Source organism: Nyctereutes procyonoides, unplaced genomic scaffold (assembly GCF_905146905.1).
Source record: "Nyctereutes procyonoides isolate TBG_1078 unplaced genomic scaffold, NYPRO_anot_genome, whole genome shotgun sequence".
Lineage (NCBI taxonomy): Eukaryota > Metazoa > Chordata > Mammalia > Carnivora > Canidae > Nyctereutes > Nyctereutes procyonoides.
The window spans coordinates 2060486-2204664 of record NW_026575051.1 but is presented as its reverse complement, the minus strand read 5'-3'; the positions used below and the strand labels follow the sequence as shown (position 1 = coordinate 2204664).

Here is a 144179-nt window from a genome sequence, read left to right as displayed (position 1 = left end):
TTTTTAAAAATTTCATTGTTTTATTTTTTTAAATAAATTTATTTTTTATTGGTGTTCAATTTACCAACATACAGAATAACACCCAGTGCTCATCCCGTCAAGTGGCCCCTCAGTGCCCGTCACCAATTCACCCCCACCCCCCGCCCTCCTCCTCTTCCACCACACCTAGTTCGTTGCCCAAGTTAGGAGTCTTTATCTTCTGTCTCCCTTTCTGATATTTCCCACACACTTCTTCTCCCTTCCCTTATATTCCCTTTCACTATTATTTATATTCCCCAAATGAATGAGAACATACACTGTTTGTCCTTCTCCGATTGACTTACTTCACTCAGCATAATACCCTCATCTCCATCCACGTTGAAGCAAATGGTGGTACATAAACCACATCTTCTTTATCCATTCATCTTTCGATGGACACCGAGGCTCCTTCCACAGTTTGGCTATTGTGGACATTGCTGCTAGAAACATCGGGGTGCAGGTGTCCCGGCGTTTCATTGCATCTGTAGCTTTGGGTAAATCCCTAACAGTGCAATTGCTGGGTCGTAGGGCAGGTCTATTTTTAACTCTTTGAGGAACCTCCACACAGTTTTCCACAGTGGCTGCACCAGTTCACATTCCCACCAACAGTGCAAGAGGGTTCCCTTTTCTCCGCATCCTCTCCAACATTTGTTGTTTCCTGCCTTGTTAATTTTCCCCATTCTCACTGGTGTGAGGTGGGATCTCATTGTGGTTTTGATTTGTATTTCCCTGATGGCCAGTGATGCAGAGCATTTTCTCATGTACATGTTGGCCATGTCTATGTCTTCCTCTGTGAGATTTCTCTTCATGTCTTTTGCCCATTTCATGATTGGATTGTTTGTTTCTTTGGTGTTGAGTTTAATAAGTTCTTTATAGATTTTGGAAACTAGCCCTTTATCTGATACGTCATTTGCAAATATCTTCTCCCATTCTGTAGGTTGTCTTTGAGTTTTGTTGACTGTATCCTTTGCTGTGCAAAAGCTTCTTATCTTGATGAAGTCCCAATAATTCATTTTTGCTTTTGTTTCTTTTGCCTTCGTGGATGTATCTTGCAAGAGTTACTGTGGTTACTGTGCCTGTGTTCTCCTCTAGGATTTTGATGGACTCTTGTCTCACATTTATTTTTTTTTTAATTTTATAAATTAATGTTTATTGGTGTTCAATTTACCAACATACAGAATAACACCCAGTGCTCATCCCGTCAAGTGTACCCCTCAGTGCCCGTCACCCATTCACCCCCACCCCCCGCCCTCCTCCCCCTCCACCACCCCTAGTTCATTTCCCAGAGTTAGAAGTCTTTATGTTCTGTCTCCCTTTCTGATATTTCCCACACACTTCTTCTCCCTTCCCTTATATTCCCTTTCACTATTATTCATATTCCCCAAATGAATGAGAACATACACTGTTTGTCCTTCTCCGGTTACTGTGGCCAAGTTCAAAAAGGGTGTTGCCTGAGTTCTCCTCTAGGATTTTGATGGGATCTTGTCTCACATTTAGATCTTTCATCTATTTTGAGTTTATCTTTGTGTATGGTGCAAGAGAGTGGTCCAGTTTCATTCTTCTGCATGTGGATGACCAATTTTCCCAGCACCATTTATTGAAGAGACTGTCTTTCTTCCAGTGGATCGTCTTTCCTCCTTTATCGTATATTAGTTGAGCATAAAGTTCAGGGTCCACTTCTGGGTTCTCTGTTCTGTTCCATTGATCTATATGTCTGTTTTTGTGCCAGTACCACACTGTCTTGATGAACACAGCTTTGTAGTACAACCTGAAATCTGGCATTGTGATGCCCCCAGATATGGTTTTCTTTTTTTAAAATTCCCCTGGCTGTTTGGGGTCTTTTCTGATTCCACACAGATCTTAAAATAATTTGTTCTAAGTCTCTGAAGAAAAACCATGGTATTTTGATAGGGATTGCATTATACGTGTAAATTGCCCTGGGTAACATTGACATTTTCACAATATTAATTCTGCCAATCCATGAGCATGGAATATTTTTCCATCTCTTTGTGTCTTCCTCAATTTCTTTCAGAAGTGTTCTGTAGTTTTTAGGGTATATTTTGAGAACCATTTGAATGGTAAATGGTTCTCCAACCTTTTATTTTCAGGTTGTAGGTGTCCTTCTGTCTAAAATGAGTCTCTTGTAGACAGCAAATAGATGGGTCCTGCTTTTTTATCCAGTCTGAAACCCTGCGCCTTTTGATGGGGTCATTAAGCCCATTCACGTTCAGAGTTACTATTGACAGATATGAGTTTAGTGTCATCATGATATCTATTTAGTCCTTGTTTTTGTGGATTGTTCCACTGAACTTCTTCTTAAAGGGGAGTTTTAAGAGTCCCCCTTAAAATTTCTTGCAGAGCTGGTTTGGAGGTCACATATTCTTTCAGTTCCTGCCTGTCTTGGAAGCTCTTTATCTCTCCTTCCATTTTGAATGAGAGCCTTGCTGGATACAGTATTCTTGGTTGCATGTTCTTCTCATTTAGGACCCTGAATATATCCTGCCAGCCCTTTCTGGCCTGCCACGTCTCTGTGGAGAGGTCTGCTGTTACCCTAATATTCCTCCCCATGAAAGTCAGGGACTTCTTGTCTCTTGTTGCTTTAAGGATCTTCTCTTTATCTTTGGAATTTGCAAGCTTCACTATTAAATGTCGAGGTGTTGAACGGTTTTTATTGATTTTAGGGGGGGATCTCTCTATTTCCTGGATCTGAATGCCTGTTTCCCTTCCCAGATTGGGAAAGTTTTCAGCTAGGATTTGTTCAAATACATATTCTGGCCCTCTGGCCCTTTCGGCGCCCTCGGGAACCCCAATTAAACGTAGGTTTTTCTTCCTTAGACTGTCATTTATTTGCCTTAATCTGTCTTCATGGTCCCTTAATTGATTGTCTCTTTTTTCCTCAGTTTCCCTCTTTGCCATCAACTTGTCTTCTATGTCACTCGCTCGTTCTTCCACCTCGTTAACCCTCGTCGTTAGGACTTCTAGTTTGGATTGCATCTCATTCAATTGATTTTTAATTTCTGCCTGATTGGATCTAAATTCTGCAGTCATGATGTCTCTTGAGTCCTTTATGCTTTTTTCTAGAGCCACCAGTAGCTGTAGAATAGTGCTTCTGAATTGGCTTTCTGACATTGAAGTGTAATCCAGATTTTGTAACTCTGTGGGAGAGAGGGCTGTTTCTGATTCTTTCTTTTGAGGTGAGGTTTTCCTTCTAGTCATTTTGCTCAGTGCAGAGTGGCCAAAAACAAGTTGTATTGGAACACGGGGGAGTATCACTGGTCCGTCCAGCTGGTCTTCTGGGAGAGGGGCCTGTTGTGCTGATTTTCAGGTGTTAGCACTTGGGGGAGCTGCTCTGCCCCTGCCTGCTGCAGGGCTCAGCGGGGGTTGTTTACCCCGTGGGGCCCCAGGAGGAACAACCCCAGTGGCGGAAGCAGCTTGGAGCCCTGGATTCAGCCTCCGCAGGAACTACGGGGCTCTCCGTCTGCAGGGCCTGGAGGCTCCGGGGCGGGGCCGCTGATCTGCTCAGCTCGGGGCAGGAGCGTCCTTGCTGTCCTGGGCCCTCCCAGCCTCTGCCTGTCCCGGGGGGAGGCCGGATCCTGGGCTGTGTCCCGCGCCCTGTGCTCCGGGGCCTGCGCTGTTGGATTCGCGCTCCCGCCCCGCAGCCCCCCCCCCGCGGAGCCGCCGCCCGAGCCCCTCCGAGCTGCTCCGGCCCCGCCGTGCGCGCTGCAGCCCTTAGGGAGCTCGGAGCACTCTCCTGCGCTCGCAGGTGTCTGTTAGTGTCCCCGGGAGCCCGAGGGCATCCCCGCCCTCCTGGGTCCTGCTCCAACTCCCTGCGTGCCCCTTTCCCCCGGGAAGGTTGGTGCAGCTCCTGCTTCTCCGGGACGGGGCTCTCCTGTCCTGGGGACACTCGCCCCGGCCTCAGCCCGGCTCCTCGCGGGGCCCCTCCCCCTCGGAGGCCTTTTGTGTCTTTATTTCTTTTTCCCCGTCTTCCTCCCTTGATAGAAGCGCGAACTCTTCTCACTGTAGCGTTCCAGCTGGTCTCTCTTTAAATCTCAGGCCGAATTCGTAGGTTTTCAGGATGATTTGAAGTTTATCTAGGTAATTTGGTGGGGACAGGTGATTTGGGGACCCTACTCTTCCACCATCTTGCCCCTTGATTGAGTAAATAAATCTTTTTTAAAAAAGAATTTATCCTTATTTTCTGTTGAAGTCAGTTTTTTTTTTTTTGAAATCAGTGTTTAAGCCACTTTCCTTTCCCCTTTATGCGATTATTTTGTTACTGAAATGATGAATGTAAGTGAAATAGAAATTAAATATTTATTAATAGTTATCATAGTCCAGGAACCAGGTAGGTGTTAACACGGGGAATTAAATGTAATTCCGTCTTTTAATTTTAGTGATGAAGAAATGGAAGCTTAAAAGGGTAAATCATGGATGAAGATATAGATCAATTGCCAGAATTCTAATCTCATGACAGTGAACACAATTCTTTTTCTAATTTGCAATATATATTTCCTAACTGAATTCCAGAGTAAGTCTGACAAAGCGAAATATTGCTTTGTATTGGAGAGATATGGAAGAAGAAATATTAAATTGAGGTTGTGTAAAATTCATAGAATGAAGATGCAATTTTTATTCCAGATACACTTTGACCTCAGATAATCTTTTTAATTCCTGGGTTTTAGACTTAGGCAGAACTGGGATTGGACCCTAATAATTATGATCCTATGTCTCTTAAATTCACTAATTCTTAGTATCCCCATTTATTAATTAATTGACCCACCATATATTGAATATAAAGAACTATTCTGGAGACTGAGCAGTTAATAAAAATGCAAGTCTGTTATGATAGTTAATTGAGAAATAACATATCTGGAAGTCCTGCCTTGCTGGAAGAAATACTAGTATATGATACTGTGACTTTCCCTCAAATTGTCATATGAAAATTAGCAGGTGATCATGGATTTTTTTCACAATTTTCTACTTGTCCACCACAGGTACTCACATATCACTAGCAGGGAATGCTCATGTCATACCCATTTCCTTCTCTTTTAAACTGAACAGGGACTTTCCACAGATGCATGAAAAATATCAGGTACCCTCCCCTCCAGCACCCAACACTAAATAGTTAGATCCTCACTCTCTATTCTGCTTCACAATTATAAAATGTAGTTTCTTGGCTCTCCAACATGACATATCATTTCTTTCCTTGAAAGTAGGTGGTCAGCCAATCCTCTCACCACATATCAGTCATCCTGCTTCCTATTGATTTTCTCTTCTAGGACCTAGAATCAGATCAGACTTGTGTAGCAGATACGTCTGCTGGAGACAAGTGATACTGTTTCACTTTCTATCCTTATTGGTCAATAAAGGGATGGGGATTTCCAGGATGACTTTTCTTTCTTAAAATGCCTCAGTGCAAGAGTTGGAATACCTTCCCAAGAAGGCATTAACCTGAACCTGGACTAGCTAGCTGATGACTCAGATTCTAGGTTTGAGGGCTGAGTCTGTAGGTGCTGCTTTGAAAAGAGAGAAGATGAATTCCTCTCTTAAGCAAAAGTTATTTGCTAGCATGACTATGAGAATTTTAGTGCTTCTACAAATCCAGAAACTCCATTCTGTCACTTTCTAGCCTTGTAACTACGCTGGAGTTGCCAAAACGACTTTTTGGTTTGTTTCCTTTTCTATCTGCAGTTGCACAATTCCTTTGCTTTGTTGGGGTGGTCCCACTCTGTATATCTGCTCTCATTCCTTAAGGAAGACTTTTCTCTAATACCAGGCAGGACTCTTCTCCCTGCCTGCATCTTTTATCTTTTGTTGTTCTGCATATTATTTCATTATATTTTCTTTGCCCCTTCTGCTCCTTTAATCAATCTGAGATATAGTCTCTTTCCCTTATTATTTCATGTACAGAGAGAGCTTAGTCTTTAATTTTTAAGGTTCTTATAGGTTTGTAAAACACTTAAACAATTTTGCCCACTATTGAAAACTCATAGCCCTACCCATTTACTCACTGTATGTCATAAACAAATTTATTGCAGTTCTTGTTGCAGTATAAAATAGCAAGATTATGTAGGTTCTGAACTCCTAGGAAACAAGTTCGACAGATCCCGTTCATCCTTGTAATGCCAGCACCTTGAAAAATGCTTTGCATGATTGCAGTACTAATACAGTTGTACTAAATTTATATTTCCCAAAAAGAACATTTTTTCTTTTTGAAATCAAGCTATAATTCCCACACTCCTACTAAAATTTCTGCAAATGGTATAAATTTTTATTTGCAGAGTTTTTATAAAGATTAAATGCGATAATTTTAAAATGCCTAATCAAGGCCCAAAACTATTGATTGCCTTTTCCATCATCACCCCTGCACTTTCTCTTGATGATCAGCAAATGAAGTGATGGCCCTTAATCTCTTTCTCCCCCCATCCTCACTCCCTCCTTACTCTCTCCTTTCAATCTTCTTTTCACTACAGATTTTTTTTTTTTTTTTTTTTTACCAGCAAAGACACACTAGCACCACAGCAATTTCCTTTCCATTTAACTCTGGCCAGGGGCTTTCCAACTATGCCTGAAAAAGAACAAGTATACTGATTAATAGCACTGTACACCCATCTAAATTGTGCTTGAAAACCAAATACGGAGAGTCTTTGACAATCCATACTGCCAATGTCCTGTTTCTTACCACAAACTCCAGGTGTTCGACCTTCCTCTCATTGTGTAACTCACCTGCCCCTACTCCACTTTCTCACAAGATCTTGAAACTGGACTAGTGCTAGAGCTATCGAAGTAGCATTATTTGGTGAAGACAAGTCATGTTACTTCACCCAAGAGTTGTAGGAAAAAAACTGATTAGTAGTAGGAACTTTAAGTAGTGCTTTGTACAGAAAACTGACCTAAAAGAAAAAATTGGGGGTACAGAGTAGAGAAGCAGCTTGAAGTTCAAGGACTGAATCTCTGGTTGCTACTCCTGAAAGAAGAGAGACAGTTCTAAAAAGCTTTACATTTTCTTTCCGTACTCATCTGAGTACGTGTACAAGTTTGTGAAGACACAAGACTTTCAGTAATGCCAGCCCCCTAGTCTCACTGTTAATCTTCCTAGTTTTGAAGGTCTTCCTATGCCTACAAGACACCTGGGTTACCAACAGTTGATTTTGTTGCTTTGCATTTATACATGTAATATATTTCAGTATGAGTCATTTCATCACCTTTCAAAAGAAGTAACTGCTCTGCCCAGCCTCCAAGGTCTCTTCTACAGCAGGTCCTCTCTGCCTATCTTCTCTTATCTCATACTGTTCTTTAATCTGAATGTTCACTCCAGCCAATCAGAGTTGCTCCTTACATTAAGTACCAACCCACTTGGTACTGCTTTTGCTCCTGTGGCTCATGATTGTTCCTTTTCCCCTGCTGTTCTTCTGAATCACAACCTCTTCCTTTTCTGCCTCAAGTCTCACTTCTGCAAATTTTCAAGTTTCCTCTAAATATTCCAAACTCTGTGAATATATCCTATCTCTCTACTATTTTAAAATTTTGGGGACACCTTGGTGGCTCAGTCGTTGAGCGTCTGCCTTTGGCTTAGGTTGTGATTCCAGGATCCTGGGATTGAGTCCCCCAAGTGGAGCCTGCTGCTCCTTCTGCCTATGTCTCTGCCTCTCTCTCTGTGTCTCTTATGAATAAATAAATAAAATCTTAAAATAATAATAAAATAAAATTTTGTTACTTTAAAATTATACCCATTTGTATCTTTCTTTGTTTTAAAGATTTATTTATTTATTCATTCAGAGAGAGCTAGAGAGAGGCAGAGACACAGGCAGAAGGAGGACGCAGGACGCCCGACGTGGGACTCCATCCCGGGTCTCCAGGATCACACCCTGGGCTGCAGGCGGCGCTAAACCGCTGCGCCACCAGGGCTGCCCACCCATATTTATCTTTATTGTGATTTATAAATGCCTATATTTATCCTTAATATATTATTTATTAATTTGGCAACTACTTATGATTACCTGCTTTGAACCAGGACTTTCTGTAAGACTGAGGAGGGAATGATACACAAAGAATATAAAGTCTCCAACTCATGGAGTTTCTGTTCTATGTGTGTTTCTATTCTGGTAGATATAGACCTTATTGAGATCTTTATCTGGTATTCCTAACCCTTCTCACAGTCCTTTGAACATAGGAAGTGGTCAATAAATATTTGCTCTTTGAATTTCACCAATTGTATTCCATGCTTGCATTGTTCACACAGTAATTAGCATAACGCTTGACATTTGTAGGTGATTGGGTAAAATTTATTGTTTAGTTGATACCATTGCATCAAGGAGAAATTAAGGTGGATAATGAGGAAGAATTTCCTTCTCTGACTTTGGAAGTGATAATTAGAGAGGTTGCCACTGACATGCCACTGTCTCCTTCCCTCTTTGCTTTTCAGTTCATCACCTTCCTAAAAGTCATCTTGTTTCACAGATTTAACCACCCCTTTCCCTTCAGCGATTTCCAAAGTATCTGAGGGTGTGCTACCTGTCGACTTATTTCTCTTTTTCTTAACCAAAAATATCGAAACCCAGCTAGTGAGAGGCTTCTGGCATCAGTGTCATCTGCTCATTGAAGATCTACATCAGGAGTTTTCCTAGTGTATCCCATGACACTCTCTAGTTGTGTGCAATAATTTCCTACTGTCTTCATTTAAATGTTATACTTGTGACTGCTGGCTAATTGTTTTCTTTATGGCTAGTGAGCTTTGGATCCTATGTTAGGCGTTATTTCCAACTTCAAGGTTATAAAGAGAGCCTCTAATATTATCTTCTGAAGGTTTTATTGCATTGCTTTTTGTATATACAAATATATTTTAATTGGAATTAATTTGTGTATGGTGTGAAAGAGGTGTGAAATTTCATATATTTTTTTCAATAAAGATTTCCAACTGGCTCAGCAGCATTTATTGACAAGACTATACTTTCCTGGCTGCTCAGTTGAAAACAATGAGCACACAAAAGTTAATTTGTATACTGCTACTAAACATGTTTAGAGATAAATAACGCAGGGTGAAGGCATATCAAAAAGCCAGGAAGTGATTGCTGTACCAGTTTGGATAGTAAGTTATCTCAGTGGGGATGTGAAGAGGCACATGATGGGCTTCTGGGTGTTGGCCCAATGTTCTGTTTCTTGATCTGGGGAGGTTCCATGGATGTTTGCATTATAATAATCAAATGAGTTGTACATTTTTGCTTTATGTGCTTTTTTATATTGTGGTCTATTTCACTAAAAAGTATGAAAAATGTAAAACATTTAATTTCCTGACCTTCTAGTAGTCACTATTTATTGAGTACTCTGAGTGGTAGCATTCTTAAATGTGCTGGGGATGTAGCAGTAAACTGATGGTATAAGGTCATATGATACACCTATTGCAAATTAATTATGGGGATAATTAATGAAATCAAGTGTCTGGAAGGCCATAACTAAGTGCCTGGTAGAAAATAAATAATTCCCTATTTGCTTCGCCCTTTGTCTAACTGTGCAACTGGAGTTGGGGTTATGGATTTCTTTCATAGTCCCCATCTTTTTTCAAAACACACTGAATTATACATTTTATTTTTTAAATTTATTTATTTTATTTTATTTTTTATTTTTTTTATTTTTTTATTTTTTTTATTTTTATTTATTTTTATTTTTTTTAAAATTTATTTATTTATTTTAGAGAGAGAATTGCAAGCAGGGGGAGAGGCAGAGGGAAAGGGAGAGACTCCTCCAGCAAACTCTGCTGAGTAGGGAGCCCATGTGGGGCTCTACCCCAGGACCCTAAGATCATGACCTGAGCTGAAATCAAGAATGAGACCCTCAGCCAACTGAGTACCCTCCCATCCCCCATCTCTTTTATAACAGGAATAGCAGGGAGATGCCAACATCAGAGCTTTTTAATTGTGCTTTTTAATCATAGCCAGGGACTTCCTACATAGGCACAGAAAAACAGGCATCGTGTCTCTGCCATTCTAAATGCCTAGTTCCTCCAATCCTCACTCCACATTTTGCTTTACTCCACAATACCTTTTCCTAGCTAACCACCTAATTATGTCCTAAATAATTTCATTCAAGGAAATGTTCAGCTTGTCTTATCCTTAATAGTCATCTAACTTAGTCATTCTGCCCTCCCCTGACTTCTACCTCAGACTTTATTTATTTTTATTTATTTTTTATTGGTGTTCAATTTGCCAACATATAGAATAACACCCAGTGCTCATCCCATCAAGTGCCCCCTTAGTGCCGGTCACCCAGTCACCCCACCCCCCGCCCACCTCCCTTTCTACCACCCCTTGTTCGTTTCCCAGAGTTAGGAGTCTCTCATGCTCTGTCTCCCTTTCTGATATTTCCCACTCATTTTTTCTCCTTTCCCCTTTATTCCCTTTCACTAATTTTTATATTCCCCAAATGAATGAGACCATATAATGTTTGTCCTTCTCCAATTCACTCATTTCACTCAGCATAATACCCTCCAGTTCCATCCACGTCGAAGCAAATGGTGGGTATTTGTCGTTTCTAATGGCTGAGTAATATTCCATTGTATACATAGACCACATCTTCTTTATCCATTCATCTTTCGATGGACCCCGAGGCTCCTTCCACAGTTTGGCTACTGTGGACATTGCTGCTATAAACATTGGGGTTCAGGTGTCCCGGCGTTTCACTGCATCTGTATCTTTGGGTAAATCCCCAGCAGTGCAATTGCTGGGTCATAAGGCAGGTCTATTTTTAACTCTTTGAGGAACCTCCACACAGTTTTCCAGAGTGGCTGCACCAGTTCACATTCCCACCAACAGTGCAAGAGTGTTCCCCTTTCTCCGCATCCTCTCCAACATTTGTTGTTTCCTGCCTTGTTAATTTTCCCCATTCTCACTGGTGTGAGGTGGGATCTCATTGTGGTTTTGATTTGTATTTCCCTGATGTCCAGTGATGTGGAGCATTTTCTCATGTGCTTGTTGGCCATGTCTATGTCTTCCTCTGTGAGATTTCTCTTCATGTCTTTTGCCCATTTCATGATTGGATTGTTTGTTTCTTTGCTGCTGAGTTTAATAAGTTCTTTATAGATCTTGGATACTAGCCCTTTATCTGATAGGTCATTTGCAAATATCTTCTCCCATTCTGTAGGTTGTCTTTGAGTTTTGTTGACTGTATCCTTTGCTGTGCAAAAGCTTCTTATCTTGATAGAGTCCCAATAGTTCATTTTTGCTTTTGTTTCCCTTGCCTTCTTGGATGGATCTTGCAAGAAGTTACTGTGGCTGACTTCAAAAAGGGTGTTGCCTGTGTTGTCCTCTAGGATTTTGATGGAATCTTGTCTCACATTAAGATCTTTCATCCATTTTGAGTTTATCTTTGTGTATGGTGCAAGAGAGTGGTCTAGTTTCATTCTTCTGCATGAGGATGTCCAATTTTCCCAGCACCATTTATTGAAGAGACTTTTTTCCAGTGGATAGTCTTTCCTCCTTTATCGAATATTAGTTAACCATAAAGTTGAGGGTCCACTTCTGGGTTCTCTATACCTCAGACTTTAAATAAGACCTTCTAGTCAGGTGGATCTGCTAGAAATAAGTGATGTTGCCTTACTCTTTATCCCCATTGGACACAGAGAAAAACAATTATCTGATAAAGGATGGAGATTTTTCAGCATACTCTCTCTCTATCCCTTTCTCCAATGTGTCTTACTCACAAGCTAACACCTACACCAATACAAAGTCTGATCCTTTGGGTGTTATTTCCAAAAGGAAAGCAAAATACATTCTTTAGGGAAAAAAACTCAGGTTCTTTCCTTATTCATCAATTACCAGTTTCTAAAGATTTTATTTATTTACTTGAGAGAGAGAGAGAGAGCATAAGTAGAGGGAGGGGCAGAGAAACAAGGACCAACAGACAGCCCACTGAGCAGGGAGCCTGACTTGGAGCTCCATCCCACGACCCTGAGATCATGACCTGAGCCAAAGGCAGATGCTTAACCAGCTGAGCCATGCAGGCACCCCAAATACTAGTTTCTAATACATGCCTGGGAATAAAAAAAAAAGCATGGTATCCTTTTAAAACATTTTTTAAAGATCTTATTTATTTATTCATGAGAGACACAGAGAGAGGTAGAGAATTAGGCAGAGGGAGAAGCAGGCTCCCTAAGGGGAGCCAAACGTGGGACTTGATCCCAGGACTCTGGGATCACGACCTGAGCCAAAGGCAGATGCCTAACCACTGAGTCACCAAGGTGCCCCAAAATGCATGGTATTCTTATTGTCCATTCCTATAGATCCATTCCTATTGTTATCATGCTAATCTCTATGCCCAATCCCTTGACTTTGGCTCAGACCATGATCTCAGAGTTGTAAGATCAAGCTCTGAGTCAGGCTCCGCACTGGGCATGGAGCCTATTTAAAATTCTCTCTCTCTCATTCTCTCCCTTTCTCTGCCCCATCTTTCTCTCTAAAGAAAAAAGAAGAGAGTCCTGTAGGAATCAGTAATCTTATTTCAATACTTTCTCATTTTTACATTATTCACTGACTTTATTCAATATTGCTACTGAATTATTACTGTATTTTTTGACTAGACTTTGACAACTGGCCTAGGGCACCATCTTGGTTTATTCTCCATATATTATGGTCCTTCTATGATTCACGCATGCTACTTCCCATGAACCATGCACGTTCTTTAGCATAGAACACCATGCTCAGCTTCTCCCCCAGCTCCCACCCCCTCTCCCCAACATTTATACTCAAGGAAATATTTCTTTCCTACCTCCCTTTTCCACACTTACCTTCCCTTATCTGCTCCAATATCCACAAAAGTATTCCCAGTTCTCCAAGGCCTTTTATTTAAAAATGCTGTTTTATTTTTATGCACTTAAATATTTTTATATATGTTTAGTATTTTATACATAATTGAGAAAATGTCAGGTTGGTGCCACTTTTGAATGCCAGTTCTCAACTTAGTGACAGTCTGAAACTGGGTGGGAGCAGTGAAAGGAGTATTGATGGCACAGCTGTGAACAGATATATGTTCTGTACATGTCTCACCTGAGCTGTACCTCTAGAAGTTATTTGAGAGTTTGTCTTCATTCTCCATACATTTGAGAGTTTCTTCCCTGCTTGATTTCTAATAACTTTGAATTTTTCACTGATGATGAGCCTTGCACCCATTCTCTTCCCAGCCATACCACAGATAACATTCTTTATCATAAATAAAGATATGATATTATTCAATCACCTTTTAAATGGATTCTTGGTATTAAATTAAATCTTCAGGAAAAAAAAGAGTCCAGTGTGTGACTCCAGAGCACCATCACGAACGAAGATGTTAAAAAAAATTAGATATATATTGATAGTCCAGAAAGAGTGCCAGAGAGTTCCTGTTTTGATTTCCTTATTTGGAATTAAACACATTTTTGTTTAATACAGTAGTAGAATTTCTTCATAATATTTGGAATATTTCTTATTACAATATTACTTGGATACAGTTTATTAATATTAAATTAATTGAATTTTTATTATACTTTTCAAAAGGTTACTCTAAGGAGAAAAGTAAAGTTTAAGAGTTTGGGATTTGCTTACTCTTTTGTTCCAAATATCTCTCATTGGCTAGAATTACCAGTGCAATACTTACTGCTACTGGTACTAGTTTGTACATTCTTGCTTCATGATTTGAACGGGATTAATCCCAGGAATCCACATATTATATTCCATTAGTTACTCACTATTAAAACAAGAGAGAGACTGAGCCTAGGCCTACATTGTTAAGTGTGATTTGGTGTTAGTATTTTTCAAGTCTAAATAAATAAAATCAGCCTCTTCTCTGCTCTGGAAGACATGATAGCTGATATGGATAATAATTATTTCTGTTTTGAAAAAAAAGAAGAAAACCAATACAAAGATGTTGAAGTGATTTAACACTTTATACTCTCTCTCAATTTACATATTCTTGTTTCGGGTATTAAATTACATATTATTTTAAAACTCCACAGGATAATTAGTTTGATTTTATAAATTGAGATATGTTAGCATGGCTCACATATTTACTGTCTTTGTTCTTCATTTCATTCCAGACTTTGTATCTGGGATTACCTTCCTTCTGCATGAAGTACATATTTTTATAATTTTCTTCATTAAAATATGTGGAGGCAAATGATCTTGATTTTTGTTCATCTGAAAATGCTTTCCTCATTCTTGAAAAATAGAGTCACCAGATATAAAATTCATAGGTGGGCAGTTATTTTTATTAAACATCATGAAAACATCACTGTACTATTTTTGGTTTCCATTTTTGCTGACGAAAAGTCAGCAATTAGTCTAATTTCTTCTCTTTGAAGATAAACTGCATTCCTCCCACCTCTGATGCTTTAAGATTTCTTTGTGTTAGGTATCCTATGGTTTTACTAGAGTATGTCTAGTATGCTTTCTTTTTCATTTATATTGCTCGGTAGATTTTGAGTTTCTTAAACATGAAAATCAGTGTTTCATTGGTTCTGGAAGCTATTTTCAGAAGAGGTAAGCATCATCATCAGTGCTCATGAAGCATTCTTCAACATCTTCAGGACCTGGTGCTAGTCTGGCTGGCTGGCTGTGGCACAGGTTCATTCAGCTTTTACTAGAGGGATTATTGACTTATTATCAGCTGATGGCTACCATGATTACCACGGTGGAACTGGCACCCTCTAACAAATGGTGATTTCATGTGGCTATAGGATATCTATGTATAGGCTTTTTAAGCCACTGAGCTGACTGATGGCACCTGTTTTGGGGGGGGGGGTGATGCTGTAAAGATTAGTGGAAACAAAATTGCCTTGCAAGTTAATAGCTGTTTCTCTCATGTTTGCCACATGTGCTATTTTGAAGATGAGGACACTGTGACCCTGTTGCTTTTGAGCATTATTATAATATAAACATTATCAAAATATATGATCTGCAATGCTCCCCTTGTTTGAGATGGGGAAATGAATTGAAGTTGATAATAAAAGACAACTCTCAACCTCAGACTTTCCATAGCAGCTGGGATCCAGAGACACTTCTTTTGAGGAATTTTTATTCCTTTTGCATGAGGCTTCTTAACCTAGAGAAACTTTCATTACTACCCTGCTGTCAATCTTAGAGATCATTTTTTGGTGGGTCTGGGGATAATAATCAGACACAGTTAAGGATATTGTCATACTTACCAAGGATATTTTTCATCTTTCTGATCAGGGTGTTTGAAAAGCTGAAGTTTACTCTGTTGTCTGCAGATACCACTAGCACAGCAATCTGTGCAGCAATCTGCCTTCTATGGAACTCAATGCATCTCTGTCCAAAGGTTACAGGGTCACTAAGATATTCGAAGTTTATCACTTTAAGAATATTTTCACTGAACTCTTTGGAATCTATATTGGATTGCATTCTGGAAGGGTTCTGAGTTTCTCCCTGGCTGTAAACTTCAAATCTGGAGGCCCAATACAGAGAGGACTATCAATTTGTGCCCTTATGAAATCAGCCTAAATTTTGCCAATTTTCCTGATTTTTATAGTTGATTGAATGAAATTAAAATCATGGTCACAACTCTCAGCACTTCTTGTTTAGGAAAAGCTATGGAGAGTATGATTATATCTCTTCATTTTCCCAAGAAGTTTTATATTTAGACTTCATAGGTGACATTTTAAGTGTGATCTGTCAGAGGTGTGCCAAAGATCACAGCATGCCACAAATTTCTGCTAACATTTCATGGCCTAGAACTTTCTTTTTTTTTTTTAATTTTTTATTTATTTATGATAGTCAGAGAGAGAGAGGCAGAGACACAGGCAGAGGGAGAAGCAGGCAGAGGGAGAAGCAGGCTCCATGCACCGGGAGCCTGACGTAGGACTCAATCCCGGGTCTCCAGGATCGCTCCCTGGGCCAAAGGCAGGCGCTAAACCTGCTGCGCCACCCAGGGATCCCCGGCCTAGAACTTTCTTAAACACATCTAGAATTTTACAACTCACTTACTTAAATCTTTATCGTGGTAGTGATTCTGTTTTTAACTAATAGAGAAACCAGATTCACCTTTAGAAACCTATCTATGGGGCAGCCCGGGTGGCTCAGCAGTTTAGCGCCGCCTTCAGTCCAGGGCCTGATCCTGAAGACCCTGGATCAAGTCCCACGTCCGGCTCCCTGCATGGAGCCTGCTTCTCCCTCTGCCTGTGTCTCTGCCTCTCTCTCTCTCTCTCTCTCTCTCTCTCTCTCATTCTCTCTCTATCATTCTGGGTCTCATGAATAAATAAATAGAATCTTAAAAAAAAAAAAGAAACCTATCTATGTAAACACTCCAGGGAATTGTCCACAAGGAGCTTGTTTCTGATGGTTTAAAGTCACATGGCTATAAAACTTCAGATTAAAAAGACCATGGTTAATATTAATGATATTGCAATTAAACCAGCAATAGCACTAAAGGAAATGTTGACAGTTAAAATAATTTTGTGTTTAACTGCTGTTCTATATGGAAAATAAACCAACAGCTATGTATTTTGCTGCATGTCAGAATCGATTGCCTATAGGATTGATCCTTATTAATCCTTTTGTAGTTTTAATAGCTTAAAAATTGTAAAAGCAATAAGGATCCTCACTTCTGAAGAAGCTTAAATTTTCTAAGTGTCTTTATGTTATCTTCTGTTGTGGTTATTAGGAAACTTTTTTCCTTGGTTAATATATATATATATATTTATAAAAATATATATATATTAATTAAATTAAATTAAATTTGAATTAATATATATATTAATATATTTTTAAATTAAATTCCTTGGTTAATATATATTTTTTTTAAATTAAATTCCCCTTGGATCCTATTTTAACAACTGACATAATTCATCTGAAAACTTTTTCTTTAAGGTCAGGTACTAAATTCTGAACTCTAAAAACTGAGAGGTTGTCATTGCACCCAAATCAGCTTTAGCATCTTTAGGTGGAAGTGTAATAGCACCAAGTTATGCTCCTTTTCTTGCTTGTATAAACTATGGAATGAACATATGACCAAAATATAGATGCCAGCGATAATTAGTGAGAGTCTTATGTTCTAAAGTTCTCAAAATTGCTCTCCAATATTGAAAGAGTTGGGGTTTTTTTTAACAGGCATACCATGTAGGAAGAAATTACAAGGCAAAGTCTTTTTCTTTCTCTTGGGGAGAATAATTACTAATAAATTTACTTTCTCAGGGTGGAAACTTGCTTGTTTATAAGGAGATAGGCTGCTGAACTATTAGTCAAATAGCTAAAAGATTTTATTAGTTTTGAACAAAACAGACAACATTCCAGGCACACAACAAGAATCAATGGGCAGTTGACTAATGAAACAACAAAGCAGAATTTTGAAAAATAATATGGCCAGTATTTGTACCCGATAAGAGATAAGTATTTTGCCATAGTACAATTAAAACATGGCCTAGAACAAAAAGAAAGTAAACTAAAATTCTTCCTACATATGATATTAATGACAGGTCTATGAGAATTCTAGTTTTCTTTCTGTGACTAGTCAATAGCAAACATTCTGGTTCTAAAAAAGAGTGCTGTGTTAAGTATTATAAAACACAGAAAAATTGAGTCAAAAAATGACATTCAGAAGTTGGAGAAGCCCTGTCTATTGACTTAGATAATACCACAGTATAAAGACTGGCTTCATCCAAAGTTCCCCAATGGAAGACATCGTTGATGAGATCTCACTGGAGAGGGTCCTATCAAGTCTGCTAAGTGCTAATATGACCTGTAAATGGGACAGTCTTTTGTCAAAGATACATGTCTTCCATGGTAGAAGAAATTGGCCCCATTTATCCACTTCTTATGGTTACTATTTTTTCTTAGATAAAGGGACTTCTGACCTGCTTCTCACTTCTCAGTTCCATATTCATGGTCATAGCTGTCTGAGAACTGCAGAGAATATTTTGAGACTACTTGGATAAATGATGGACATTCTGTGCTAACATTCTGTGGATTGCTGATAACTAAGAGCCTATTTTCCCAGATATATTGCAACATTTCAGGCTTACCACAAATGAGTCCCATTCTGTGATAACTGGTAGGACTCAAGACATTTTGTGATGCTACAAATTTCCACCTGCCTGTGTTCAACAAAAGCTTGTGCTTCTGATGTCCTTTGTTAGTTCCCAAAAGTGTTTTGATTTATTATCAATGAAAACAAACCTATCACTTCATGTATCAAGAACAGAGACTGTAGAACTTGTGTATTGATAACCACTCTTCTAGAAACCGATTTAACCATCTCTTCTTCAGGAAATAAAGTCTTACTTGACACTCCTCATACACAGCAGAAGTTGAGAACTGCTCCTTTTGCTTCAGGGGAAGAAGTTCAGCTTAGACACCTGTAGGATTGGTGGTTTGGTAGAAGTTGTTATATTCTTTTACCTGAATTTTCCTTATACTGAAATAATGTTGAAGAAAAGTATGAAATATATAATATTTAAAGCAACACATTTTGTTACTCATAAATGTATACAACTACAGAATTTAGGTCATAGTTGCTGGCCTATTTTTTTCAAAAATAAATTTGTATGATTTGTAAATTGTCAAACTTATATGGGCAAGTTTTGATAGTATTCTCTTTGATATTTCAATATATTCAATATGTATGTTCTTGATACACAATTACTTTTCTTTGCCATTCCTTTTATCCTATAATTTAAGGTGAATTTAAGCTTGAGTCTCCCAGATTGTCACTGGTACAGCTAGTTAATTTGGAGTAAATTATTATTTTAATTTCTAAAATTAAATATGGCATTCTCCTGGTTGCAATTGTAGAACTTACAACAGAACTGAATTAAAACTGGGGTCTAGTAACATACTTTCTTCTGAAATCCAGGGACAACAATGACTTTTTGTCCCACTTGTACAAGATACTTTGAAGTTTCCACATTAACAGAAATACATTTTTTCCAAACTATATGAGATAAAATTTCTATCTATTCTTGACTTATTTAAATTTGTAATATATCATGCTGAGAAATTTGAAATTATGATTGAGAACAAGAGATTTGATTTAGTAATTTGAAGCCACTGTTATTTTTAATAGGAAGGACACTTGCAGGAGCTTTGGGAGCCATTGCATAAGATAAATGCACGGTTTGTCATTTTCACAAGATGTTTATGATAATGATGAGAGGAATCTTTGGGAGGAACTAGAATTACCACAGAGGAATTGCCTCAATTTATATAAAGTTCTGTATTCGTTAAAAGGAGTAGTCACATAGACATCCATAACCATGAATTAAAGTGATAATAATAGTTTTAACATAATGGTCACTATTCTCATCATAAATTAAATGTGAGGTGGTAAGGTGTAATGGTTGGACATGTGAGATTTAGACTCACATATAACTTGGCTCAATCTGGAATACACCATTTACTTGCCTTGTGTCCTTGCCAAAGCTTTTTTATTTTTTAAAGATTTTTATATTTAATTATTCATGAGAGACACAGAGAGAGAAGCAGAGACACAGGCAGGGGGAGGAGCAGGCTTCACGCAGGGAGTCTGATGTGGGACTTGATCCCGGGTCTCCAGGATCACATCCTGGGCTGAACGTGACACTAAACCGCTGAGCCATCTGGGCTGCCCTTGCCAAAGCTTTTTAATGTCATTTATCATTTTATTCTTTCCATCCGTAGGGATGCAAAGGGTACTCAAATCACTGAGATGATGTGAGAATTAAATATAAATATGATGTATAAATAGCCCTTGTATAATCTGGGTGCAAAGCAAAATGCTCAAAATTTGCTTAGTAAATATTAGTCATATTATTGCAACATGGTATCCATAGTTTGTCACTAGTCCATAAAGGACTATTTATCAGACTGTGGTAGAATGTGAATTAATGCAGAAGTTTAGATAGATAGTTGTCCTTTAAAGTCCATTCTGGGGGCACCTGGGTGACTCAGTTGGCTAAACATTGGTTCAGGTCATGATCTCAGGGTTCTGAGATCTAGCCCTGCGTTGGATTCTCTGCTCAGCAGGGACTTGTTTCTTCCTCTCCCTCTGCCCTTTCCTCCTCTGCTTCTGTTCTTATAAATAAATAAATAAATAAATAAATAAATAAATAAATAAAATCTTTTAAAAAGTCCATTCTGAATCTGAGCTATTACATTTATATTAATATAATGTATAATAATTTTCTAAAAGTGGAAATATATGTTTAAAATTATATGGTTATATCAAAGGATATAATTCATAATATTTCCATTGTGTTCTATTTCCTGAACATTCTATAATGTATTCATTAGCACCAGCTTCTTACATGTCTCCTTAAAACAAAGCAAGAGAAGATGCACACTAAAGACATATGTCCAGTAAAATGAGGAAAACAGAATGGGATCCAGGAGTATGGACTGAACATATTTGCCACATATATATTAATTATCCGAAAGCAGAGCTGTTACGCTAGAAGCTGACTTTGAGTCCTTTATCAATCTCTTAGCTCCCCGTAAGTGTAGATTTGGGCAGTTGGCCTTATCACTTTGTTAGGTTAAGTGCTATATGAAGGAACTTTCAAGACCCTCTATTCCACATAGATCATGTTCTAAGCTCTTTCCCTATGCATATTCTGGAGATGTCTCCAAACTCAATGATAGTAATGAAGTTTTGGAATATAGGTGAGGTCTGGAGCCAATGACCAAGAAAGAATTCTTGAGACGTCTTTGGTGCAAAATTGTGGTTTTATTAAAGCAGGGGGACAGGACCCGTGGGCAGGAAGTGCTGCTGTCCCGGCCTGTGAAGGGTGGCTGATTATATACCTGGGAGTTGGGAGGTGGTTAGGGATAGGGTAAGTGTCTAAGGGATTTTGGAAGCAAGGTTTCCAGGACCTTGAGGGGGCTAGTTATTGTTGGGAAAAGGTCACTTATTACTGTCTAATAAAACCTGAGTCATGAGACCCTTCAGATGTGTATGGGTGGGCCATGTGCTTGGGGGATGATTGCCAACATGTATCTTAGGGGTTTAGAGATAAAGGAACTCTCTAAAGGAATTTTATGTTAAAGTAGCTTACAGGATCCTGGGGGTCGGGCTAAGATTCCCTTTTCTCCTTAGCAAAGTATGAACATCGAGGCAGTTGAGTCCATAGAGGAATGTCTCTCTGCCTGTTTCAAGGGCTTGTCAATGTGCTGCCCTGGGCTCCTGCTTTGTCCTCAGCCAGTCCTCTGTTCCCCCATCAATTGCATCAGGAAATAAACTTGAAGGACCTTTTAACTCAGGTTAAGTTAATGACTGAATTTCAATTCCTTTAGCTTTACCAGAGACTTCCCTACATATAAGGAGGTACATACTATACTCTCCAATCAATAGCCATAATTCTTTTATATCATCAGTTACCAGGAGATGCTGCTCCTTGGGCTGTCCAGAGAATCACATCACTTTCCATATCGAAGTACCAGAAAGATTGCAGTGCCTTCATTTCAAGGTTAAGGTTAAATATTTTCCTCAAATCTACAACACTAAGTGATGGTGCAGCAAGGTCCAGAGCAAAGGGTTCTTGACTTGCAATCATCTTCCCTCCATGTCCTCAGCTCCTAAAAACATATTACATGGATCAAAGCAATTCTGTCTTCAAGAGAGACATGAATACTCTTAGAAGGCTTGAACTTTCGTGCACATCACTGCCCAGCAAAGAACTGGTTCACAACAGGGGTCCAATAAAATGTTTCATATACACCTGGATCAAATCTTTAAAGTATTAAGTTAAAACAATCCTTTCAATGAACAAAAATCAAAGTTTCAGAAGAGGCTCTTCATACTGAATCTCTGACCAGCAACTGATGATGCAATATATTGCTGATGCTGATTGGTTCTTATCACCAAGATTACCCAATCCAGGGACAATGAAATGAATTCTTTGGTTAGTGTTATTTAGGATGTGGCCAAAGTAGGGTCCCAGTCTTCACTGAGTGACACCTGACTGGTCCCCTGCGCCCTGTCCTCTCTGTTTTCCAGCATGGTGTGTCTGTGTTTTCTTGGAGGCTTCTGGATGACAGCTCTGATGCTGATACTGATGGTGCTGAACCCTCCCTTGGCTTGGGCCAGGGACACCCCACGTAAGTGCACACTTTGGGTGGTAAGATATTATGGGTTGGAGGGAAGAAAGAAATTAGTTTTGCCACTGTGTCCAGGCTATGTCCCTTAGAAAACTGTGATATTTTCTTCAATAACCACCAACTTTTATCATATATAGACCCTCAATTCTATTGAGAACAAAAGGAGTTCGCCAGCTTGCCCTCTACAATCGCTGCTTAAGGGGCCTTTCATTTATATAGGCCATTTCTTCTCAACTCTCCTCCAATAAAAGCTTTTCAGGCTTGCATCTCATTCCATCAGGGTCTTGAGAAGACTTAGAAATAATGATTCCAAATTGATTCCCATCAAGTAGTCCCCTTTATTATGTTGAGTTATGCTAGAAAGTAGGAAAGCTTCTCTGAAAATTTTATGGAGAATGAAAAAGAATTAGAAAGTTCTCTCTGAGAAGACCCTGTTTTATGTCTTCATTGGATCAGTTATGTTGGTGTCTCTTTCTAATATGTGAGGATGTATCAAGAGGTTTCTCCCATGATCTCCTTTCCTTTCTCCTGAGCCCCAAAGTTTATAAGGCCTTTATCCTATACTGGAGGTTCTCTGAAAAAAGTTGGGGTTAATTTTTATCTCTATATCTCACCTTGGAGCTACAGCAGTGATCTTTAGTACTTGAAATAGTACAGTAAATAAGAAGCACATATGGGGTGTTCTTTGGTGTCTTAAAGAGCTTAATATCTCTTCCAAGAACTTGGCACAGGTTAATTTTCATTATGAATCTATTTCGAACCTTTCTATAGAGTCACGTTTTCCTGCATATTCCCATTTTGCCCTGAGCCCACAGGAAGGGGTTCAACTAGTATTGGAGAAATTATACGAAATTATGTTTTTGAAAGCCAAAATTAGTCAAATATCAGGAATTTCATGTATTCGAACTGCAAACCCTGAGCAAGGTACAGAAAGAGTGAAGGTTATTTACATTTTATAGGACTGAAAGCCAAGAGCAAAAACTGAACTTACTACCTTACTGAGGTCTTGCTCTCAAATTGCATAGATTCATTCATCATGTTTTCTTTTTCCTTAATTAGCCGTATTTGGTTGCTTCCACTTCCAGTTTGTCACTATTCTTTCCCAACTCAGTCATCACCATTACTGAGAATGCCCAGTGTTTGCACAGACCTTTAGCATTATCACAAACAGGATTAGCTGAAACCTAATGAAATTTTCCTTTTTTTTTTAAATGCTGTGTATTTTTTAAAAATATTTTATTTATTTATTTATTCATGAGAGACATACACACACACACAGAGAGAGAGAGAGAGAGAGAGAGAGAGAGAGAGACAGGCAGAGGGAGAAACAGGCTCCATGCAGGGAGCCTGATGTGGGACTCGATCCTGGGTCTCCAGGATCACACCCTGGGCTGAAGGCGATGCTAAACTGCTGAGCCACCCAGGCTGCCTGAAATTTTCCCTTTTTCTTAAAGCCAACTTTTCTTTATCTGTGATATTTTTTAGAACAGTAGGAGAAAGAGGGAGTTTGTTTGATTTTCACCCAGGAAGTAGAAGGGAAATAATATATCATAAGAATAAAGGAGTGTTGAAGCTTAAAGCCCCTTTTTATTTCCCAGGATCCTTACAGTGACTGATCGATCCTCAGAACACTGAGTTTATTTGTTTAAATCACAGATATTTTTCTGAGCACCTATTTTGTAATGGGTTCTGTTCTAGGCTCAGTGAACTCTATTTGAATAAGATAAAATCACTAGCATCATGAGTGTTATGTACTGACAGAGTAGAAAGCCCAAAAAAACATTTAAAGGAGAAAAAATTTCAGAGAGCAATCAGCGCCCTGAGAAAAACACACCAGGTTTGTGAAATAGAGAGAACTGGATTCACCTGACTACATTGCAAGTGGCTAGGGAGCTCCCCCTGAGAAAGTGACATTTAGTTGAGACATGACTGATGAAGAAAAGTCCACCATGTGAAGAATTTGAGGGAAGAGAGAACAGGACAGAGGCCAAAGTGTGGGAAGATGTTTGCTGAGTTTAAAAGACAGAAGGAAGGCTAGAGGGGCACCTGGGTGACTCAGTCCATTAAGCATCTGACTGGATTCCTGCTCAGGTCATGAGATTGAGCCTCTTGTCAGACACTGGGCTCCATGCTCAGGGCATTCTGCTCTATATTCTCTTTCTTTTTCTCCCTCTGCCTCTGCCTGTCCCCCTGCTCATGCATGCACTTTCTCTCTCAAATAAATAAATAAATAAATAAATAAACTTGAAGAAAAAAAGAAAAGGAAGACTAGAGAGGCTGGATTGTAGGGAGGAAGCTGGGGAGTGCTGTTTGTCACCACTACCAAGTTTCCAACACTCAGGGAATGCCCAACATGGCCTCATTGTCAGTGCTCAGTGTTTTTTGATGTTATTTAGATTTTTATCTGATTAACTCTAGCTTATGTTGAAGTTTTGATATGATTTTTTTTCATTAATGACATGACAGTTTTCAAAATCTTCATCTGCTAGTTCATGCAAACATGAACGTAGCCTAAAGGCTGTGCCAAACGTTTGTTAAAGTTGTTTAATTAATTCTTAGCTTCATAATAGGCACTAGTAACTGATTGCTCTCAGAAAGCCATGGATTTGTAGGCTTCTCTGTAAACTGCAATAAGAATGGAATTTGAAAATTGTTTATACCTGCTCTTGAAGAGATAAAAATGCCTTGGTCACAATATTTCAACACAGACATCATACTAGGGGAAATTCAAAGCCAAAAGCTTTAGTTTTTACAAGAAGTTCAGAGGAGCCATATGTGGCACAATTATCCAGAAACAATGACATTCCAGGTTTCTCACAGTCCAGCGTGGCCATCAGGAATGTAAGTCACTGATGCAAAGTAGAGATTGAGCCAGTTAGAAAATCTATATCTGGTTATCCGTATTGCCTTGTTTGAAAATAATGCACAGGTAAAATAGTAACAGCTTTTAGGAGTGCCTGGATTTTAGTTTTCAATCACCATTCACTTTGTTCTGGGTGAGCCTGATGCATGAGCACAGCCAAGAACAATCATCTTTATGTTAAGACTTCTTAGCAGCTTTTTGATACTCTCTTATTAGGCCTTATGAATGTTTTTTTTAGGAATCTGGTCCCAGCACTGAGCTATTTTATAGCAAAATACATTTCCTTGGGATAAGCTTTTTATCAGATATGATATTGGCAAATTTTTCAATGTAATATTCAGCTGTTCCATAATTAGCATCAGTTTTTTCACTGCATATATTTCAGTTAATATAACAGTGGTTCTTATGCAGGAATTGTTTTGCTACCCCCTCCCCAGGGAATATAGCAATGTCTGGAGCCCCTGTTTGGTTTTTTAAACTGAGGTTTCATCTGACATTGAGTGGGTAGAGGCTAGTGATGCTGATAGACATCCTACAATGTACAGAACAGGCTTCCCAACATTCAACTGCTGTGATTATCTATTGTATTATTTTCTCTTCCATTTTTCATTTCAGGTTTTGAGGCTTCTCTCTCTCTCTTTTTTTTTTCTTAGTTAATGTAGATAAAGCATTGGAAACTTTATTTTTTGGGAAAACTAGTCATTACTTTCAATGTTATTCTGGTCTCTTATTTATCTCTGATTTTTCTTTGTTACTTCCTTCCTCTCCTAAATTTCCCCCATGTTTCTTCTTTTTCTAGTTCCTTGTGGTGTGATGTTCTTTGTTTGAGCTTTCTTTTCCTTGACACTGGCTGAAAGATAACTTTTTTTTCCTTGATACTGGCTGAAAGAGTACTTTTTATCACTTTTATGTACAGAAAATTCAACAGTACACCCATAGTCCAGGTTGGTGGTCAGTTCTTTAGCCTTTGCCTTTTCCAGCTTGGCAATGCCAGCCACTGACTTTGAATCCAGGATGTTGCCTCCCCAGAGACAGTGGGTCTCATCATATCTGTCACTGTAACTGGTCCTAATTGCTTCCACCAGCTTAACCAGAGCTTCTTTGTCTTCTGAGTTAACCTGTATGAAGGTGACAGTGGGGCAGGTCTTCTCGTGGACCAGATGCCCCAGTCTGGCCTTCCCCTTGATGATGCAGTAGAAAACCCCTATCTTATGATACAGGGCAGGCAGGAAGACAACCAGCTCAATGGAATCCACATCATGTGCAGTCACTACCAGCTAGTCTTCTTGTTTTCCACCAAGGTGGTGACACTATTAACCCTAGCTTGAAGGACAGGGAGCCTCTTAGTGGGGATATCCCCTTTGCTGGCAACTTTCTTCTCAGCCCGGGGCCAGCAATCTCTGCTTCTTCTCTTGCTTTGCCTCTGGTCTGTATCCGTGGGCCAGTTTAAGCAGGTGAGTAGCTGTTTGGCCTTCCAAGGCTTGGGTGAACTAGTTAATCACGAGAGGCACTTTTAGACGTTTATAGAGAATAGCCCTTTGCCACTGCAGCCAAATGTAGCAGGGGCATTTGACAAAGAGGGTAAGGTGCCTTTTGGGTTGGATGTCCTGTCAGATGCCAAAATTCTTGGGGCTTTTCTCAAACAGGATATTGACCACCTTGTTGGCCTCCTACTTCTTCACAACATCAGAGGCTCGGGCCACTTTCTTCCCCTTAGCCTCCTTTCCTTTCAGCATCTTGGGTGGCTGGAGAAGAAAGCTGAGATTTCTTTCTTAATACAAGCATTTATAGCATAAATTTCACTTATGTTTTCTTTTTCTTTTGCTTTAAGACATATTTTGATTTGCCATTTGATTTTTTTTTGGCCCATTGCTAGTATAGTAATGTGTTGTTTAATATTTACAAACAAATATTCAATATTAACATTATAGATTTTCCAGCTTTGTTTTATTTTCTTTGGTTGTGTACCATTGTGGTTGGAAAATATACAGGGTATGATTCCAAACAAAGAATCAGACAAAAACTCTAAAATGTTAACAGTGCTGAGATTGAAAACACTGATTTATATACTGTGGGGCTCCTAAAAATTCTTGACTCACACTTTATACACACGTTCACCTTCCACTTCGGGCCTTTGTGGTTTATTTTAGTTTGTTTAAATACAGAAGGAATAAACTATAAAATCACGTAAATTCACCAATTTCTTGTTGAGCCGATTCAATCCATGCAAGCCAAGATTTTTGTTTTTTGTTTTTTGCCTTATGCAAAGGCAAAAAACAATTTCTTAATCAGCCCCATCTCTGTCATAAATTGTGACTGCCACAAATATTTTTTTAGTAAAATATGTCAAACTTTTGTATTAATTCTACAATCTAGTCTATTAATAGTGTCAGATGCTGTCTTTTATTTGTCTCCCTTTTAAACAGTTATTTTTTCCATGTTTTAAAAATTTTCCTGTTAATTATACTTGAATAAAACACTTGTCTTAATTTAATTAAATGTAAAAACATAAATATCAAAATATATACATACATGTTTGCATATATATATACATGAATTATGATGTGTGTGTTTACATGTATTGAAACTACAGAAGCACACGTGACTGACCAGTAAGAGCTCTGACTGTTTGACCCTTACCTCATCAGATTAGATTTGCCAACGGGGTCTGCCTCAGAATTCTTAGAAAGATCTGGTTTTCTGGGATTTCTGAATCTGGAAACGTAGGTAAAAGATTGAGAACTGTATTGCGATCATGGTTTTAATCTCGTTAAAACTTCAGTCATATCCCATTGAATTTAGTATAAACGTCAAAAGCTGCCACCACCCACGGGCTTTTCTTGTGGGCTCCATTCGACGACTCCAGTCTAAACTTCCCTCTCCTTCCTCTCACTGTGTTTCCATCAACTGTTCCCTCTGGGTTCTTGAGGAAATCCATCAAATCTTTCAGGCTCTTGCACAGTTACACTTACCTTGACCTGAATGGTGCCTCCCTTTGTCCCCAAACTCCTCTCTCTCTCTCTCTCTCTCTCTCTCTCTCTCTCTCTCTCTCTCTCTCTCGGCATCTACTTCATCCTTCATGTCACATCTCCTGTCACCCTTGAACTGCTTCTCTGGCACTCTGAGGTAATTCCGACCATCCAACTCTTCTCAGTTCTAGAACTTCATCCCGCTGACATTCCTCACCTCTGCACAAAGTCTTGCCACTTTGGGTTTAGCCCGTCACTTTCCCTCCATTTTGAGCTCCCCGAGCGGAGGGGACTGTGTCTCCCCTTCTCTGGATTCACAGGGGCAGCTCAGCCCAAACCAGGGGGAAGCAGCAGGGACGTGTTTGAGGACAGGTAAAGGGCTGCGGGGGGCGACGGGCGGGGGGCGGGTCGCGAAGGGCGAGGGGCGACGGGCGACGGGCGACCGGCGGGGGGCGAGGGCGCTGTCAGTCCGGGAGGCGGCGGGGCGGGGTGAAAGCCGCGGCTGCTCACGCTGGCAGGCCTGACCCGAGCCGGGAGCCGAGTGGCCCTCAAAGGCTCCCCTGAGAGGGGTCGCCTCACGCCGGGCCGCCTCCCCTCCACCGCCAGCGGAGGAAACACGAAGCGTGGGTGCTGGTGGTCTGGGGGTGCAGGTGGAACCACCGAGGGGTGCCGCCGTCGGGGTCCTCCAGGAGCCTCGGGTGACCGGGTCCCCCCTCCCCGCAGCACATTTCTTGGAGATGAGAAAGGCCGAGTGCCATTTCACCAACGGGACGGAGCGGGTGCGGTTCCTGGATAGATACATCCATAACGGGGAGGAGAACGTGCGCTTCGACAGCGACGTGGGGGAGTACCGGGCGGTCACGGAGCTCGGGCGGCCCGACGCTGAGTCCTGGAACCGGCAGAAGGAGATCTTGGAGCGGAAGCGGGCAGCGGTGGACACCTTCTGCAGACACAACTACCGGGTGGGCGAGAGCTTCACGGTGCAGCGGCGAGGTGAGCGCAGCGGGCGCCTGGGTGGTGAGGTGTGTGACAGACACACAGACAGAGCCTGTCCCGGAGGAGCACTGTCTCGGGCCGGGACAAGTGAGGACGGTCCCTCCGAGAGCCCGGTTTCCGGAGTGTCATGGTGTCTGCGTGACCGTGGAGATTGTGTAGCTGTCCCTGTGTGACTGTGGGGAGGGGAGGGGTGTGAGGGGCTGTGGGCAGCACGTGGGGGACGGGGTGGAAGAGTGGGGGGGGGCAGGAGGGGACAGCTGGCATGGTGGGTGGTCCCTGGGGGAGAGGGGAGGGGGCTCAGAGCTCCAGTTGGAGGGAACACGAGGCAGGTGGTTGGACACCTGGAAGGGAAGTGGAGCTGTCCAGGCTGGGGTGCAGGTTCAGGGGAGGGGGGCGGATTAAAGACTGGGGAGAAAGTGAGGAGACCACTCACCCCTGTGCTTGGCACACCCCCTTCTTAAACCTGAACCCCCCGAAGTAGGCCTGCCTGTGTCTGTGGGGGAACCATTTCACTGAGAAAAAGTGTCCACTGAGTTTTGAGGGGGTAAGGGAACCTCTGAGGCCTCTCTGGTCTTTCTGAGGCTTCCTTTGGGTCTCAGCTACTTGATTGGTATTTCTTAGTGTATGTGTTCTTACATGAAATGGTTGTGAAAGCTGGTGTTTTTTGTTTGTTTTAAGAAATATTTTATTTATTGATTCATGAGAGACACAGACAGAGAGAAGTAGAGACACAGGCAGAGCTCTGCAGGGAGCCTGTGGGTGGGTGGGTGGGGGGAACACCTCCATCCCAGGACCCCAGGATCAGCCCTGAGGCAGAGGCAGAGGCTCAACCACTGGCCACTCAGGCGCCCGCAAATCGGAGTTTTTTTTTTTTTTTTTTTATTAATTTATGATAGTCAGAGAGAGAGAGAGAGAGAGAGAGAGAGAGAGAGAGAGAGAGAGAGAAGAGGCAGAGACATAGGCAGAGGGAGAAGCAGGCTCCATGCACCGGGATGCCCGATATGGGATTCGATCCCGGGTCTCCAGGATCGCGCCCCGGGCCAAAGGCAGGCGCCAAACCGCTGCGCCACCCAGGGATCCCTGGAGTTTTTAATTGCAACTTTCTTACTTAACATACTGATGCTCCTATTTTTATGATGATGAAAGTATTTAAGGAGTTGCATGTGATTTCTTTACATAGTCATAACAATTCACCTCACATTCCCCTTTGTTAGAACCTTTTTATCCATGTTGCCAAACATTGATCTTTTTTATTTTCAATTTATATTTGTTTGATTTATATGGTTCTCGAACATTTATTTCACATATTTATTGGCTAATTGTTGTTGCTACTGTAAACATTATCTCCTGTCTATTATCTGTAGAGTTCTCATTTTTTCCTCAGTGATTTTGTGTCTCCATGCATAAGATTATTAAAGCTTTCCTGATATTCTTGATTCAACATTTTCCCTAGTTTGTGGTTTATATTTTGATTCTGTTTATTACTTTTCATGCTAGGAATGTAAACATTTTTATTGAATGAAATTTGCTACAAAATAGTTGGCAATGATTTGTCATCAATCTTAGATCTATAATTTTATGGTTTGTAAAAGGTTTTCCTCGTATTTCTCCTTTTACAAAAACGGAAATTGTATTTATGGAGGCTGTAGTGTCAGGGATTGTCTTAGGCTCTAAGGATACCTTTTAATGAGTGTCAGACACTCCCCTGAATTCAAATGTCAGTTTATAATTAATGAATTAATGAAATGATGACAATTATAATAATGGCTATTTTCGTATTGCAAAGAAGAAGGAGTAATCAGGCAAATGCAATTATAAGAACTTTTTTAAATAAATGAGTTCCTTTGCTCCTTTCCCTTTCAGGACTCATACTGTCCTTGGGACTCAGCTCCCAGACCTAGAGAAGCACCTCTGTCTTTCCTGCTTTCCAGGGTAGATCCATTTCCATGGTGTTCTAAGGTGTGAGTGTGGCTTTCCCAGGATGTCCTACTCTCTTCCCCCATCTATCTTAGGCTGTTCCCCACTTTAACCACACTTCTTCAAATCATATTTTTCTCCCCAATTAAAAAGGATAATAAGGTAACATATATTGAAAGCTAAATTCCAGTTATTGTTTTATATACCTCGGGTGCATTAGTATCATGTAACCCTGAGAGCTAAGTTAGTATTACTATCCTCCTTGATAGGTTAAAAAGCTGGGGCACAGAAGAATGTAAAAATTCTCCCAGGATGAATCAGTAAAGTAATAGAGTCTGGACTTGAATTTAGTCAGCCTTCTCTAGAAATCATGCTTTTACTTAAATACATTATATGCCTTGCAAAATTTGTAAACACTTCAATTCAACAAGAAACTGTTTCACTCTATGAAAAATAAACCCCACAAATTTCTGCAACATCACTTAAATCTAATGGACTCATGCTGTCAGGATTAAATTCAAGAGTCACGATACTGGGGGTGCCTGAGTGGCTCAGTCAATTGAGTGTCTTCCTTGGCTCACCTTAAGATCCTGGGGTCCAGGGATCAAGCCCCCGCATCAGGCTTCCAGCTCAGTGAAGAGTCTGCTTCTCCTTCTCTCCCCTACTTGTGCTCTCTCTCTCTCTCACTATTGCTTGCTCTCTCTCTCAAGTAAATAAATAAAATCTTAAAAAAAATAAAAAAAAAAGACTCATGACACTGGCTCTTATTGGGCCACATGGTCAGTTTTGAGGGAAGCCTGCTTGAAACGCAGCCTGTGACCAGAGACTGGAGGCAGCAAGGCAGCCAACCAGGGAGACTTGCTTTGTCTGTCTTCCTCACTGAGTCCCTCTACCACTTCTCTTCTAGTCGAGCCTACAGTGACTGTGTATCCTACGAAGACTCAGACCTTGCAGCATCACAACCTCCTGGTCTGCTCTGTGAATGGTTTCTATCCAGGCCACATTGAAGTCAGGTGGCTCCGGAATGGCCAGGAAGAGGAAGCTGGGGTTGTGTCCACAGGCCTAATCCGTAATGGAGACTGGACCTTCCAGATCCTGGTGATGCTGGAGATAGTTCCTCAGAGCGGAGAGGTCTACACCTGCCAAGTGGAGCACCCAAGTTTGACAAGCCCTGTCACCGTGGAATGGAGTGAGAAGCTTCCTGACATAAGTTCCTCAACTACCAAAGAGGGGATTTGCTTATTTCGTAGTGTCAGGGTTCTCTCTCCTTATACCATATTTTCGTTTCCTCCGTATTCTCTTCTGTGCTAAAGCACAGGTCCCTGGGGGTAGCTGAGTGATGTCCTCTGATAATTTAAGATATCCTGTGATTATTTCTACAGATCCTACAGTCTTTGGGGAGGCAGTTAGATGTGGCAGGCGGAAAGGAGGTTATCCATGTTTTCAGATTTTCCATGGTTCACAGGTCAGAGTTCCGTCTTGACACTGGGCACCAGTCCACTGCCTTAGGCTGGGCTTGTGCTTCTGGCACTGTTGCTCTGAGTTCTTCATTGTCATCTGAGAATCCTTTACATTGTAGGGACCTTTCTGACTTGAGGGGAATCCAATCTTGGATTCCTTTTATTAGCTCTGTCACCCTGCACAAGCTACTTGTACTTCACGGAGTCCCAGGCTCCTCATCCATAGATGTTGAAGTAGTGGATTTGTCAGAATTGTGGTATTTAAAAAGGTCAATGCATAGACTTCATATCTACTCAATGTGATTTTAGATTTCTTTTCCAGAAATTGCTAATTATTCTACTTCTTCCAAGGCAGCCTTCCTTCCTCATTCTCAAAGTTCTCAATCTGAGTGTCCATCAGTTTGGTGTAAAAATCACTAAAGTGACATTCTCAATCCCAGTGTCCATCAGTTTGGTGTAAAAAACACTAAAACTGCTTCTTCTTCCAGGGGCACAGTCTGATTCTGCACAGAGCAAGATGCTGAGTGGAATCGGGGGCTTTGTTCTGGGTCTGCTCTTCCTTGCAGTGGGGCTGTTCATCTACTTCAGAAATCAGAAGGGTAAGGCACCTGTTGGAAGCTGAGACTCCCCAGAGACTATGTGGAGAGAAATACAGCTTTGATCAAAAGCTCTCTGTGTACCGATGGCCCTGTATAAAGCCATTCTTTCCCAATTTGACCTCAGATTCCCTAGAAATCCAGAAATCAGCAGTCCATGGTTACTGTGTCACAGCCTAAGAGGTCATGTGTTCTGTAGAGCTAGGAAGGAGATTAACAAGCATGAGGATCTTGGGTTGAGATCCTGGGCCAAATGCAGGAAGAGACGCTAAAGCTAATGAAACTGGATTTGTGTGACAGAGACTTCATGGGTCATATCTTTCACTTTCCACTCTCCCCTGGCATCATGCAATATGGGTTGGGCTGTTAGAGAAATCTAAGGAGGCAGGTCTGGGGCTGGAATCTTGTCTATGGGGCCAGATTTACCTCCATATCTATTAAGTCTATGTCTTCCCTTCTCTTTTCCAGGACACTCTGGACTTCAGCCAACAGGTAATGCTCCTTCATCCCCTTTACAGATAGATTTGGTTATCCTGGACCAGATAGTAAAGGTGAAAAGACAGAAATAATGGGAAAGACTTTGTTGTTGTTGTTTTTAAAAGATTTTATGTATTTATTCATGAGAGACACACACAGAGAGACAGAGACACAGGCAGAGGGAGATGCAGGCTCCATGTAGGGAGCCCGATGTGGGACTCGATCCTGGGACTCCAGGGTTATACCCTGAGCTGAAGGCAGATGCTCAACCACTGAGCCACCCAGACGTCCCAGTGGGAAAGACTTTGGATCTGACTTCTGATCTGGCAGTTTATACTGACGCTACCTCTCTCCACTTAGTGAAAGGCCTGTGCAGTAAAATAGTTTTGGCCCAGGGAGACCTAAAAATATGTTATTACTGCAACGCTTTGACATGAGGCCTTGAGAGAGAGGAGAAGAAGCTGCTTATAGAGGTGGGTCTGGAACAATACTCTACTCTGTCTTCTGCAGGACTCCTGAGCTGAAGTGGAGATGGTGACCCTCAAGAAAAAACCTTCCTTTCCAGCTTCTCAGAGTCCAAAGGTTTCCAGCTTGGCTCTTATTCTTCCACAAATACAGCGCTTTCTCAGGATCTGGTTTGCCCTGGCTTCAGTGACCCTGCACAGCTTGTGTTCCCCAATGGCTCTCTCTGCCCCGTCCTTGACCTGGAACCCCCAGTGCTGACTGCAGTACCTTATCTGCATTCTCTCCTTCCTCTTCCTATGCAGCCCTTATGTTTCCCTTGCATGGGAACTCACCTTCTGCTCATGTTTCTTTATAAGCTTTTCTCAAATAAATGTGGATTGAAAATCATCTGCTTCATGTGTTTTCAAGGAAGAGAAGTAAAAAAAAAAAGAGGGAGAATGGGAGGATTCATCACAAAAAAATAATGGTTTTTATTTATATTCCTAAATTTTGTTCAGATATGCATCTGAAAGGTATGCTTCATTCTCTGTTTAATCATGGGCTCTATGCATTCTGTACTTAGGCGTGTTTTCTGGAGCTAGGAGGAAGCCCTTGATGACCTATGTGACAGTGGTATCCTATATCTCTGTGTTCTCAAACACAAACACAAACATCCCTTTGCACCATGGGATGAGGAAAGGGAACAAAAAATATCCCTGCAATGTCATACAAGTAACTTGTAAGGAGATGATGCCCTCAGAATTCTTATAATCACTGTCTTTTGCCTCAGTTTTTAAATTTAATTTCATTTTATTTTTTACGTAGGCTCCATGCCTAATGCGGGAGGCTCACAATTCCCCCTTCTTGAGTTTTATAGGAAAGTATCTAATACGGAGTAAACCCCTCTCATTATATTGATGGGGAGCTCTATCTACACTTCCATCTTTTTCTGTCTCTCAGATAAACATCCGTGGCATGCTGACACTTTGACTTGAGATGCATCCTTCCCCATAAATAGGTCTCAGACCATCAGGACAAAACCACAACTCTAGGGGAAAAGATGCATTTTTGAGACCTTTCATATTGTATATAAATTTACCATCTACAGGAACATCCCAGATAGATATTATCTTAGCAGAAATCAGAGGAAAACTGGGAAAGAAAGGGGAAATTATGAATACTTTGATGTCCATGCAAACAATGAAATACCATGCAGCTGGATGGAAAAATAACCATCCTGAAATAGAATAATCTCCAAAAGGCATTTGCAAAGGTACAGGAGAGGTTGTACATCACACAACAATTTGTTTAAAAGATAGAGTAAGAGAATAGGAATATATAGCTATATCACTTTATCTATAATATCCAGCTATAATTATCTCTCATCTATCTAATCTACTTACTTTTCTATATATGACAATGGAAGGATTTTTTAAAAACCATTGCCTCTTGGGCAAAATGAATGAGTAGGTTGAAGGGAACAGAGATGAGAGCTGGATCTTCTCAACATGTCTTAGTTAATAGTTTTAGTTTGAGGATCCTAAAAACATCTTATGTAATAACTTAAAAAATTTAAAAAGTCAATATGTAAAAATTAAAACCAAACTGTAGTGATGAAGAAAATGTGACAAAAAGTACATAATGGAAACAAATTAGAAAACTAAACCAAGTATTTTTGGAGCTTGGACACTGTGGAACTATAATTGTAAATCAGTATATAGTTCTAGATTCCATAGACTTCAATAATATAAAAAAGTTGGAAAGGTTTCAGAGAATACACCTAAATTGGTTAAGGAGATGATGAGTTCTGCTATCATAATCTGTCGACAAGTCATTTTGAAAAGTAAATCAAATCTAAAGAGTAGACAATAGATTCAGAAGTTCAATTCAAGTTAATAGCTATTTCAGCACAATTTCTCCACTATAAGAGACAACAAGCCAATTCAAAGTTTATTTTACGAATATTATAGTTCTATTATGCATTAATGTTTGAAACAGGTTATCATCCTGTGGGGATTTAATAAGCTAACAGTCATGTGTTCAATATTTATATGGTTTAATCAGATGCTGTTTGATCCCAGGGTTGCAACTTTACTTTTGTTGTGTTCTTTAAGATGCAGAAATGAGTTGTCTCATTTTATCTGAGATCTATGGTGTGACATTATAATTTAGAAATTAATTTAGAATTTAAAAGTATGGCAGGAATATTTCAGTGGCGATGCTTTCTGTTGCTAGTGGAGAAAAATCGATTTAATTGGCTTTATTTGACTTTAACTCCTTGTCTCACGTAGCAGATAGACCCTGGGTAGTTAACCTCCAAGCTGGTGAGTTCATCAGGCCAGTGGTGTTGCTAGTGATCCTGGGACTTTGTATCTCTTCTCTTTATCATACACCACAAGTCAGTATTCCTGAAATGGTAGTAGGATGCCTGCAGTAGCTTTAGGCTTCATTTTCTTCATAACTTCCAAAGACAGGAGAAGGGAACAGTTTCTCCTCATACATTTTTATAAGGGAGAACTAAACCTTCTTCAAGTGTTCTCAGTAGACCTACTTCCTCCACACATTGAGCGGACCACAGAATGACAGCGGTAGTCTCAGACAAACTATGCTTCATGCTTTATGGGGCCTGCCTCATTTGATGCATTGGAAAGATGGGAGCAAATAATCTTCAGAAAGAAAGAAATGTGAGAGCGGGTAGAAGAGAACAATTTTAGGTAAGGAAACTATAGTATCTGAAACTATTAGAGTGTTAGTATTTTTAATTATTTCATCATGAAGGATGATAGGTTGAGGGGTGCATCAAAAAGGTTTTGAGGGTTTGTTTTTAACATGGAGTATTAAAATGCAGTTATAAACCCAATTATAATAAAAAAACAGCAACTAGGCAAAAGGACTATTTGTTCTTAGAAGTTAACATGTTAATACTTAATTTTATAAGGAAAAATATATTTCCCAGAAAATTTTCAAAGACAATGAGTGTTAAGTTTGATAAAATGCTTAAACCTGTTATATATCAATTTTGCTTGACACTCTTTGGGATTTTTTTTTTTTAAAGAGTTTGGAGATCATTGGTTTATTATTTTTTTATTTTTTTTTAAATTTTATTTATTTATTTACGATAGTCATACAGAGAGAGAGAGAGAGGCAGAGACACAGGCAGAGGGAGAAGCAGGCTCCATGCACCGGGAGCCCGACGTGGGACTCGATCCCGGGTCTCCAGGATCGCGCCCTGGGCCAAAGGCAGGCGCCAAACCGCTGCGCCACCCAGGGATCCCCACTCTTTGGGATTGATTCCTTATTGGCTAAATACAGCAGTATAGCAGACTCCAGAAGTAGATTATGAACACTTGAGGTTTAAAGTAGAGCATTTCAAGAATATACAATGGGCTAGGAATAGTCTCTTTAATAAATGGTATTGGGAAAACTGGACAGCAACATGCAAATAAATGAAAATGGGTCATTATCTTACATTATACACAAAAACTAACCCAAAATAGATTAAAGACTTGCATGTAAAACCTGAAATCATACAACTCATGGGAGAAAACATAGGCAGTCTGCTCCTTGACATCTATCTTGGTGATGATTTTTTTGGAATGGACACGAAAGTCAAAGGCCATAAAAGTAAAAATGAAGAGTGGAATGACATCAAATTAAAAAGCTTTTGCACACTAAAAGAAACCATCAACAAAATGAAAGGCAACCTACAAAATGGGAGAAAATATTTGCAAATCATATATCTGGTGAGGGGTTAATATCCAAAATATGTATAGAATTCATTCAACTAGTAGCAATAAAAAAAACCCAATCCAATTAAATTTGAGCAGAAGATCTGAATAGACATTTTCCCAAAGAAGACATACAGATGGCTAACAGGCACATGCAAAGATGCTCAACATCACTAATCATCAGGGAAAAAAGAAACCAAATCCACAATGACATATCACTTTATACCTGTTAGGATGGTTATTATCAAAAAGACAAAAATAACAAGGGTTGTTGGTAGGGATGTGGAGAAAACAAACCTTGTGCACTGTTAGCATGAATTAAATTGGTGCAGTCACTATGGAAACAGTGTGGAAATTCTCCAAAAAGATTAAAAATAGACCTATCTTTTGATCCAGCAATCCATTTCTGGGTGATTAAATAAAGAAAATTAAAACACTAACTTGAAAAGATATTTCCATCCCTTTATTCATTGTAGCATTATTTACAATGGTGAAGATATGGAAATAATCTAAATGTCCATCAAGAGATGAATGAGTAAAGCAAGTATGGTATACATACATCAACAAATATTATTCCTGGGATGCCTGGGTGGCTCAGCGATTAGACGTCTGCCTTCGACTCAGGGCATGATCCTGGAGTCCTGGGATCGAGTTCCACATCAGGCTCCAGGGAGCCTGCTTCTCCCTCTGCCTATGTCTCTGCCTCTCTCTCTCTCTCTCTCTCATGAATAAATAAACAAAATCTTTTTTAAAAAGTATTATTCAGCCATAAGAAAGAATGAAGTTTTGCTCTTTGTGACAACATGAATGGATCTTGAGGACATTATGCTAAGTGAAATAGATCACAACAAGAAAGGCAAATTAAAGTGATCTCACCTATATGTTGAACCAAAACAAAACAAAACAAAACAAAAAACAAAAAACCCAACCCCAAAAATACAAAAAGCCTTGTTCACAGATACAGAAAACAGATGGGTGATTGCCAAAGGTAGGAAATTGGGGGTAATAAAATGAGTCTGATGTGTGTAGTAGGGTAACTATTCTTTGTTAAATCAAGAAAATTCCCTTTTCATAGAATTTTTAAAATCTAGATATTGAAAAATTAAGTACAGGTGTTGAATTCTGTCCAATGATATTTTATTTTTCTATCAAGATGATTATATTTCTTGTCTCCTTCTTTAACTTAATATGGTAAATTGCATTAGTTAATTCTCAAACGTTAAAAGAATCTTGCAATCCTGGAATAAGTTCCGCTTAGCCATGATGTATTATGCTTTCTGAATGTCACTGGATTCAATCTGATAATTTTTGCATAAGATTTTGGCATCTGTCTTTATAAAAGTAATGAGTCTGTATATTTCTTTTTGTTACAGCATCAGGTTTTGAAAAAAAGATTATCCTGGTCTCATAGGAAGTATTTGCAAGTGTTTTCTCTCTTTTCACTTTTTTGGAAGTTCGTATAAATTAGGATGGTTTCTTTCTTAAATACTTTTAAGAATTTACTGGAGAGCTAAACTTGGGGTTTTGTTGTGGAAAAGTTTTGCATAATGGACTTATTTTCTTTATTCGATGTGGAACTCTTAATTTTATATACTGTTTGTGAGCTTTGATACATTGCACATTTTGAGTAATTTATCCACTACATACAAATTTATTTTTGTAAACTTGCTCATAATATTTATTATTACTTCATGTAGGAGAATTTGTGGGACTACAAATAAAGATAAAATATTTGTGCTATTCAAGACCAAGAAGGAGATGAAAAAGAAGTGATACTGAAAAACTTTTTGATGGAAACTTGACTGAATATTCCAAAATTTGGCAAAAGTCATGCACCTAAAGATTCAGGAGCTGTGTACACTCAAAACAAATGATACAATGTCCAACATAAGTGCTCATATATTAATAATTGCATTAAATGTAAATGATCTAAAAACATCAGTTAACAGACAAACACCAGACTGGAAAAAAATGATCCAATTGTGTGCTGTCTACAACAAGCTCACTTCAAATTTAATAATATGGGAAGACTGAAATAGAGGAATGGAAAAAGATAAGCCTAGAAAACAATTAACAAAAAAATAGAGATGGTTATATGAGCTAAAGTAGGACTCATATCAAAGAAGACCTGCCCTACGACCCAGCAATTGTACTGTTGGGGATTTACCCCAAAGATACAGATGCAATGAAACGCTGGGACACCTGCACCCCGATGTTTCTAGCAGCAATGTCCACAATAGCCAAACTGTGGAAGGAGCCTCGGTGTCCATCGAAAGATGAATGGATAAAGAAGATGTGGTTTATGTATACAATGGAATATTACTCAGCCATTAGAAATGACAAATACCCACCATTTGCTTCAACGTGGATGGAACTGGAGGGTATTATGCTGAGTGAAATGAGTGAATCGGAGAAGGACAAACATTATATGTTCTCATTCATTTGGGGAATATAAACAATAGTGAAAGGGAATAGAAGGGAAGGGAGAAGAAATGTGTGGGAAATATCAGAAAGGGAGACAGAATATAAAGACTCCTAACTCTGGGAAACGAACTAGGGATGGTGGAAGGGGAGGGGGGTTGGGGTGACTGGGTGGCGGGCACTGAGGGGGGCACTTGACGGGATAAACACTGGGTGTTATTCTGTATGTTGGCAAATTGAACACCAATAAAAAATAAATTTATTATTTAAAAAAAAACAAAGAATATGGCCAGAGATGCAGAGAAACAATATACAATAGCTAGTCTTCCAAGAAGACATAGCAACCTCAAATGTGTATGCAGCAAACAACAGAGTTGCAAATAAGTGAAACAAAAACTGATAGAACTGAAAAAAGAAATATACAAATACACAAATACGCTTGAAGGCTTCAGTAGTCTTCTCTGAACAATTAATGAAACCACGAGACAGAAATTCAGCAAGAATATAGAACTTAACACCATCAGCCAGTATGATCTAATTGACACTTCTAGACCATTCCACCAAACAAGAAGACAATACACATTGTTTTCAAGTGTCCATGGAATCTCTTTGAAGGTAGATGGTCTTGTGGGCCATGTAAGGAACTTCAACAAATGCTAAAGAACTGAGATCATACAGATTGTGTTCTTTGGATACAATGAAATTAAGCTGAAAATCAATAACAGGAGGGAACATGGGTGGCTCAGTCGATTAAGCATCCAACTCTTGATCTCAGTTCAGGTCTTGATCTCAGGATTTTGAGTTCAAGTCCCGTATTGAGCTCCACAGTGGATGTGGAGGCTATGTTAAAAAAAAACAAAACAAACAAACAAACAAACAATACTAGAAAGATAACCAGCACAATTCCTAATGCTTAGAAACCAAACAACATACTTCTGAGTCAGAAAGAATGTCTTAGGGAAAATAGAAAATATATGGAACCAAATGAAAGTGAAAATCTCCTAGCAACAATCTCCTTACAGCTTGTAGCCCACTGATAGATCCCTGAGACGTGCAGACCATGACATTTGTCATGGAGCTTGTGGCTGCCTCAGTGCCTTCATGTTTAAAAGGCATGTTTAAAACGTTTTATGGCAGCAGCTGGCCCCTCAAAGCCCTGAGAGCCTTGCTGTCAGATTCCTTGGAGACCTGCGCTGTTCCTAACCCTCACTAACCAAAAAGTACATGGTCAGTCACTCCTCACAATCCCAGTACAGCTTTTTCTGCCCACAGGTCCTGTCCTGTGAGAAGGAAAGGGGTGAAGGTCTAGGCAGGAGAGATAGGAGGCCCCTGATGCCTCTGACTAGACTCCAGAACTACTGCTGGCAGGTGGAGATGCTGAGACAGAGCAGAACAAGGTATAAGGGAACAAACCCAGATGGCACAGAATCTCAAGGCCACAAGCTTCCCAGTCAATTCTCAACAAGAGACTGCCGCTAGCAGTCCTCAATGGCAACTCATTCGGGACCCCTCTCACTCTAGAGCTTGTTTCTTTCTTTTCTGCTCTCACCTTCACTTAATAAACTTTCACTTCACTTCACCCTTTTGTGTCTGGAAGATTCATTCTTCGACAAACACCCTGCAATTCTATAACAATAAGACAAAATTAGATAAACCTATGTTTAAAAATTAGTGTTTCAATATTTTATCTTATTTGGGAGAGACTTAGATATCCAATGAATTTAACCCACTTTATTATTTAATCTAGCAAACTTCAAAGTTTAAGGTTAATAAAGATTTTGGAAGCTATTAAAGGTTTACCTACAATTTTTAAAATCTAATTTACTTGTTCTTGACAATTATGCTTAGATTACCAATAAAAACTTTACAAGATATCAAAGTTACTCATTCTCTGGAGCTTTATTAACAAAAAACATTTTGAAGCAGAGAGCGTATCAACTTGCGTGACTTAAGTAAATGCAGGCAGAAAAAGATGCTTTAATTGTAATGCTTATAAATGTGAAGGCATGTCTATTTTAATTAAACAAATAACCTTACATTAGCTTTAATACTGAATATTTTTCTGGTGTTCAGGAACTTGAGAAATATTTGGATTAGTTTCTATCTTTTTGAGTTTAGAACACCTATTTCTTTAAATTTTTTTTCTTATTTATTTTTAATTTAAATTCAATTAATTAACATCTAGTATATTATTAGTTTCAGAGATAGAGTTCAGTGATTCATCATATAATACCCGGTGCGCATTACATATCTGTCCCCCTTAATGTCCTTTACCCAATTACCCCATCCCTCCACTCTTCTCCCCTCTAGCAATCCTCAGTTTATTTCCTATGATTGAGAGTCTCTTATGGTTTGCCTCCCTGTCTGATTTCATCCTGTTTTATTTTTCCCTCCCTTCCCCCATGGTCCTCTATTTTGTTTCTTAAATTCTTTTTTTTTGTTGTTTCTTAAATTTTACATATGAGTGAAATCATATAATAATTGTCTTTCTCCACTGCTAACTCTGGGAAATGAACTAGGGGTGGTGGAAGGGGAGGTGGGCGGGGGTGGGGGTGACTGGGTGATGGGCACTGAGGTGGGCACTTGACGGGATGAGCACTGGGTGTTATTCTATATGTTGACAAATTGAACACCAATAAAAAATAAATTTATTAAAAAAATAATTGTCTTTCTCTGACTTATTTTGCTAAGCATAATATACTCTAGTTCCATCCACATTGTTGCAAATGGCAATATTTCATTTTCTGATGGCCGAGTAATATTCCATTGTATATGTATACTACATCTTCTCTATCCATGCATCTGTTGATGGACATCTGGGCTATTTCCATAGTTTGACTATTGTGGACATTGCTATAAACATTGGGGTGCGGGTATCCCTACAGATCACTACATTTGTATCTTTGGGGTAAATACCTAGAAGTACATTGCTGAGCCATAGGGTAGCTCTATTTTTTAACTTTTTGAGGAACCTCCACACTGTTTTCCAGAGTGGCTGTACCAGCTTGCATTCCCATCAACAATGTGAGAGTTCCCCTTTCTCTGCATCCTTGTCAACATCTGTTGTTTGGTGACTTGTAAATTTTAAAAAGCCTAATTATTATAAATACCTGTCATCACACCAACTGAAAAGAGTTATTTTACAAACTAATTTTATCAATAATATCTAGTGATAGAGCAATCTCATATTTATAACATATATATAAACACAGATAGTAAAGATTTGTATGTATCCTTGACAAGTAATCTTCTGGAAACTGGGTTAGATTTGGAGCAAGAGTGTTTTTCTAGCCAGTTGAATTTTAAGAAGCTTCCGCACAACCCTCACATCACCCCATTCCCTACATGCCACCTCTTTTTTCTTCAGGCTTAGGAACAGAGAATGGTCTAGATAAGAGTTCCTAGAGAACCTGAAGGACCTTGAATTCCTTCTGGGCCTATATTTCATGTTTAGCAATGATGTTTTCTTTTTTAGGGTAACTGTTGTTTTCAATCTCTCAGGGAATTGGGTGGTCACTTAAAAGACATCATCGGTTGATCTATCCATCTGATCACTTTGCCTTCAATTTGCTTCTTCCTCTCTGTGTACATTGTCCTAATTTGTTCTTAATGGAGAAGGCCTTCAAGAATTCCTATCAGCCTCTTAATATCAGCTTCTACTCTAGCCAGCTCTTGACCTCAGAACTTTCATTGCCTTAGCATGGTGAGGAGAAGGAGGATTTTGATTTTAATGCCTCAATCCCTGGTATCTCATTTACAGGATAAGAAGAAGGTAGAGAAGTAGGAAGTATGAAGGAGTTGATTTTTTTTTTTAGTATATGTGCTGCCAAAGCGAGCACAGGAGTTGATATTTTTGAGCTCAATTTTGTCAGTATTTCACTCAGGTTGTTTAGTTTAATGAGCAGCTTTCTCAATTTGGGTGTGCAAATAGATTGATTAGATAAGGCTTTCCTTAGCCCATTTAAAATCATCCTCAGTATTATCCTATTAAAACCTTTCTTCTGACTTCCTTCACTGAGGATTTTTAGGCTACTTTGAGGAGCATCAATCCCCTGGAGCATTTACTAAAGTGTTTGTTGTCTCAAAACACCTCATTTGAGCACTCCTTCAATCCTTGCTATGGATAAGACAGAAGGGGCTAATTACTGTGGCAAAGCCTTTAAAGGGCCGCGGAAAGGGATCCCTGGGTGGCGCAGCGGTTTAGCGCCTGCCTTTGCCCAGGGCGCGATCCTGGAGACCCGGGATCGAATTCCACGTCAGGCTCCCGGTGCATGGAGCCTGCTTCTCCCTCTGCCTATGTCTCTGCCTCTCTCTCTCTCTCTCTCTCTCTCTCTCTCTCTCTCTCTGTGACTATCATAAATAAAAAAATTAAAAAAACATATTTAAAAAAAATAAATAAAGGGCCGCGGAAAGCATAACCATGAGTGCCCACACTTAGACCATGTATCTTTCCCCAAACTGGAAGGAAAGACTTCACTCAGCTACTTCTGAGTCTGAAAAGCTACACTCCACCTGTTCCTCAACCTAAGGACTTCAGTTCCCTTGCCTACCCATAGAACTATTCAAAAAAACCAATAACATCCAGTTGTGGGAACCCGGAGGAACCTCATCTTCTTGTTCCTACAAAGCTTGCCTCTCAGCCCTGATGATTCCCTGTGTTCCCGAATGCAACCTTCATGGGCCCCTATATAGAATGTAGTGTCCTTCTCTCTCAGGCTGTGAGTACATGTAACAGCTGTTAATCTCATCTGTCCATGTTAATCTCATAAACCATCTCATCTTCTTTAGGGTGGGGGACTCCCCATCATCAACAAGATGAATAGGAGGTATTCAGAACAAAGGCACATCAGAAAGGAAGAAATAAAACTATATTTACACTCATTTGATGTGATGATAGTTTCCATAAAATATCCCAAGGAATTGCTCTCCCACCACACAAATAAAACCTCAAAAAAAAAAAAAAACCTAATAAGAAGGCAGGATTAAAGATCAACAGAAAAAAATCTATTGTTTTTTTATATATAGTAATGAAGATGTAAAACAAAAATTGAAAATACAATACTATTTAAAATCACTCAAAAAAAAAAGTAAGGAAAAGCACAGAAAAACTAAAGAATTCCAACAGAGTGTGCACAGGACTTCTATCTGAAATGCGGATGAAAGAAATCGAAGGTCTAAATAAATGAAGATATTTACCATATTCATCAGTTGAAAAACTGAACAGAGTAAAGATGTCAATTCTCACTCAAATTGATATCCCCATATAATGCAATTAATATCCGTATCTCGGCTAAATTTTTAATGGTTGTAGACAGTTATTCTAAGTTCTGATAGTTATCTTAAAATATATATGAAAAAGCAATCAAATTAGGATAGATGAAGCTAAATTTGATAAAGAAAAATAAAGTTGAATAATTGTGCCAGCCAGATTTAAAACCTTTATATACATACCTATGATATCAAGACTAATGGGTATTGTGGAGGGACAAGCACATAGACTGATGGAAGAGTATAGCCAGTCCAAAAATAGACCCACACCAACTCACTATTGACAAGGGTGCAGTGCAAATCAATGGAGTATGGATAATCTTTTCAAACAATGGTGTTGGAACACATTTCACATCCATAGACAAAATAGATATCCATAGACAAAAACAAAACAAACAAGCAAAATCAAAGGGAAAAGAAAAAAAAAGGAAAAAATTATCATTATTATTATTTTTTTAAAGATTTTATTTAATTTATTTATTCATGAGAGACACAGAGAGGGAGAGAGAGAGAGGCAGAGACACAGGCAGAGGGAGAAGCAGGCTCCATGCAAGGAGCCTGACATGGGAGTGTAAAATTTTCAGAAGAAAACAGCAGGAAATTTTTGGGCTGGTGAAGACTACTTAGACATAACATCAAAGGCATGATCCATAAAGAAGAAACATCAATGAATTGGGCCTTGTAAAAATTAAATACTTTTATTCTGAAAAATATCCTATTGGGGCACTTGGGTGGCTCAGTTGGTTAAGTCTACCTTTAGCTCAAATTGTGATCCTGGAGTCCAGGGATCAAGCCCTACATTAGGCTCCCTGCTGAGCAGGAAACCTGCTTCTCCCTATGCTTCTGCTTCTCCCTCTGCCTCTCTTCCACCTAATGTTCTCTCTCTCACTCACTCACTCACTCGCTCTCCCTCTCTCTCAAATAAATAAAATCATTAAAAAATATATCCTTTTGAGAGACTGAAAAGGTTAGATATAGACAAAGACAAAATATCTAAACATCCAAAATATAACAAAGAGCAAATATTAACAAACATAACAAATATGTCTAGAATCAATAAAGAACTCCCAAGTCTCCACAGTAAAGATACACACACACACACACACACACACCCCTACTCTAATTACAAAATGGGAGAAAGACACAAAGAGACATTTATCAGAGAGAATATTCATATGGAAAATAAGCTCATTGAATGATGTTCAACATCACTAGCTATTAGGAAAATGCAAATTAAGACCATGCTGATACATCGCTATACACCTACTGAAGCACTTAAAATATGAAATAATGACAAGGTCAAATGATGATGAGAATGCAGAGAAGCTGGATGTCTCCTGCACTGATGGGGATGTGAAATGAAAGATAGTTTGGGGCAGTCTCTTAAAAACTAAACATACACTTACCTCCTGTCCCAGGAGTCACATTTCATGGCCTTTATGTCAGAAAAATGAAAACTCATGTTCACACAAAACTGTACACAAATTTGCATAGCAGCTTTATATGTCATTGCCCTAAACTAGGAACAACCAAAAGGCCCTGCAACAAGTGTGTCCATATCATGGAAGACTCTCAGCAATAAAAAGGAAAAATTGTGGGTACATTCAACAACTTAGATAGATCTAAAGGGCATTATGCTAATTGAAAGAGGCCAAGCTCAGAAAGCCACATACTGAATGATTCCATCTATTTGACATTCTCAAAATAACAAATTATAGAGATGGAGGGCAAATTAGCAGTTGTTAGGTGATGGGGTCTGAAGAGAAGTGATTGTGAATACAAAGGGCAGCATGAGGGAGAACTCTCTGGTAATGGAATAGTTCTGTGCCTGACTATGGTGGTGGTCACACAGATGTACTCATGGGAGGAAACAGGCACATTTACCAATATGTTTCCTGGTTTTGATATGGTATTATAATTTTTAATATATAATCATTTGGAGAAACTAGATAAGACGTACATAGGGTCTATCTATACTGTCTTTGCAAGTTCTGGTGAATCTATAATTATTTCAAATTAAAAAAATTTTTAAGGTGGACTTCTGGGTAAAATCAAGAACCCTCACAACACCAAATGCTAGCAAGCCAGAATGCAGTACAATAGGGGATCTCATTCCTTGCTGATGGTAATGCAAAATGTTATAATTATTTTGGAAGACACACTGTGGTGATTTCTTACAAAGCTAAACATGCTCCTATATTACAGTCCAGCAATGTTCTCCTTGGTATTTACTCAATGAGTTGAAAACATATGTCCCCACAAAAACTGGCACAGGAATGTTTATAGCAGCTTTGTGAAACTTGGAAACAACCAAGATGTCCTTTGACAGGTGGATTGATAAACTGTGGAACGTCCATACAATGAAGTATTATTCAGCAATTTGAAAAAAGCTATTAAGCTTTGAAAAGACGTGGTGACCTTAAATGCATATTGCTACATGAAAGAATCATGTTAGACTAAAAAGCTCTCACTGTATGATTTCAACTATATGACATTCTGGAAAAGGCAAACTATAGAGATTTATATCATACAAAGAATGAACCCTATTCTAAACTATTGACATCTGTAAATAATAATGTATCACTATTGATTCATCAATGTGGTAAGATCAAATGTACCACCCTGCTGACAAGTGTCAATAATAGGAGAAACTGTATGGAGCAGGGAGGGGGAAAGATGGGGAAATTCAGGAACTCTTGTATTTTGTGCCCAATTTTTCTGTGAACCTAAAACTGCTCATTAAAGGTAAAGTATTCAAAAAATGTCTTTTTATATGGGAGGTTGTAGATGTTTTCTTTTTTATGCCACATATGTCTGAGTTTTAGTGTATTCTCTATTGCCACCTATTTATGGTAAAAAATGGGAGTTGCATAAAAGAAACACCTGTGACTATTTTCAAATTTCTAAAGATGTGCCTTTGATTCTTTAAGCCACAGAGTACAGAAACTTGCTAGTTTTTAGTAAGTCCTTTAAGGTGTTAGATAAACTAAGGCATAAGACAATTTCTAAGTGTTTACTTGAGAACATGATTCAAGTCTGGCTGTGCCAACCTGAAAATGGTGAAGAGTTCTGTGACAAGAGCTGGAGGAATAGGCTTTGGTAGAACAGGTGCAGAGGCAAAACACAGAAATTGCTTTACCAATTCCCTGATTGGCTATATTCTCTTCAGTTGCCTTACCTGGAAAAGCCCATTTGGCTATTGGTGAATTTGCTGGGATACGAGTGCTTACAGGGATTGACTCTAGTTTAGGTTTCAGTTTGCTTATGTAAGTTACCAAGCTGTTAGAGCCATCTCAGTTTAATGGCCTCCTAGTAAAATTACTCCAAAAATTATCCCCTTTTGGTTATCCTTGTACACATAAGAGGTGGACCAAAAATTTGATATTAGTACCACTCAGGGCACTATCAGGGTTAAGTGGTTCTTGTTTCCCTGTGAAACTCATAGGTTATAAAGTAAGGTTTGTGAAAGGTGTTTGCACCTCACTGTTCATGTCATTTCTGTTTCTCCAAATGCAGTGAGACCACCTGATATACTGCTGATGGCTCTGAGCATGTGTTTGAGACCCTTGAGGGAACACAGCTTCATGATGACTATCAGGACGAGAATACCAAGGGAGGGAAGTATGCTTTTTGTCAGGACCTCCATGAACCAGACCAGTTGGTATCAATGTGTTTTAGCCAAAAGGCTTGTTAATTTCTTGTACTGACTTTCTAGAATATCAGAGGTATTGATCCAGGAGCAGCAGGAAGTATTTGCTATGGCATTGACTCCTTCTTCAGCTCACAAGCAATCTACAGCAATTTTATTACCTCAAACGCCTTATCACCTCAAAATAAGCCTTATGCCAGAGTGGCATATTGTGAGATGAGTTATTCTGCTACCCTTGAAAGTGATCTTGCTTTGATTTGTGCATTTCTGGGATTTTTATCATCAGGTTATAAACATTTTGAGAAAAAAAATGCAATTTATAATTTTTTGCAATCACTAAGCACGAGACATAATTACTTTTCTTGCATTTATCCTTTAATTCCTTTTTTAAAAAATTATTTTATTTATCTCTGACTGCTAGAGAGAGAGGCAGAGAGAGGCAGAGGGAGAAGCAGCCTCCCTGCAGGGAGCCTGATGTGGAACTCTATTCCAAGACCCCAGGATTATGCCCCCAGCCAAAGGCAGATGTTCAACCACGGAGCCACCCAGGTGTTCTGCATTTTGTCCTTTAATCTTATTATAACTCAGTGTGTAAAAATTGCCATCAGTATTTTCATGAAACAATCAAGTAAGTAGAGTTAAGCAAGGTATCAGTGAATACACAGCTAGTAAATGTAGAGTAAGATGAAGCCCAAGTTGACGTCAATTCAACATCTGGTATTTGCTACTCTATCAAACTGTCAGGATAATTGATCTTTATGGTTTGGGGTAGGCTCTGGTAACTAGTTAGAAATAAATTTCAAGTAATAGTTTCACAGATACAGAGCAAGAGCTCACTGTATCTCAAACATTTTTTCACTCTATTTTAATGTCATGTTTTCCCGAACTTTCCACTTTTTACTTGATTTTTCTGCACGGGGATACATATCCAATACAAGATTGTTTCAGGAATAAGTCAGACCATTTATCTAGTAATGACACAGGCATCAAAGACCATGTTAATAAAATGGGTAATGCTGATCCACAGTGTCCTATCCTATTTTCCGTTAAATCTGGAGTGTCATTGATATGTAAATCCTGTAACATGTAAATCCTCCTCTGTTCTCCACTCCACTCTCATCTGCTCCCTATCATCAGTCTTGCCTATTAGCTGCGGCTAAACCCTATGCTTTAACATTCATTCTACTAAAGATCCACATGTATCACTGACTTGGAAATCAGGAACCAAAACTAGATTCTGAAATCATTCCTAAGCAGAGATCTCTCAACAAACAAACTTTACTCTAGAGTTTTCCATTGAGGGACTGGACCATAGCAACTGGATTACTTGCAGATGCTGTGAATGAGACATGGTCATAATGAACCTAGATATTCCTTTTTATTTTAAGATTATTTATTTATTTACTTATTGTTTAGAAAGCATGAGCAGGGGGAGGGGCAGAGGGAGTAAGAGAATCTCAAACAGACACTGCCCTGAATGCGGAGCCCAGGATGCTGAGATCATGACTTGAGTCAAAATCAAGAGTCAAACACTTAAATGACTGAGCCACCCATGCCCCAAACCTAGATATTTCTGACTGCTTATAGAACTTATCACATACATTCAACATTCACACATTTCAGGATGAAAGGATCACATATATTCCCTTGTCCCTGTGAAGAACTGGCTTAGACATAAAAACTTCATCTCAGATCCATCAAATAGTTTATTGTGTTAAAAAAAATCACAATCACAATTTGAAGAAACCAAAGCACTAAGTGTAGAAGAGATATCTGTTTTGAACATTCACAGGGTTCCATAGTAGAGAAAAGATCCTATGGGGTCTATTCCAGAGGCATTGCATGGTAATATTAAAATGATGGTAGAAAATGGAGGAAAATGGATCCAAGAAGGGTCAGCAAAGAGAGAATAACTAGATATCAGATCAGGAAGACGTCATTTTTCTTAGAATATCTAAAAGTCTGGAAAATGCAAAAAAATGGTTGTCCTCAGTGAGGTGAACAGTTGGAATATTTCCAGGTTTATAAAGCTATTGAAGCATAAATTTCTTCACTGGTCTTCTCTCTAGGAAACTCCATTGCCTGTAGCAGGACATGCATAGTTACTAAAGAGTTAAGATTATTGTTTTAAGCTCTTTTTTCAGATTCATTCCTCTTCTCCCTTAAACCTTTGACTTTGGAACCCCTTTAGAAAAAAAAAAAAGAAAAATCCTTTGACTTTGGAAGTGTCTCTAAATATTCACTTGACCTCTATCTAGTAAATAGAAACTTTCTAGCATGAATTGCATCTCCCACTCTCCAAGTGAACATAAATGAGCAGACCAGAGCTTCCAGAGCTTACCCTTTCTTAGAAGTTTCAACACCACTTTTCAGATTGGAGAAGAAAAAACAGACATTGGCCTTCAGGAGATTTTTATTTATGCAGTGAATTTATCCTAACCCCCAAAGAGCCAAGCTCTGGAAATATTTCTGAGCTGAGGTACTGTTTCAGAAAATATATACCAGAAAGTACTCAAATCTTTCCTAGATCATTGATTCATTAATATTATGTGAAACAATAGTATTGGGTAGTGGAGATAATTTCTAAGACTGAGGTTGTGGTATAGGTGCACATGTATCGGAGAGAATATGGGATCTTAAAGTTTTGGGATACCAGATGGTGTCAATGTCTGATTCTGTTCTCGCAAAGATAAATTAAGAGTCATGACTTTCCTATCATTTTCCTTTAAAGATATCACATATCCTTCTCCCCACTCTGTTTCCTTCTTTTGGATAATTCTTTCTATATATATGCCTTCCTCTAACTACATCAAACCCACCTGAAAGTGCCTCAAAGAGGCCCTCGGCGTTCACCAGCATTGACCTTGCGCATGCCCTTGATGATGAAGATGGTCCCAGTAATGATGCCCACCAGACCCACAATCAGGCCCAGGGCACACACCACATTCTCTGTTGTCTCTGGGAGGGGGGTTGGTGCTTCAAACTCTGGGGAAAATAAAACAGAGTACAGTACAGAAGTAATGACTGTGTATGGCGTAGCAATTAGAATCAAAGGTAGGGTATTCAGTCAAAAAAATAATTATCAATCAATTAAATAAGAGGAAGACAGAATGATGTATGAAGGAAATGCATATTAAAAGGTGGGTGAAACTGAATAATGGGAGAAGACAAGGAATAGGAGTCATAGCAATTGTTATGGATGAGTTAGGGAAAATCCCAAAGCACCAGACACATGCATCACCGGGGAAAATCATAAAAGAAAGGAGATGGAAGGATGGTCCATACCCCAGTGCTTGAGAAGAGGTTCATCCAAACCCCAGTGCTCCACCTTGCAGTCATAAACGTCCTCGGCTGAGGGCAGGAAGGGGAGATAGTGGAATTTGCGGAAAAGGTGGTCTTCCCTGGGCAAAAAGATTGTCTCTGACACTCCTGTGGTGACAGGGTTTCCATTTCGAAGCCACGTGACATTGATCACTGGTGGGGAGAACTTGTCGATGAAACAGATGAGGATGTTGGGCTCTCCCAGTTCCACAGGGGTGTTTGAGAGCACAGTCACCTCTGGAGGTACTGGGGACATAGGACAGAAATTAGCCTTCCCTGCTTGGGCTAGTCCCTCTCCCTCCCACTGAAACAGAATAAGCAGTTGAAACTCTGCCCTGAGGATCTGTACTACAGTCTCAGATACCTATCTCTGATACTCTCCTCCATGAACTGGAACCAGTGCTGTGGTGTAAGATATACAAGATATTTTAGGCACTGGAGATAATTTCATTCCTGCCCCCCCCCCTCCCCAGCATAGATTTGGGGCAATGGCTCTATAAGTGACTGTGGATGGTAAGGATGAGATATGAGCACATCAGGAAAGGAACAAACTCATATGAAATTCTTGGGCCTGTGGCATGAGAAGTAGGGACTTGTTTATGGCCACACTAGGCCCCTGGGAGAGAAAGTCAGTCACAATAATGTAACACATAAGCTGAAGCATCTATTTCAAAGTTATGATTCCCATGTCTAAGAGTGCAGCAGGTACCATTGGTGTTCGGGGTGTGGTTGGAGCGCTTTATCATTGTGTCAAGGTTAGCTTTGTCCACAGCTATGTTGGCCAAGGCACCCTGGGCCTCAAAGCTGGCAAAACGTCCAAATTCTTCAAGGCGCCACACCGTCTCCTTCTTTTCCATATCCACGTGGAAAATCTCATCACCATCGAAGTCAAACATGTACTCGCCTGATGGGTCAGGGGTCAGATAGAACTCAGCCTGGATGATTACGTGCTCCTCTGAAAAGGCAGGGAAGAGAGTTAGGGTGGAAACCAGGAGCAGGAGAGGAAGTAGAATCCAGGATGTGAGACAAACATGTGGGTGTGGGCAGTGGAAGGGATTGGCCATGTGGAATGGAGGAATGACGGAGACCAGAAATGAGCTGGAAGATGAGGCTCAGGTGCAGGACATCCATGTTGAACAGAGCTAGGAGGGGAGAAATGAAGGGCAGAGGTAGGGTGCATTGAAGGAAATGAAGGCTGAAAATCCTAGATTCTTGTGAAGCTGCTGTTTGGTTCCATGCTCATAGCTGAGAAATGATTCCCTTTTTGGAAATCTAGCAGCAATTCCTAAAAGAGAATCACTCACTGTATTTTCCCAGGCATTAAATACAATTAAACAAGAGTTCTAGGTCCTCTCTCAGAGCACTGGATTATTAAGAAGAGGGAAACACTGTTTAAAAGGACACCTGGGTGGCTCAGTGACTGAGTGCCTTCAGCTCAGGTCATGATCCTGGAGTGTTGGGATTCTCCACCTACCTATATCTCTGTTCTCTCTCCCTGTCTCTCATGAATAAATAAATAAAATCTTTAAAAATAAATAAATAAGAGTCTAGGTTCTGAACTCTGGATCAAATTAAATCTTTAATTCTTATTCAGGTATTTACTTATCTAGTGATTTAAATGGATTATTTTATCTACTTCTTTGAGGTTTTCCTATTATATTCTCTTATGGTTTTGCTTCTAACTTGAATTTGTCTTTAGAATTAAATGAGAGGCACCTGTGTGGCTTAGTCAGTTAAGTATCTGACTGTTGGTTTCGGCTCAGGTCATAATCTCAGGGTACTGAGATCGAGCCCCAAACTGGGCTCTGCGCTGAGTATGGAGACTGCCTAAGATTCTCTCCCTCTTTCTCTCTTTGTCTCTCCCCACCCTGCTTGTGCAATCACATACTCTCTCTCTCAAAAAAACATAATAATAATAAAAAGAATTAGATGAGGTAAGTAATTTCTTAGTACATCAACAGACTTATAACAAGCATTTTAGGTTCAAAACTGCTTTATACTTAAGGAACAGAGACACCTCTAGCTTCCTCTTCCATCCCAAGGGAAGAGCCTCTATTTTATCACATATGCATCTCCATTTGTGGCCCTTTCAAGGCAACAGAAACATACAGTTTCTATCATGGGTCTTAGAACTGGATGATTATATTACTTATTTCCAGCGTACTGCCATCCTTTCTGGGGTTTAGTCTGGGTAAAGGTTACTTTTTCACAATACATCTTCATAGCAGTAAACGTTTGTTTTGCAGATGGCAGAGAATAATAAAAGAATTTCCATATCCTTATTCATTGTTCTACTCTTTTGAGAAAATCACTAAGTAGCTGTGACCATAGATCATAGATCCACTGAAGTGGTGAAGGCGCCATCCTTCTCCTAAGAGGAAGTAAATTAAGAGCAATTGGTATAAGCATACCTGCCCTTGCTCTTCCTTGGGTAGATTGTTGCTTTTGGTAACTTCCTTTTCTGGTGATCTTCAATGCAATATCTGTGCTTAAAATATTCTGACAGGATTCACTTGCCAAAAAAAATATCATATATTTGTCTAAGAAACAGTTGCAAGAACTTCTCATATTTTTTCTCATTTAATCCCCACAAAATGATGTGAGATTTCAAAATCTACTAATTTTCCAGAAAAAGAAATTAAAGCCCAGAGGGTAGCTTGTTAATGCCTCTCAGAAAAGATTTTCACTTCAAGTCAGCCTTATCTCAAAGTCAATGGTATTAATCCATACCATTTTTTGTTCCTCTCAACTAAATGTGACTGACTTCAATTTATAAGATCAGAACTCCTCCAAACTACAATTTTTTAATACTTTCAGATTTAGACCACGTGATGCCTGCCACACTTTTCCTTCACTTCAAAGACAGTCTTGCAAATATTTACAATTTATCTCTCCAATGCTCTCAGAATTTCTATCCCAAGTTTTGTTTCTCTCAGCACTTACCTTTGACAGCCCATGATTCCTGAGGACCCAACAGGAAAGCCATGATGAAAAATCTTAGCACTGGGACTCCACTTATGGTCATTTTCTTCTGTGATTTGTTGGGAGGTCAGTAGAGCTAAAGATTAGGGTAGAACTGACACGGATTAAAAAAAAAAGAGAGAGAATGTATGATATGATAGAGTTTGACTGATTGAAATTTAAATAAGTTGAGCTGAAGCCAATCAGAAAAACTTTTGAGATGACACATCTGTTGCTAAGGGAAGAGCTCTTGTCAAAGGGTCAGGTAAACAAGTAAAGCTCTTAATAAAATAAAATAAAAAAAAAAAGAAAAGAAAAAGAAAAAACACCCCATACATATAATCAAATAAAAATAGCAAAATAAACAAATGTTCAAGAATCACATTCACCCATAGACTGTTTCATCCTAATCCAAGTTCTAGAAAGGGATGTACTTGAAGCACATTAGTGAGAATAAAATCAATGGAAACACCCTACATGGCAGTTAGTGAGAGATTATTCTTCTGTCCTGTGACAGCTGGGGAGTTTGTTTAAGGGATAACAAATCATCTGAGAAAGAAGGTAGGTTGTCATGCTATGGAGAATGCCTGATTCTTGGCAGTAGTGGGTGACAGAGCTTCACTTAAGTAACTTCAGGAGCTTTTTGCTTCAGGAGTCTCCTTCAGTACTCTAGACTCCCAGATGGCCAACTCAGCCCAACTCAGCTAGGCATCCCTGGCACTGTACTATATTGAGAGAATATCAGAAGAGAAACTCTGAGTGTCAACATTCCCCTAGCTAGAGAGGGATGGTAGACACACCATAGATAGTGGCTATAAGAAACAGTGGACTGTAATCTCTGCCATCTTAAATATGATCAAAGATTGCAGTAGACTGCTGGGGACCCCCCTCATTTGAGGAACTTAGATCAATGAATAGGGTGGAATAAATTTGGCAGAACTTATTCTACTGGGAGAAATAGAGATAATAACCTGCAGGAGAGCTTTCCCATAACGTCCCTCAGGTAATAACATTCTGAAAGCTCTCCTCATGTCATAAATTATTGAAGTTCTGATTCCAAGAATTTGTTTTGATATTCACCACTGAAAAAACTGAAAGTTAAATCATTCTGACCTTCATGTTTCTGACCATACAGTACAATATAAAGGAAAATTAAACCACATGTAGAAGGGCTTGGAATCTGAGTACTTCCGATGAAGGGAGAGAGCCCTGACAGTGAGGCAGCTCCTCAGATGGTGAGTTTGCTGTTTAATATCAGTCATGACACATATGCTCCTGGTGGATTTTCTATACTGTTGTGCTGAGATATTATCCTGCTCCACAGCCACCCTCACAAATCATGAGATTTTTTCCCTACACATTACCGATTATTTGATCGGATCTAAGGACTTTGAACGCCCTCTCACACTGACTTCTAGATCATGTGGAAGAGACTCACAGCACAGTTTTGCCCTAAGATTGTTAAGGAATACACTTTCTGGATGCAAAGGAATGGGCCAGATGAGGGCTTTACAGTATCAATCTCTGCTGAGAGTCTGGTCCTATGATTTGGGCTTGTCATCTCCTCTCTCAGAGGAAAAAACAAGTATAATGTCTGTATGCCTGCCCTTTACTAGCTATCATACTGCCTGGTTCTTAAAAGCTGCTCAATGAATATATGGTAAACTCAGAGACACTTTACAGAAAAATGTTTTACTTGTCATAACAGCAACTTCAACCTAAGGTGTTGCTCAGCAACTTATGATATGGCTTAATTTAAAATACTGATTGGTTCTTCTCACGAGATTACCAAATTTGGGAGACTTTAGAAAATACTTTCAGTTCCCTTTGTCCATGCTAGGAGAGAAGTTTCTATCTGGACACTACCCATGGTCTCCTGTTCTTTTCCCATACTCTAGCTTCCTATGTCTGAGGGGATTTCTGAAGGCACCTCAGTGAGGTATGAGAAGTGACATCAAATGGTGGGAGGAGCTACTGTACTAGTCATATTTCAGTCTGAAAATAGAAGGCCTTGTAAGACACTCTAAATAGAATTGTTTGTTACAATTCTTCTGTATTAGAGGGAATTATAACTTTAAAGTGTTTAGGAAACCTGAAAGAGCAAAGGTCAGTGCAGACTCCTAACTCCAAGAGATCAGGAACCTGTGGGACGCTGCTGTGGACATCACAGCTCCTCTACAGCTCCAGGGAAAGGAAAGTTTTGGCAATACAAGGCTATTCCCAAGAGTCCTGTCCGTGAAGCCCTTGTGTCCGCTGCATCAGATGGCTTCAACCTACTTGTCACCTTCCAAATCTCATAATACTAACTTTCACTGACAGCCTGTTGGGCATGTCCAGATCCTGGGCAAGAGAGCCTGGGAAATGTAATACTCTTACTTATATTTCCTGTGATACAGATGACACATAAAAGCTAATGGGAATTTTTGAAATTATTAAATGCAAATATGTATACCTCTCTCTTGTTCCTCCCACAGTACCAAACCTAGAACCAGAGGGTATTTAGGGGTAATAGGTTATGGCTTGGAAATGAGATAACTTTCACACGGAACCTAAGGCCACAAGTGTACATGTGTGTATATGTGTGTGTTGGGGGGGGGATTGGTAATTTGGAATCCACATTTCAGAATATTTCCCTGAAAGCCAACCACAGGTTCTGTTGTTATGATTTGAACATCTATAGTCAGGTTGTTTTATAATTCCCAAGTTTTTTTGTGGGTTCTAAAAGGCACAAGCTGAATTCAATAACTGAGAGATTGTGAAGGAATAGATTAGGTTGAAAAATCACTACAGAAGCCTAAGACTGGTTGCCTCCAAAACCTGCCTCCATATTGCCAATAAATCGTTTGACTCACTCACTTAGTACCAGCTCCTGTATTTTACACATTCTGGCAGCTTGTTTTCGGAGTCACCTACAACTCCACATATCATCTGTGCTGTTACAAATCCAGCACAAATCCCAGAAATACAGGGCATTCTATTTGCAATGAAATGCTGTTTTGCATTGTTTTGCAACTCAAAGTTGTTTCCATTTTGTCCTGAAAATGTGCCGCCCTCACTTGTGAATCCTCTTTTCAGCTATTCTCCTGGGAATAGGAAGTGACCTGACTCCACTGTCCATGTAAGAGAGAATCAAGAAATGGTATTCTTAAATATTATGCTCTATTGCATGACATTGAAAATGTAGAATCTCATCTAGGTCTGAATGATTTTATAGAATGTAGATGTGTGTGTTTGGGGTAAGGAGAGCTGGAAAAGTCTCCATTTTCATTCAATCACATTTATATAATTTTTGGTTAACAATTAATTCTTGAAGATGTTTTATTAATGAATTTGGTCAGCAATTGTAGCCAAGGAGCTGGGTTCTAAACATGCAAAACACTCACAGAGAATTTAAGAGGACAGAGAGTGTGAAGATGAGATGTTAAGAAATATGAAGAGTAGGGATCCTTGGGTGTCACAGTGGTTTGGCGCCTGCCTTTGGCCCAGGGCGCGATCCTAGAGACCCGGGATCGAATCCCACGTCGGGCTCCCGGTGCATGGAGCCTGCTTCTCCCTCTGCCTGTGTCTCTGTCCCTCTCTCTCTCTGTGACTATCATAAAAAAAAAAAAAAAAGAAATATGAAGAGTGAATCATTAGGCCCCTTGACGGACTGGTTTAGGGGAAGGTGATAGAAAAATGACAAAAAAAAAAAAAACCCACCAAAAAACAACTTGAAACAAAAGTTTCAAGTCTAAATATTGTGAATGAATGAAGGAAATTTTTTTTAAAGATTTTATTTATTTATTCATGACAGACACAGAGGGAGAGAGAAAGGCAGAGACACAGGCAGAGGGAGAAGCAGGCTCCATGCAGGGAGTCTGATGTGGACTCGATTTCGGGTCTCCAGGATCATACCCCAGGCCAAAGGCGGTACTAAACCGCTGAGCCACCCGGGCTGCCCAATGAAGGAAATTTTTTATGCAAAAATAGATGTGGCATGGGTCCAGCATGGAGAACAAGGGGAAATGTTAGTGAACATAATAGGATGGGAGAGGTAGAGTGGATGAATGGCATCTCAAGAACATATCATTTTAAGAGTTAAATAGGGTAATACATGAGAGGTGGTTAATGCTGAATAAGCTTTTAGAAAAACTAAGAGGGATGATAGAGAATAACTTATATTTTGTATTTCTAAGATTACTTTTGAACTTTGAAATTTTTAAGGTAGAAGAAAGGAGAGATACAGGCCAGAGGATTCTTCATGATTTTACTGAAATAAGTATTTCTTTATTAATTGAAAATACTACTAATCATAGCTATCATGTTAAACCTTACTATTTTATTCACTAGATAATAAATTTATTTCCAATTTACTCTGAGAAACCTGGGTTCTAAAGAAAAGTACCACTTAGGAAGTAAACACAGTGGTATTGAACCCAGGATTTGGTTGATCCAAAGTACACATTCCACAGTGATATGTCTCCTAAAAATGGATTAAAGATAAAAAAAATATGCAAAAAAAATAAATCAAGTCTCTAATTGTGTAGCCAGTAACATGTGGAGCCAAGAACAAGTGTATTCAAAACACTAAAGCCACTTCAACCACCAATGCAGTCTCGAAAGGGGATGACGATTGTTTTGTCTTGTACACTGTACTTACGGATGAATATTTTAAAAGTTTCTCAGGAAGCATGTTTCCCCCACTTTTCTAATCCATGGTAAAAATGGTACAAGGCTTCCCTCTTGTGGTCGAGAGCGTGTAATTCTTCATAAATGTTGGCATTGAGTATTCAGGCAATTTATGAAAGGTCAAAGATGATAATTTAGGATGCTTTAACTAATTTATTCCTCATGTACACTTCCTAGAGTGTGTTTAATCTAATTAGATGGCTTAAATACAATTTAAAAACATTTAAGGGGAGGAGGGGCAAGATGGCGGAAGAGCAGGGTCCCCAAATCACCTGTCCCCACCAAATTACCTAGATAACCTTCAAATCATCCTGAAAATCTACGAATTCGGCCTGAGATTTAAAGAGAGACCAGCTGGAACGCTACAGTGAGAAGAGTCCGCGCTTCTATCAAGGGAGGAAGACGGGGAAAAAGAAATAAAGACACAAAAGGCCTCCGAGGGGGAGGGGCCCGCGAGGAGCCGGGCTGAGGCCGGGGCGAGTGTCCCCAGGACAGGAGAGCCCCGTCCCGGAGGAGCAGGAGCTGCACCAACCTTCCCGGGCGGAAAGGGGCTCGCAGGGAGGTGGAGCAGGACCCAGGAGGGCGGGGATGCCCTCGGGCTCCCGGGGACAGTAACACACACCTGCGCCCCAGAGAGTGCGCCGAGCTCCCTAAGGGCTGCAGCGCGCACGGCGGGGCCGGAGCAGCTCGGAGGGGCTCGGGCGGCGGCTCCGCGGGGGGGGCTGCGGGGCGGGAGCGCGAATCCAACAGCGCAGGCCCCGGAGCACAGGGCGCGGGACACAGCCCAGGATCCGGCCTCACCCGGGACAGGCAGAGGCCGGGAGGGCCCAGGACAGCAAGGACGCTCCTGCCCCGAGCTGAGCAGATCAGCGGCCCCGCCCCGGAGCCTCCAGGCCCTGCAGACGGAGAGCCCCGTAGTTACTGCGGAGGCTGAATCCAGGGCTACAAGCTGCTGCCGCCACTGGGGTTGTTCCTCCTGGGGCCTCATGGGGTAAACAACCCCCGCTGAGCCCTGCAGCAGGCAGGGGCAGAGCAGCTCCCCCAAGTGCTAACACCTGAGAATCAGCACAGCAGGCCCCTCCCCCAGAAGACCAGCTGGACCGACCAGTTCCAGGGGAAGTCAAGGGACTTAAAGTCTACAGAATCAGAAGATACTCCCCCGTGGTTTTTGTTTTTTGTTTTTTCTTTTCTTTTTGATTTCTGATTGCTTCCTCCACCCCCCCCCTTTTTTTTCACCTTTCTTTCTTTTTCTTTCTCTTTTTCTTCTCTTTTTCCTTTTTTTCTTCCTTTTTTCTTTTTCTCTTTTCTTTCCTTCTTTCTCTCCCCTTTTTTCTCCTTTTCTCAATACAACTTGTTTTTGGCCACTCTGCACCGAGCAAAATGACTAGAAGGAAAACCTCACCTCAAAAGAAAGAATCAGAAACAGTCCTCTCTCCCACAGAGTTACAAAATCTGGATTACAATTCAATGTCAGAAAGCCAATTCAGAAGCACTATTCTACAGCTACTGGTGGCTCTAGAAAAAAGCATAAAGGACTCAAGAGACATCATGACTGCAGAATTTAGATCCAATCAGGCAGATATTAAAAATCAATTGAATGAGATGCCATCCAAACTAGAAGTCCTAACGATGAGGGTTAACGAGGTGGAAGAACGACTGAGTGACATAGAAGACAAGTTGATGGCAAAGAGGGAAACTGAGGAAAAAAGAGACAAACAATTAAAAGACCATCAAGACAGATTAAGGGAAATAAACGACAGCCTGAGGAAGAAAAACCTACGTTTCCTTGCAGTTCCCGAGGGTGCCAAAAGGGACAGAGGGCCAGAATATGTATTTGAACAAATCATAGCTGAAAACTTTCCTAATCTGGGAAGGGAAACAGGCATTCAGATCCAGGAAATAGAGAGATCCCCCCCTAAAATCAATAAAAACTGTTCAACACCTCGACATCTAATAGTGAAGCTTGCAAATTCCAAAGATAAAGAGAAGATCCTTAAAGCAGCAAGAGACAAGAAGTCCCTGACTTTCATGGGGAGGAATATTAGGGTAACAGCAGACCTCTCCACGGAGACCTGGCAGGCCAGAAAGGGCTGGCAGGATGTATTCAGGGTCCTAAATGAGAAGAACATGCAACCAAGAATACTTTATCCAGCAAGGCTCTCATTCAAAATGGAAGGATAGATAAAGAGCTTCCAAGACAGGCAGGAACTGAAAGAATATGTGACCTCCAAACCAGCTCTGCAAGAAATTTTAAGGGAGACTCTTAAAATTCCCCTTTAAGAAGAAGTCCAGTGGAACAATCCACAAAAACAGGGACTGAATAGATACCATGATGACACTAAACTCATATCTGTCAATAGTAACTCTGAACGTGAACGGGCTTAATGACCCCATCAAAAGGCGCAGGGTTTCAGACTGGATAGGCGCAGGACCCATCTATTTGCTGTCTACAAGAGACTCATTTTAGACAGAAGGACACCTACAGCCTGAAAATAAAAGGTCGGAGAACCATTTATCATTCAAATGGTCCTCAAAAGAAAGCAGGGGTAGCCATCCTTATATCAGATAAACTAAAATTTACCCCGAAGACTGTAGTGAGAGATGAAGAGGGACACTATCTCATACTTAAAGGATCTATCCAACAAGAGGACTTAACAATACTCAATATATATGCCCCGAATGTGGGAGCTGCCAAATTTGTCAATCAATTAATAACCAAAGTGAAGAAATACTTAGATAATAATACACTTCTACTTGGTGACTTCAATCTAGCACTTTCTATACTCGATAGGTCTTCTAAGCACAACATCTCCAAAGAAACGAGAGCTTTAAATGATACACTGGACCAGATGGATTTCACAGATATCTACAGAACTTTACATCCAAACTCAACTGACTACACATTCTTCTCAAGTGCACATGGAACTTTCTCCAGAATAGACCACATACTGGGTCACAAATCGGGTCTGAACCGATACCGAAAGATTGGGATCATTCCCTGCATATTCTCAGACCACAATGCCTTGAAATTAGAACTAAATCACAACAAGAAGTATGGAAGGACCTCAAACACGTGGAGGTTAAGGACCATCCTGCTAAAAGATGAAAGGGTCAACCAGGAAATTAAGGAAGAATTAAAAAGATTCATGGAAACTAATGAGAATGAAGATACAACCGTTCAAAATCTTTGGGATGCAGCAAAAGCCGTCCTAAGGGGGAAATACATCGCAATTCAAGCATGCATTCAAAAACTGGAAAGAACTCAAATACAAAAGCTAACCTTACACCTAAAGGAGCTAGAGAAAAAACAGCAAATAGATCCTACACCCAGCAGAAGAAGAGAGTTAATAAAGATTCGAGCAGAACTCAATGAAATTGAGACCAGAAGAACTGTGGAACAGATCAACAGAACCAGGAGTTTGTTCTTTGAAAGAATTAATAAGATAGATAAACCATTAGCCAACCTTATTAAAAAGAAGACAGAGAAGACTCAAATTAATAAAATCATGAATGAGAAAGGAGAGATCACTACCAACACCAAGGAAATACAAACGATTTTAAAAACATATTATGAACAGCTCTACGCCAATAAATTAGGCAATCTAGAAGAAATGGACGCATTCCTGGAAAGCCACAAACTACCAAAACTGGAGCAGGAAGAAATAGAAAACCTGAACAGGCCAATAACCAGGGAGGAAATTGAAGCAGTCATCAAAAATCTCCCAAGACACAAGAGTCCAGGGCCAGATGGCTTCCCAGGGGAATTCTATCAAACGTTTAAAGAAGAAATCATACCTATTCCACTAAAGCTGTTTGGAAAGATAGAAAGAGATGGAGTACTTCCAAATCGTTCTATGAGGCCAGCATTACCTTAATTCCAAAACCAGACAGAGACCCCACCAAAAAGTAGAATTACAGACCAATATTCCTGATGAACATGGATGCAAAAATTCTCAACAAGATACTAGCCAATAGGATCCAACAGTACATTAAGAAAATTATTCACCACGACCAAGTAGGATTTATCCCCGGGACACAAGGCTGGTTCAACACTAGTAAAACAATCAATGTGATTCATCGTATCAGCAAGAGAAAAACCAGGATATATTCAGGGTCCTAAATGATCCTCTCATTAGATGCAGAGAAAACATTTGACAGAAACAGCATCCATTCCTGATCAAAACTCTTCAGAGTGTAGGGATAGAGGAAACATTCCTCAGCATCTTAAAAGCCATCTACGAAAAGCCCACCTCAAATATCATTCTCAATGGGGAAGCACTGGGAGCCTTTCCCCTAAGATCAGGAACAAGACAGGGATGTCCACTCTCACCACTGCTCGTCAACATAGTACTGGAAGTCCTAGCCTCAGCAATCAGACAACAAAAAGACATTAAAGGCATTCAAATTGGCAAAGAAGAGGTCAAACTCTCCCTCTTCGCCGATGACATGATACTCGACATAGAAAACCCAAAAGCCTCCACCCCAAGATTGCTAGAACTCATACAGCAATTTGGTGGCAGGATACAAAATCAATGCCCAGAAATCAGTGGCATTTCTATACACTAAAAATGAAACTGAAGAAAGAGAAATAAGGAGTCAATCCCATTTACAATTGCACCCAAAAGCATAAGATACCTAGGAATAAACCTAACCAAAGAGGTAAAGGATCTATACCCTAAAAACTATAGAACACTTCTGAAAGAAATTGAGGAAGACACAAGGAGATGGAAAAATATTCCATGCTCATGGATTGGCAGAATTAATATTGTGAAAATGTCAATGTTACCCAGGGCAATGTACACGTTTAATGCAATCCCTATCAAAATACCATGGACTTTCTTCAGAGAGTTGGAACAAATTATTTTAAGATTTGTGTGGAATCAGAAAAGACCCCGAATAGCCAGGGGAATTTTAAAAAAGAAAACCATATCTGGGGGCATCACAATGCCAGATTTCAGGTTGTACTACAAAGCTGTGGTCATCAAGACAGTGTGGTACGGGCACAGACACAGACACATAGATCAATGGAACAGAATAGAGAACCCAGAAGTGGACCCTGAACTTTATGGTCAACTAATATTCGATAAAGGAGGAAAGACTATCCACTGGAAGAAAGACAGTCTCTTTAATAAATGGTGCTGGGAAATTGGACATCCACATGCAGAAGAATGAAACTGGACCACTCTCTTGCACCATACACAAAGATAAACTCGAAATGGATGAAAGATCTAAATGGGAGACAAGATTCTATCAAAATCCTAGAGGAGAACACAGGCAACACCCTTTTGGAACTCAGCCACAGTAACTCTTGCAAGATACATCCACGAAAGCAAAAGAAACAAAAGCAAAAATGAACTATTGGGACTCTATCAAGATAAGAAGCTTTTGCACAGCAAAGGATACAGTCAACAAAACTAAAAGACAACCTACAGAATGGGAGAAGATATTTGCAAATGACCTATCAGATAAAGGGCTAGTTTCCCAGATCTATAAAGAACTTATTAAACTCAACAGCAAAGAAACAAACAATCCAATCATGAAATGGGCAAAGGACATGAAGAGAAATCTCACAGAGGAAGACATAGACATGGCCAACATGCACATGAGAAAATGCTCCGCATCACTTGCCATCAGGGAAATACAAATCAAAACCACCATGAGATACCACCTCACACCAGTGAGAATGGGGAAAATTAACAAGGCAGGAAACCAGAAATGTTGGAGAGGATGCGGAGAAAAGGGAACCCTCTTACACTGTTGGTGGGAATGTGAACTGGTGCAGCCACTCTGGAAAACTGTTCTTGAGGAGGTTCCTCAAAGAGTTAAATATAGACCTGCCCTACGACCCAGCAATTGCACTGTTGGGGATTTACCCCAAAGATGCAGATGCAATGAAACGCCGGGACACCTGCACCCCGATGTTTCTAGCAGCCATGTCCACAATAGCCAAACTGTGGAAGGAGCCTCGGTGTCCATCGAAAGATGAATGGATAAAGAAGATGTGGTTTATGTATACAATGGAATATTACTCAGCCATTAGAAACGACAAATACCCACCATTTGCTTCAACGTGGATGGAACTGGAGGGTATTATGCTGAGTGAAATAAGTCAATCGGAGGAGGACAAGCATTATATGTTCTCATTCATTTGGGGAATATAAATAATAGTGAAAGGAAATATAAGGGACGGGAGAAGAAGTGTGTGGGAAATACCAGAAAGGGAGACAGAAGATAATGACTCCTAACTCTGGGGCAACGAACTAGGGGTGGTGGAAGGGGAGGATGGCGGGGGGGTGGGGGTGATTGGGTGACGGGCACTGAGGGGGACACTTGACGGGATGAGCACTGGGTGTTATTCTGTAAGTTGGCAAATTGAACATCAATGAAAAATAAATTTATTTAAAAAATAAAATAAAAATAAAAACATTTAAAATCTGTTTATACTAATGTTTACCATGTCTTTTTAAAAAATAAGCACACAAAATATGGGATGTGCTTCTTTTAAATAATTTGAAAAATGAAATGCTGTCTGAAAAGAGAAAATTAACTGTAAATCACATTGATTCTTGTGGGTATATGTTAAAAACTTCTCCATGACAAATTTAATCTCAGGCTAATTTTGTAGCTATTTTCTGGAAATCTGATAAAGAATGAATGTCAGCTGAATTTATAGACAAACTTGCCTATGGTCTTGCCTGGGAGGAAAATGTGGTTAATTATAGCAAATGGTGGGAGCTCACAATTTGAGCATCACTGAATGCAGAGACCCTTGTATTGGGCATGCCATGTCCTTGCAGGGGGACTGAAAGTTATGTCCATGGAGGTGTTATTAGAGGTACTGGCTCCAAGGCAGATGAAGATGCTCAGCCAGGGCAGACTCCACTCTCATAGGTGTAAATTCGTCTCCTTGCACCTAAACTGTAACTTCGGGGTGGGTTGGGCAGAGACTAGCACCTGAACTGTATTATGGACTTTTTCAATAAATTTCCCACTGAAGAGAAACATCTGATGCTGTCCCCTTAGCATGCTTTGATTCCTGTCATTCTACTGAGTGTATCTGAGAGCCAAGCATAGCCTAGGATAATCATGAGATCTGAATAGTCAGTGTAAGAAGATCCCCTGAGTCTTTTTTTTTATTTTTTATTTATTTATGATAGTCACACACACAGAGAGAGAGAGAGACAGAGAGAGAGAGAGAGAGAGAGAGAGGCAGAGACACAGGCAGAGGGAGAAGCAGGCTCCATGCACCAGGAGCCCGACATGGGATTCGATCCCAGGTCTCCAGGATCGCGCCCTCGGCCAAAGGCAGGTGCCAAACCGCTGCGCCACCCAGGGATCCCCCCCTGAGTCTTGATAATAGATAGTTTTGAGTTTATTTTTTATACATATGTGTGTATGTGACATGGTATCCATGGAAAATGTATAAGTTATGTTATAAATATATATAAATATAAATATATATATAATTTCCTGTGTTCTTTTTGAAAAAATATGCATATTTTCATAGTTTGCTATTACATAATTCATCTCACACCTGCTATTTTATTTTAGCTTTATTTTTGTTACTAAACAATTCAAATTAAATAAACATATCATAATTATCTAGGTCTAAGTGCACAGAATTTTGATCTATGTTTTTTTTAAACATTTTCTTTTTTTTAAATTTTTATTTATTTATTTATGATAGTCACACAGAGAGAGAGAGAGGCAGAGACACAGGCAGAGGGAGAAGCAGGCTCCATGCACTGGGAGCCCGATGTGGGATTTGATTCCGGGTCTCCAGGATCGCGCCCTGGGCCAAAGGCAGGCGCCAAACCGCTGCGCCACCCAGGGATCCCTTGATCTATGTTTTAAAAGATATCAAAATTTTATGGTGAGGGATTTTTGGTTTTAGGACAAGATGGAGTAGATAACAATTCTTCCCATTTTTTAAATTAAGTACAGCTAAAGACAAGCAAAAGGAGACTCTGAAAGGTGGAGAAAAGAAGGCAGATTCACTCCAGTCCCTGGGACTGAGAAATGACATACGGTGAGTTCCTTGGATTTTCCTTTTTTGCCTAATGTATTCAGGAAGAAGTGTTGGAGAAACTGGAAACTAAGAAACACCAATAGGCACAGACAAAAGTATCCCAAGGAAATGATCTTTTTCTACCTCAAAAACACAGGAAAGGGCAGCCTAGCAAGGCAGAACATGTAGGCATAATCATACTACTCTACTACAGAAAAATCTGTGTCCCCTCCCTCCACTCCCATTTCAGGTAGCAAAGGCTGAGTGGGGAGCCTAGACTACCACCCACCCGGGCCATAGAAAGGCACCCTCTAAACCCATTAGGACTGTTCCAGAGGAAGCCTACTCGGGATCCAGGACTTTCACTACTGCTCTATCAGTAACAGGCCACCTCCACACTGTGGCTTTAGTGAAGTCTCTATAGGGGGCCTGGACTTCTACCCAACCCAGTGGTAATGAGGCAGCCCTTGCCTTCTCTGCCAGGTTATCATCACAAGAAGCCAAGTGGAAATCTCATACTTTTACCACTACCCTTACAAGATGCTCCTCATCTGCCAGTCTGGGTAGTATAAGCAGAGGCCTCATGGGGAGTCTGAATTTTTTTTTAAAGATTTATTTATTTATTTATTTATTTATTTATTTATTTATTTATGATACACAGAGAGAGAGAAAGAGAGAGAGGCAGAGACACAGGAGGAGGGAGAAGCAGACTCCATGCCGGGAGCCCAACGTGGGACTCCATCCCAGGACTCCAGGATCATGCCCTGGGCCAAAGGCAGGCACTAAACCGCTGAGCCACCCAGGGATCCCGGAGAGTCTGAATTTTTACACCAACCATGATGTCACAAAGTTACTCCTATCACCTCAGGAGTCATTGGAGCCAGATGGAGAACCTGGAATTTCACACCTATCTGCCAGTAATGAGGTGGTATCCCTTCTCCTCCTGGCCTAATATCTGGGGAGTCAGGGTAAAAGGAGATTTAAATAAGATCCAGAGTATTTTAAAATAATCAAAATGTCCAAGACATGTTAAAAAAAAAGCATTCATCATATCAAGAACCAGACATATCTTAACAAAAATAGGAAAAGACAATCAACAGACAGCAATGCTGAGATGACGTGTGTCAAAATCATTTTACAAAGATTTTAAAGCTATCATCACAAAAATGTTTGGATGAGTAATTGTAAGCAAGCTTTTAAAAATTGGTAAAACTAGAAAGTCAAGCAAAGAATTAGAAGATACAGAGACCAAATGCAAAATTTTGAATTTAATGATTAAAAATGAAAATCTCACTGAATGGTTTAAACAGCTAGATGAAGATAAGAAAGTATCAGTGAATTTGGAGACTGAACAACAGAAATCAACCAATCTGAACAACAGAGAGAAAATGGACTGTCATGGAATCCATCAAGTTAATTAATCAGAGCACAAGGTGCCGTGTTTGGAGTCTAGGTTAGGTGTTTGTCTAGTCTAAATGAGACTCATGGTGTTGAAGGGAATTAACACAAAAGGCTCATCACTAGGAAGAGCTGAAGGACAATGACACATGGCTGTAAATCAGTCCCCTTGTTGTGATAGCCCTAGCATTGTTTTACTTGCAAGGCCTGGGCCGCTATCTTGGGGGTTTGTATGAATATATTTGTCAAGTTGGCTGTGGCCCACTTGGATTGTGTTGGAAGGGGCTTATGGATAAGATGTAGAGAGAAGCACAGTGACAATTTCAGGTATGGAGGAGGTGGTGGTGGTGGTGTTGGTGGTGGTGGAAACAAAAAGAGGAGTTGAGTATGTTGTGGAGGTGTTAGGTGAAAAGCAAAGCTGTAACTAGTACATTGAGCAGTGAAAACAGCATGGAGGGATCCCTGGGTGGTGCGGCGGTTTGGCGCCTGCCTTTGGCCCGGGGCGCAACGCGATCCTGGAGACCTGGGATCGAGTCCCACGTCGGGCTCCCGGTGCATGGAGCCTGCTTCTCCCTCTGCCTGTGTCTCTGCCTCTCTCTCTCTCTCTCTCTGTGACTATCATAAATAAATAAAAATTAAAAAAAAAAAGAAAACAGCATGGAGAGGTCACTGATCATGAAATTGAGTAGATCAAGCTAGGGGTGTTATGAAGAAGTACTTACATAACTAATGTGGTTTAGAATACATTGTTTGGCTTCATTGCCATCAGGGTGAAATGATCTCTAGTCCTGCCAGACAGATGGTAGGAGACTTATGGTTTATAAGCATTTTGCTAAAGGTTAGCTTTCTGAGGCAAATGTTTAGCTCTTTTGGAAAAACAACAACAACAAATAGTGCTCTCTAGGGTCCTCCTTGTCAATCATTTGGAGGTATGTTTGCCAATCAGCATCCAGGTTGAAAATCAATACAGTCCTTTCCTTCCTGGAGACAATCTGGACAATCTTGGGGGAAAAAATCCCAATGTCCCATGAGGTTGGGGCATGCCGTCTTCTTTGTTTTTCTCTTAGGTTGTGGTGTCACCATCTGAGGTAAAATCATCTCTAACAGTAAGCTCTCAGGCAAATGTGGACCTGGTGTATTTGGGGTGGTGGAGGCCAACCTAGGGATAGTGGCTTTTCCATGAAGAGATCAGTGAAGAATATGAGTGTCTGGCTGGTGTTTAATTCTTAGTATGTGTGCTAGAGGCATGTCTCAGGTTGGAACTATAAGTATAGGGTATACCACTAGGTGAGCTCAGTGAGCTCCATCAGATCAGGAGGAGTGCACCTTGCAAACGAGTACATAGTGTCCATAACCAAGCTTTGTGGGGACCCCACTAATAATGCATATAGATTCTGAACCACTAATAGACTAATTGCAGAGACATCTATGGATACTAGCTTCATGATCCAGACATTACTCATTAAAATCATAGTAAGAACATTAGAGCACAAACCAACCAGCCAGATGGATCTGATCTGGTCACATTGGGAGAGCCTTTCTGTGTGGGATCTAATTTGAGATTGGTATAAAGACAAAGTGATTCATTTGAGCATCACTTCTGTTGAACCATTTAATGTAGAGGGAGGTCAACTCTTGGCCAGAATTCATGGCCAGTGGCATACTGGCCGAGATCTTTCTAACCGAGCCCATGAGTGCCTGGTGCTCAGTCATCCTGTGGTGCAGTTGTGTCCCTGGCTGAATTTGTTCTAGCACATCTCCTAAGACAGCCTGTGGCCCAAGGGATCTACTAGCAATCTTATTATCCTGTACTACACAATAAGAGTAATAACCATGACCAAAGAGTGTACTTGCATTTCAGTAGCTTGTGGGGGCCTCCTTCAGGGTGAGCAATGTGGATACTGAGTGAGGGCAAGGTAAATCTCCTTTGGCGCAAGAGCTCCTTTACCTCTTCCTTGAAGGAGTTATCAGGGCCTGGCCCTCCTCTGCTGAGAGCAGCTGCTAAATCCCAAGGTTCTTATATGAAGTTCACTTTCCAATGTGGCTGGCATGCACTAGGTGCTTCGTTTCCTATGTCTGAGACCCACACAGTTCCACTAGTGGGTCCTAAAACTATCATTTCAATCTGCAAAATTTCCAATGAATTTGGCTTAATTAACCAGCCTTTATAACCTGAATAGTGAGACAAACCCAGTGGCCTTAGCTTCATTGCTGGCACTGGGCCATCATCTGGGCCAATAAATCATAATCATGATCTCCAACAAATTTGGTGAGGGTTTGTGCTTGTGGTATCTCTATTATAAGAGGGTCATACTGCACAATCCATCCTTGATCAGATAGCTAGGATGTGGAAGATGGCAAATGATCAGGCAACAAAAGGTAAAGGACACATTCACCTGGTGAGCAGATATGAATGATATTATTTTTGACCATAGAACTGGGTGTCTACAAGGAACTGGTATAATTTTATATTGTGTATAAAATAGGCCCCATTGTAAGAATTTTTTGGAAATTATTAAACATGAGAATTGTTTTATTTTGTTCCCCGTTCCCTTTTGTCCTCCTTTTGACTCCTTTTACTTTTCCTCCCTTCCTCCCTCCTTCCTCTCCTTTCCTTCTTTCTTCCTTCCATCTTTCCTTCCTTCCTTCCTTTTCTTCCTTCCATCCTTCCTTCCTTCCTTCTTTCCTTTCCACTTTCCCTCCTCTCTACATCCCTTCTTTCTTTCACTCCATACATTCATTTTTATACCTGCTTCATTTTTTAAATTGAAAAGTCTTGTCCAGATAAGCATTTAGGAAGCCAGGGGGGATATACATGATGCCTAGAAACTAGTCAGTGAAAACAATACCCATCAATTCAGAGTGGGATGAGCTGCAATTACCCATCAATTCAGAGTGGGAAGAAAAAGGGAAGCAGCCAGCCTAAATTCAGAACAACTTGCTATAAAAAGTGAATATTCCCTCTAGAGGTTGGTGACCTCTGTATTTCATAACCTCCTTTTTCTAAAACCTCCGTCTCTTTCATTCACTACCTATAAATAAATAGCAGATAGAAAATATTGTGGATGACACAATTCACACAGGATGAATTTTTGTAACTATAATTAAAACTCAACCATACAAATTTGTTTGTCATCATGGAATGGAAAATTTTTCTACAGAAAAGAAAAGTTTATAGCTCACTTCCCAGGCAGGGCTCAGATCCAGCAGCTGACTCTTGTCATGGACTCATGCATGGCAGCCTGGGGATGGCACCAACTGTGCATAGATCAACACGTGGGTCACATCTGGGGATTGTCTACAGGCTACTCTCCCTGACCTCATCTTTATCCTGGTCAGCAGAGAATTAAAATGGCCCAAAATGGATAGTGCAGACTGTGAAGTAAAGTTCTTAGGCCTATGGAAGAGAGAATCATCCTTAAATTGTCTTAGTATCAGAAGGAACAGGAAAGAGAGGGGGAGGGGTGGAGGCATGAAGTAGGGTATGGAACAAACAGAAAATTTCAGCTAAACAGGGGGGAAAGACTGATCTTAAACAAGTTAGAAGTGTTTTTGACTGAAGGGGAACTGGAAGAGGTCTCAGAAATGACCATGTTACTCTCATATTTCTAGAGCAGAAATACCTGATTTACTTCAGGGCTTTCCCAAAATCTATTTATTGCTTCAACAAACAGTAAATGTCATTTTCTATGTCACCATCTAATCCTAACGGAAACTTTTTCTCCAGTATTTGTTTCTATACTCAGATATTAAGAGATACTCACTGGACAGTTCTCAGTTCCAGAAGCATCCCCTCTCAGGCAATCATTATGTGCAGGGAACGGTGCTCAGGATCTAAGCTCAGGGGCCCCAGAGCTATGATGGTCATGTCAGCTGGAGGGATATGACTTTTGTTCAAGCTGTAAATCCCCATCCTGCCATCCTTCAGTGATTTCAACCATCCAAATTATTTCCCCTTGCAAGCACTAATAAAAGAAAATTAGTAACATCTGAGGCCAGTGGTATAAGAAGTCCCTTGCTGCCCTTAGTGGAAGAGTTGCAAGTACTGTGACACCCAAGTCTGTCTCCAGCTCTAAACTTCTCCTGTGCTCTCTCCGAATGGATTGGCTCTGTCATTACTTTCAAATAGCTACTTGTCTCACTATCTTGATTGTCAGTATTATCAAAAGTCTCCCTAAAGTGTCTATTTCCACATTTATACAAATAAAGGGTTTACTAATGTTTCTCCTTGCTTTGACCACTTTTTCTTCACTCTCCCATAGTAAGATCATAGCCCAAGCCAAGTCTCATCACCACCATTTGGTGTATGATCAAAGCAGAAGTAAGTTTAGGGGTGGGTAGTTTCCTCCTATGTTCATAATTAAGTCCAATAAGCAATGAGTTTAACTTCCATGTGACATTTAATATTTGCATTTCTTTTGATTTATCTCAGTCTCTATCACACAATATAACAAAAGAAAGAAAGAAAAATGAAAGAAAGAAGAAAAAAGAAAGAAAGAATGAACTAGTTTTAAAAATCAGTGTTTGAATGTTCTTAGGGTGATGTTTCTAGTCTTTAAATTCTTTAATGAATTTTATTTCTCTGCTGAAAGTCACTCCTACTGGCTATCAATGTTACTTTTGGAATCAAGGAATCCTACCACTTTGCTTTGCTCCTATCTGGATGGATAATTGAGGTTTTCAATATATGTGGATTGCAAGAAACATTGATTATCTTTACTCTGTAAGTGTTCATAGCACCTGTTCTTCTGGTGCTATCCTGTCTGCAATGTTTTGATGCCCAGTGCCAGGGAGATGAGCTGCTGTAGCCTCTTACCCTAGTACAAAGCTGTAAGTTTCCCTAAAGGGCCCTCTTGACCTCATCTAGCAAGATATGGGCAAAAGGTACCTCCATCCCTTACATAGCTTGATCCTCACTTGGACTCTGAGTCTATCCCTGAGATTCTGGGGAAAGAGGTGGGAGATACAGTGAGCAGGGAGTCTTCCATGCAAAAGTGAGAGAAGGGTTACCACATTAACCCTTTGGCATGTATTTTCCATCATTTGGAGGATATAGTCTTGAGTAGGAGCTTCAGTAGCATCAGGAATCATTGCTGGTTGACCCCACATGAATAGTGGAGGCATGTTCCATTGATTTCTGCTGTATCATGCCACACATGGATCATGCACAAGTGTACTCACTAAACAACCAGCACATCATTAAATAATCAGGCACTGGAAGATGACACTGTGGCACTCCTTTCTTGTTGCAGTTGGGTAGAATTTCTGTCAGTCTTCTGTGAAATTGATGTCATGTGTGGGAAAATAAGTCAACATATCCAGCTATAGCACTATATTTTGCCATAGATGAGACAGCAAAGCAATGGATGGTCACGGCTAGCAGCTAGAAACCACTTATGCAGAGCTTTGTACGTGTGTCTGGAGACCAAAAGGAAACCCAAAAGTGATAATCAGGTACTTAATCAAACTGCAGAGTCAGAGTATCTGCTTTATGCTGGCTCCCATCTAATGAAGGTGTGAAGATAAGGTTTCAGGATGAATGTGCTGTGGCTGGTGGCAAGATTAGGATGGAGGGGAGGTGATAGGTTTGCTGATGGCTCCCATCTCTACCCAGGCTATTCAGAACTCAAATCTGAAATTTTAAGGATGGGTGTCACCAGAGGTCCAGTACCACAATGCAAGAGACACTGGAGAAGAGGAGGTAGGAGACTCAGACATACATTCTTTCTTTCTTTTGTGAAGGATTTGGTACCTTGTGGTGCATTTCCCTGAGAGACCTGTTCTTTGGATAGTATCCAAGTTCTAGAGGCATCTCTCACACTTGAAAATCTGAGAAGAAAAGTGGCACTACCCACATGCTCCGCAAATCTTAAGGTGAATGGCTTTGGCAAGTTAGAGCAATACTGGTGCAGAAATTCAGTCCATAAATCCATTTTTAAAAATGGCCTTTTTTGTATTTCAACATGATTTAAAGTTAATTGTATGTTGACTTTTGAAAATTAAATGCATTTTGGCAACAACAAAAAAAAATTAGACCTAAGTTTGGCTCCAATGTGCTAGGGTGCATGCCAGGGCTCAAAGGGGCTCCAATACTTTCTTAACAAAGGTTTCTGCCATGCTTCTTCCTTATTTTGTTTTATTGCTTCTCAGGCTACCACAGTGAAAGTTGCCCAAGGCCCATCTGGAGCTTTTCATGCAAAATTATGTACAATAAGAAAAGACTGAAAACAAAATCCAGGTGCCCTTTAAAAGTGACTGATTGAACAAATGGAGTACAGCCACACAATGCAGCACAGTGCACCTGTTAAAAGTAACCAATGAGGGAAGGGAGGTGAAGCAGAGAGGTCTTCAAATAGAGGACTTTAAGCCAGGCTTTGCAGCTACTGGTAACTGGAGCAGCAGAAGCTGCAACAGAAGTCAGAAGCTAGAACTGGTTCCAGAAAGAAAGTGTACCTGAACACTGGAGGAAAATATCTCTTACTATGGAGAGCTGTCTAATTTCTCCAACTATTCTTGGATTTCCCTCCATTGCTAATCTTTGCTTACAGAGATGTTTCTTCATGATTCCCATCCTCATCTCCAGGTGGTTCAGTCACCAATTCTGCTAAGGCCCTGAGGAGACCGAAGCATACTGGACCGCAGTAATTTTCCTATACTTGCCCCATTCTCCACAATTTATGAAAAGAAGAGGTTGAAAGTGAAGATCTGGGACGTTTTAGGATACAACTCAGTCTGAAGTCATGGTGCCTACTTAAAACTCAGTGGATAAGCCTGTCATCTACTGGCCACATGAGGAACTACAGTAACCCTCTTGGATGTGGTGTAGAGAGTGGAAAATGAGTATAGAAGTTTGGCAGGGCAAGAACCTAGAAGTTTGGCAGGGCAAGCAGGTGCAAATGCAAGGGGTTCGGTAGGATGATGTGCTTCTCTTAACACTCTTTCTCTTAGCATTCAGAAGATTCTCCTCTTTCCAGTGCAAGACATGCCTAACTATCTCTGTGAGTGAACTCTCTCGGGTCCTGGGAAGAATGGAAAGGCATTAACAGCATTTGTAATTTTTCTAATTCCCCAAATGAGGCATCAGTGCTGGTTTGCTAGTCAACTAGTGCGAGCTTCATTGGTGCTTGTATCTCTTCTCAGGATTTGACTCCTACAGGCACCCACAGTGGAATTCATTTATTTTAATTTTGCCATTTTCAAAAAATCATGGTTGATATTAGTGATTGTTTTTAAACTTTTATGATTTTTTTCATAAAAGTAAATTTAAAAGTAAAATAAGTAAAAATTTAATTTTAAAAATACACTATTTTTTTTTTTAATTTGAGAGGAATGGGATTGTCACATAGGTTTTGGATTCTGAGACAGTGCGGATCTGATAGTACAAAGGCCTCTTCCTTTCAGACTGTAGGTCTGTCAGAATCAGGATACACCTCAGTTCCCCATGCCTAGATGTTTGGGTATTTCAAGTACCACTCTGCAGAAGTTTTATTGCCATTTTACAAAATTTAACTGACTTCTCAAATAAAAATGAAAACACAGCAGTTCAAAACCTTTGGGATGCAGCAAAGGTGGGCCTAAGAGGGAAGTATATAGCAATAAAGTCCTTCCTCCAGAAGCAAGAAAAGTCTCCAATACATAACCTAACCTTGCATCTAAAGGAACTAGAAAAAGAACAGCAAATATAGTCTCAATCCAGTATGAGAAGAGAAATAATAAAGATTAGAGAAGAAATCGATATAGAAATTTAATTTATATTTCAGATCAACAAAGAGATCAACAGATCAACAAAACTAGGAGTGGGTTTTTTTGAAAGAATTAATGAGATTGATAAACCCTTAGCCAGACTTATCAAAAAGAAAGGAAGTTAATAAATAAAGTTGTGAACGAAATAAGAGAGATCACAAACAACCCTGAAGAAATACAATTCTGGAAGGAGTGAATAAATTCCTAGAAACATATAAACTACCAAAACTAAACAAGAAGAAATAGAAAAGCTGAAGAGACACATAACCAGAAAAGAAATTGAACCAGTAATCAAACATCTCCCAATAAACAAGGGTCCAAGGCTGGATGGCTTCCCAGAGGGATTCTACCAAACATTTAAAGAAGAATTAATACCATTCCTCTGAAACTGTTCCAAAAAATGGAAATGGAAGGAAAACTTCCAAGCCCATTGCACGAGGCCAGATACCAAGCCCATACCTTGATCCCAAAACCAGACAAAGACCCCACCAAAAAGAAGTACTGACCAATATCCCTGATGAACATGGATGCAAAAATTCTCACCAAGACACTAGCTATTCAAATCCAACAGTACATTAAAAGGATTATTCACTATGACCAAGTGGGATTTATTCCTGGGCTGCAGGAGTGGTTCAACATCTGCAAATCAATGTGATACACCACATTAACAAAAGAAAGGACAAGAACCATATTATCCTCTCAGTAGATGCAGAAAAAGCATTTGACAAAATACAGCATTATTTTTTGATAGAAACTCTCCACTGTGTAGGGATAGAGGGAACAGACCTTAATTAACATCATAAGACATACATGAAAGACCCATAGCGAATATCATCCTTGATTGGGAAAAACTGAAAGCTTGTCTCCTAAAGTAAGGAACAAAACAGGGATGTCCACTCTCACTGCAATTGTTCAATAACACTGGAAGTCCTAGCCTCAGCAATCAGACAACAACAACAACAAAAGTCATCCAACTCAGCAAAGAAATAAAACTTTCACTCTTTGCAATGATGTGATACTCTATAAAGAAAACCCAAAAGACTCTGCCAAAAAAAATTGCTAGAACAGATGAAATTCAGCAAAGTCGCAGGATATAATATTAATGCACAGAAGTCAGTTGCATTTCTATACACCAACTATGAAGCAGAGGAAAGGGAAATCAAGGAATCTATCCCATTTATAATTACACTGAAAACCATAAAATACCTAGGAACAAACCTAACAAAAGAGGTAAAGGATCTGTATTCTGAAGACTATAGAACACTTAGGAAAAAAATTGAGGAAGACACAAAGCAATGGAAAAACATTGCATGCTCATGAATTGGAAGAACAAATATTACTAAAATGTCTTTGCTACCCAAAGCAGTCTACACATTCAATGCAATCTCTATCAAAATACTCATCAGCATTTTCCACAGAGCTGGAACAAACAATCCTAACATTTGTATGGAACCAGAAAAGACCCTGAATAGCCACAGGAATGTTGAAAAAGAAAACCAAAGCTGGAAGCATCACAATTCTGGACTTCAAGCTGTAGTACAAAGTTGTAATCATCAATATAGTATTGTACTGGCACAAAAACAGACACATAGATCACTAGAACAGAATAGAGAATCCAGAAAGGGACCCTCAATTCTATGGTCAACTAATCTTTGACAAAGCAGGAAAGAATTCCACTGGAAAAAAGACAATCTCTTCAACAAATGGTGTTGGGAAAATTGGAGAGCCACATACAAAAGGATGAAACTGGGCCACTTTCTTACACCAGACAAAAATAAACTCAAAATATATGAAGACATAAATGTGAGACAGGAATCCACCAGTATCCTAGAGAAGAATGCTAGCAGCACCCACTTCTACCTCAGTCACAGCAACTTCTTGCTAGACACGTCTCCAAAGGCATGAGAAACAAAAGCAAAAATGAACTATTGGGACTTCATAAGGATAAAAAGCTCTTATATTGCAAAGGTAACAATAAACAAAACTAAAATGCAGCCTATGGAATGGGAGAAGATACTTACAAATGACATATCAGATAAAGGGTTAGTATCCAATATCTATAAAGAACTTATCGAACTCAATACCCCAAACCCCAAAAAATTGAATCAGGAAGTGGGCAGAAGACACGAACAGACATTTTTCCAAAGAAGGCCAACCAATAGTCAACAGACACATGAAAAAATGCTCCACATCACTCAGCATCAGGGAAATACAAGTCAAAACCACAATGAGATACCATCTCACACCAGTCAGAACGACTAAAATGAACAACTCAGGAAATGAAAGATGTGGGTGAGGATTCGGAGAACGGGGAACCCTCTTACACTGTTGGTAGGAATGTAGACTTGATGCAGCCATTCTAGGAAACAGTATGGAGGTTCCTCAAAAAGTTAAAAATAGAACTACCCCATGACCCAGCAATTGCACTATTAGGTATGTATCCAAAGGATACAAACATAGTGATTTGGAGGGGCACATGCACTTCAATATTTATAGCAGCAATGTCCACAATAGCCAAAACATGAAAAGAGCCCAGATGTTCATTGACAAATGAATGGATAAAGAGGATGTTATATATGTAAAATGGTTGGCCATCACCTGAATTTCTCCAAATTGTTAGCAGGGCTCCTGACTCCTCTTGCATTAGTCTTTTCTTGCCATTTCTTATCTACTCTATTTTAGTCACCCTTCTCTCCACAATGTCACTCCCATTACTGAAACCTATACCTAAATAGGAATTTTGTGTCATGATTATATTCTCACACTACCTTTTAGGAACATTTTAATCTGAATAGTGCATATATTAGCCTTATCCTTATTTTAAAGCTAAGGAAATTAAAGCCCTACAAATAAACTTATTCAAAGTAAGGTTTACCTAAATTCATAGCAAAACTAGAATTAAAATCTCAGATATCCTAAGCTCAAGATTCCTTTTGTCATACTGGCTGAGGGAGTCATGAATGTGTCATGCATGATAGCAGTATTTGGAGGAGGAAATAGTGAATCAAGTCTTGGGGAAAAGCCAGTGAAGGCCAAATGGTGAGCGTGTCTCTGCTGCCCTCTAGTGACCATGTATCTAGTAGATACATGATTCTTCTTCCCTTTCTGTTCTGTCTTCTCTCAGATCCTTGTTTGGCCTGCCTGGTCTCCGCAGCATCTCCTGCCTTTTTCTCCCACGTGTCAACATGTCCCTACAAAAAACCGGACACCTGTAATTCATAGCATAATTCAGGACAGAGTTCTTATTTCCAAACTGGAAGACCTTGAGAAAGTATATGTAAGGGCTTTTTGAGAAGAGATGTACAAAAATTTAAATGAGCTTCCTTAAGTGGGCAGTTGCTACTACTGTGACTGACCATAAATAAAATGCAAAGGTAGGTACTAAAGATTTCTGGGAGAATTCCAGCATCCTATATAATTGAAATGATATGGAATATGTGCAATGGGTAGAATAGTTTCACACCACAAAGTTAAGCGTAAAAAAATTTCTGTATTTTCCTATTATTGATCCTAATTTTTATGTCAAGCACTATAATGCCTTTTGACAGAGGAATTAAGCTAGTAATTGCTGGGGAAAGTCAGTGGCATTCATAACAATTAATAATTTAAAAACATCCCTCTGCCTAGGGTTATTTCTAAGGTAGGGATGATGCAGGGTTGCTGTGGAAGGCTGTCCTCATATTTCCACCACTGACTCCCACTATACGCCTTGGTAACATCTTGCCTCCTAGTGGTCACTGTCCTTCCCACATTGGTGCTGATGTTCTTTTCACAACATCCTCTTGCTGTATCATTCCACACCAGCATTTTGGGTTGCAAACTTTCCCTCCAGCATTTGAGCCTTACAAGGTCCACCTCTTCTTATGTTGGGTGACTTTCCTTTGCTGCCTTCATGTTATTGTGGGAGAGGAAGTATGTGGCACTGCAGCCATTCTAGGAATCAGAAGTAAAGTGGAGCACTTGCCCCATCTACCTAACTGAGAGAGAGAGAAAGAGTCAAGAGATGCTCAATGATGTTTAATTATTTTTCTCTCCTCTTCAAAATCCTCTTTCTCCACAGTGGGAAGGGTCTTCACCTACACTGAAAGATGAAGGGAAAAAATCTTACATTAAGAATAGCAACTTCAAGTTAGGTGCCCAAATATGGGCTTATCATTCAGATTGTGAAGTGAAGACACTTCAGGAAAAAAATAAACTCAAGCCATATCACATCATAATATCACAAATGCTTATATTTTATATTGAAATGAACATCTAACGTTAAATTTTAAATTATTCTGGAGAACCCTTGAATCCCTGAGAACATCTCTGCGGAACCCAGGGAGACTCGCACTCTGATTCAAGAAAATTGACTTAAGGGAAATTTAAGGGAAAATCTAACCTAAACAAAAGCACATGCCAAAAAAAAAATGTGCCTGTAGTTTTAATCATTATTATTTTTGTGCCCAAACATCTGGTTGATAAGCTTATTAAGTTTTCTTAGTATCTTAGTGTCAATATCTGACTCAGCAAAGAGGGATAGAGAATCAAGATAAAAAGAGCAATAAACTTGCACATATGAGACCTTAGCTGGGTGCCATGATGTTGGGGAGGGTAATTCCTTTCTTTAGCCTGTTTTCTCACCAGTAAAAGCAGAGATGGGGCATTTGCTTTTCAGTCTTGCTTTTAACTCTAATCCCTAGCAAACTGCATTCAGAAGCAAACTCGACAGTAGGTGGGGGGACCCTTGATGTGTGGGAGGTGGAGAAAAGGTTGAGGACAGACCACCACTACTAGGTGCTGTGTGAGGGCCAGTTGGAGATGGCACAGACTAGTTGTCAAATTGGCCCCAGTGTTAGTGCCCTGGCTTTCTGGGCCTGGTGAGGAGTGCTAATGTCACAATTTCGTCTGCAAGCCTGAAGAACTCATAACGAAACCCAGTCAAAGTCCACTTGTCGGAGTTTCACTTTTCTGAGGATTACAGCCAGTAGGAGGTGAACACGCTATTCTTTTTGGAATCTCATGTTCAGGGTGGGCCTCCAGGACTAGGTTTGTGCTAGTTTAGGTGACACAGCACAGTCTCCTTTCACCCAAAGCCAGGGGTCACCGGGGGCTACCTCCACACCATCTGGCTGTCTCTTAGTTCTCACGCCAGTCAGCACCCTCAGGACCCTGACCTGCTTTTGGACACCTTCTGCATGGATTAAGGGTACACCTGAGACCCACTGAGAAGACCCAGCAGCCTCTGGTTTTATCCTGAAGGAGAGAAGAGACACGTGAGTGGCTTGATGAGTCCCTGGCAGCTGATGACAATGGGAAATTGGGGAAGTCAACTAAGATGAGGAAGTGGAGCATGTGGACAGTCGGCACCCACAGGAAACTCTGCTACTTGCCATTATACCTTCCAACTTTCATCAGATACTTGTACCCCACTCCATGTTTTTCAAAGTCTGCCATAGCTTATGTGATCCTTATAGTATTGCTGTGCAGTGGGAGGGGTGAGGGCACTAGATTACAACTCAGAAAAGTAGGCTCATGTTATTCATTTGTCATGCATGTTGTTGTGCTTGTGTCCCTGGGCCTCGCTTGTGTGTCATGTGGTGATGATACAGCTGAGAAAATGTTAGGGATGAGAGGAGGGAAAGGAGAGTTTCAAGAAAATAAAAGGAGATTCTCAGGTGACAGAAGTAAACACAAAGTCACCTGTCTTCCAGAATTCTTATTTTACTTTGCTTTCTCTCTATAAAAATGTGTTAACATATAATCAATTATATCTATTTTTAAAATTAATACAGATATATAAACTTCAAACTTTGTGAACTTAATAAATTTATTCTCGCCAGGTTATTACTGTGGTCACTTGGCATTTTGAGTATTTAACATTTGAGGTTTTTTACTGGAAAAAACCCCCACCTCTAATGACTCATGACATATAGCAATTTGTAAGTTTATTTGGTAGTAATTGTAACAGTGGCCTTGGAATTCAGAATTGTTATTCACCTCAACACACGCTACCTCTTATCACTCACCATTCCATCTTAACATTAGACTTTATCCAGAAAATTAAATGAAACATGGGTTTTTGAACATTCGATGATATATATACATGTTAGATCACATTTCTTGACAATACCCAACTTTACCATATTCTGATTCTCAGCCTATGTTCAAATGGTAAAATAGAGATGTCAAAAGCCTTGTAATGAAAATGTTTTAATTTAAAGTTTGCAATGTAAGTCCAGTTGTTTATTTACAAAAAATCTGCCAAAATTTTTCATCATAGATTTATGATCTATGGCAGTGTTATTCCTTGGCATTATTGACACTTTGGGCTGGATAATTCTTTGATCTAAGGGCTTTTCTGTGAATTGTAGCATATTTAGCAGCACACTGAATGCCCTCTTACCCCAGTTATGACCACCAAAAACTTCTGCAGAAATTGCTAAAGATCCTCCAAGGGCAAGACTATCAATTTTCCCATTCAGAACCCTAGTCGAAGGCAGTTATTCCCCCCGTTTATGCTTGCTCATGAATTTGTCTCTGAGCACCAATGAAGATTAAGATGCATTTTCACAACTTTCTTCAAATGCTTTGTTAATTTGAGCAATTTTTTTCCAAGTTACATTTGTAGGTTTCCCCCTGCTTTAACATGAAAGACCTAAAGGAACACATTTATCTATAAACCAGTTTGTAGCAAATGTGCGTCCCTCTTAGTTCACACGACTGAGTAGTGGTGCTTGGGATGAACTTTGCAGGCTTTATTTGCTCTTACCTGGTGGAACGAAAGGTTTCTGCTTTTCACAAGAGGAGGTATTGGCAATCCCCTTCATTCGGAGGGGAAGTGACTGATATGTATCCAGTGGTGAGCTACAGGCTGTCTATGCTGTCTCCTAATGCTCAGTCCTATTTTCATATTGATATTTGTGGGGTTTTTAAAAGATTTTATTTATTTATTCATAGAGACACACACACACACACACACACAGAGAGAGAGAGAGAGAGAGAGAGAGAGAGAGAGGCAGAGACACAGGCAGAGGGAGAAGCAGGCTCCATGTAGGGAGCCCGACATGGGATTCGATTCCAGGTCCCCAGGATCACACCCCAGGCTGCAGGTGGCGCTAAACCGCTGCACCACCTGGGCTGCCCTCATATTGATATTTGAACGGCCTTTGAGATATAGGTGTTGTGACTGGACTTGTATCAGTTTCCCTAGAGCTATTTTAGATGAAAATATGCATTTTAAAAACAGTCATAAATAATCTCCTGAATCACTTGGTTTATACTCTATTTCAGTGACTGTTGCTTTTCCCCTGCCTTCTGGAATCTTACTGGCATTAGCTTCTGGGGAAAGAGAAGCAATCATCAGCTTATTGTTGCTCCTGAACAAGTCCTTCTAGTTGGTGAGAGACAGTAAGATCCTGGACACTCAGATGGATTGAGTCTTAGGCTTCTTTCACTCTGCATTTCTCAGTTTTCGAAATTAAAGCTGGCATGTGATTTTTGTCCTGGTAGTCTTAAAACTTTTTAGCTGTGTGGAAATATTTTTATAATGCTGATACAATGAACATGTTGGGTTTGCCAATCTCTGCAGTTTGGCTATTTCTTTTACTCATTCCTATGTGTTTCAAGACGACACTGAAAGGCCATTGAGGGTGGTCTCCTTGGAGGTATCTTACTGTAGTACCATTTCCATCACTCTTTCTTTCCCTTTCCAAGGTGAACCCCAGACCTTGGCCTCTCCCAAGGCACTAGCGATGGCTTCCTGGCGGAAGAGTGAGGATGCAGAGCCTTCTTGCTCTTTCCTGTACATCTAGGAGAGGGTAGTGATGAAGAACTTTGCAGGAGGGGCTGGGAGGAGGGCAAGAAAAAATACCTGAATCCTACCCTCTAATTTCTGCCTGCTCAGAATAAATAGACCTTAGAAAGTTTTTAAAAACAAATAAATATTGTTGTCGCTTTAACTCAGGAGGGCTTTTCATTTCAATCAGAAATCCTCCCTCAGGCCTAAAAAATAGTTTAAAGTACAACACACTAAGTAAGTACTTAGTGTACTTCACTACTTCACAACGCCTACCAAGTAAGCAGTCAGAAATGATCCATAACCATAGAGAAATTGAGCCAAATCCATTCCTTGTTTGACTGTGGAGGCGCTGATGTTGTTGATTCCTCGTTGTGGTTATGTAGCTGTTGAAAACCACAAAGTGAGCTTGCTCCATTATAGCCTCATTTGGGTGTACTCATATTTTTCTCTTGTGTTTGTTGCAGGGAGAATGGTGGATTTTCCAGGATACAGTCTGTCAGGTGCAGTTGCCTCTTTCTTCCTTGTACTGCTCACCATGAGACAGCCAGGTAGAATCAGCCAGTCTTCTCTTTACTGTATACCTTGATGCCCCAGCAATACAGTCCACATGCAGAGTTCCAGATCAAAAGGGATAGGACAATATTGGACCGAGTGTCCAAGAACCAAAGCATCTGTGTTCCAGAGGGTCCTCAACTTCCAGCTGTGTTACCTTTGAAAAGTTACTTGAGTGCCTTCTGCCTTAGTTTCCTCATCTTTGCAATAAGAATAACAACGTACCTATGTCTTATAGGCTAGGACAGGCTTTAGAATTAAATGAGGCTGCACATGAAGTAGTATTTAGAACACATTAAGTTTTTCATCTATTTTTCTGTGTCCGTGCAGGACAGCACTTTGGGAACAAGAAAAATGTCTGCTTCTTACCATCAATTAGCAGCATAAAAATACTTGAAAACAAGAAATTAGAAATTTCCATTTCTTGGAAATCTCACTGGCTGAATTGTACCTTATAAAAAGATTATGAAAATTCAGTGTCAGAGGGAAATATCAGAGTCCCCAGAAAAGTACAGCAAAGCAGAAGTGGAAAAAACAGTGGACAGGGGACCAGAAGTGCAGGCTCCAGACTGAGGGCTGCCAGAAGTTATGTGATGTGGCATGAGGCTGTCCTGCCCTCTGTGTAAATCAATTTCCTAACCTGCAAAAGAAGTTAATCAGATGGATTAGCTTCAGATTTAGCTTCGTATTTAGATTCCATAAATGAAGAATGCAAGTGGGCCTCTCCTAAGTTCTATACTGAGCTGTTGACCGACATCAGTTTGATATTGATCGGCAAGGGAGCAAGTTGAGGTTCCTTCTTGGGATGATTGGATGTGGCAGAGCAAGTACAAGTGGCCCTGGAACATTTTAGGAAGAGAAAGAATATAATATATATGACTTATGAGATTATTAAACATCATAACACCTGGATTATTAAATATCCCTTCAATTTGCAGATAATGACAAAAAGGTCAAGCATGACTCAAAATTTTATTAAAAGGCACAGATTCTCTAGACAAACTGCTGTCTTTAATCCATCACAAAAAAAAATCTTCGCAAAAACAGCATTGTACATATAAAGCTCCAGTAACCGGAGTCTTGCCTACTCCAGACCAAAAATCTTTTTTGTTTTTATACCTTATCTTATTTTATTCAAATACCAGTCTGATCACACATGGTCCAAGAACACTCAAATAATAAGCCACATAGAAAGAGATATTAAAGATTGGTCTTCAAACATTATAGCCAATGATGCCACACCTGCCCATGATCTCACTGACTTAAGACCACATTCACACGTCGGTGGCCACCAAACCATTCAGCAGAGCTTCCTTAACTGTGAGCTGTTTGAAGCTACCAGTTTGAGCACTCTTGACTATTTTTTTCAAGCTCTGAATAGCTGTAGGGATCTCAGCAGGGGTTAGAGGAACCAGCTCAACCCTGGCATAGTGCCAAAATGTGGCCAATCGAGGCTTCCAGTAAGTCACAGCAGCATTCACCAGCACCGGAGCCTTCTCCGCTAGGTTATGGGATGAACTGGGCCATGATTCCAGGATGGAAGTTCTGTCGCCCTGGACCCAAAAATCTTTTTAAGTTAAAAAGTAATCCCAGTTTCTTAACTAAAACTTTACTCCTGAAAAGCTGAAAAATCGAACAAATTTATTTTAGGAAAAATGATTATGAAATCAGTCACTAACAATATAAAGTGAAATCATTAATTATAAAATAAATTACTATAAAATATAAAACACGAACAAAGTTCTCAATGTAAAAAAAAATCAATTTACACATTAACTTCTTTGAAAATAAAAACAACCTAGAGATGGTGGCTTTGGTACCTTAAAGATGAAGAAATTGAGATTCCAAATCTCAGATCTCACTGAAAATAATGGGTTTGTCCCCCCAAATCACACAGCTGGTGACAGATTTAGCACTAACACTCAAATTTTTGAACTGCATGCTATTTTCAGTACACAAAATTGTCTTTTTTAACAGCCAAATGTGCAAAGCATTGTGCTAGATTTCTCTAAATCACTGAAAATAAAGCCCTCCCTCCTCCAGATGCCTCCATTTTGATAGATTGGACATCCGAAAGCAAGCATATTAGTCTTCCAATTGGCATTTTCTGGTACCTCTTTTTCACTCTGTTTTGTAGAAAACTGGAGAGTGATTGGTCCTACACATCCTATCCTGGCCAGGATTGGGGAAGATGCCCTACTAACCTGTCAGCTCCTCCCCAAGAGGACCGCAATGCACATGAAGGTGACCTGGTACCGCTCAGAGCCCAGCACACCTGTGTTTGCACACTGGGATGGAGCTGATGTGACCGAGATGCAGATGGAGGAGTACAGAGGCCGGGTAGAGGTGATAAAGGATGGCATTCTTGAGGGAAAAGTGACTCTGAAGATAAACAATATCCAGCCATCCGATAATGGGGAATACTGGTGCTGTATCCAAGAGAATAACTATTGTCAAGAAACAAGCTTGCTGCTTAAAGTTACAGGTGAATATCTTGGAAAAGACATAGAGTCTTGGAGGGAGAAGTATATTAATTTGTGGTAACCTTATGGCAATGAACTGAAAAATACGTTGAAAAATTCCCTTTCAATCCTCCAGGTAATTCCTAATGACCAGTCCTCTGTCCTGATTCCTTTGAAGGCAAGTGATTCTGAAGTCTTCAAAGCAAGCTCACTTATAAACAATCTTCTCGAATTTAACTTACACAGTATTGACTATTCTGACTATTCTTGACCACTAATTGCAATCCATGACATCTGGTCATTAGCAATTTTACTGAGGCACAAATTTGTGCTGTATCAGGCTGGTGTGTTAGGGCAGGTCAATCATAGAGTGAGTGAGTCTAGCTAACTGCCCAGCAACCATATCTCAGTGGAATGCATTGTTATCTACCCACCCTCCAATATGCAGTAACTAAATGGGAAAATTGTCTTTCTTTGTGGAATGCTCCCAGTTAGAAAGCTAATGCTGGGAACAAAGAGGTTAAGAACTTTATGTTTTTATTGAGATGCAATTGGACATCCCCACTGTGAATGACAGGCTTTCGTCTGATGTTTTTGTATTAGCTAAGAAAAAGGGGATGACTTACAAAACTATTTGTCCTAGGGGAAAAACACGTATCTGAAAAGTAAATAATCATATGGTTCCCTGGCAAGAATAATTCCCCCACATGCTAAAGAGAAAAACAGGCAAATCTATTTATCTTCTCAGGGAAATAGTTCTCTAGAGATATTACCATCTCTGACTCAGACTAAGGCTGCTTCCTAACACCGTTTTTTCTTAACACCCATGATTATTATTGTTATGTTCTAGGTGATTGAAGATGGATGGAAGAATCTATGTATTTCTGAGGTGTGGAGAGAGGAAAGCAGCTGTTCACTATCAGGAACCTTTGAAAATAAACCACACATTTTCTAAGGCTGTAGATGAAGGGAGTGAGTCTCTTTCCCTCAGCAAGTGATAGAGTTATCATCTATGGGAAATATAGTCCCTTTGTTTGGGTTTGAGAGCGATTTTGAATAAGGAAAGAATTTCATGATTACATAAAACTAGGATTTCTCAAGAACATTTTCCCATTGATTGTAAGGAATATTTAGAAACCAAGGCTCCTCAAGGGCATCTCATTCTACATGCCCAGGTTATCTGCTTCCTCCCTAAGATCACAACCACCAACAGAAAAAAGTGAAGAGTAATCCCCATTGAGATGATTTCTAGCTTTATAGTAAATATTCTAATTAATCAGAGTCAAGATATCATCTAAAATGCCAGACAGAGTTTGTAGCATGGGAAAGTTCAATGAATAAATTTATAACACATCTAAGGTTGGCAGTTCTAGTGACCTAAGCAAAATGTCATTATGTCCCTTTCTCTTGTTCTCCTCCTGTCTGGATCTGAAGAAAAATACTGTTCATATGCTAAAGTTTAAAGATCCAGAATGGGGAACAAGCAAAGTGTATATGAAATCCAATTTGAATGGGAAGAAGACCTTTGGATGACTTGTTCTCTGGACCCATGAACTCCTACCCTCTCCCTATGAGCGATTTCACTGGGATCTTAGTTTCTGTGATTTGTGCTTCCATGGTCTCCAGGCCTCAGGGCTGTGTCTTTCCTATACAGGTCTGGGGTCTGCCCCTTACATCCACATGGAGGCACCTGTTGAAAGTAGAATCCAACTTGTGTGCACTGCAAAAGGCTGGTTCCCAGAACCTCAGGTTTATTGGGAAGATATCACAGGAGAGAAGTTGCTGGCTGCTTCTGAGCATTTAATCCAATATGAAAATGGCCTGTTCTATGTGGAAGCCACTCTTGTGGTCAGGAATGACTCTGTGGAGAATGTGTCCTGTCTCATCCACAACCCCATCCTCAATGAGAAGAAGAGCTCAGTCATCTCCATTCCAGGTCAGAGCTCTGTCTCTAGGACCAGTGTATTCAGATTAGCAGGAAAGTCTCAAAGGACAGTTCCATAGCACCTAATATTTTTTTATCAAGGAAAATATCTATAATTTAGTAATATGTATTAAAAAGTATAAACTATTTATGACTGGAAATATATACTATATTTTTATTAAATAGTGATGGTTAATTTGTTTAGTTATTTTCAAATTCCACCTTTTCTTCTTTCTGAATTAATTTTCTTTACTCACAAATATACATTACATGATAAAGAGAATAAAACGATATTCTTTCAATTAAAATGCTTTCCTGTACCACATTGTGCCAATTACTTTTAAGAACCTGTCATGTGAAGATAATCAGAGATGGAGACAGCTATTAAATAATAGTATCTTACTTATAGCCTCATTTATAAATAGCAATAAAACAACAGTTAAAAAGGCACAATACAACAGTGGAGTGTTAAGTATCTTATGTGACTATAAATTATAGCATTGATGAAACATGCTATTTTCAAATGATTTTAATGGTTGAAAAAATCCTCATGACTGACTATTTATATAAAGATTACATCTATCTACTACCTATCTACCCACCTATGTATCTATCTATAAACATTTTCCAATCACATAAGGAATAATGGCTTTAAATAACTTAAAACTGCACTAAGACTTTTGGTATATCTTCTATATTTAGATATAGAGATTTAGTTATTCTTACTTATATAAATGGATATATTAAATAATTTAAAGAAAACATCACATGTGAATGTTAAAAGCAGCTGAATATATATTATATAAATGCTTTATATATGTTTTGTCTCTCAATTTGGAATTATAGGTGATAATTATCTATGTCCATATATTTTTATAGCTTTTATGCACTTATAAGAATATGTATCAGTTTGACAAGATATTAAATATCAATATGTTAAATATCAGCAGAAATAAACTATGGTGGGGTAGTAGAACCGAGAGGCTTTTATTGGAAATAAAAGGAAAAACAGCTGGATCACTAGGTGATCCATGGGAAGGAATATTTTTCTGTGTTTAATTTCTTCTTTATGAGGGCACCTGGGTGGCTCAGTGATTGAGCCTCTGCTGTTGGCTCAGGTCGTGATCCTGGGGTCCTGGGATTGATTCTTGTATCAGGCTTCCTGCAGGGAGCCTGCTTCTCCCTCTGCCTATGTCTCTGCCTCTGTGTCTCTCATGAATAAATAAATAAAATCTTTAAAAAATTTTTTTATGAATTGAGCTTTTCAATAAAATTTAGAACTTTTTTTCTTTTTAAATATTTTCTCTCCTTTCCCTTAGATCAAATTCCTTAATATATTATTCTTGTTTTTTTTTTCCAGAGAAATTCCAGAATGAGCTAGGTAAGTAGATATTGGATGTGCTAGTATAGAGGAGACCCTGCTTGCCCCAAAGGGAAGCAATAACCTCAGTCAAAGCCAGTGGGAGCTACCATGACAACTTGTGATCCAGAAGAGAAACTGAGGCATGACTTTACCAAGTCAAGTTCAGTTAGTATCAGAGGGGACTGACAAAACACAGGCCTCCACAGGCTCCCTCAGGTACCTTTGCACTTCATGACTAAGTGTTCACGGGGACCCCAGTAAGCCTCAGATGGACACCTATAAAGGGCACAGACATAATCATTGCTCTATTTGGCTGGAGGAAAGGGTGCTACCTGTGTGTGTAAGGGATTGTATAGGACAGACTGTGGGACTCTGGGAGCCCTTTTAAAATCTTTCTAGTGTGAAGGCAGTGTCATCATGGTAACTAGAGTTCCCCACCTGTCACCTCAACCCTCTGGCCCTGCTGTGGTTTCTGCACACCCCAGTGGATCCAAACCTCATCACTACTGGGAGGGAGCCATAACTTTCCCAGATGTAGCCTGGAACACTGCCTGAGGCAATCAATCATTTTCCTGTCTTTCTTTTTCTTTCTTTACTTAACAGTTGGACTGCAGTATTACTTTACTGTACCTAAGGTAAAGATAAGTGGTTTAAAAAGTAACCAACTGATATTTGAGCCTCTTTCAGTTTCTCCTTTGCCTCCTTACCACTTCCTCCTTTCTGTGACCTCTTCTCCCAGCCCATGATAACCAGCCTGTTTCCTGCCCAGATACATATGACCTTGTATCACTTGTTTTCCACTAATCTCCTGCTCTCCCTCAACTCACTGGTTACAGAAATGTGTGTGTGCGCATATACCTATGTGCACATTAGGTGAGCTTGAGCATACTCTTCAGCCCAAGTAGAAAGTTTTGAGGAAAATCAGGGTGGCAAACACACCCCAATCTCTGCCAGAGTTCTAGTGTGACACTTTCAACCCCATTAGGCCATAAAGATAAAGAGAAGGGCCTCAGGAGGGTCAAAGGTAATTCCACAATCCATGGACAGCTGCACCCTGGTAAGCTGTACCTTCCAAGTCAGATCCCCTGTTGCCTGGGCAGCATCTGCTTATAATAAGACAGAAACCTTGACCAGAAGAACTTGTTAGTTACAGACCAGAATGTCGAGCCAGTGTTTGGGGCAGGTGGACACATGGCTCTGTCCCTCAGGAAGACTTTAGGTGAAGAGTCACTCTGAGTTATTTGAACCAATTTGGCAGGTCCATCGGAGACCCAGCATGCTAAGTACAATCTGATGTTGTGTTGTTCCTAGTTGTGCTGACCTTCTGGGAGCACAGTAAAACACGATGAAAATATGGAGCTCCCCCTGGCTCCCTGTTGGGTGGGGGATACGGGGCTGCGCCCTCAGGAGCTTTGAGGGCTGTTGATTGAGGACACCGGGAGCTTCACAGATACCACTGTGTTAATCCATGAATTAGAACTCAAACACAAGGTCCCACTGCAGGTGGCTGCTGGCAGACTAAGCCTGCTGTAGAAGTCCCACTATGGCAAATAATCTCTTTTTAAATTTAAATTTTAGTTAGTTAACATACAGTGCAATATTGATTTCTGGAGTAGAATTCAGTGATTCATCACTTATATCCAATACCCAGTGCTCATCACAAAAAATGCTTTCCTACATACCTATCACTCATCTATCCCATCCCCCACTCATCTCTATCAAATAATCTTATTATAAAAATAATGACTCATTTAAAAATATTAATTATATGCCTGGTGTGATGCTAAATGCTTTTCAGAGATTATTTCTTTTTCTAAACAATAATTATTTTTTTATTTTTTTGTTTTTATTTTCTTAATTTAAATTCAGTTTGCCAAAATATAACACCCAGTGCTCATCTCATCATGTGCCCTCCTTCATGCCCATCACCTAGCTACCTCATCTTGCCACCCACCGCCCCTTCAGCAAACCTCAGTTTGTTTCTCAGAGTTAAGAGTCTCTCATGGTTCATCTTCCTTTCTAATTTTTCCCCACTTAGTTTCCCTCCTTTCCCTTATAGTCCCTTTCACTATTTCTTACATTACACGTGTGAGTGAAACCATATGATAATTGTCTTTCTCCAATTAACTTATTTTACTCAACATTATATTCTCCAGTTCCATCTACGTCAAAGCAAATGGTAAGTGTTCATCCTTTCTGATGCCTGAGTAATATTCCATAGTGTGTGTGTGTGTGTGTGTGTGTGTGTGTGTATGTGTATCACATCTTCTTTATCCATTCATCTGTCGAAGGGCGTCATGCCTCCTTCCACGGTTAGGCTATTGTGGACATTACTGCTATGAACATTGGGGTGTAGATGTTCCAGAGTTTCACTACATCTATATCTTTGGAGTAAATACTCAGTAGTGCAATTGCTGAGTCATAGAGTAGTTCTATTTTTAACTTCTTGAGGAACCTCCATGTTTAATTTAATCTCTGATGTAGTGTCAGGCTCTAAAACTCTGGATATGATATGATATGATATAATTAATATTATATAATATAAAAATATAGCATATTGAGGAAATGAGATAGCCATCTTAATTGAATATGCTGTTTGAAAGTGGATTATATGACATGATGATGAGATTATCAGGTTTCAAAGAATTGGTATATTATTCAGTAAACTGCACACTCCAGAAAGGATTTAATTTTCAGTGAATATTTCAGTAACATTCAGGGCACTTCAGTAACATACATATAATACCCCCCAAATAAAACAAAACAATAAATGTGAGCACAAACTGTGTGGAAGGCTATGGATAAAAGTATCTAAAGAAGATTATTCAGAGCTTATCTCAAGGAGCTTGTATTCTAGTAGAATATCAATTTTTAGCAGATTGAGTTGCATGATTTTTTTCCTGTACCTTAAACTTTATTTTCTACTTGGATTCTGAAATAACAGGAGTTTCATATATCTATAATGCATCTACTTATATGGGTGATGGAGATTAGGAAATTGTCTATTTTACTAAGTAATTTACTGTAAAATATATGGAAGGATAAATAGCAGCAGACTAATCCCTAGTTGAATTTTTTCTGAATCCTACTTTCATCTTCAGATTTTAATGGATACATTTGCAATGGAGATATTGTTTTATGTAAAATTGAAAGATAAAGCAAACAAAATGCTGGAGATAGTTGGGAGTCAAATTTTAGCTAGAATAGAAGGGAATAATCTGAAAATTAAGATTGTGTAAGTTTTCTTTCTAAAGAAGTACCTAGCAGATTTTATCTAATTACATTTTGTCTTTGGTCATTGACTCCCATGTAACAATATACAAATTTATGCCCATATACCTATTAGAAATTATCATAACCTATGTGAAAGCATTTTTATCATTTGATAGATAAGGATGACTCTCAATTTAGAACAGAGAAAAACTAGTATGGCCAGAGACTGATGAACTGGAAGAGTAACATAGTTTGGGGTCCAGGAAAGACATCAGAGAAAATCTCCAATTTTCACAATGGGAGTATTAGACTTTTTATGTATTCATTATTGTCTTGTGTTTTGTATTTTGGCAACATCTCGAGTTCTTGCTCTTACAATGTTTCTCAAAATAATCTAAGCACATTGAACCTGGTGTATGTTGAGAGCTCCACTTACGTGGGACTTCAGGGAACTAAAATATGGTAGTTGGGTCTGACTTATAAGGTATAAAAATCAAACCAGGGGAAGGTTTCTTCATATTTCATTACTAAAAATCCACCTGAAACTCATCATCATCCCTTCTTTTTATCAAGGCAATGGGATTGGTTTCTGTGCCTTCATGTCTCACGGTCTGCATGCCTTCACTCACACTGTATAGTCACCCAAAAGTTTTATATAGATTATTTTGTTTAACTCAGAACAATCTTATGATTTTGATGGTAATGTATTTATTTCACAGTTTAAGAAATTGAGGTATACACAGATTGAGAAGTAGTTTAAGGTGGTCATACAGATATGAAGTGATAAAATGTTAATTATTCTAGGAGTATTAACTGCAAAATTATTTTATTGGGTTGTAATCTGAATAAAATAGGTAGAGGCAGGTGTGGGTTCTATTAATAGTTCCTTTTTTCAGGGACAAGGTCTATCCTGATTCCCCTGAAACCTCCCTCTCTCTGCAGGATGACTTGGTGCCTCACAGCTCCCTGGGTTGCTCATGAGTCTAAACCCCACTGGAGATGTTCTTACTGATGACACTATTTACTCCATGTTGTGTCTTTATTGTGTTTTGTCTATTGTATCTCATAGCTTCCTTAAAAGTGATTGGACCTTCCCAGCCCATTCTTGTCAGAGTGGGAGAAGACATACAATTAACCTGTTATCTGTCCCCTGAGACTAATGCACAAAGCATGGAGGTGAGGTGGATCCAATCACACCGTTATCCTGCTGTTTATGTGTATGCGGATGGGGAACACGTGACTGAAGAGCAGATGTCAGAATATAGAGGAAGGACAGTGTTGGTGAATGATGCCGCTGAGGAGGGGAGACTGACTCTGCAGATACACAATGCTACAGTGTCAGATAATGGGCAATACCGGTGCCTTTTTGAAAAAGATGGTGTCTATCAGGAGGCCAGTTTTGATCTAAAGGTAGTAGGTAAGGATTCCAGATATTTTGGATTCAACCTCTGTTCCTACTGCTTTAACATGCTAGTTCTTGGAAATTTCCCCTGGCACTTGAAATTTTTGGAATGTCCATTCGCTTGTCAAATTTATATGCATAGGAACTGTAGTACATACTTAAAGTTCAGTACTTAATGGGCTTAAATGGGCCAGATTTAATTCTCTGGGTGTAGAACTTGTACACTCCCCCCAGATCTCTGTAAAATGACCATACAATTAGTGAAATTTGAGAATTTTACTCCCGAACTTTACACAGAACTCATTATTTCACAGGGTGTTCTTAAAATTCTGCACAATGAAAAAAAATTCTGGACAATGTATATAGTTACTAGGAAGAATAATTATGTGAAGACTAGACCACATTCACATACAAGCAAAAATAATAAGTATCAACAGAAGTGGCAGGATGGAAGAAGAAAGACAAAATTGCTCCCTGCATCATAATCCCCCCCGTTTATATTTGTGAATAAGAGTTGACTTTTCAAGGTTAGCAAATAAGGCCAACATCTTGCATAATTGATTTGTTTCTCCCACTGATTTTGGGTCTCAATTATAAACATATTCATGAAATATCCACAGGGGCACATGTTGAGAAGTTAAATGGACTCTATCATTTTTTGCCGCTGGATGCACATATTTATAAAGTCTGGATATTTGAGAATATTCTTTTACTCACTTTGTTTCATCCTATCCATGTGATTCATGTCTTGGTCAAAGCTATTTTGTTTTCAGATACAGAAAAGAAAAGATTGGATTTAAAATTTATTGTTCCTCTGACTCTGAGGATGACTTTAGGAACACACAAAAAAATAAACATAAAAATAAATGAACATAACAAACCTAGAAACAACTCCAGCTAGTCTCATCCCTAAGTGGAGTTTAATTCCCCTATAAGCTTTGTTCTCTCAACCAAGCCTTTGAATCCCCCTCTTTCTTCTCAGTGAAGTTACTGACTATATAACCACTTATTAGACACTCTAGGTTTTGTTCCTTGATCTCCACTCCGCAGGTCTGGGTTCTTCTCCGCAGATCACCATAAAAGAACAAAAGGATGGAGAAATAGAGCTGATATGCAGTTCAGAAGGGTGGTTCCCAGAGCCCCATGTAAAGTGGAAGGACATGGAAGGAAAGATAATACCAGCATTTTCAGAGGTTATGACTGAAGGCAGCCATGGGCTTTTCCATGTGGAGACATCTCTATTGGTCACGAATAGCTCTATTGTGAATGTAACTTGTACCATTAGCAACCCCCATCTTGACGAGGAGAAAATGGCAAGTTTTTCTCTCTCAGGTTGGTGATTCCATGTGTTTCTCTCAACTTTGGGAAATATATATGAAGACAAACCCAAACTTACTTATTTTATTGCTCTACTATTCTTAAATTTTTATTTTCTTCTCTCTGATAAAACCATCTGCTATCTCTTACAAAACTGATCATCAGGACACCTGGAGATCCTACTGACCTCCTTTGACTTGACTAAAGCCCTCAGGTTTTATTGTTGCACATACACTAACTTCTAAGAATTGACTCTATCATCACTGTAAGGATAAACTCTCTTCTTCTGATATGAAGCCAATATCACTTTGGGTTTTTTTTTCTTTATTGTGAATTGTCTTCAGGATTAAAAACTTGTTTTTCTTAATACCATCTTCATGCTTATGGATTAAATAATTTTATCCTTTTGCTATTCTTGTCATTCCAGTGATGATGGTGATATAATTGGAAAAGAGAAGGGAAAAAAATGTGTGTGTATTTGTATGTGTGTGTATTTCTTACAGGAGCAAAGGGTAAAGCTAGCATAAACCTTGTGTCCTTCCTCAGCTTTTGCAGAGTAGGGAAGGACAGATCAGCTTCCTTCTTGAGAGATCCACTTCTCACCCTCCTCTCTAACTCAGGAGCTGCTTAGATAAAAAGAACGATCTTGGAATTTTTCCAGTTTCATGACTTAATGGGATTCTGGGTTTTCCATTTTAGAACCCATGATGAATTTTTCATGGAAGATAGTGCTTATTTTGGTATTACTTCTTGCTGCACTTGTGGGCCTGGTCAAGAGAAAAAGCTGTAAAAAAGGTAAGTTAGATAAATAGTCAAGTATGGAGTACCTTTTGTAGGAGCAGCCTTGCTGTGCACTTTCCCTAACTTCTCTTTTCAGCAGTCACATAGGAGAGGAATTCAGTGAACATTCAACAATTAATGAAACATGAGAGTCCATGGCTTACATTCAAGGAGGATCAGTGCTGAATGATATCAGAATTTACAGTGATAATAGAAGCAAAAGGATTAAAAGACAATAATTTGATCCCTCAGTTAACATTTCCAAGTTACCTAGTTAAGGGAGAAGAAAAAAGTAGCATAGCCATCCATTCTTTAAAGGCTGAGAGTTGAGACTCGACTGAGATTCTGTTGGTATGAATATTTCACTAAGATCTTTAAAAATATGGTAACTTGCTTATTGAGGATTCTTGCTCTGTGGATGAAGAACTTCTATGTGTGATAGGTTGTTTTGTGTGCCCTATAAAGTTCCTTCACTTCAAATTTCTTATGTCACTGTAACTTTGGTTTGCTTGTTTGGATGTTGGTATCATGGAATATATTTAAAATACTCCCCACATTGGTTATTATCAGAATGGATTTTCTTTCTCTACAGCAAATATGACATTGTATCTAAATACCACTCACTCAGGACTGATCTTTTCTGAGGGATACAAGCATGTGACCCATGAACATCCATGTAGTCATACATCCTACAGAGATTTGACAGCTTGCTCAATGTGCCAGGCCAAGTAGGGTTCATGTCAGGGAGATGGTACTGAGAAATGGAGGTTGGGGACAAGACAGTATGGGTCTCAGGTATTGCCAAGGACTATATAAGGAGGGAGGGAGTCATCCCTGTCATATGAGAATGTGTTCAGACAATGAGTTGTTATAGAAACCGGTACTGGGCCATTACCTTTCCTCCACGCATCCTCTCCATAAAAATGGCTCTAAGAAGGGTCAAAATCTTCCTTGACTAGTCTCTGGACACCTTTCCTTTTATAACATGACCAACAAGTGTTCTGTCTACACTTTTCTTTTCTGAAACTCTATACATCTTCATTTTTTGATCCTTAATGTAGGTTCTCCTGACAACTTTCCTACACCCAGGAGAGTTTGCAACATCTCCAAGGGAAAAAAATAACCTTGGATTCTGGAAACAAAGCCTGTATTCCAAGTCCCAGTCTTCTTCTTTTACCAGCTGCTTGAACGGGCTCACACCATAATCCAGCTATCAAATCAAGATGCTTTAATGTTACTCTGGCTTCAAATCTGATCTAGAGACTGATCCCTTCAGAGAAATATCCTATCCCAAGCTCTCTGATAGCCTGCCACTAATCACAACCTGATATGTGACGATCAAAGACTCTTAGAAAATCCAATGGGAAATGTAATTAGGCCTAGACTGATAGGTTTCTTTATGAAGCTGATAATTTTCCAAGTGGGTATGAGGAAGTGAAAAATACAGGTAAAAAAGAGTAAAAGAAAATAAAGCTGAATAGAAGGAGGAAATCTGATCACTGAGATATAATCTTGAATATCATATGAAATGTAGAATTCCTACGCCAGACTTTTTCAGAAAGTGGAGACTTGGAGTGGAAATATTTTTAGAAATTATATTCCAAGACAAATACCATATGATTTTATTTATATGTGGACTATAAAAGCAAACCAAATGAATAAACAAACAAAAAGCAGAATCAGACTATAAATACAGAGAACAAATTGATAGTAGCCAGAAGGGATGGAGTACGGGTGTGGGCAAAATGGGTGAAAGGGAGCAGGATGTACAGGCTTCTAGTTATGGAATGAATAAGTCACAAGAATAAAATGTACAGCTTAGGGAATATAGTCAATAATATTATAACAGTGTTGTATGGTGACAGATGGTAGCTACACTTGTGAGCACTATATAATGTTTAGACTTGTCGAATTACTATGTTGTACACCTGAAACTAATGTAACATTGTGTGTTGACCTAAATAAAAAAAAATTTAAGGAAAAAGAAATTCTAGTCCAAGAAGAAAATTAATTTCTTTTCATTGTATCTATATGAGATGATAGATATTAACTAAATCTGTTGTGGTAATCCATTCACAATATTTGCAACTTGAGCCATCATGCTGCACACCTTAAATTAATATAGAGATATATGTCAATTATTTTGCAATAAAACTGGAAAAAAGAGAAAATTTTGTATTGTGTATATGAAGATGCCAATTTTATTTTTAGAGCAAAAAAGTGCACAATTAAAATTAATAATTATAAAATAAATAAGCATAAGCAATAAATACAACACATAGTAAGAATATTTTAAAGCCATAATGAATTAAGGAAGAGAAACTGTAGAAGAAGAAAGAATATGGAAAAGAAAGACTTGGAAAAGTCTTGAAATCTTGTCTCAAGTGAGAATTAGGAATTCCTATTAATGACACTGCTGCTTTCTAGGAGGTAGCCATGATAGTCATTACTGTCCTTTGAAAATCACTCATCTATCACACCCTGTAGTGTCTCTTTTGGTTCACTGCATTTTTTTCCTATTTTTTAAACTCATATGTTTATGTTTGAAACTATATTCTCCTACGTTTCTTTGACTTAGTTTTAAAAATTTTTCAGTAGTGAAATATATATAACATAAAACTCATCATTTTAAAGTATACAATTCAGTGGTATATATACCTTCACAATAGTGTGCAACCATCATCAGCATCCAGTTCCAGAATATTACTCCAGAAGAAAACTCCAAACTATTAAGCAGTCACTACCCATTTTTCTCTTCTCCCCTGACCCTGGCAACCATTAATCTATTTTTTGTCTCTATGAATTTACTTATACCAGTTATTTCATATAAATAGAACATAAAATATATGGATTTTCTGTGTCTGGCTTTTCTTTTAACTTAATATTTTTAAGGTTCATCCATGTTGTACCATGTACTGTACTTTATTCCTTTTTTAATTAACAATTTTTATTTTTTAGGAGCTGTTTTGGGTTTATTGAAAATTTTAGTGAAATATCCAGAGCATTTCCATATCCCTCCTCTCTCTCCCCATAATTTCCTATTTACACCTTGCCTTGGTATGGTACATTTATTCCAACAGATGAACCAATACTGATGCATTATTTTCAACTATAATCTCTGTATAGGGTCCATATTAAGGTTCACTTTTTGTGTGTACATTCTGTGAGGTTTGACAAATGATTTACCACTTTTGGTACATTAATACACCCTTATATATCCTTTATATTTTTTAAGTCAAATTTATTAGTAAATGTGTTGACTTTGCCTTAAAATATTTTTTTCTTAAAATATTTTTAATGTTATTCTATTTTGATTTAATGAACTAAAAATGTTTTATTTGATAAAATCTAAAGGTTAACTACCTCCCCTCTTTTTTGTCTTCCTTCATGATCACTCTAACTTTTTGCATGTTAGTTTTATGTGCTTGTGTAGGCCCAATATATAAATATATAGGTTTTCCCTAGGAAGGTCTCAAAAAAATTGTGTTTATCAGTAAAATCCTTTCACTATGTATTAAGAAATATGTTTTTCTTTAGCTCACCAAATAGGGGATTATTTTAATTTCTCAGTTCCAATGTCAATTAGAAAAACCTTGGGGGGGGGAGGGCCTGGGTGGCTCAGCGGTTTGGTGCCTGCCTTTGACCCAGGGCGTGATCCTGGGGTCCCAGGATCGAGTCCCACGTCAGGCTCCCTGCATGGAACCTGCTTGTCCCTCTGCCTATGTCTCTGCCTCTCTGTGTGTCTCTCATGAATAAATAAATAAAATCATAAAAAAAAAAAGAAAAACCATGAGGAAAGAGAATGTTGGTGGCTTGATCAAGACACTCCAATCACTGATGCAGTCACTATGCCTGATGGATGAGTGACTGGATTGGCCCATCAAGGATCCAGCTCCCTGTCACTCCTAATGCATAGGGAGCTGGTTGCAGTCATGCAAAGCATGGTGACTCTCAGAAGAGATGTATAGATTGGATGCAGCTCAGTTTAAAGGAAAGGACTAGAGGAAACCAGAGACCAAATTTGTTAACCTCTCTGCAGAACTTTTTCCCCATTGTTAGTAGACATTAAGTTCCATTAGGGCAGTGATATTTTTGTGTGTGTGTATCATCACAAAGTAGAAGAGTGACATATATTAGTTGATCAATAAACATTTATGAAATAGAGGAATAGATTCATAAATAGGATATTTATTTAATATTTTATCTTTAGAGTACACTGTGCTGGACTGTAGAGATCAAATGCATAGCAAGGCATAATTCCTGCTCTAATATAGTTCTTTATTCCAGTAAAGTCTTTCTCTTTGTTTTTTGAATATCTTATTATTCCCTTATAGAGCTTACTCAGAATGGGATTGCCAGAGCAGTCCAGCAGTAAATATTTAATTAATGGAGTCAAGTGGTGAGTTCATGGTCACTACTTTGTCAGGAACTGTGAGCTACTTGGAGACCCTTCATTGCTTGTTGATTTACCCATCCTTAGAGATAAGGATATGATGGATGATGTTATCCCTGGTATTTCTACAACTATGATTCCAATAGAACATCAATCTTAATATTTTATTTCATTGCCCACCTCTAGCTTTTGATCTCCAGTCTCGAAGCTTAGAAGAACAAAACCCATTAAAATGAATGGAGGAGCAAGGGCACCTGGCTGGCTCAGTTGGAGAAGCCTGGGACTCTTGATCTCTGAGTCCTGACTTCAGGCCCAAAGTGGGCATAGAGCTTACTTAACAACAACAACAACAACATTTGAGAGTCAAGGAGCTGCCCCCAGGTCACCTGATCGTCAGTCTGCCTGATCAGTGTCTGCCACCATGGCACCATGGGAGTGCAGGTGAGACCATCTCCCCAGAGTTGGGCTCACCTTCCCCAAGCATAGTCAGACCTACATGGTGCATTACCTGGGGATACTTGAAGATGAAAAGAAATTTGATTCTTCCAAGAACAGAAACAAGCTCTATAGGTTTATGTTAGGCAGCAGGAGGTGATCTGAGGCTGGTTACCCATGTGAGTGTGGGTCAGAGAGCCAAACTGACTATATCCCCAGACTACATCTATGTGTGATGCAACCAAGAACCCAGTCATCATCCTACCAAATGCCACTCTCCTCTTTGACGTAGAGCTTCTGAAACTGGAATGACAAGAATGGCGTCCTTCCTGAGTTCCCCATTCGCTGTCCCTGGAGGAATCTGGTGCATCTAGACACATGCATGAATCCTGTGGAGGTTTTCCTGACTTTCCACTACACTCTTTGTATAAACATGACACTGACTGAATGTGTTCTGACACTCAGCTTTGCTCTTTCCCTTTCTCCTTTCTATGTGTCGACACTAAACTATATGCCAAAACCTTAAGTTTATCATATTATTTTGTTTTTGTTTTGGGGTGAAAGTTCAGTTTCAATCTTTTGGATCTAGGTTTCCACTTAAGTACTGGTAAGGTATTAACAGCACAAATAATGGGTTAACTTTAGGATAGAAATTGGTGATGGTGGAGGGGAGGAGGCAAGAATATTTTATTTTATTGGATGAAAATTTTATCTATTATATATTAAACATTTTTGCTGCTGCACAGCAAAGTCATAGCAAATTTGAGGTGCTGTTGAGGGCCAAATTATTCTCCAAGTTGAGGGATGTCCTTGGGTCTAATTAAAAGCTCTACTTGAAACTGAAGTGGAGAGGGGAAGAAGCTTTGCCTCTGCTGACTGTTCCCAGCCTCCCCTTAAACCCTATGCCTTTTGAAAGTAGATCATTCTCACTGAGATGTTGGATACTACAGGTATCTGTCCTCAGGCCAGCAGGACCCTCTGAAGCCTTCCTTGTGGCCTGATGTATTATTATTATTATTATTATTATTATTATTATCCACTCTGTGCTTTTTCTGATGGATATTTAGGAGACTTTTATAATCTCATAGGTATCCAAGTTTCACTTCCCAAATTTTAAGAACTTTAATTGAAAGTTTAAATTGAAGGTGCTATTTGTAGACACCCAATGAAAGCCCAGCCATCATGACAAATCCTTGAGTGTTGTCTTGAGAAAATGATGCTGGTCATCACAGCTTTAGCATCTCCTGGTTTTTGATGTTCAGCTTTCCCTGCTGAGTTCGGTTTTCTGGCTCTTTGTCCCCCTCTCACCTCTTTGCTGTCCTGTATAGTGATTGGTGAGTGATATTGCTGTCTATCTCACACCTCCCCACACTATATAAGTGCTTCAAGTTTTATAATTACAATAAAAGTGTTTATGCTGACTTTTCTAAAAAAATGAGTGGAGGAATGACAGGTGAAGGAATCTCATTGTAGAACAAAATATGGATTTAGTTTCTTCAGGTGAGATATTTAAAAGCTCATTTGGAAACTTCATGCTGATTGTTCTGAGTATGTAACAAAAGTAAAATATCCAAAATGGAACCCATTATCCTTTCTGTTCTATATCATTCCAATCCCATTTGTTCCTATTTTGTGGTTATCTCCATGTAAAGGGTTCTCATGTCCAGAAATCCCTTCTCATCCACTAAATCCATTTGATTATAGCTATTAACATTTGTCCACTATTCATTTATCTCTGTCTTGCCTTCATTTTTGCTTACTTGTTATATAACTCCTCCCTTTACTGTCTGTAAAGTTAATATTCTGGGCTCTGGTTTCATTCTCCCTAGGTTCCAATACTGGTTTTACCTCTAAGTTTGTCAATGAAATTTTGCTAAGAAGATATATTTTCCCAGAGAGATTGATAATGGGAGTTGTGGTTTGAAGATCTGTTAAAAGTGTAGAAAAATCTAAGTGGTCCTTCTAGCTCCAGGAAGAGGGGGCTCATTTAACAAAAGAAGCTTATATTTTACATCCTTGAAGACATAAACTTAGGGAAGCCTTAGTTGCATTAAAGGCAAAGAAACTCTCAATAGTGAGAAGAAGATGGTCAGAAAGAAAAAAAAATATGCCAGTGTTAGCAATGACTTTCTCCATGAAGTCTGCAAATATTTCTTCATACATATTTGACTATTTTTTCCCTGAAAATATAAACCACAAACAACATCAATTACTTTTTCTTTTTTTAAATATTATTTATTTATTTATTTATTCATAAGAGACACAGGGAGAGAGGCAGACATAGGCAGAGGGAGAGGCAGGCTCCTCACAGGGAGCCCGATGCAGGACTCAGTCCCCAGACCCAGGATCATACTCTGAACCAAAAGCAGACATTCAACCACTGAACCACCCAGGTGTTCCATCAATTCCTTTTTCATTCATATATTCATATAGGACACAATTCAGTACTTACTAACCAATGAGATTTTGTTTAAAAATATATGTGGGGTGTGTGTGTGTGTGTGTGTGTGTGTGTGTGTGTGTGTGTGATTTCCCTCACAGAAGGCCTGGGATTCTGATCAAATGGTTTATAGTTCTACATCCATCCTTCCCACTCCATGGCAAACTCTAGGTTTAGAGGTTGATGGGCATGGACCTGAAGAAAGGCAAACTGAACTATTAATTTTCACAAGACTTGAATAAATTTGTGTATCTCCAACATTAGTAACATGTATTAAGAATTCACTCAACTATGATTCTTCCCTTCAAACACCATCCTTCCTTCATATGAAAATAGTAAGAAGAGAGATATTTATCTTAAAATGTACCTTTTAAAATATTTATTTCAAAAAATGTTTATTTCAATACACACTGAGTGCTAGAACAGAAGAGAGATCATGCATTTGTTTGGAATTTTCTTGGGACAAATTGTTGGTACTCAAAAAGACGCTCTATTTCCCCAAAAATAACACGAGAGGACATTCCCTCAGACATTTTGCAGTTGTTCCATTCCTCTTTTTGCCTCTTCTTCTCTGGAAGGGGTTGAAATCATACTTAGTGAAGCTGACCTACTCTCCACACAGGGACAGTTTTCTTGGAGAACATACCACTAGAAGCCTGAGCACATGTGCTGACACTTCTTATGGAAGTAATAGAGGCTTAGCTTCTTGGGGGGCACCTGTATCACAACTCTTTAAATGAGTTACAGAGGTATTTGGAGAAGAATCAGGACAATTTTCAGTGTAATCTAAACCTGAGCAGATGGTCACAGATGTGCCAGTGCCCCGAAGGCTAAAATAAGGACAGAGGGTCCCATAGAAGGTAAGTCCAGTAAAGGAACAGATGTGGGACCCATCAACCATGTTGTAAAATGACACATCTCCATCTTCCCAGTCCAAGAAAACTCCTATCCTTTGAGGATGCTGCTTCAGTGACAGAGACTCTGGGGAGGTAGGAAACTTGACTTCTCCTTTCTCATATGCTACCGCCCAGATATTCTTCTCTGGACCTTCTACAAACCACCCCTCTCTTCTTACTGTATTTGAGCAAACACCCACAGCCCATTTATTTACAGGTCCAGCTACTGTCCCCATATTGACTTGTACCTCCCAGTAATGTCTTCCTGTGTTAAAGCAATTCCGGCCCAGAACACTGAAGACGGCTTCACATTCCTCTTGCCCTTGGTATACTGAAGCATCACAGTTCTGAGGAACATTTTCCGTTAAAGAAACTTGTTTTCTATTCTCAGATAGGATGAGATTGGGATGAGCGCTCTCTGGATCCAGAGTAATAGCAGCTGCAGGTATAGGGGGGAATACAGGTCATATCACAGTGGCCTTAGGAAAGATGCAAATACAGGGAAAGGAGAATGAAAGAAAATAGGAGGGAGAGCCACAGAGGAGGAGGTAAAACAATTTATGTTCTGTCTTGTGTCCATCCACATATCTCCTATGGTAACATGCACTAGAAACTGATAATCAACTAATAATTAGTTATGGAAAGACCCTAAGATTTTTCCACTTACACTGGGATACAACAAGCTCTTCTTTGTCTCAGGTTGGTGTAACAGACTTCCTTCTGACTGAACTGCCCTTGCAGTTCACAATGTTATTCACAGGAATAAATCCATATATATCACTTAAGTCTCAGATTAAAGTCAGTTCCTCAGGGAAATGCCTTCAATCCACCATTTTTTCTCATGGGAATCTCTTATTCCTTCATAACCTTCATCACAATTTGTACATGTACTTTCCCACGAAGTGAGAAATCAGATCTGCTTTATTTATTTGGCCTTAATTAAATAGTTCTATAGATTAAAGCTGAATGAATGAATGATACCAGAAAAGTAAGAAATCTATTCACATTTCAGCATGAGATTGAGACTGAACTGAAAGCCATGAAATGAATACCCAACCAGGTTTTATTGGGAGTTTATATAAATGTAAGATTTTCTCGTTTGTATAGAAGAGATTATGTGGGACAAAATAATAAGGTCACTCACCTACTTTGAATTGTTCCTTTCTCCAGTCTAAAAAGAAAAAAAATTATATGGGAAACTATATCAAAAACATGTCTTCTCAACTAGTTGGATGCTTTACTCTTATTCCCTTATTTTTTTGGACTCCTAACTACCTTCAAAATAAAATTTCCAGAATATAGCACATCTCTGAAAATTGCCCTGGATATGCCTCATGAAATTCTGAGGTGTCTGAAGTCCTAAGACAACATCAATTACTCACCAGCATATAATTTTGCTTTTCTCCAGTCTGAAATAAAAAAAAAGGAATTAGATTCTCCCATTAATAGTCCCTTCACTCTAGGGTATTAAACTGCTGCAACCCTCTAAAATATGAAGATGTATGATAGTGCTATATTTTTGTGTTCATCACCTCAATGACAATTCTGGGGTATTTGTCTTCTTTAATCTCCTGTTCTATTTCTCACATTTTCCACATTGCACTAACATACTTGTGATAAAATATGAGGTTCTGATTCATTTGGGAGAGGAGAAGATAAACTTTGGGAGAGTGTACTGTAAAGCCTAAAATTTCATGTGCTGATGTCTTTAAGCCTCAAACGGCTCTAAATGCCTGTAAGCTCTCCTGCTCTCACCAGATATGTCTCCACTCAGCAGGAAAAACTTCACACTCAACTAATTTTCCTATCAGTCAAGCCAGCTGAACCCGCCCTGGTCGTCAAACTAATGAGTTTCACTTCCCTGTCAGCCTGCAAAATTTCTCAAACAAGCCAGTCACACATTTCCACAGAAACCAGTAGCACCTCATCTTGTTGTTACTAAAAAGCTTATCTCCCTCAGCCCCTGCTGCTTCACTCTGTTTCCAAGTGCGACATGTGGTTCCACATGACTTGTCGTGTCCTCCTCCCCCAGAGTGTGAGTATAGGTGATCACTAAACTGCTGTCAAGCTCATATGTCCAGTGTTGAGTGCCCTGTATATAACCACCTTATCTTACTTAGAGTAGGGAATTCTTCCCTCACTAGCAAGGTGAACGGGAGATGATCAGAACAGAGGGACAGATGAGATGATGGGTCCAACTATAACATTGATATAACTCACCTTGCTGATACAATTGCTTCCTTTTGACTGAAAAGGAATAATAACCTGTGAGATGCAAAATACACAGCATGCAGTAGGGACTCTATTTCATTTACTAGAACAAAGAAAAATGGAAAACTTACCAAGCTCTTTTTCAAGCAGTTCTAAAAAGGAAAGAAAGTAACAAAACATTTTATAGATAACAAGTCCAAGGTTTATTTTCTAGACTGTGTTACTTACACCCAGATCCTGAATGCTACTTCCATATACCTAGATCAAGAAATTCACCCTGAGAATACTATAACCATTTTTTCTAACTCCATGTTTATACCAGTGAGTTTTCTCTTTCCATTGGACTATATTATAATATTTTTTCTCATAAAGGTCCTTGGCTTCATGTCTTGCTGGAAGTCTTGGGGCTCTAGGTAAGTACAATCATGTTTCTATTTTCCAAAAGATTCCATCCATATGCACAGCTAACAAACTCATAAATTCATAGATCCCACCAACTCCGATTCACAGTTTTACCTTTGGCTTTGCTTTCTTCCTTTCTTTCCTTCTGGACTTCCCGTACTCTTCTCTTCTCCTGTTGTTGTTTCCAGGCCAAAAACATAACAGCAACCACAAAACCCCCAAGTATGAGGAAAGTCCCAGCAAATGCTATCTTCCAAGGAGAGGTCCTAGGGAAGAAGGATTCTGATACAGAAGCCCCCAAAACCTGATTAAAAACATATACAAAATAATCCTGTCCCATCCCAGCTCCTAAATATTCCCTCCTTACTCTTATTCTGTCCCCCAAATGAACAACACTGACCTGGAATAGAAATGGTTTCCACCTGTCCTTGTCCAAAGAAAGGGTTCTTCATGGAGCAGGATACTTCTGTCTTTGAACTGTCTCTCACAATGAGGGATGCCTCTATTTGAAACAACCCATCATCATCTTGGGTCTCGTCCTCAGAGAGAGATGGTATCTTCTCTCCCCTTGCATCTGTCCATTGTACCTCAGGCTGAGGAAACCATCCCTTGCCTCTGCATGTCAGCCTTATTCCTTTATCTTCTGGACCTACCATGAAAACATGAGGACCAGAACCCAGACCTGGAGAGGAGAAAGTCATTCATTTGAAACCTGGACACTTTTGGTCCGGAGTCCCTAATCTTACACAGTAACATCAGTGTGGGGATATGGACAAAGCATCATCATTCTTGGTGGGAAGAGAGTTTCTTTTCTTCTCTCATGAGATAAATGTGTAACTGTGGCTGGATATCAAGAAATTTGAAGCTGATACTAGGATTCCATAGTGATGCTTATCACACCTGCTCTACTCACACACACCTGCAATTGGTCATAAAAGGAAAAAGGCGGAGTAAATTTTACCAATGTTTTATGTTCTTTCAGGAAAACACCAATATACCTATATCTATCTATCTATTCCACTTATTGAAGCTTTAAGGAAGACTACTTTTCTGTGATTCAATTGAGTCTTGTAATCACTACCTTAAACATCTCATTTTGTAATGTTTTCCAAGTTTACTTTGTTCCTCTGAGTAGAGAGCATCTAAAAGATGAAGGTGGCCAGGTGCAGTTATTCCATGGAAGGATATATATATATATATATATATATATATATATATATTATTTAACTTTTCCACTCTCATTTATTTCTTTTCATATTTCTTCTCTTCAACTTTGTACAGTCTACTAGTGGGTATACTAGTGGATCCATGTCACCAGCACCTATATTAAAACATTATATTACTATCCTGGCATTTAAGGCTATATATTATTTTGTCTTTTTTAAACTTAATATCTCATGACATGGATCCTATTAGATCTGGCTCAGTCCTACTCTGATCACTCAGATATAGAAAATATCTTAGAACCCTCAGAGATTTTTTTTGGCTAAAAATTATAATGAAATTAATAATTTAAACTATCAGATCCCAACCTGCCTGGGAGGGATACACTTCTAAAAAACAGAAAGCAATCTAAAAGACAGTCCTCAGAATTGCTTAAGGGAGTTGCCAAATCTCTTGAACAAAGAAAATTAATAGAAGTGAGTGAAACTTGTCATGAGAAAAACAGACTCTTAACTATACAGAACATATTAATGGTTACCAGAAGGGAAGGGTGGGGGGATGGGTGAAATTGGAAGAGAAAATAGGAAGAAAGACATCAAAGGGGAAAAAAAGAAACTGGTCATGAGCAAAATGCAGCAGTCAAAGCTTAGGAAGCAAATATTATTAGACAAAATAGACCTTGTGTCTCATGGAAGAATATAACCATTGAATCTCCAAGTTGAAATAAGCAAAAACTATAACTATGTTGAAAAAGAGGAACAGAAAGGCATGCTCATTCCTGAGCATAGAAGCAGCTGTACTAGGCAAAGTTTAACTGAACAGAAGGTAAGTCTAGATATACAATCAACCAACTGTTTCTAAACTTTGGACTTTATATCCATTGGTCAATGAACAGTTATGGGAAAGGTACTGAAAAAATAGCATGACTTCTATGAAGCTATGTTTGGAACTGTGAAAGCTTTGACTTCCTACTTAGAAGATACTAGAGTGAGATCACAGTAACGGCTCAGGAGAGTTTGTTACTCTTTCCTTCAAGACCTACTAGACTTAGATTCTTCTATCATAATGAAGATGGATAAAATAAGCCTATAGATATCTTGTCAGATAAAATCAAATCAGAGGTATTAATTTAAGATAGGCCTAACATATGCAAAAATGAAGAAAAACATTGCAAATAAGAAGTTTGGGCAGAGAATACGTTTTAAAAATGGAAACACTATTATATTGTCAAAGAAATAAACAGATAAATTATGAACACATAGATAATTTATAATTTTCCCTGATATCTATGAGTATATGGAAAATATGCATTTGTAAATCAGTACAGATTTTCTACATCATTTGCTAATAGCATAGAAGTGAGCGAAAATAATTAGGAACAAATATTTTGAGGATTCTATAAAGTTTAATACCAAAATAATACTTACATAAATTAAAGATCTAAATGTAAAAATCAATGCAATAAAAGTGAGATAGAAATGAACTAAAACTATATACACTTAACCACATAGAAAAATCTCACAAATATAATGGTAAAAAATGCCAGACATAAAAGAGCCCACATATGTGAATTCAAAAACAGACAAAAACTAATCTATGAAATTAGAAATCAAAATACTGATTACCCTTGAGGAAATCATATTGAAAAGGAAAAAAAATGGATTTTCCTAGATTCTAACTAAACTCTCTTTCTTGATTTGGGTGCTGGTTTGTCAGGTGTGTTCACTTTGTGAATATTCATTATGTGTCACATTTAAAATCAGTAGTAAATTCTCTGCATATGTTACATTTCAGTATATTTGCTGAAAAGATATTAGAAGAAAGGAAGGTGAGATATTTTTGTTATGTTGGTATACAGGAGTACATCTAAGAGCACTAAAAAACTAAGAAGACATAAAAGGTAATGTTGATAGTTAAGACTGTGTAATACTTCTAAACTTCTACAATTGAAAGATATTACATGACTTCACTTATATGTAGGATCTAAAAACAAGTGAAAAAATAAACAAAACACACAAAAAAATGAATTCATAAATACAGAGAACAAACTGGCAGTTGCCAGAAGGGAAGGGAGTAGGGATGGGAGAAACTGGTAAAAAAGATTAAGAGGAACAAATTTCCATTGGAAAGAAGAAGATGGCTGATGAGTAGGAGGACCCTAGGCTCACCTTGTCCCGTGAACACAACTAGAGAATTATTAAATCATCCTAAATACCCCAGAAATTGACCTGAAGGATGACAGAACAAACTCCACCATTAAAGGGAGATGAGAGCCACATTGAACTATGTAAGGGTTTGGGACATGTGACTTCGAGGAGAAAGGGATCATGATGCTATGAAGAGGAGGGGGCCATAGTCATGGAGAAGCATGGGAGAGAGAGAGAGGAGCACATTTCCCCAAAGCCATTGGCTTAGAAAACAGAATGGCTGAATTTCATTAGTCCTTTCAATCCTGTAGATTGAAAGTGACATAATGGAGAAACATTTACCATGCATTTGGATGTCAAATGAAGTCTAGAGTAGCAATACTTAGATGGGACAAACTAGACTTTAAAACCAAGACTGTAATAAGAGATAAAGAAGGGTATTACATCATAATAAATTGGACAATCCAACCAGAAGATCTAATAATTGTAAATATTTATGCACCCAACATGGGAGCTACTAAATATATAAAATAAGAACAAACGTAAAGGAACTAATTGATTATAATACAATAATAAGAGGGGACAGATTATCTTAACAAAACATTAACAAGGAAACCATGGCTTTGATTGACACACTGGATCAGATGGACTTAATAGATATAATCAGAACATTTCATCCTAAAATAGCAAAATACATGTTCTTATCAATTGCATATGGAACATTTTCCAGAATAGACCACATATTAGGTCACAAATCAGGCTTCAACACATACAAAAAGATTGAAGTCATGCCGTGCAACTTCTCTGAGCACAATGCTATGAAATGGAGTCAACCACAAGAAAAAAATCCGGAAAGACCACAAATCAAAGGAAAAAAAAAGCAAAATGGTCATGAGCAAAATGCAGCAGTCAAAGCTTAAACAACATGCTAATAAGCAATGGATGGGTCAACCAGGAAATCAAAGAATAAATGAAAAATACATGGAAACAAATGAAAATGAAAACACAATGGTTCAAAACCTTTGGAATGCAGCAAAAGCAGTCCTAACATGGAAGTATATAGCAATACAAGCCTACCCTAACAAGCAAGAAAAATCTCAAATAACCAACCTAACCATATATGATAAGGAGGTAAGGAAAAAAAATGGAGCCCAAAGACAGTAAAGGGAAGGCAATAATAAAGAATACAGCAGGGGCACCTGGTTGGCTCAGTGGTGTAAGCATCTGACTCTTGATTTCAGCTCAGGTTATGATCTCAGGGTCAAGATCAAGCCCCTCATTGGGCTCTGCACTTGGCATGGAGTCTGCTTTAGATCCTCTCTCTCTCTCTCTCTCTCTGTTCCTCCCCCACGTGCTCTCACTCTCAAAAAAAAAAAGGAATGGAGAAGAAATAAAAGATATGGAAACTAAAAAAACAATAGAATGTATCAATGAAATCATGTTCTGATTCCTTTAAGAAATTAAAATCGGTGAACCTGTAGCCAGACTTATCAAAAAGAAGAGAAAGGACCCAGTAAATAAAATCATAAATGAGAGAGGAGAAATAATAACCAACATCACAGAAATACAAATGATTATAAAATGACATTATGAAAAACGATTTGCCAATAAATTCCTAGAAACATATAAACTACCAAAACCGAAACAGGAAGAAATAGAACAGAACATGAACAGACTGATAACCAGCGAAGAAATTGAATCAGTAATCAAGAAAGTCCCAACAAACAAAAGTCCAGGTCCAGATGGCTTCATGGGTGAAATCTACCAAACATTTCAAGAAATGTTAATACCTATTCTTCTCAAAATATTTCAAAAATAGAATAGTAAGGAAAACTTCCAAATTCATTCAATAAGGCTAGCATTTCCCTGACACCAAAACCAGATAAAGACTCAACTGGAAAAGAGAACTACAGGTCAATATCCCTGATAAACATGGATGGGAAAATTCTCAGTAAAATACTAGCAAACCATATCCAACAATACATTAAAGAAAATTGTTCACCACGATCAGGTGCTATTTATTCCTGAGTTGCAAGGGTGGTTCAATATTTGAAAATCAATCAACATGTTATGCCACATTAATAAAAGAAAGATAAAGAACCATATGATCATTTCAATAGATACAGAAAGGCATTTGACAAAGTACAACATCCATTCATGATTAATACCCTCAACAAAGTCAGTTTATTTTTTTCCATTTTAAAAATTGTTTTTAATTTTTTAAATTTAAATTTTAAGTAGTTAATTTAGAATGCAGTAACGGTTTCTGGAGTAAAATTCAGTGATTCATTACTTACATACAACACCCAGTGCTCATTACAAGTAAGTGCCCTCCTTAATTTTCATCACCCATCTAATCTACCCCCCCACCCACATTCCTCCATCAACCACCAGTTTATTCTGTATGGTTAAGAGTCTCTCATGATTTGATTCCCTTTCTCTCACTCTATATTTCCTTCTCCTGCCTGCTCATCTATTTTGTTTCTTAAATTCCACATATACATAAGATCATAGGTATTTATCTTTCTCTGACTTATTTCACTTAGCTCCATCCACATTGCTGCAAATGGCAAGATCTCATCATTTTTGATGGCTAAGTAATATTCCATTGTATGTATATACCACATCTTCTTTATCTATTCATCAGTCAATGGACATTTGACAATCTCCATAGTTTGGTTATTGTTGATGATGATGCTATAAATATTGGGGTGCATGTATTCCTTTGAATCTATATTTTTGTATCCTTTGGGTAAATACCTAGCAGTACAATTGCTGGATTGGAGGGTAGTTCTATTTTTAACTTTTAAAGAATCTCAGCATTGTTCTCCCTAGTAGCTGCACCAGTTTGCGTTCCCACCAACAGTGTAAGAGAATTCCCCTTTCTCCATATCCTCACCAAAACCTATTGTTCCTTGTGTTGTTAATTTTAGCCATTCTGAGAGGTGTGAGTTGGAATTTCATTGTGGTTTTGATTTGTATTTCCCTGATGATGAGTCATGCTGAGCATCTTTTTATGTGTCTGTTGCTATCTGGATGCTTTCTTTGAAAAGGTATGTGCTTATTTCTTCTGCCCATTTTTTTTATCTGGGTTGTTTGTTTTTTGGGTGTTGAGTTTGATAAGTTCTTTGTAGATTTTGGATGCTAATCTTTTATCAGACATGTCATTTGCAAATATCTTCTCCCATTCCATAGACTGCCGTTTAGTTTCATTGATTGCTACCTTTGCTATGAGGAAGCTTTTTATCTTGATGAGGTCCCAATTAGTTCATTTTCCTTTGTTCCCCTTGCCTGTGATAATGTATCTAATAAGTTGTTCAGGCCAAGGTCAAAGAGTTTCTGCCTGTGTTCTCTAGAATTTTGATGGTTTCTTGTCTCACATTTAGGACTTTAATCCATTTTTAATTTAGTTTTGTGTATGGTGTGAGAATGTGGTCCAGTTTCATTCTTCTGCATGTTGCTGTCCAATTTTCCCAACACCGTTTGTTGGAGAGACTATCTTTTCTCCATTGGAAATTCTTTTCTGCTCTGTTGAAGATTAGTTGACCATTTCTGGGTTTTCTTTTCTGTTCCATTGATCTATGAGTCTTTTTTTTTTTTTTTTATGCCAGCACCATACTGTCTTGATGACTACAGCTTTGTAATATAGCTTGAATTCTGGGATAGTGATGCCTCCAGTTTTGTTTTTCTTTTTTAGAATTGCTTTGGCTATTTGGGGTCTTTTGTGGTTCCATACCAATTTTAGGATTGTTTGTTCTAGCTCTGTGAAAAATGTTGGTGGTGTTTTTATAGGGTTGCATTAAATGTGTAGGTTGCTTTGGGCAGTATAGGCATTTTAATAATGTTTGTTCTTCCAATCCATGAACATGGAATGTTTTTCCATTCTTGTGTGTGTGTCCTCTTTAGTCTTCTGGAGTTTTCAGAGTACAGAACTTTTGCTTCTTTAGTTAGATTTATTCCTAGGTATCTTATTGGTTTTTGGTGCAAATCAAAAACAGTGGGATTGATTCCTTGATTTCTTCTTCTGTGGCTTCATTATTGTTGTATAAAAAAGTAATAGATTTCTGCACATTGATTTTATATCTTGTGACTTTCTTGAATTCATGTATGAATTCTAGCAATATTTTGGTAGAGTCTTTCAGGTAGGTCTTTCATGATACATAGGGTATCATGTTGTCTGGAGATAGTGAAAGTTTGACCTTTTCTTTGACAATTTGGATGCTCTTTTCCCCTTTTATTGTCTGATTGCTGAGAATTTCCAGTACTATGTTAAATAGTAATGGTGACAGTGGACACCCTTGTTTTGTTCCTGCCTGTATGGGAAGTCTCTTAGTTTTTCCCCATTGAGAATGAAACTAGCTGTGGGTCTTACACATATGGACTTTATGATGGTAAGGTATGTTCGCTCTATTCCTACTTTGTTGAGGATTTTTACCAAGAAAGGATGCTGTATTTTGTCAAATGTTATTTTTTTCTATATCTATTGAAAGATCATATGGTTGTTATCCTTTCTTTTATTAATATGGTATAGCACAGTATTGATTTGCAAATGTTGAACCACCCTTACAGTCTAGGAATAAATCCCACTTGATCATGGTGAATACTTTCCAGGTACTGTTGAATTTGATTTGCTAGCATTTTATTGAGAATTTTTGTATCCATGTCCACCAGGGATATTCATCTGTAATTTTCCTTTGTAGTGGGTCTTTGGTTTTGGAATCAAGGTAATACTGGCTTCATAAAATGAGTTTGGAAGTTTTCCCTCCATTTTTATTTTTGGGAACGGTTTCAGAAGAATTGGCACTAACCCCTCTTTAAATGTTTGGTAAAATTCCCCTGGGAAGCCATTTGACTTCTTTTTATTGGGAGATTTTATTTTTTATTACTGACTCAATTTCTCTGTTGGTTATGGGTCTGTTCAGATTTTTTATTTCTTCCTGTTTCAGTTTTAGTAGTTTGCAAGCTTCTAGGATTTTGTCCATTTTTTCCAGATTGCCCAGTTTGTTGGCATATAATTTTTCATAATATTTTATTTGTTTATATTCCTTTGGTGTTGGTCATGATCTCTCCTTTTTCATAGGTGATTTTATCTATGTGGGTCATTTCTCTTTTCTTTTTGATAAGTCTGGGTAGGAGTTTATAAATTTTATTAATTCTTTTGAAGAAGCAGCTCTTAGTTTCATTTATCTGTTTTACTGTTTTTTGTTTGTGTCTATAGAATTTATTTCTGCTCTAATCTTTATTATTTCTCTTCTTTAGCTAACTTTAGGCTTCATTTGCTCTTTTTCTAGCTCCTTTTGTCATAAAGTTAGTTTGTGTATTTGAGATGCTTTTGCTTCTTGAGATAGACTTATATTATAATATACTTCCCTCTTGGGACTACTTTTGCTGTATCCCAAAGTAGCATTGGTTTGGGTTTTGGACTGTCATGCTTTCATTTGCATTTACTTGCATGTATTTTTTAAAAGATATGAATTTAGTGCCATTGTTTTACCTATAGAATTAGTGTTTCTAGTGATGTTGTCTGGTCCTTTCTATCTTTGTTGTTTTTGTTTTTGTTTTTTTCTCCAAAGAGTCCCCGTTAAAATTTCTTGCAAGGCTGGTTTACTGGTCACAAACTCCTTTAGTTTTTGTTTGTCTGGAAAACTCTTTATCTCTCCTTCTATTCTGAATGACAGCCTTCTAGATAAAGAATTCTTGGTGTCATATTTTTCCCATTTATCATATTGAATATTCCCTTCTACTCTTTTCTGGCCTGCCAAATCTCTGTGGAGAGATTAGCTGCTAATCTCATCTGCCTTACCTTTTAGAGTAAGCACCTGTTTTTCCTTGCTGCTTTCAGAATTCTTTATTTGTCTGTTTATTTTATGAATTTGACTATGATGTTTATTGGCAATGGCCAGCTTTTGTTGAATTTAGTGGGTGTTCTCTGTGCTTCTTTGATTTTGATGTCTGTACCCTTCCCCAGATTAAGGCAGTTTTCAGCTATAATCTGTGGAAATAAACCTTCTGTCTCTTTATCTCCCTCTTCATCTTCTGGGACTCCTATAATACAAATATTATTATCTTTTACTAAGTCATTGTGTCCCCTATGTCTACCTTCATAATCCATTACCTTTCTTTCCCTCTTCTTTTTCGCTTCATTATTTTCCTTAAATTCATCTTCTATATCACCTATTCGAACCTCTGCTCCACCCTTGTTTTTATGGCCTCCATTTTTGTTTGCATCTTGGTTATAATATTTTTAATTTCAGCTTGACATGATTTTAGTTCTTTTATCTCTGTAATAAGGGATTCTCTAGTGTCTTTATGTTTTTGTTTTTGTTTTTTTTAGGCACAAATTAGTGAAAGCAATTGTGTAATACAGGTGGGGAAAAGCATATCAATGAAGGAAGCTTTGATAACAATGAGACATTTCTCAAAACCTAATAAAGAGATAGAGGTCCTCAGGTGCTTCTTGATGTGCTGCATCTAAGTCTTTAATAGGGGTGTCTTGGTGGCTCATTCAGTTAAGCATCTGACTCTTGATTTCAGTTCAGGTCATGATCTGAGATGGCACCCTGCATTGGGCTCTTCTCTCTGAATAAATAAATAAAATCTCTTTTTTGTAAGTCTAATAATATCTGTGATTTAATCTTTGGAGTCAACGGGAGAGATGTAACAAAACCTGGGACAATGGGCCTCCTAGGACCAACCAGAGAGGGCCGAAGACTGGAGCTAACTCCTGAATGCTTTGGGCCACATAGGGCCTTTGCACAGTTATTACTCATGGGGAGAGGATCTGGAAGCTCCAGTAAGAACTAAGACAAAAATTCACCCTAGCCTGATTGGCTGAGGGCTCAAAGATTCAATTTTGTCTTTAAACAAGTTAATATAAACATTTTAAAGATGGATTTAGGACAGTGATTAAGGTCTGCTACATAAATACATAATATTATGATATTGACATATATTATATATCAAGATATTATATAATATATAATAATATTATATAATATGTTTATCATATTATAATATGCAATTATTGATATCTTTATATAAATATATTAAAAAGAGAGATAATTGAAAGGACATAGAACAATTAATAGTTACTTTGGAGTAGAAAAAGGAATACTGAAGGGAAATGAAGGATTATCAATTTATATTTCATGTTTCTGAATTGTTTGAGTTCAAGCCAATGAGTTATAATTTTATTATAATTAAAAATGAAACAATACCAATGATGATAAACCTTAGAGTGGCCAAGTCAATGTCCTGTGGACCAATCTCAGTCCATTCCAGCTTTTCACACTGGCCATTCTCTTCAAGAACCTTTCTATTCCCCAATAGCTACTCCTGCTTCACTTAGCCACTGTGCATTGGTTATTTTCTGGCCTCAATCCTCTGATGACAACTTTTGTTCTCTGCAATCCCAGTCCACTCTGTCACAACCACCACAGTCACTTCCTTCAAACAGTGCATTCAAGACTCTACCATTGACATTCCCAGCTGAACCTCTGTCCATCACAGCAGCCAACTGGGATTCCGGTCTCTGAGAGTAATGGTACATTTTGGTAATCATGGTGCCTTCCTTCAAAATGTGCAGGGAGAGACATACCAGGGAAATAAATGATCTATTTTTATGGTAGATATTTATGGAAGTCATTGAATTTTAAACTACAGTACAATAAATGTATAAATAGATTAGGAGAATTTCAGGTTAAATCCAATGTCAAGGATGTTGACCAGCTCCAAGAATATCTGCCTTTTCGTCTCTGTCCTATTCATCATCTTCCCCTGAAATCAAATGCAGAACACTTACATTCCTGTAGAGTGATCAGTATTCTCTGGTAATTACTCACCAATCACCTTCAGCTCCAAAGTGGCTACTTCAAAGTCACTGTCTTTTTTAAAAAAACACTTGTACATTCCATTGTCTGAGATCCGGAGACTGTAGATTCTCACAGCTACTCTTCCCTCAGTGATGTAATCTTTCACCAGCTCTGCTCTCCCCTTGAAATCTACCAGCTGCTCTCCAGCCTGCTCCATTCCATTCCTATACACATACACAGCCTCGGAGAACTGGGAGCGGAACCACCTCAGCTCCATGCTCTCCAAATTCAGGGCTGGGGACACACGACAGGGCAGCACCGTGTCAGTGCCCAGCATGGCCACAATTGGCTCGGAGGGGCCGATAACCAAGAATGAATCTGTGGAATAGAGTCACAGTGAAAAGAATATCAATGAACTGCCTGGGCATTTTGGAACACAGCAGCATTACTGGCCCAGTAGAACCCCGCAGACATTCTGCCATTCATTCACCACTTCTCTGCAGCACACATTCAGGCTGAAGATGGCAGTGAACAAGACAAAAAGGATCTCCACCCAGTCAATAGGTAACCTCTTGTTAGACAAATGATTTTTTAAATTGCAATGGTGATCATTCTATGAAGGAGGAGGGGATAATGCTGGGAAATCATGAAACCAGAGTTTTTAATTAGGTCTTGGGCATCAGAAAATGCATTCTCCATGAAGCAGAGACCTGAGTGAATTAGAAGAAATTAGTCAAATAATTCCACCTGCTCCTTCTCTCTAAAGTAACCATGTAATGACTTATTTGCCCTCGTGTGTGGGCAGATAAATCATTATACCAAAATGAGGGATTTAGAATTAACCGAGGCATATAGGAGTAGTGCTGGAGTAATTTAATCCTTCTGTTTAAGAATAAGAGAATCTAATAATATAAAATACTAAATATTCTTACCGGAGCCCCACATGGATACCTGGAGAAGTAGGATAGAGAAGAAATCTCTTAGCAGAGAGGAGTCCAGGGAATTCACCATCTTTCCCAGAGTAGACAACAGTATGACACAGAGTAAGGTCTGAAAATAGCTGGACTGAAGACAAAAATGGGATTCATAAAGTAAAAACAATCACAGTTAAGGCAGTTCACAGTGATTCTAGGAAATGGCTTCCAGAAGCTCTCAAACATCTGTTGTGTGTCTCTCCCAGGCAATATTACAGAAGTTTTAACAGTCACAAAAAAATACCTTTTGTTTCCCTTTTTCAAGGAAACAGTCTTCATCTCAACAGCCATGTTCTACAGTGATAAATCTGTCCACAATTTCTCTGAACTCTTTTTCTAACTCAAGAACACTTTGTCCAGGGGATAAAGAGACAAAGAGACAGTGAGGAGGCAGTGAACAATCACAGAAAGAGATGACTTTAGCACAAACATTAATTTGGCCTCAATGATTTCCACTCTCCCCACATTCCTAGAATTCTAGAATGTGAGCATATATAACGTGGCCTGTTCTCTGCCAACCCCTAGGATCCTTGCCCAAATGCTCTCACTTCTCTCTCTCTTGCCCATCACCCATAAAATGCAACACTCACATCTTTTAAATTCTTCTTACAGAGATAAAGGCGTCCTGAAACTTCCTAGACTCATGGCCACAGGCACCAGGGATAAATACTCTCTGCCATTCCTCCCACTTACCTGTTCTTGGCTGCCCACAGGTGTCTCCCGTGAGACTTTCTCCAAAATGCCCACTGGATATCAGACTTTACAAAACATGGAGCCCAGGAGGAAGCCTGGGGTAGTTTTTTAAGGTAGTTCAAACAACTGAGAGAAAGACACCCCACGGCACGGGAATCTCCCAGCAGTACACTTCTCTTTGGCCACCCTGACACACTCAAAACTGAAAGTAAAATAAGTTAAAGAAAGCAAACTTTGATCTGTCATGTATAATAAGTCTATTTAATGATTACATACTTAACAAAGTATAGAGAGGATCAAAAGCAAGTGATTTCTTTCTTTCTTTCTGAGAAGTATATTGTCTAGATTAATAGCACAGATATAGAAGAGTTAAATATGAGTTAAAATGCTGGTGAGGCTATTTACAACTTAAGATTTTGAGTGAATTATACAACCTCTCTGTGCTTCAGTTTCCTCATGTGAGAATGGGTTGAATAATAGTATCTACCTTAAGTTTTGGGTGAAGAGCATATGAATGTATTTAAAGCACTTAGAAGAGTATCAATAACTTATAAATTATGTGTAGGCCATTAGCAATTTTTATTTTAATGTCTTCCTTACCACAATATATCTGCCATTCTGATGATGAATTTTCATCTCCTAGTTGGACCCCTTATTCCATTAGGCAATGAACTGAGAAGACATGGGCACATTCACACTCTCCAACTCTTCTCCCAGATAGCAATTTTCCCCACTGACATCTGGCTTTTATCCATCTCAACCAGGATAAAAGAAAAACAGTATAAAATTCCCCAGATGATTCTCTGAGACTCTCATCTTCCTTCGGTGCTGCAAATAATGGAAGGAGTAAGGATGAGATTACTGTCCCCTATCTACATAAATTATTTTTGTTTCAAAGAGCCTTCAAGTTCTATGAATTCTAGAATAATTGTTTCTTGCTTAGAATGACCGAAAGAAATTCTGAGTTAGAGACTGAAAAAATTTTAAAAATTCTAATCTACATTTTTGAAATTCTGAATCTAAGACTGAATATCTATAAATGGTTTATAAGAGACATAGCAAAACAAGAAGTAAACAAATACAAACCAGACATATTCTATACAATTGTAGATATGGTACTATTAATTTTAAAATAAAAGTAACATTCAGAGAGAAATAATTCAAAGAAACAGAATTGCCGTTTCAAATAGATACATTTATTAACAACATGGACTTTCAAGTGGTGCTAATGACATACAGATGGATTGAATAATGCAAAATCAGTTGGGAACTCCAAAAGAAAGGTATAGTCATAGTCAGAAATGAACAGAATCATTATAGAACATATAAATGAAGTTATAGAAGTTTTAAATTATATAAACTATGCTATGCCAAATCTTTATGACTTTATGAGATCCAATAATTTCTCTTAATTTTTTATTAATATACATCCACTGCAGGCAATTAAGATGGATTAGTAGAAATGACCCAGTGTGACACTTACCTAACCCCTTCCTACACTGTGTTGGGAGTGCCAGATCTTTCCCAGGTGTTCTTTTATAAATAAATACCAAAATTATCTTCTTATTTTGAGGATTCTTTTTGCAACTTGCTTAAGTATTTAATCTCAATAGAGATTTGGATTCACATTTTCTAAACAGTCAGGGATTTGACATGCATATGAATGATACTTGAATTTAAATTCATGAAGTAAATCACTACCACAGGAAAAGCCACATAATCTCCCTTGGAGGGGTCTACTCTATTGAGAAAGGCTACCAGAAAAAGGAAAACAGATATAGTCAGCATGTGGCTTCTCCATTCCTAGGTAACTAATTTTAATAGACAATATCTACCAAATCTATCCTTCCACCTTACTCCAACTCAAATAACAGTGGCCACCCAAAGTGGAATAAATGGAATTTGGGATGTAGCTCCAAAACCTTCTCCCTGCTCCAAGCCCCTGCATTCAAAACCTGCAACACTTACTCTTTAGATACGAAAAGTTTTGAGGCAGAAACTTCTAATTCTTTGCCTGTTCAGAAACTTCTTTCCTATGCCCCTACATTTAGATGTTCATTTTGTTGCTTAGATCATTCTAATTTCTACTAGGAAATGTAAAGACTACATTTGTTTTCTAGCAAAGAATTCAACGTGACAAATGTACGATGGAAGCTGATTCTTTTTTCTTTTGTACATAACAGGTATTTTGGACTGTAGAAGCTTTGAGGCTTTTGTTTGTTTGTAGTTCTAAAACTTTAAAAAAATTCACATATAAATGGCATTTTTTTCTTCCAATAATTGAACTCTTTATAAAGTGCCCTTTCTTCTGATTCTGCTCCTAATATGCTTCCCAGTTTAGAAAACCTACCTATTAGATGAATGTTGAAGTTCTGGATCTGATGTGCTTATTTGAACTTATGTTTTTTAGATATTATCTCTTTGATTTAAAGTATCATATTCTTGAAGAATCCAGTAACTCCATTTTTCCAGCCCAAAAAAAATATATTTTTTAAGTTTTAATTTAAATCCCACTTAGTTAACATGTAATGTGAGTTTCAGGTGTATGATTTAGTGATTCAACACTTTCATGCAACACTCAGTGCTCTACCCCAATATTTTGACCTTTAGACGTGTCTACTCTAATATCTGACTGTGCTAGTTGGTTTCTATTTTAAGTCAGTTATCCACTCCCAAGAATGCAAATTATTTCTTTAGTCCTGCATTTTCTCCAAATGAATCCTTCTTATTGTTTCACATTTGTATTTTAAAAAATCTTCATATACATATTAGTCTTTACTTTTTCATGAGAGAAATCTAAATTTTTGACATAAGCAAAAACAACAGAAACATCATATCACTCAGAAAAAAATGTCATATCACACCATATCATTTTTTGTGATTTTGATGTCTATCCTTTCGTTATTTCTTACACAAATAAGATTATACTGTTCATGCCATTTTAAAACTGCTTTTTGACAGTATCAGACAAATCCAAAGTGATGAATATTCTAAAAGTAGCTGCCCTTTATTCTTCAAAATTGTCAATGCCACTAATGACAACTAAAACTTAGAAATCTGTTCCTGTATCAAGAGAGACAATAATGACTAGATGAAACATGTGATCCTGGGCTGGGATCTAGAGAGGGAAAAAAACCAATAAAGAATAATATTGAAACAATAATTTTTTTTTAATCAAACTGCTTTTTGAAATCAATAATATCTTGTAGTGCTTTTTCCCTTCCTCTCCTCTTCCTCCTTAAACGTGTGAGCATTCTTATAGACATGATGTAATTCCCTTAAAGTATTCTCCACAAATTAACGGACTTTCCTCAAATAATTCTCTATCATTGGGAAAACTATCCAAGATTTTTTTTTTATGATAGTCACACACACACACACACAGAGAGAGAGAGAGAGAGAGAGAGAGAGAGGCAGAGACACAGGCAGAGGGAGAAGCAGGCTCCATGCACCGGGAGCCCGACGTGGGATTCGATCCCGGGTTTCCAGGATCGCGCCCCGGGCCAAAGGCAGGCGCCAAACCACTGCGCCACCCAGGGATCCCTATCCAAGATTTTTATATGAATTTTTCACATTTATATTTCTAGCTTTACTGGAAATGCATATTAAACTATTTACATTTTGGAATAGAATATACCCACATGCATATTCACAAATTTCAAAGTAAACAAGAGGCAAGTAGTAACTTTAATCCTTACATTTCTTATTCAGTGTTCTCTTCCCATTCCCAAATACTTCAGACCTAAACTATTAAGTGGATGTCAGAGGCCAAGTGAGACAGAGGGCCTCAGTGGGGAGGGCTGATTGGGCCAGGAGGGCGTGAGTGAGGTGGGGAGTCAGTCCTGAAAACAACTGCAGAAGAATATATTGTACTATAGTCAAAAAATGCCATATTATACAGCAATAAAAAAAACTTTTACATGTATGATAAACATAACATGGTTGAATCTCAAAAAACATTGTTTTTCCAAAAAAGCCAAACATAGATGTAGACATACTGTATAATTTCTTTTTTGTTATTGTTTTTTGAAGTTTTAGAATAGGCAAGTTAAACTATCATGATTTATATCAGAGTACTGTTTGTTTTTCCTGGAATGAATTGACAGACAAAGGAGATGAGGGAAATTTGCAAGAGACAGACATATTCCATATATATATTTTTACGTTTTTAGTTATTTATTCATGGGAGACACAGAGAGAGAGGCAGAGACACAGGCAGAGGGAGAAGCAGGCTCCCTACAGGAAGCCTGAGTGGGACTCGATCCCAGGACCTCAGGATCATAACCTGAGCCAAAAGCAGACCCTCAGCCACTGAACCACCCAGATGCCCGGACACGTTCCATAGTTTGAGGGAAGTGGTAGTTACATGAGTGTAAACATTTGTAAACTTCATTGAAATGTACATTTCAAAACCATGCATTCCACTGTATGCAAATTATATCTCCATAAATTTGATTTCTAAAAGGTCAGATGTACCTCACTGTTTCTAGAGAATATTTATTTAGGATCTTGGTATTCCTTTGGCCAGATTGTTAGTGGCTTTCTTTCTTTCTTTTTTTTTTTTTTTAATTTTTCTTTTTTTTTTCTTTTATTTTTTTACATATGTTTTTAAATTGGAATTCAATTTGCCAACATATAGCATAACACCCAGTGCTCATCCCATCAAATGCCCCCCTCAGTGCCCATCACCCAGTCACCCCCACCCCTGCCCACCTCCTTTCCACAACCCCTTGTTCGTTTCCCAGTTAGGAGTCTCTCATGTTCTGTCTCCCTTTCTTATAATTCCCACTCATTTTTTCTCCTTTCCCCTTTATTCTCTTTCACTATTTTTTATATTCCCCAAATGAATGAGACCATATAATGTTTGTCCTTCTCCGACTGACTTATTTCACTCAGCATAATACCCTCCAGTTCCATCCACGTCGAAGCAAATGGTGGGTATTTGTCGTTTCTAATGGCTGAGGAATATTCCATTGTATACATAGACCACATCTTCTTTATCCATTCATCTTTCTGTTAGTGGCTTTCATACTAATATTTATGCAACTGCTATTTGTGTCCTTAATTATCTGTAAGCCTTGTGTGACATGAAAAAACATGACTTGGATGTGGAAAGAATTGAAGTAGTAAGAAATGCCTTTTGAGCACATTTTATGTCTAAGACCATATAACTGTGTTATTATTCCCATTTTACTTTGGGGAGCCCTAAAGATTTTGGAAATATAGCCCTAAGCTTTACAGAGCACAAAGTCCTCTATTTTCCAACTCTTATTTTTCCCTGCACAGCTTTCAGTGCCAGTTAGGGTATGGTAGGAAGAAGCCTATATCTCTTATTCTTGTTCCCTCAATCGGTTAACTTTGTGAGTTCAACATTGGGATGATCAACATCCTTGAATATCACACAGGAAGAGGATTCTCTCTTCCTGAATAATGTGATTTCAGCCCTTTGCAGGTAGGAGGAGGAAGCTACACTGAGCTTTTTTTTTTTTTTTAACCAAGGCACACTATTGTTCTATAGCCCCACCAGTCCAAAGTCCCCTAGGATGACCTTTCTTACTTCCACTTTCAAAGTAGCTGCAAGAACTGCGGACAGGTTGTGACTTTTTCACTGGATCCATTCTAGGAGAGGCATTCACATGTCAGTGCCTGTAACCCCCTTCCTAAGGATATTTTTCCAGTCTAGGAATGGGTTAGAAACCTACTATTCCCAACCCTTCCAGCCATATCTTTGGATGCTGACCACAAGAGCAACCAGGTACCAATTGTGTCTGGAGCTGGACCTTGTAGTCTGAGGAGATCAGAAACTTCCAGGAAGTCTCTTGGCTCAATCTGAATGGTGAGAGAGAAATGTGTGGTGATGTGGAGATGTGTCTGTGGGAGATGTAGGTCGTAAAAACAAAAAGGCTTAGGATCCTGGTCATAGTAAAAAAACTCCCTTCTCTTTCTGGAGTTAAGCCACAAGAGTGTTTGTGGTCAAAATAAATATGTAAATGTATGAATGAATCAATGAATGAATGCAAGAAAGAGGAAGTTAGATTGGCTAATAGGAGTGGATTAATTTTGTGTCTGCCTTTATTTCTCAAAATGAACTCGAGCTTTTCAATTTCAAGAGAGCCCGTGGGTCACAAGAGAATGGTTTATAGTTTTCTATACCTGCTGGGGAAATAGTTGGTTTTCAGAAAGAAGGAAGGAAAATGCATTGGGAGAGGTTGAAGTTGGTAGTGGTCTGTGAAGAACAGGCCAAAACTATGTATAAAAGTAAATTTTTGAACAGGGGATTTTTTTTTCTTGAAAGTTTTCACTCTTGTGGCTTTCTCACCACCTTGTCTTACACAGTACTTCCTTGTCAGAGTAAACATTTTGTCCTTTCACTTTCTGCTCTGAAGAAGATGGTGGGTTCTCCTGGTTATTCTCCTGCTGGCTTCCTCCTCCCTCTCCTCCTTCTTGAGGTGTCTACATGGTACTCAGCAGGTCAGTGTTCTCTCTCCTCTTTTTTTATTGGCTTGTTTTTAATGGTTCTTCTTAGATGATGACAAAACTTAGATCATGTATCAGTTGTCATGTACCTCCTCTCCAAGGCACTTATATTGGAGAAAACTGTAACTGTGTTTCCAGACTGGAAGGTTCTGGCCAAGAATGGGAGTGGTCTTTATATCAACACCCCTTATTACTCTGGGTAGATCTTATAAAACTCATAGCTATAATGTTTATCTAAATCTTTATTTATTGATTTTGGGTGATTTAAACCTGCTTAATTTCAATGTAATATTATCAGTTAAATATACTTTATAACATTCCCCACAGCGAGGAAAACCCAAGTCTGAGCACAAAGAATTTGGAAACCCTGGGCTCTATTCTGGTTATGATCTTTGAAAAATAATTTTTGTTTTCCTCTGGGATTTGAGTCCTTCTTTCATAAAATAGAAAGGACCCTCAGGATAAAGTTTTCAGACTCCAGTTTGGAGAGAAATCAACCATGAGATTACAGTAATGAGATTTTTTAATTAAAATCTCTTTAATCTGATGTCAGTTAGCAGGGAGTATTAAAATGTTTGATGTCCATGCATGTTGACTCAGTAATTATACAACAATTTATCATAAAAAAGGTTCTCCTTGGAGCAGCCCAGGTGGCTCAGAGGTTTAGCGCCGCCTTCAGTCCAGGGCATGATCCTGGAGACCCAGGATTGAGTCCCACGTCAGGCTTCCTGCTTGGAGCCTGCTTCTCCCTCCACCTCTGTCTCTGTATCACTCTCTCTCTCTCTCTCTCTGTGTGTGTGTGTCTCTCATGAATAAATAAATAAAATCTTAAAAAAAAAGGTTCTCCCATGTGTATATGTACATATGTATTAAATGTTTATTGTGGGACTATTTATAGTAATAATAAATTGGAAGCAACATAAATATTTACACTGATACAGGAAAAGCTTAAACATGATGCTATATGCTGTGTCAAAAACAATAGGTAGAGCTAAACTATCTGTACTAAAATGATTAGATGTTCCTTATTACAGAAACTGGTATGTAATGACTCCATTTAAGAGAAATAAAATAACTTTTACACTACATTGTGGCTATGAGTAATGTCAAATATCTTTCCCTAATTAAATGACTCATACAACATGTACAGCCAGTAACTCTGTGTTAACTAAGAACACATATCTGTTGAGTACTCTGGGTTTTACACAGGAATGGGAGAGAAGGGAGACCATGGCCTTCATCCAGCCTGATGGCCAATGTCATGCTCCTTGCCTAGCCTAGTCCACCCTCTCTAAGACACATTGGCCATGGGATTTTTCCTTTAAGCTCATGTGGCCTTGTCATTGTTGCTCAACACTCCTGGGTCCCCTCATAGCCATGCCTTTCTGAATTCTTCCCACTCCAGAGTCACCATATTTGTGGGCCTTTAAGCTTTAACCATAGAAAAAAGCCACATCTTTGGCCTCTGCCAGTACGAGTTTTGCCCAGGGGACATCAGTCACCTTTTAGTTATGATTGATTTCTGTACTAAAGTAATTTTCAGGGGCAGCTGGGAGTCTCAGTCCATTGAGTGTCTGCCTTTGGCTCAGGTCATTATTCCAGGGTTCTGGGATGGAGCCCCACATTATCAGGTTCCCTGTTCAGAGGGAGTCTTCTTCTCTCTCTCCCTCTGACCCTCTACCCTACTTGTGTTCTCTCTCTCAAATAAGTAAATAAAAATCTTTTTTTAAAAATAAAGTAATTTTCAAGCAGATGCCTTAAGTGACTTGACAGAGGAGCTTATTCCATAATTAAGCAAAGTCTTCATGTTCAGCTTGCAGCATCCTCCTTCCCTGCCCCAGGGAATCCAACCATCCTCTCTGGTAAAGACTGCTCTGCTCTTACCACCTGGAACCACTGGCTTCTAAGTCCTCTCAAAAAAATAATTTTTATGAAAAATTATTCTTTAACATTCCAAGCATTCAGTTATTAAGAAAAAAAGCAACTTAACCTTATAAATTCTACCTTTCACTTTGAGATGAAAAACACTGCTAATCCTTTCCCTCCTCAGAACAGAGTAACCTAAATCTTCAGATCAGAAATGACTAATTATCCTCCTAGGAGCAGAGTTTGGGAGAGAAAGAGATGGGTGTGGAGAGAAGTACCTTCTACTCCTCTCCTACCAAAAGAAGGGATAATTGCTTAATGAACTACTTTGCCACATTTAATTCTAAATAAATCTCTTTTATATAGGTTTTACATAATTTACATACAATACTATCTGTAAACGCATAGAAAAATTGTCCTTTCAAATGCCAAACTATCAGTAGTTGTTACTTCTGGAGAATATAGTTAAAGAAGTTAGGTTCTTTATATATATATATATATATATATATATATATATGTATATATATATATATATATAATACATATATGACTTTTTTGGGAAACAATGCAAATAAGAAAGAAATTAAGATGGGTGTTTTTGTCTCACTCATTTCCCTAATCTGTCTTTGATTTTCATGCAGTGTCTGGGTTTTCTGTGAAGGGACCGGCTGAGCCCATCATGGTTCTGCTAGGGGCAAATGCCACTCTGCCCTGCCAGCTGTCCCCAGAGCAGAGTGCAGCTGACATGCACATTCGGTGGTACCGAACCCAATTCTCTCCAGCTGTGTTTGTGTACCAGAATGGACAGGAACAAGGTGGGGAGCAAATGCTGGAGTACCATGGCAGGACAGAGTTGGTGAGGGACTCCATCAACAGAGGAGGTGTGGCCCTGCTGATCCAACATGTTCGTGCCTCTGATCATGGCCAGTACCAGTGTCATTTTAAGGATGATCAGAGCTCCCAAGAGGCTATTGCGGAGCTGCATGTCATAGGTATGTTAACTTGGCATAGAATGTGTATATCATGGTATAAAGCAAAAAGAAACATGAGGATGTCTGGATTCCTACCTTGGCATTTCTTATGATCATCCTTATATTCTTACATTAATTTACCTTGCAGAATATCAATTTTCTAAGCTGTGCAGTGAGGATAATACTATATACTCTATTCACTTTAAACACCAAAAAAGGCAGTATTTCTGAATATGTTTTGGTATCCTAAAAGACCCCAGAAAATTAATGGACTAGTATTAATTCAGACAGGTACTGACACCCTCAGACATTAGTTTTCACCCAATCAGTAGAGAAAGACAATTTATAGAATTAAGCTTCTTTTTCTAACTTTAATTGTACCTGTTTTTTTCCTCTCCTTGAAATGACCCCAAGCTCTCTTAGTCTAAGTATAGTGCAAAGACATCAAGTTTTCAAGATTTCAAAATTGAATCACAGGTTGTCCTAACATTTACTGTGAGAGGTTTATTGACCTCTGAGCTTCAGTTTACTTATCAGTATAGTGAGGACATTTCAACCTTCAGCCTCAGGGACTCCTAAGCCCCAAGGACCACAGGCCTTAAAGACATGCCTTATCTCCTCAGGGTTGGGCTCTGTGCCTCATGTTCACATGATGGGACCTGAGGATGGTGGGATCCGAGTGCTATGCTCTTCAGATGGCTGGTTTCCAAAACCCAAGGTACAGTGGAATGACATGTTGGGAGTGAATCTACAGTCCCTCTCTGAATCTCAGACCCAAGATGAAGATGGGCTCTTCCATGTGGAAGCATCTCTTGTGGTCATGGACAGCTCTCTGGGCAATGTGACCTGTTCCATCCAGAATCCCCTCTCCAGACAAGAGAAAGTATCATGCATCTTCCTCCCAGGTGAATGAGGTACAAACCCCAAAGCAGAGTTGGGAGTGTGATGAGGGAAGGGAAGAGGGAAAGAGGGCTCAGGAAGCTTTGGGGAAAGGGCAGGATGGCCTCCAGGCTAGTCCTCACTGTGTCTTCACATGTCTGTGTCAGAGCCTTTCTTCCCCAAGATGGACCCATGGAAGGCAGCTCTGGCTGGGACAGTCCCTGTGCTGATGCTCCTCCTCATTGGAATCAGCTACACAGGCTGGAGAGAACATCAAGCCAAAGAAAAGGAAGTAAAGAAAAAGAAGAGAGAATTTAATGAAAGAGATCAGATGAAAAATGAAAAGGAAATGGCACAGAAGGCCACAGGTAAATCAAGGAAGCAGAGCAAATAGGGTTCATGGAAAAGCTGGGGGTACAGGTTGTATAAGGCAGACGAGGAAATAAAAGGTTGCCAAAGGACCCCAAGGGAAACATGGAGTACCCTTGTTTCATAAATTCAAATTCCATAAAGCTGGAGCCCTATGAAAAGGAGGAAACCATGTGAGAAGCTTGGATAGTTGTGGGCAGTGGCTATCAGGCCTCTAAGGTGGGGCTCTTCAAACCACACCATGGCCCTCATGCGTCTGCCCCCAAACTGTGCTGTTATGTCTCCTTGTAGAAATGTCTTCCCCTGTCTTCTGCTCCTATTCTTCTTTCAAGAATAAGCTTCTTAAACACCTAAGAAATCTTGAATTCCCATTGAAGCATGGGCACTCCTTCCTCAATGAATTTATGACGTTTCCCATGTAACTTTTCCTAGCACTTGTCATTTTAGATTCTGAATGTGTGTTTGCTAATTGTTCTCACCTACTTAACTATGGGACCTCTGAGGGAGGGCCACATTAAATTCATTCAGCTACTCCATGAACTCAAGAGAAGCCAAAACCCAATTTGATGGATTTTATATCTCTTCTTTCAGAGAAACTCAAGGCAGAGCTTGGTGAGTCTTACTTCTTCTCATGCCTTGTGTAGAATTTTCTCCCCTTTCTACATCTGTTCTAGGACTCACTGAATGTTCTTTCTTTCAGAACAGAGAAAGGCACTATACCTTGAAGGTAAGAGACTGAGTTTTCCTCACCACTCAAGGTTTTGATGTCTAACACTTTCTTAGCTCCCTCTCCTCAAAGAGAAAGACTGAAAGATTTAAGAGTGACTAGTGAAAAAAAATAAGGGGGAGGGAGGAGAATGTGAGGCTCTGGATGTCTTGCCTTGTCTAAACTGGATCTGTTATGTTTTAGATTGGAAGAAGGCCCTGCTGTATCCTGGTAAGTAACTTAGATCTTGCTATGTGTCTCTGATATTCCGAGTGCAATAAATAGAGATATAAGCACACATACACACATCTACTTGCAAGTTGTAAAGATTTATTTGGTATCAATCTATAGTATTTTGTATTTGGAAGCTCAAATATTCAGTTGTTTTTTTACAGCTATGGTTAAAGGAGAAATAACTGTTGACTTATAAATTCTATATTATTGAGTATGACTCAACATCAATTGTTAACCCATCCACTATGGAGAAGGGAAGGAACGAACTCAGAGAAATTTTGATGAGATTTAAGAAGACTAAAGAATACTCTATATTATATCAGCATTGCTATACTCTCAATAAAGTTTTAAAAAGCAGATAATATATTTTCTATTTGGGAAAATATATTAATTATTATTTTATTTATTTTACCTATTTGAAATAAGGAAGGGAAAGTTCAATATACAGGAACAAGGTTTATATTTGAAAAAGTTTGAAAAACAATCTTTCAAAATATTTTACTACCATTGTAAAGATATATTTGTCTGATGGTAGAGGGAATTGGTTATTTTATGTATTCTAATCTCTGGTCCATGTACTGTGTGTGTTTAAGACAGGGTGTGTGCATGTGCAAAACAGAGTTAGACCTCAAAAGCATACTAGGTCTTTCCTTAAATATATAGTTGTGAAATTTTTATAAGCTCACTATTGTTCTAGATGTTTATGGCATAAACCATAATCTCTGACTGTGTAGAAATTAAGATCCATTGGAAGAAGTAAGGTAAGAACCAGCCAACTGCTCACAGCGTGATAAGTACTTTGATAAGATAGGTCAAGGTGCCCCTCCCAAGGGTTAAAGTCAGTATGCAATTTCTACTAAGAGTTTTCTTTCAGAAGTTGCTTAAAAATGTTCCCATGATTCTAGAGGAGAGAACAAAGTATAGTAAGGATGAGGACATACAGATTTTAGTTTTAGCTCCATCACAGCTGAAGAATTTAATCATTTTTTGCTTTCCTGATCTCAGCCTCCTTATCTCTAAGATGAAGATGTCCTTCTTGACTCATATATTCTTTAATTCTATGTATAGAGGGCTACCCTTCTTTGAAGAAGCATCTCAGTAAAAGACCATCAAGAATTATGGATAAATTCTTTTTTTTAAGTTTTATTTATTTATTTATTTATTTATTTATTTATTTATTTATTCATAAGAGACCCAGAGAGAGGCAGAGACATAGGCAGAGGGAAAAGTAGGCTTCCTACAAGGAGCCCAATGTGGGACTCCATTCTAGAATTCTAGAATCACGCCCTGAGCCAAAGGCAGACCCTCAACCGCTGAGCCACCCAGACATACCTATGGATAAATTCTTACTGCCTATTGCCCCAAGAGAATATTCAGTCTTTAAATAAAGTCACAAGTTCTGTCATAAGAGAAGTGGGTCCAGGCAGAAGCAGATGTAGTTCTATTCCTCATGAAGAAATTTCTGGAGAAAAATATTAAAAACATGATTACAAGCATTAAAATAAAAAAGGACTGTTTAAAAGCCCTGGTCATAAGCTTAAACTCTACTCTGAGGTGGTCACTGGCTGGGAAAACCCTGAAATAAAATAAAATAATAAAATAAAATGAAAGGACATTGTATAGCTTTCATCCTCAATGAGGAGTGCCACAAAAGTATTAAAAGCATAGGTGCCTAGAACACTAGACCCTGTTCTAGATGTTCTCCAGACTTACTCCTCCAGCATCCGCCCAATGAGGGGATCATTTCTAATTGAGACACATGCAGGAAGTACACCCTTTGTCTTGTAGTTTCTGGACACTGCAGAGTTCAAAGGGCTCAAAGGAGGAGGAAAAGAGAGCTGAGAAGAGATAGGAAAGCAAGTGTGTCCCTCCTTTTCATTCTGTGGGCATGCTTCCATCACAGGTTCAATTTGTATTGCTCTTTTTCAGACTGGAGGAAGAAACACTTCCAGTGTGGTGAGTAGCTCTTTTTTTTGTTTTTGTTTTTTTTTATCTTTTTGACCCCTTTCTAACTTGCCTTCTGTTATCCCATTTTTCCCTCTCAACATTGTCTCCTAGTTAAAAAGACAGAGGCAAAGAAAGGAAAGAACGTGAAGATCATTATTTGTTGGCCTCAACTGAAAATTGCTGCTAGGATTAGCTACTCTGGTTATATTTCCACCTTCATATATTGGCCATGCTTTTTCACCTGTGGTGGTGGGGGCACTTGGTTCTGAACAGAAATTATAGCTCCTCAGTTGAGGAGATCTCCAACTGAGTAAAAAGTGCTCAAAATGATGAGTAACACAGCTGCTCTTTTAAAAGAGGCCAGCTGACATGGAGCCTATTACTAATTGAAGAACATAGTTGGAATTTGTAGAGAAGTTGGGAAGAACACTATTCTCAAGTAAACACTGCAAGTCCCAGCTCACTCTCATACTCTGCCAAGACACTGATAATAGCATAGGTAAGATAAAATGAGCTAAGTAGCATTGAACCCATGGTGAGAGCACTCCACAGCTCCACCTTTCCCAGTACACACACATTCAGAGGACAGGGGTTCTTTCACTACTTAATTAATTTCTTTAAGGTTTCACCAGCACAACAGCTTTCTGAAATATATATGTAACATATATATTATATAATATTGACCCTTCCTTTCCCTTTTCTTTCTCCCCAGCCAATGTGACTGTGAACATGGAAATCTTTCATCAGAGTAATTCTGACTCAGAGAGAAATGAGAACTTTAGAGTGGAAACACAGGATCTGTGTCTTAGTGATAAGCAAGGAGACTGTAACCTTATCACACTTAATCAGGAAGACTTCACTTCAGGAAAACACTACTGGGAAGTAAATATTAAAGACATTGATGAGTGGACTCTCGGTGTTTATGAGAAACTCACAGACAAGAGTGAGCTATCCACAGATCTACAAAACAAGAAATTCAGAGTCTTAGAGAAGAAAGGAAGTGAATACCGGACTCTCACCTGTTGCCCCCCAAACATTTCCCAGGTTGACTGTCTCCAGATAGGAAAGTGTCCACAAAAGATTGTGATTTTTTTGGATTATGAAGACAATGACATTTCTTTCTATGACATGATTGAAGGTACCCACATCTTTTCCTTCACCCAGACAAACTTCTCTGGGTCAGTCTATCCTTACTTCAACCTTAAATGCATGGAGCATTCCCATATCTGCAATATTAAGTGACTTACAGGAAGAATCTATACTGTGAAGACAATAGCCCATTCTCTGTAAACCCTAGCATGCCAGTTCTAATCGATGACCTCAGCCTCACTGATTATGAGGCCTCTCGGGCTGAGGCTCCATAAGTCCTCAGGAACACAGTTCCTGACTATATTAAGCAGTATTTCTTAATTGCAGAGAAGAATTTTTATGCTGTAGTTGTTATTGTTATAAATGCTGTTTCTTGCTTTATATTTAATATATCACAGACTGATAATTTTCTTTTTTTTTTAAGATTTTATTTATTCATGAGAGACACAGAGAGGGGCAGAGACACAGGCAGAGGGAGAAGCAGGCTCCACGCAGGGAGCCCAATGTGGGACTTGATCCCGTGACCCCAGGATCACGCCCTGGGCTGAAGGCAGGCGCTAAACCGCGGAGTCACCCAGGGATCCCCAAAGACTGATAATTTTCTAAAATAAATTACTAGAAATATGAAGTTAATAAAAAACATGCATACAATTACAAGTTGTAATTAATTTATTGTTAGATTCAATATATTTAAAATTTCTCTGTTGATTTGTTCTAAAACATCTGTAATATTCTATTTCTGTATTTGTCTCATAAAGAACTGGTAAGAAATAGTTAATATAGCTCACTGGTCTGTGAACAACACTTTGAGTAGCACTGTTAAAGCAGTATTCAAAGGAGTAAAAATTAGAAAAACCTCCTCCCATTTCTCCATAGCAATGCTAAATAAAAGCGACAAAATAGTGCTATTTTCAAATGTTGGAGAAAAGTTATAATTTGATACATGCTAAGCTATATCTTAAATACAAGGATAATATGAGGAAAGAAAAAGACAAATATCTAAGCACAAACCAGTTCTAACAAATATGATGACGTCAACATGGTAGAGGTCTAGGAAAACCAAAGAGGAGAGAATATATTGAAGTATTTAAAGAAAGACATTTTATTGCTTTGCTAAAGATATTAATAAGGGAAATGACTACTTTGGGGAATTCTAAGTATATTCACCAGTAGAAGTAAGGAAAGGCCCTTTTTCCCTCTCTAATAAGATGATTAGAGGAAATAGTACTTAAGGTTTAAACAGGGGTAAGAAGAGAATGTACTTTCATGAGCTAGACTGAAAAACCTGGTAAATTCTGTGGATATAGGGTAGAATACCCAGAAAAATCTTGCCCTAGTAGCAGAGAATAATTAGCACTACACTAAAAACTGATCCAATATCCAGTATGGATGAACAAATCTTAAAAGCAAGACTCAAAAGGATCAATTTATTTACAAGTATCTAACTTCATTCCAGAGCAGAGCTCAACATGATAAAATTCAGTATCTGACATCCAATAAAAAATTAACAGATTTGAAAAGAGGCAGGAAAACCCAACTCAAATTGAACAGAAAAATCAATAAATTGAAATTGACACAGAACTGATACAGGTGTTAGATTTAACAAACAAGGACATGAAAACAAAAGTTATAGCTATATTTCAGATACTCAAAAAATTCACTAGAGATATCCATTTAAAGAAAACAAATTTAACTTCTTTAGATGGAAATGACAATGTGTGAGATGAAAATTATATTGAATATGGCTAGCAGTAGATTAACCATTGCAGAAATAAATGATCAGTGAACTTGGAAGACATAGAAACAGAAACTATCCAAAATAAAACACACACGCAAAAAAAAAGAATTGAAAAAAATAAAGCCTATCAATAGTCATGGGAAAACTTCAAAGGGCCCAATACAAAGGCAGCTGAAGTCCTTGAAAAGAAGAGGAGAGTGGACAGGAAAAAGATTTGAGAAAATAAGAACCAAAAATATATTCTAAATTTGATCATTATAAACTCCAGACCCAAAAAACTGTCTTAGTCTGTTTGGGCTCCTCTAACAAAAATACCATATACTCAGTGGTATATAAACTACAGAAATTTATTTCTCATGATTCTGGAGGCTGAGAAGTTGTCTTCAGATTTGGTGCCCAGTGAGAGCTAGTTTCCTGGTTTGTAGATGGTTGTGTTTTCACTGTGTCTTCACATGGCTGAAGGGTTGATGGAGTTCTGTGGGGTCTCCTTTACAAGGACACTAGTTCCATTTCTAAGGGCTCCATTGTTATCTCTTAATTACTTCCCAAATGTGGAAATACCAAATACCATCACTTTGGGGATTAGGCTTCAACATATGTATTTTGGAAACACACAAACATTCACTCTGTAGCAAAATTCAATGAACTCAAAGCACAATAGTAAAGAAAACACATAGCACATGAAAATCAAATTACTTAAAACCAGAGATTTAGGGACACCTGGGTGGCTAAGGGCATGATCCCAGGATCCGGGATCAAGTCCTGCATCGGGCTCCCTGCAAGGAGCCTGCTTCTCCCTCTGCCTGTGTCTCTGCCTCTCTCTCTCTGTGTTTTTCATGAATAAATAAGTAAATTTTTAAAATAATAGCCCAGAGATTTAAAGAAACCAGAGTAAAAAAAAATTAAATTATGTATAGAAGAACAAAAGTAAAGATGACAATATTTTTCATTGTAAGCAGTGAAACTAAGAAAACTGTGGAGGAATATCATAAAGTACTGGAATAAACATATATCATCAGAATAGAATTTAATACATAGTGAAAATTTTTCATAAGCAAAGGTGAAATAAAGATGCTTTCATTTGGGACACCTGGGTGGCTCAGCGGTTGAGCACCTGTCTTCAACCCAGGGCATGATGCTGGAGTCCTGGGATCAAGTCCTGCATCAGGCTCCCTGCTGGGAACCTGCTACTCCCTCTGTCTCTGCCTCTCTTTTGTGTCTTTCATGAATAAATAAATAAAATCTTTTAAAAAAATGTTTTTATTTATAGACAAGCAGAAAAAGAACTTATCACCAGTAGACCTACACTACAAGAAATGAAATGAAATAAATGAAATGAAATGAATGAAACTGTTTAAAACAGTCCCTTTAGGCAGAAGGAAAATGGTAACTAATGGAAATTTGTATCTATACAAAGGAGTGAAGAGCACTGGGAACAGATATCTGTATGGGTAATTATAGAAGGATATCTTTTTATTGTTTCAAAAATTTAAAAGATAAGAGACTTTTTAAACAAAAATAGTAACAATGAAGAATGGGATTTATAACAGAAGAAAAAAATGTAATGTATGACAACAATAGCACAAAGACCAGGAAGAAAACATGAAAATATACTGCTGTGAGTCTCCTACTGGACATGAAATAATGTAACAGCAGTCAAGCTTAAAATGTAAGTTAAATGTGAATGCCATAAACTGTGAACAACCACTAAAATAACAATAAAATTACAGCTAATAGGCCAGAAAGGGCAAGAAAATGGATCATCAAAAATAATCAATGAATTAAAACAGAAAAAGAGGAAAAAGTTAAGATAGTATAGATAGAACAAACAGAAAATAAACAGATGATAGACTTGAACTATATCAATAATGACATTAAATGCAAAGGCAGATTTTTGGATTGGTTAAGAAAATAAATAGCCAAATATATGCTGCCCACAAGAAAAATACTTTAAATGCAAAAATTCAAATAGGTTAAAATTAAAAGGATGGAAAAAGACATATTATACAAACATTAATGAAAAGATAGCTGAAATGGCTCTATTAGCATCACAGTAGATTATAGAACAAAGAAAGAATATTATCCAGGATAGAGAAGGTCATTCTATAACAATAAAGGGATCATTCATCATAAGAACGTTATAATACTAAATGTTTATATAACAATAATCATTTACAATAAACATAAATGATAATGCTTAATATTATCTAACAGACCTTCAGAATTCATAAATAAAAATCTGATAAAATTAGGAGAAATAAAGTCACATATATAGGACATACCATTGAGCAAAAGAAAGCACGTTATTTTTTTTTGTATATATTTTTTTTATTGGAGTTCGATTTGCCAGTATATAGAGTAACACCCAGTGCTCATTCCATCAAGTGGCACCCTCAGTGCCCGTCACCCAGTCACCCCAACCCCCCGCCCACCTCCCTTTCCACTACCCCTTGTTCATTTCCCAGAGTTAGGAGTCTCTCATGTTCTGTCACCCTCACTGATATTTCCCACTCATTTTCTCTCCTTTCCCCTTAAGAAAGCACATTCTATTCAAGTTCATGCAGAATATTTACAAAGAGAGACCATCTTCTGAGCCACAAACTATATCTCAATAAATTAAAAAAGATTCATTATAAGATACATTATAAGAAGTATCTTCTCTGTTCACAGTAAACTTAAGTTAGAAAGCAACCCAGGAAGATATCTGCAAAAATCCCCACATATATGGAAACTAAAGAACATGCTTCTATAAACCTTGGGTCAAACAAGCAATAAAAAAGGAAATTAGAATTAAACTTTAAAAAACAGTACATAGTGAAACCCCAATGCCAAGTGGAGGACAAAAACAAAGACAGTAGAAGTTAAAGCCTTTAGTGCCTATGCTGTGGAAAACATTAAATACAGCCCAACTCTTAATCGGATTTACATAAATCCTTCTATTAAAGGCCTAATTGCTTTAGTTTCTATTACCTCATCCAACATTTATGACTTTCAGCAAAAAATTCCAAGGCATGCCAAAGGCAAAAACAAAATAAAACACACACACAGAAAACAATTGAAGAAGCAAATTCAGCATCAGAATGAAACTCAGATATGACACAGAAGTTGTAGTTATCAGGCAGGAAATTTAAAATAATTATGAATAATATGAAAAGGTCTCCACTAGAAATAAAAAAGGAAACATGCAAGACCAGATAAGCCACACAAGCAGACACAGAAATTTGATGGCATTTTTTTTTTGTCTGTGAACTCAAAATGGCCAAGAAAGAGTTAGTGACCCTGAAAAGAGATGAACAGAAATTTCCCAAACTAAAATGTTAAAAAAAAGAATGACAAAAAGAGAACAAAATATAAACATTCAAAAACTATGGGACACTATCTAAAGATGTAACATCCGTGCAATTGGAATACCTGAAGAAGAGAGAAAGCAGAAGAAATATTTGAAATGATAATGGCTGAGAACATCCTAAACTATTTGACAGATATGGAAGCACAGATCCCAGAAACTCAGAGAATACCAGAAAAGGATAAACACTAAAAGTATTACACCTAAGCACATTATATTCAAACTGCATGAAACCAAAGACAAATGGAAAATCTCAAAGGAAGTTACGGGAGAAAAACATATTGCCCATGGAGGGATGAAGATTAGAATTGCAGTCAACTTCTTGTCAGAAACCATGTAAGCAAGAAAAGGTAGAGAGTGAATTGGAATCCATCAGGGGAGTGGAATGTATTATATGCCCAGCAAAAACAGTGTCCTGAGTAAAAAAGCCAGACACAAGAGGTCACATATGGTACAATGCAATTTATATAAAATATCTGGAATAGGTCAAGCCATACAGACAAGAAACAGATAAGTGGTTTCCGAGGGTTGAGGAAAGGAAGTAATGAAAAGTGACAGCTTCATAGGTGGGAAGTCTCCTTCAGGAGTGATAAAAATGTTTTACAATTAGATAGAAGTGATCGTTGCACAGCACTGTGAATGTAATAAATACCACTGAATCATATGCTTTAAAATAGTTACTTTTATGTGACGTGGATTCCACCTCAATAAAAAACAATGTGAAGGAGAAATAAAGATTTATGGACAAAAACCAAAGGAATTCATTGTTGGTGTACCTGACCTGCAAGAAATGTGAAAAGGCAGAAGAAAAATGACATAGATCAGAAAAATAGGTCTGCATAAGAAAAGGAAAGAAGGTCAGAGAAAAAAAAAGAAAATAAAATTAAACTTTCTTTTTTCTTATTATTAATAGATATAAAGGTTAACCATTCGAAGCAATAATAACAACAATATTTTGGGTGTTTATAGCATATGGACAAATGAATGACAGGTATAAGGTATAAGAAAAGATATAAGAAAAATTATTTGGGAATACTCTATTACAAAGTATTCACATTATGTATGAAGTGGTATAGGGTTATTTGAGGTGAGCTTAGGTTATTTAAAAGTATATATTGCAAACTTCAGGTAAATCACTGAAAGGTTTTTAACAGAAGTACAACCGATATGCTAAAGGAGATGGTAACATAGAATCACATAAAAAGATCTGTCAAAACTAGAAAAGGTGAGGGATCCCTGGGTGGCTTAGTGGTTGGGCACCTGCCTTTGGCCTGGGGCATGATCCTGGAGACCCGGGATCGAGTCCCACGTCAAGCTCCCTGTGTGGAGCCTGCTTCTCCCTGTGTCTCTGCCTCTCTCTCTCTCTCTCTCTCTCTCTCTCTCTCTCTCTCTCATGAATAAATAAATAAAATCTTTAAAAAAAAAAAAAAGAAAAAAAGACTAGAAAAGGTGAGCAGGGAGCAGTGGGCATCAGCAGGGAACAGCGGGCAGCAGCATGCAGCAGCTCTTTCTACCCCCAGGTCCTGTCCCCATGCTTTAATAAAACCACTATTTTGCACTGAAAAAAAGAAAACCAAAAATAAGAAAACAGAAAAGGTAGAAAAGGGAGAAGGGAGATAAAAGAGAAAAAATACAATGAATAGAAAACAGTTACCAAGGTAGTAGATATTAATTTGACTCCATAAAAAAAATCATCTTAATCATGAATGGTATAAATACACCGATTAAATGACTGTGATTGTCAGCATTGATAAAAAAGACAAGACCCAGCTCTAAATTGTCAATAAGAAACTCACTCTAAATTATAAAGACTCAGATACTTAGAAGTAAAGGGATAGAGAAAGATATATCATACTAACAGTAATTATAAGAAAGCCGAAGTATTTATATTAATTTCAGTTGAAGTGTAATACATATAAAGGAATTAATTCCCTAAGAAGACATCACAATCCTTGTATATAAGTGTTGAGTTGCTAAATTCTACACCTGAAACTAATATTACATTGTATATTAACTAACTAGAATTGTGGAGGCCGAGAAAAATCAAGGCCATCCCACCTAAAGTTTAGCATTAGCACAAGTACAGCCATCTTAGGCCCCTGTGAATAAGAGCTGAACTTTATGGGGAAAACTGCAGAATGTCCTCAATGTCCTCGCAGGGAATCCCATATAAGAAAGACAACAGAGCCCACGCCCATGGTAGAAAGTGTCATATTAGAATGAGAACAGAGCTCAATGCCCTTGAAAGCCCCACATCAGAATGTAAACAGAACTTGGAGAAATTCTTCCACCCCTTCTGAAAATCCCCTAGACCAGCGTATAAAAAACCCAGCTGTAACCCACCTCAGGGTCCAAGTCCCTGCTCCGCTGTGTCGGGTGCACTTGGACCCAAGCCCGAGCTTGTAAATAAACCCTCGTGCGCTTGCATCCGTCTCGGCTCCTCGGTGGTTTCTCGGATTCGCAATCTTGGGCACAACAGAATCTAATTAAAAACTTGAGGAAAAACAACAACAATCCTAAATGTATATGTATCTACATCAGAATGTCAGAGTACATGAAGCAAAAACTAATAGAACTGAAATGGAGAAATAGATAAATCGACTATTACAATTTGAATTTTAAACATCCTTATAATAGTCTCCTATTGCTGTTCTAACAAATTACCGCAAATTTAGTGTCTTAAAACTACACAAATTATCATATTAAAGTTCTGAAGTCTGGCAGATCTCACTGGGCTAAAACCAAGGTGTTGGGAGGATTTCATTATTTCCTTCTGGAAGCTCTATGGTAGAAGAGCAGCCAGTTTCTAAAGGCTGCTCATATTCTCTGGCTCATGGTCTCTATCCTTCATCTTCAAACCAGAAATGGCAGGTTGAATTCATCTCCTACTGCATCACTCTGACCTTTGTTTGATCTCCCTTTTCCACTTTTAAATATCTTTGTTATAATAGGCCCATTCAGATAATCTTGGATAATCTTCCTATCCTACAGTCAGCTGCTTGACAACCTTATTTTTTTCTGCTATTAAGATAATCCCTATTTACTATGTAATATAACATAATCTTACAGATTCTAGGAATAAGGATGTAGATATCTTTAAGGAGCCATTATTCTGCCTATCATTCTCTGCTATCACTAATTGATAACTCCAGATTAAGACCAGGTGATCAAGATTAATGTCAAAAGTGTTGTCATGTTGACCACATGTACCCTTGACATGATGTGACTGTCTACACTCAATAGA

General features: G+C 38.8%; 6 protein-coding genes and 2 pseudogenes across 8 annotated transcripts; 4 read left to right on the top strand and 4 right to left on the bottom strand.

Annotated features, from left to right (window-relative positions):
- The first annotated feature begins 21888 nt into the window (after positions 1-21888).
- LOC129513026 (DLA class II histocompatibility antigen, DR-1 beta chain) lies at positions 21889-34197 on the top strand. Its single transcript, XM_055330685.1, has 6 exons — positions 21889-22067; positions 28623-28892; positions 31720-32001; positions 32761-32871; positions 33337-33360; positions 33856-34197. The coding sequence occupies exons 1-6, from the start codon at positions 21968-21970 to the stop codon at positions 33867-33869; spliced, it is 801 nt and encodes a 266-aa protein (XP_055186660.1). The 5' UTR covers positions 21889-21967; the 3' UTR covers positions 33870-34197.
- LOC129513025 (60S ribosomal protein L7a-like) lies at positions 22078-28271 on the bottom strand (annotated as a pseudogene).
- Positions 34198-50537: 16340 nt separating the features above from the next.
- On the bottom strand, positions 50538-55278 carry LOC129513030 (HLA class II histocompatibility antigen, DR alpha chain). Of its 2 annotated transcripts, none has more exons than XM_055330689.1 (5): positions 55120-55278; positions 52886-53131; positions 52141-52422; positions 51675-51840; positions 50538-51040 (listed from the first exon to the last, which is right to left on the bottom strand). In XM_055330689.1, exons 1-4 carry the CDS (start codon positions 55199-55201, stop codon positions 51686-51688), a joined length of 765 nt encoding a protein of 254 aa, XP_055186664.1. In that variant the 5' UTR covers positions 55202-55278; the 3' UTR covers positions 50538-51040; positions 51675-51685. The 2 variants fall into 2 exon arrangements, with proteins under 2 accessions (XP_055186664.1, XP_055186663.1); XM_055330688.1 differs by having other exon boundaries at positions 50538-50937.
- A 26656-nt stretch (positions 55279-81934) lies between these two features.
- BTNL2 (butyrophilin like 2) lies at positions 81935-99858 on the top strand. Of its 2 annotated transcripts, none has more exons than XM_055330684.1 (9): positions 81935-82209; positions 85199-85234; positions 87424-87771; positions 89403-89684; positions 91033-91053; positions 95318-95665; positions 96701-96982; positions 97667-97762; positions 98809-99858. In XM_055330684.1, the coding sequence occupies exons 2-9, from the start codon at positions 85204-85206 to the stop codon at positions 98868-98870; spliced, it is 1470 nt and encodes a 489-aa protein (XP_055186659.1). In that variant the 5' UTR covers positions 81935-82209; positions 85199-85203; the 3' UTR covers positions 98871-99858. The 2 variants fall into 2 exon arrangements, with proteins under 2 accessions (XP_055186659.1, XP_055186658.1); XM_055330683.1 differs by having other exon boundaries at positions 85199-85282.
- On the bottom strand, positions 86501-87227 carry LOC129512494 (ATP synthase subunit g, mitochondrial-like). The gene is given in 2 exon segments (XM_055329757.1): positions 86501-86839; positions 87207-87227. Coding segments are annotated over 2 exon segments (360 nt in total).
- A 2711-nt stretch (positions 99859-102569) lies between the features above and the next one.
- Positions 102570-102887, top strand: LOC129513031 (peptidyl-prolyl cis-trans isomerase FKBP1C-like; annotated as a pseudogene).
- Positions 102888-105694: 2807 nt separating this feature from the next.
- LOC129512793 (butyrophilin subfamily 1 member A1-like) lies at positions 105695-119998 on the bottom strand. Its single transcript, XM_055330334.1, has 8 exons — positions 119677-119998; positions 108925-109206; positions 108639-108806; positions 108254-108274; positions 108132-108158; positions 107294-107320; positions 107056-107082; positions 105695-106350 (listed from the first exon to the last, which is right to left on the bottom strand). The coding sequence occupies exons 1-8, from the start codon at positions 119981-119983 to the stop codon at positions 105695-105697; spliced, it is 1515 nt and encodes a 504-aa protein (XP_055186309.1). The 5' UTR covers positions 119984-119998.
- A 7704-nt stretch (positions 119999-127702) lies between these two features.
- LOC129512792 (butyrophilin-like protein 1) lies at positions 127703-136004 on the top strand. Its single transcript, XM_055330333.1, has 9 exons — positions 127703-127784; positions 130298-130648; positions 131251-131532; positions 131674-131874; positions 132467-132487; positions 132576-132602; positions 132786-132812; positions 134745-134771; positions 135475-136004. Exons 1-9 carry the CDS (start codon positions 127703-127705, stop codon positions 136002-136004), a joined length of 1548 nt encoding a protein of 515 aa, XP_055186308.1.
- Positions 136005-144179: the final 8175 nt, after the last annotated feature.

Bases quoted from the DNA above. Each gene is read 5' to 3' on its own strand.
- LOC129512793 (XM_055330334.1), bottom strand. From the start codon at position 119,983: ATGCTGGGCACTGACACGGTGCTGCCCTGTCGTGTGTCCCCAGCCCTG. The intron at 108,807-108,924 runs GTCAGTGTTGTT...CTTCTGTATCAG, and splicing joins GGAAACCATTTCTATTCCAG to AATCCTTCTTCCCTAGGACC. The intron at 107,083-107,293 runs GTGAGTAATTGA...TTTTCTTTTTAG, and splicing joins AAAAGCAAAATTATATGCTG to ACTGGAGAAAGGAACAATTC.
- LOC129512792 (XM_055330333.1), top strand. From the start codon at position 127,703: ATGGTGGGTTCTCCTGGTTATTCTCCTGCTGGCTTCCTCCTCCCTCTC. The intron at 127,785-130,297 runs GTCAGTGTTCTC...ATTTTCATGCAG, and splicing joins GTCTACATGGTACTCAGCAG to TGTCTGGGTTTTCTGTGAAG. The intron at 132,813-134,744 runs GTAAGTAACTTA...GCTCTTTTTCAG, and splicing joins GAAGGCCCTGCTGTATCCTG to ACTGGAGGAAGAAACACTTC.
- LOC129513026 (XM_055330685.1), top strand. From the start codon at position 21,968: ATGGTGTGTCTGTGTTTTCTTGGAGGCTTCTGGATGACAGCTCTGATG. The intron at 28,893-31,719 runs GTGAGCGCAGCG...CTTCTCTTCTAG, and splicing joins CTTCACGGTGCAGCGGCGAG to TCGAGCCTACAGTGACTGTG. The intron at 32,002-32,760 runs GTGAGAAGCTTC...TTCTTCTTCCAG, and splicing joins CCCTGTCACCGTGGAATGGA to GGGCACAGTCTGATTCTGCA.
- BTNL2 (XM_055330683.1), top strand. From the start codon at position 85,204: ATGGTGGATTTTCCAGGATACAGTCTGTCAGGTGCAGTTGCCTCTTTC. The intron at 87,772-89,402 runs GTGAATATCTTG...TTTCCTATACAG, and splicing joins CTTGCTGCTTAAAGTTACAG to GTCTGGGGTCTGCCCCTTAC. The intron at 96,983-97,666 runs GTTGGTGATTCC...TTTCCATTTTAG, and splicing joins GGCAAGTTTTTCTCTCTCAG to AACCCATGATGAATTTTTCA.
- LOC129513030 (XM_055330689.1), bottom strand. From the start codon at position 55,201: ATGACCATAAGTGGAGTCCCAGTGCTAAGATTTTTCATCATGGCTTTC. The intron at 53,132-55,119 runs GTAAGTGCTGAG...CTGCCTTTTCAG, and splicing joins GGAATCATGGGCTGTCAAAG to AGGAGCACGTAATCATCCAG. The intron at 51,841-52,140 runs GTATGGACCATC...TATTTTCCCCAG, and splicing joins ACCTCTTCTCAAGCACTGGG to AGTTTGAAGCACCAACCCCC.